The 134976-nt window shown below is 40.2% G+C and overlaps 2 protein-coding genes and 1 long non-coding RNA gene across 3 annotated transcripts; 1 reads left to right on the forward strand and 2 right to left on the reverse strand.

The window, feature by feature from the left end:
- Positions 1-23150: 23150 nt before the first annotated feature.
- Positions 23151-88653, reverse strand: LOC140726866 (uncharacterized). Its single transcript, XR_012098746.1, has 3 exons — positions 88532-88653; positions 77710-77775; positions 23151-23544 (listed from the first exon to the last, which is right to left on the reverse strand). It is a non-coding gene; the product is annotated as an uncharacterized lncRNA (long non-coding RNA).
- Positions 88654-88739: 86 nt separating this feature from the next.
- On the forward strand, positions 88740-111860 carry gtf3ab (general transcription factor IIIA, b). The gene is made up of 9 exons (XM_073043805.1): positions 88740-89122; positions 94386-94486; positions 98934-99030; positions 99723-99811; positions 99887-99960; positions 104077-104160; positions 108703-108932; positions 110228-110281; positions 111108-111860. Exons 1-9 carry the CDS (start codon positions 88862-88864, stop codon positions 111327-111329), a joined length of 1212 nt encoding a protein of 403 aa, XP_072899906.1. The 5' UTR covers positions 88740-88861; the 3' UTR covers positions 111330-111860.
- On the reverse strand, positions 111780-120855 carry mtif3 (mitochondrial translational initiation factor 3). Its single transcript, XM_073043806.1, has 4 exons — positions 120715-120855; positions 114443-114942; positions 113631-113782; positions 111780-112069 (listed from the first exon to the last, which is right to left on the reverse strand). Exons 2-4 carry the CDS (start codon positions 114939-114941, stop codon positions 111920-111922), a joined length of 801 nt encoding a protein of 266 aa, XP_072899907.1. The 5' UTR covers position 114942; positions 120715-120855; the 3' UTR covers positions 111780-111919.
- Between the last annotated feature and the right edge of the window lie 14121 nt (positions 120856-134976).

The raw sequence follows: 134976 nt of genomic DNA on the forward strand, positions 1-134976 counted from the left end.
AAATCTTCATTTGCTGGTTGTGTGTGGCTCAGCTCTACTAGTTCTAAATCACTATAAGCTGTCTGTTGTTACTAGTTGATCAATGTGAACAATTATTTGAGAAGACTGGAGTAAGAATTCAGAGATGCTGCTGTTTTGGACCAGAGCTGGTCTATCATAGCCAAGATGAAAGCAGATTGCTTAATCCTAAACTGGGTAAATGCATTCTCCAATAAACATGCCTCATATTAGTCAATTTAAGTATTTCAATGCTAAATGTAAGAGGCTTGTTAAAGTATCACATTATATATTACTGCAAATATAGATCTGCTTAAGAGACTGAATCTCTCCAGCTACATGTTGTCTAGAGTATCAGGACTGGATCCTATTGTGCTGTACTGAGATATTACTGCTTTCTTTTCACTTCCACTATAATTGAGTCAATCTCTCTGTCTCCCTCTTCCCCTTCCCTTTCCCTCTCTCTCACAGTCTCTCTTTCTCTTGCTCTCTTTTCCTCACCCTCTCTCTCTCTCTCTCTGCATTTAGCTCAGATTTCCAACAAACACAGTTATTTGACTTTCAGAAATTTGGACACCAAACATTTAATTCACATTACTAAGGATGATTGGCATAAAAGAAAATACTAAACTTATTCTTTTAACATGCAAATTGAAACACAGAAACGTACAAAACCTACAGCACAATACAGGCTCTTTGGCCCACAAAGCTGTGCCGAACATGTCCTTACCTTAGAAACTACCTGGGTTTACCCATAGCCCTCTATTTTCCTACTGAGAAGTTTTAGCACAAGATGTCAAAATATAAGTGGTGCAATGTTTGCCCGGTTAAAGAGCATTGTAAGAGTTGTAAAAGCAAAATAGACACAGAAGTACAAATGGAATCTGCCTTCACTGACATTATGGATTCTTCACACCATTTAAAAGGACTCCTCTTGAGAAACTGAATGCACTCTTTTCTGTGTCAATCAAACCACAACTGTTTCAATAGACCAAAATACCTCATCATCTGTGATAGTCTATGTTTCCAGATGAGGTATTCTGGACTTTAATGAACATTTCTGTCTACAAATTCTAATAACCACGGGCTATTTACATCAACGGCTAGTAACGGTGAAAATGTAGCTAGTGAAAAATACCAGGAGACACTGGTATGCATTCCTGCATTATCAACACTCTTACTGTTAGGTATGTTCACTTGTCATTGCAAATAGAGTGCTCTCATGTTCACAGATTCCAAGAGTGGCTACAATTCAAAAGTACTTCATTGTTTGTAAATCTTTCTGGCACATCTTGAGATTCCGAAAGGCATTTTAAATGTAAATAAAGACAGAAAATGCAGGAAATACTCAGCAGGTGAAGCAACATCTGTGAAGAGAGGAAGCTAATGTTTTACACAAACACGAGGAAATCTGCAGATGCTGGAAATTCAAGCAACACACATAAAATGCTGGTGGAACGCAGCAGGCCGGGCAGCATCTATAGGAAGAAGCACAGTTGACGTCTCGACCCAAAACGTCGACTGTGCTTCTTGGTATAGATGCTGCCTGGCCTGCTGTGTTCCACCAGCATTTTCTGTGTGAAGCTAATGTTTTAGGTCATCAGCCTTTTATCAGATGAAAGGTATGATGAAGTGCCATCAGACTGAAATGTTAACTCTGTTTCTCGCACCGTGGAAGCAGACTGACTTTCTGAGAACTTCCAAATATTCAGAATTGCAGTGTGGTGAACTACATATACCTGTCTGGACACGCCCCCTGCTGACTGCTCCTGTGGCTCCTCCCACAGACCCCGGTATAAAGGCGATTGAGGCCTGAGCCCTGCCCTCAGTCTCCAGGATATAGTATGGTGGTCAATTGCTGCTTGTTCTTTCTTCCAGTCAATAAAAGCCGATATCTCGCCTCACGTCTCAGAGAGTTATTGATGGTGCATCATGCAGCAAGTGCAATACTTGAGATCTTGGCTAGCATAATTCTTGTTCACCGCACTGGTCCACTTCTTTCATTCTGGCCTTTCCTAGAGGCTTCTGGGCCAGGCTACTCATGATAACTGGTCTGGGACCAGTTCCATCCTTCCTACTTGACTGATCAGAGGCACCTTCCTTCTACTGTCTCGGAAACAATGTACGAGAAAGCTGATCATGAATATTCATTAGGAAGTTAGCGAACATATAAAGGAATACGAGCAAGAGCAAGACATGCTCAGCGTCAATAGACTGGTTGTCAGGTTATCTGGTGGCATTCTCTGGAACTGGAATATCTGTCAATTGTTAAATCTAAATCCTATTTCTGAAGAAACACAGGTTTACAATCTGCAAGCTAAAGCATTGTTCACAAGTTCACTATGAAATACAAACAGCAAAACTTCTACTTCTGGTGTAAAATTGCTACTGTTTCTCCTATTCACAGTGTGAGTGTAAATATATACTGTTAATGAGTGAGAGATGTGATATGAAAAAGCAGATGGTGGAAAGACACAAAACACAGGACTAGAGAAGGTGTAAATGAGAATAGCTGGATTGTTATCTAAACCTTCCTGATAAATCAAGTGAAATGTAGCAGAATATCTGTAAATAAGGACTAAGCTAAATATGCTGAGTCTACGTGTCAAACAGCTGGGATGTGCTTCTCAAGATGGTATCTGGTGTTCCAGTACAACGAGAAGTCTGTAAAGGAATGCTGAAGCATGAATTCTGATGCAACCAGCACAGCTTAATGGGGATGTTCCTGCTGTTGCCAGATGTTGAGGGGCTTGGTCCTGTGTAAAAGCCTCTGAAATACTTGAAGTCTGTACCTCCAAAGAGGCTGCATGAGTGGGAATGATGACCTTGGGCAGTGGTGGTGCTTTGGGGGTGGTAGTGAAATTTGTTCTCAATTTCTTCTTTTGCTGAGAGGTTGCTCCTGTGATGTGAAAAATGACTCACATTGAACATAGAAACATAGAAATCTACAGCACATTACAGCCCTTCAGCCCACAAAATTGAGCCTACCATGCAACCTACTCTAGAAACTGCCCACCACATACCCCTCAATTTTTATAAGCTCCATGTACTTATCCAAGAGCCTCTTAAAAGACCCTGTAATATCCGCCTCTAACACAGCTGCTGGCAATGCATTCCTCACACCCACCACTCTCTGTGTGAAAAACTTACCTCTGACAAACCCCTTGTACCTACCTCCAAGCATCTTAAAATAATGCCCCCTCATGTTAGCCATTTCAACCCTGGGAAAACTATCCACGCGATCAATACCCTTCATCATCTTATATACCTAAATCCCAGTGTAGTTATTTTGTTTTGGCTCTGGGTCATTAGAGGACTTTGGTCTTTTGGACGTTTGAACTCATCCTCTTGTATGCTTCACTGAAAGAATCAACGTTATGCGTAAAGACAGTGGAAAATTTTAAAAGGTCATTGGCGTGTTGGCAGTCATCAATGAATAGGTCTGGGGAGGGACTGAAGTAGATTAAAGATTCTGGAAATGGGTGCGAAGTTCCATGGTTTCAAATGAAAACTCTTGGGCAAAGTAATAGATATGGATGTAGAGGAAGCAGAAGAAGAGCTTATCTTCACATCAGGCTAGAAATTCATAGACGGATGAAACCTGAAGCCATTTGAGAACTGATTGGGAATAGAGAGGGAAGATCAAATGGAATGGTGAATATGAAGAAGGGGATGGAACTGAGACCTCTGGGTTAATATCTGCGTAATCACTAATTCAGCCCAAAAAATCAGCAAACCCTTTGGAGATCAGCCATAGCAAAAATAATATTACATTTCAACAGTGAATTCAGCCTTACTCTCTGTCCTTCTCTGTGCTGAATGAAGTGTACTCCGATTACTTCTCCCACAGTTTCTTTCTGGAATATCACGAGCCACTACTTATAACATTTATTGTGAATAGCAAAATTGCAGCAAATTTTGGACCAATAGAGTTTGGAGTGACCTGACACAATAGAGTAATTCTAAACAATGGGATAACATTTGCATTGGAACCACTACCACAATATATTTCATTAGAAAAACTAATGAAACCTTCTTCAGACAGGCTTCATCTCTTAGAAGTGCAATTATAGTTGATGCTATTGAGTGACTTGTAAGGCCATGTTAACATAAAATATAAAAAACTGGAACACCTGGTTCCTCAAATAGTTATAAGCAGATAGGTATTTGTCAAAAACACGGATACTGCCATAGAATCCAGGAGCTCTTGTAGGCGGACAACTGGAAGAAGCTGGAAATCACCCATGTTAGAATGCACATTCCAGCCAATTTGGGTTTTTTTTTGGTGATTGTATTTAATGCCCTTCCTTTTGTTTCAGTCTTGTCAAGTCTTGGTTGAAGAACAGAAACAGCAATGCTCCCTGCTTACCTTAGTCCACATTCTGGGAAAGAAGTTGACAATTCAGACTGACGCGGAAAAGAAGTGGTATTAGTTTCGGATTAAATTACTGCTTCCGAGCCACAGTGACAGTATTAAATGTTAGTTTGTGTTTTAGTTAGTGGCCCCGTTAGCATAGCATTTATTTTCCTTCTGTTCTATACAGTTCTTATTAAAACTCAGAGAACCGTTCACTCCACTGCTGTATCTCTTTCTTTGCACTTTGGCCATCACCAAACTGCTGTCAGCAAGAGAGAGGACAGCTGACTTCAGGTCAGTTCGGTGATAATACATGTAAAATGGCTTACACAGTGAATCTCTTAGATGGACCTCTACTCCGCCCATTCAATGCTCTATGAGAACAAGGTTCCTTGCAGCCCAGTCTTTCCAGTAATTTGTAGTCGATTTCAAGAGAGTGTTTGATGTTCCAATATGGGATCAGGAGACTGCCCACTGATGCCTGGACCTGCACCAAGGGAGTGAGACAGTGAGGGACTATGGAGTGAAGTTTCGCACTCTTGCAGTTGAGAGGGGTGGAACAAGAGATCCACTTCTCTACTTTCTAATGTGGGCTAAGTGCAGGGGTCTGGCATGAGATTGCAGTGCGTGAGGAACAGGATAGCTGGATGGCCTGATAAATCTGGTCATCTGAATAGACAACCAGATAGTTGAGAGGCACAGAGAGGGAGTGCCCCAAACCTCCTACTCATTAGATCACATCCTGTCTTCACCCCCTCTCTCACCACCCAGCACACAGTCTGCAGAAGAACCTATGCAGGTGAGGGGCCTGCACTTAAGTCAAGATGAACAAGAGCCTCTACTGTGACTCTCCAGGACACTTTCAAGCATCTTGATCCAAGCACCCAGCAAAAGAGAATACCCATCAGCAGGTAGGGGAATTCTGATGGGCTGATTCTCCTGGCAAGCATCTTCTAATTGAGTAATGCTGTCAGCTTCCCTGTCATGGGGGATCACAGACCCATGAGCTTCAAACATTTTTTGACTCTGGGGCAGCTAGGAACTACATGGATATATCTCAGGCTCAAAGATGGGGAGTTCCCACTCAACAATTGAGAGAGAATATTGATGTCAAGCTCGGCATGGTTAGCCTCTGGGCACCAGTAAGATCCAGCTTTCCATAGCACCCCTCCAACATGTGCTAGGAGGCAATCATAGGCAGCAGCCTATCTCGTTGGCACCTGAACTGCTGCTAGTGCTTGGCCTTCCCTGGCTATCTCAACACAACCCACAGATCAATGGGTCCCTAAGGGAGCTCCAACAGAGGGAACTGGCATGCCCGTCTACCTGACTGAGTCCAGACCAAGCCCCTATCAGCATATCCTCCCCTGTGCCAACTGCTAGTGACGACCTGTCTGATGTTCCAGCCGAATATGCTGACCTTCTTGAAGTCTTCATTATAAAGGAGGACACCTCTCTCTCTCCAAACCGGCCATAGACTGTGCCATTGACCTCCTAGATGGTTCTAGTCCTCCCTGGGTTGGCACTTTACCCTCTCTTGTCCTTAAATGGAAGACATGGAAGAGTGCATCAAGGAGGGGTTGTCCTTAGGGTTTATCTGTCCATGAACCTTGCTTACTTCCTGTGAATAAGGATGGTAAGCTCCATTCCTGCATTGATTACTGGCCACCCAACAACATTACAGAGAAGAACAGCTACCCTATTCCCCTGCTTTCCTCTGCATTTCAACATTTCCTGGGAGCAATCATATTTTCCAAGATAGGTCTGTGCAATGCTTACAACCTGGTTCGCATCCAAGAAGAGGTTAAGTGGAAGACAGCATTCAACACCTCCACTGGCCACTATGAGTACCTCATGAAGTCATTTGAACTGGACAACACCCTTGCTGCTTTTCAGACCAGGGTCAATGATGTCCTCTGGGGCATGTTGAATTGGTTTGCTTCTGTCATTCTCCACTGGCATGACCCCCTTTGAATGCCAAAGGAATTCCAGGCGCTACTCTTCCCTGACCAAAGGTCTGCTACTGAATAGTTAGTCCAATGCCACAAGCACACATGGAAACGTACCAGAGCGTCTCTGCTCTGCACCCAGAAACAATATACCTAGCAGGCCAATATGCTCCATCAACAGCTGAGGCTTCTCCAGCCAGGGGAAAAGATCTGGTTGGCATCTAAAGATCTTACACTGAGAGTTGAGAGCCACAAATTGACTCAGCATTAAGTGGGAGAATTCACAGCGAAGAAGGCTATTAACAGAGCCTCTTCTAGACTGTGCCTACCATCATCAATGAGAATTCATTGAGTGTTCCATGTTTCCCAGCTCAAACTGGTGACTTTCTTTCTCCTTATTCCAGTCACCCACCCCTCCTCCCAGCTTGGTAAATGGGTCCCTGGTCTATTCTGTGTGGTGCCTCCTTCCATCTTACCAGGTGTGGGGTAGTCCAGTACATCATGGATTGGGAGGGATATGGCCCAGAGGAATGTTCTTAGGTTCCCACTTGAGAAAGTCTCTTATCAGGGACTTCCAGCAGCCACAGGCCTCTGGCGCTTCAGAAGCTGCACCTAGGCAGGGAGCCCCGACACAATTGTGGACACTACCCCGGGATCTGTGAGCACTCAGGAGTATCATGAACAAAACGGATGAGCGTAGAGCCATGGATCAGTACTTGGAGCTGTGATGTTGTGGCCATTACAGAGACTTGGATGGCTCAGGGACAGGAATGGTTACTTAGAATGCCGGGTTTTAGATGTTTCAGAAAGGACGGGGAGAGAGGCAAAAGAAGTGGGGGCATGGCACAGCTGATCAGAGATGATGTCATGCTGCAGAAAAGGAGGAAGTCATGGAGGGATTGCCTACTGAGTCTCTGTGGGTGGAAGTTAGAAACAGGAAAGGGTCAATAACTCTACTGGGTGTTTTTTTATAGAGCACCCAATAGTAACAGGGACATCAAGGAGCAGATAGGGAGACAGATTCTGGAATGGTGCAGTAATAACAGGGTTGTTGTGATGGGGGATTTTTATTTCCCCAGTATTGATTGGTATCTCTCTAGAGCAAGGAGTTTGTTAGGTGTGTTCACGAAGGTTTCCTTACACAGTATGTAGATAAGCCTACAAGAGGAGAGGCTGTACTTGATCTGGTATTGGGAAATGAACCTGGTTGGGTTGTCAGGTCTTCCAGTGGGTGAGCATAGTGATCACAATTCTACCTCCTTTACCGTAGCATTGGAGATGGATAGGAACAGACAAGCTAGGAAAGCGTTTAATTGGAATAAGGGGAATTGTGAAGCTATCAGGAGGGAACTTGGAAGCATAAATTGGGAACAGATGTTCTCAGGGAAATGTGTGGCAGAAATGTGGCAAATGTTCAGGGGTTATTTGTGTGGCATTCTGTATAGATACATTCCAATGAGACAGGGAAAGAATGGTAGGGTACAGGAACTGTGGTGTACAAAGGCAGTTGAAAATCTGGTCAAGAAGAAAAACAAAACTTACGAAAGGTTCAAAAAACTAGCTAATGATAGAGATCTAGAAAATGATAAGGCTAGCAGGAAGGAGCTTAAGAATGAAGTTAGGAGAGCAAGAAGGAGCTATGAGAAGGACTTGGCGAGCAGGATTAAGGAAAACCCCAGGACAATCTGCAAGTATGTGAAGAGCAAGAGAATAAGACATGAGAGAATAGGACCAATCAAGTGTGACAGTGGAAAAGTATGTATGGAACTGAAGAAGGTAGTGGATGTACTTAATGAATATTTTGCTTCAGTATTCACTACGGAAAAGGACCTTGGTGATTGTCGGGAAGACTTACGGTGGACTGAAAAGCTTGAGCATAAAGACAATGAGAAAAAGGATGTGCTGGACGTTTTGGAAAGCATCAAGTTGGATAAGTCACCGGGACCGAACAAGATGTACCCCAGGCTACTGTAGGAAGCAAGGGAGGAGATTGTTGAGCCTCTGACAATGATCTTTGCATCATCAATAGGGATGGGAGAGGTTCTGGAGGATTGAAGGGTTGCAGATGTTGTTCCCTTATCCAAGAAGGGGAGTAGAGATAGCCCTGGAAATTATAAACCAGTGAGTTGGTTGGTAAGTTGATGGAGAAGATCCTGAGAGGCAGGATTTATGAACATTTGGAGAAGCATAATATGATTAGGAATAATCTTTGTCAAAGGCAGGTCGTGCCAGACAAGCCTGAATGAATTTTTTGAGGATGAAGATAGACCAGTAGATGTAGTGTATGTGGATTTCAGCAAGGCATTTGATAAGGTACCCTATGCAAGGCTTATTGAGAAAGTAAGGTGGCATAGGATCCAAGGGGACCTTGCTTTGTGGATCCAGAAGGCAAAGGGTGGTTGTAGATGGGTCATATTCTGCATGGAGGTTGGTGACCAGTGGTGTGCCTCAGGGATCTGTTCTAGGATCCCTTCTCTTCGTGATTTTTATAAATGACCTGGATGAGGAAGTGGAGGGATGGGTCAGTAAATTTGCTGATGACACAAAGGTTGGGGTGTTGTGGATAGCGTGGAGGGCTGTCAGAGGTTACAGCAGGACATCAATAGGATGCAAAACTGGGCTGAGAAGTGGCAGATGGAGTTCAACCCAGTTAAGTGTGAAGTGGTTCATTTTGGTAGGTCAAATATGATGGCAGAATATAGTATTAATGGCAAGACTCTTGGCAAGGTGGAGGATCAGAGGGATCTTGGGGTCCGAGTCCATAGGACACTCAATGCTGCTGCATATGTTGACTGTGTGGTTAAGAAGGCATACAGTGTATTGGCCTTCATCAATTGTGGAACTGAGTTCAAGAACCAAGAGGTAATGTTACAGCTATATAGGACCCTGGTCAGACCCCACTTGTTGTACTGTGCTCAGTTCTGGTCACCTCACTACAGGAAAGGTGTGGAAACTATAGAAAGGGTGCAGAGGAGATTTACAAGGATGTTGCCTGGATTGGGGAACATGCCTTATGAGAATAGGTTGAGTGAACTCGGCTTTTTCTCCTCGGAGCAACGGAGGATGAGAAGTGACCTGATAGAGGTGTATAAATGATGAGAGGCATTGATCATGTAGATAGTCAGAGGCTTTTTCCCAGGGCTGAATTGGCTAACATGAGAGGGCACAGTTTTAAGGTGCTTGGAAGTAGGTACTTTTTACACAGAGAGTGGTAAGTGCATGGATTGGGCTGTCAGAACGGTGGAGGAGGTGGATACGAGCTCAGAAAAATAGAGGGCTATGGCTAACCCGAGGTATTTTCTAAAGTAAGTACGTGTTCAGCACAGCATTGTGGCCCGATGGGCCTGTATTTTCTATGTTTCTATGTTTCACTCGCAGGCAGACATCTGGAAGAAATCAGCAATCATGCACGTGAAAGTACATATTCCAGTCAATTTGGGTTTCTTTAATTTCAGTCTTGTCAAATCTTGATAGTGGCAGCAACACTCCCTTCCTACCTTAGTCCATGTCTTTACCACGCTGTTAGAGCTGCAGTGACGGTGTTAGCTTCAGTGTTTTAGTTAGTGGCCCTGTTGGGCTAGCATTTATATTTTCCTTTTTATTCCATACAGTTCATGTTAAAACTCAGTGAACTGTTCATTCTGCTTCTGTGTCTCTCCCTCCGCACTTGGGTCAATATGGGATAGGCATTTCAACATAAAACCAGGGTGCAGTGTCTGAGAATCTGAATGAAATGTGAAGCTTACAACTGCATTTGCCTGCACAATTTGTTGAAATTAACTGCAGAACAAAATTAGTCTGGATGTTCCAGTTTTTTTACTGCTGTCATTTTAAGTAGTTATTTATCCTAATCCAAATGTGGCTCTGCAAGGAATGTGTCTATTCTACAATCATGTCAATCAGAGTTGCTAAAAATAATAAGACTAGTTGAAGATTGAAATGTTTCCGCTTTGGGGAATTGCAGACTTATTATTATTGCAGTAGTATTATCCAAGAATGTTTGTCATTCCTAAGTAATTGAGTAATGAAGTGATGCAAATACTTAACTGGCAGCAATTAAAAAGAAGCAAAGCACTGCAATGTTAATCTTTAAATTCTTCTGGATTCATCAGGGGAAATGGGAAAGATAAGCCAGCTGCCTAAATCTCCATGAATGGTCAAGAGAGTGCTAACTATTGCCTTTTACTTCTAGACTGTTTAACAAGATTTCAGTGAAGTCATTAATGGCTCATTTTCCAGTCCTGATTGGAAAGGGCAAATAATTTACAGTAAAAGCATGTATTTTGCCACCTAGAATGGAAACAATTCTCCAAAATAAATAAGCAGTAAAAAAGTGAACCTGTCTTTTTTTCTTTATAGATGCCAGTTTAATTTTCTAAAAGAGATGGTTTCTGATTGACAGAAACTTGGCTTGAAAGTGGAAGAATAAATCATTCTTCATATGTGTGTTTATAAATGGCTTACTAAATGCATTATTTACTCTACATAACTCTTATTATGATAGCAGGCAGGCTGATGAATCCTGGTGATTAGTGATAGTTTGGACACTAGGGATTGGGATTATTGTACTTTGATGTGAATTTATAATGAGTCTTTCCAATGGAACAACCTGACTGAGATCAGTCTATCTAGATACATGCTTGCCAAGTCCCTGGTCTGTGCAGTGTCTCCCATCACAGCTTTTTGAATCTGACTAACCACTGCCTCATCAGCCTTAGCAAACATGTTTCTTCTGAGATTGTACATTTGTCAAAAAGGTAACTCACCAAACTGCAGAACAGTCTTAGGTGCCTAGAAAATAACCAAAGATAGTAGGAGTGGTGTTACTAGAGAACTAAATTCATGATTGCTCTACAGCGTGAAGGGTTAGCATTTATGTGAATTTAAATGTTATGTCAATAGCTATCTAGTTTTCTGATGAATTATGGTGTCTACTGAATGTCAAAGTGATACATAATAAGTAATTTAAAAATAACAAGTCATAATTTCAATTTTTGCCAGCCCCAACCCCAGTTCATACTGGGGTCAAGCAAAACTTTATTGTTGCACCAACCTTCTCTTCAATCTCCTCCTGTGCTGCAACATTTCACTTCAGCGGACTAAAACTATGAGAAGAGCGGCAAAGTTTTTCCTTCATTGCCTCAATTCTAAAACGAATATCATTCCAATCTCAGTCATCAAATTATATTACAATACATATATGCACATTAGGAGACAGTAGCACGGAAATTTGCTTTTTCCACCAGGGAGGGTTGAAACTCGAATGGCATGAGGTGAGATTCAAGAAAGAAAAGCCAGTGATAAGACAGGGTTATGTGCATCAACCGAAGTGTGTAAGCCTAGCAATCAGGATAGCCATATTTATGGTAATAGGCAGATAGGACTGCTGCTTTAAACTGCATTTATTTCAGTGCATGTAACTTAACAGGTAAGGTGGATGTGTTGATGGTGAATATTGCATCTAGGGACTAGGTACTGTGGCCATAACAGAAATGTGGCTGAGAGAAGGGCAAGACTGGCAGTTCAATGTTCTGGGATACCAGTGTTTTAGGTGTGACACTTGAACAGGTAGGAGTGGAGGGGGTGTTGTCTTTTTGATAATAGCAGTGCTTAAAGCAATATTCTTGAGGGAGCATCTATTGAGGCTCTTTGGGTTGAAAATAGAAATAAGAGTAAGATGATCACCTTGTTTGGGCTGAGAGCAGACTTAAAAGGGAAATCAGAAGGGCAAAAAGAATGTATGAGATGGATTTGGTAACCAAAGTTGAAGATAAGCCCAATAAGTTCTTCAGGTATAAAAGTAAAAGGGTGACTAGGGAGAGACTAAAGACCATCGGGGCTGCCTATGAGTGAAGCCGCAGGAGATGGCAAAGATTTTTAGTGTCTATTTCTTCTTGGTGTTTACTAAAGAGAGTATTAAGGATGTCAAAGAAATGAGGGCAAAAAATAGTGAGGTCTTAGATCATATGCACATTACTAGGAAGGAGGTAATTGCAGCCTTTAAGTACATAAAGGTAGGCAGATCTCTAGGGTCTGATCAGGTGCACCCTGGACATTATGGGAAGCCAATGAAAAAATTGTGGAAGCCCTTATAGATTTATTTGTTTTGTTGTTAGTTACTAGGGAAGACCGGGAAGAATCGTGGCTAATGTTATTCTATTGTTCACAAAGTGTAGCAAAGACAGGCCAGAGAACTGCAGACCCATGAGCCAGACTTCAGTGACAGAGTAATTATGGGAGAAAACTCTGATCTACAACCTCTTGTGTAGTCAACACCTGATCAGGAAGAGGCAGCATGGGTTTGTGTCTGGGAGGTCATGTCTTGTGAATTTTTTGGAGTTTTTCAGAAGTGATTAAGGGGATAGATGAAGTTAAAGCACTGGATATTGTCTATATGGACAAAGTCCCACATGGCAGATTGATCTAGGTTGCATAGGATTCATGGAGAGCTAATGAGGTGGATTCAGAAATGGCTTGACACTAGAAAGGTGGGGATTAAAGGTCAATTCTCCAATAGGAGGCCTGCGACTAGGGGGTATCCTAGGGGTTAGTACTGGGACCTCTGTCATTCATTATTTTTATGCATCATTTGGAGGTGAATGTACCAGGCATAATTAGTAAGATTGCTGATGATACTAAATTAGGGGTTCTTGTCGATAGTGAGGCAGGTTACAATGAACTACAAAGATATCTTGATCATTTTGGGAGATGGGCTTAGATAACAGTGAGGTGACACATTTTGGAATGTCAGTCTAGGGTAGGACCTATACAGTGCATGGCAGGCGTTGAGGAGTGTCATGGAACAGACGGACCTGGGAGTACAGGTACACAGTTTACTGTAAATAGACAGGGTGGCCTTCATCAGTAAGCACATTGAGTTTAGGAGCAGGATATTATGCTGCAGTTCCAGAGGTTATTGGGGGCAACTGGGCTAGCAGGGAGGATACTGTCACAAACAAGAGAAAATCTGCAGATGCCAGAACTCTAAGCAGCACACACAAAATGCTGGAGGAACTCAGCAGGCCAGGCAGCATCTATGGAAAAGAGTACAGGTGACGTTTCAGGCCAAAACCCTTTGACAGGGAGGATACTGTGGTTGGTGTGGATTTGTTGGGCTGAAGAGCCTCTCTCCATACTATGACTCCATAAAGTAGCAGCATTCCACTTCTCTAAGGATCAACCTAAAATTGTCATCAGATCAGCAATAGTGATGATGAAATCCTGATGAAGGGCCTTCACCCGAAACATCGACTGTTTATTGCTTTCTGTAGGTGCTGCCTAACCTACTGAGTTCCTCCAGCACTTTGTATGTGTCGATAGTGATTCTGTTGCGGTTTGGTGCAGTGGCTGAATATCAGCTCTCAGACAGTGCACTCCTCTCTCTAGACCATGGCCCCAGAAGCTATTGATTGCCGGACAATCACTGATTTTACTTGCTCCAGATATATTCCCTCCACAACATCCAGCCTTATAGTTCACAACCCCACATAACCCTCTACTGCTATCAGGATGGACAAAGAAGGAACAGCAGACAATGGAATCTGGAGCAAGAAACAAACAACCTGAAAGTATTTGATGGGTGGACTGAGGAAGGGTGAAGAATGAAGGGTAGATGGAGTCTGGTGGAGCAGGGAAAGAGGTGGAGTTTAAAGGCAGAGGTAGTTGGGTGATTAGTGGAAGCAGGCAAGGGGATTAAAAGGCAGATAGAGTTAGGCGTAGGAAGGGGGTTATTGCAGCTAGAGATGGCTGTTAAAGGGTGATAGACAGGGATACAAAATCTAGTGGTCTAGTGACAGGAGAGATGAAGGATAAAGGGAATCAAGTGAGGGAGGGGATTTGCAGGGTGAAGTGTGTGGATATAAGTGGCTGAGGAAAATGGGTAAGTGGAGAGGGAGGTTTGGAAGATGGGGCTGGAGAAACAAAATGGGAAAAGGAACAAAAACAAGAGGACCAGTGGTGGAATAGAAGGAGAATGAAGGCACAGCTCAGACACATTTACATGTTTGCCTATGACACGACTGTTGTTGGCAGAATCTCAAATGGTGACAAGGATGCATTCAGGAAGGTGATAGGATTGGCAGGTTGAGTGGCGTCACAACAACAATCTTGCACTCAACATCAGCAAGACCAAAGGACTGACTGTGGACTTCAGGAAGGGGAAAATGGGAGAAAACTCACTAGTCTATATTGAGCGGTCGGTAGTAGAAAGGGTGAGCAGTTTCAAATTCTAAGTCATCAACATCTCATAGGATCTAAACTGGACTCAACACATCGATGCAATCATGATAAAGGCAGGCCTGTAGCTATACTTCATTGGGAACTTAAAGAGATTGGCATGTTACCTGTAAGATTCAAAATTAAGATGTGCGTTTCTGAAAGAGGTCTGGGTTAAAGTCAAAGGACAAATGTGATTTAATTATGTCTGGGTTAAAGTCTGTAAACAAATGTGATTTAATTATGAATGCAGAAGCCCTGACAAGATTAACTGTTTGTGGAATCATTGAAGTCCTGAGATATGGACTATTGTTTTACAGAAATGTGTAAAAAAACAACTCCAAATATGGAATGGGAAAACACTGTGTACCTCCCGAGTCGGGGGGGGGGGGGGGTGGTAAGGAAGAAGGATAAAACCTGCTGCCCTGTAAGGTTCAGGGTTCCCTTCTCTGAGGGGGCCCAGCTCTGCAGAACTGTTAATAAACTTTGTTTCCTTGAATTTGTCTTGAAGCCATTATTCGGGAGCGTGGCTCGTTTCTGACAACTTGGGGTGCTCGTCCGGGATCCACACTCCAGCCGTGAGGGGAGCAAGGAAGGACATCGGAGAAGGTGCACCCTGCCGAGTTCGGCAGTCCCTGATTCCTTGCTCGTCGCCCCGTGCGGCTTGAGCGAGTGATATCCGGCGGACTCAAGGAAACAAAGAGGGGTTGTCGAGGCAGTTGAGACAGTGAGCGATCGAGTAATTTCTGTGCACAGGACCCAGGTAAGAAATTGAATTCCTGTAGAGACGTAGTACACAAGAATCGTGGAGCTGCGGGGTTCCTGCAGGTGATTCCTCCTGTAGAGACGTAGTACACGAGAATTGTGGAACTGCGGGGTTCCTGCAGGTGATTCCTCCTGTAGAGACGTAGTACACGAGAATTGTGGAACTGCGGGGTGCCTGCAGGTGAATTCCTGGGCGATCGCGGGAATACAGGTTCCGGAATTGGACAGGAGTGACCGAGCTAGGTGGGTCACATTCAAATTAAATTCCTGCAGAGACGTAGTGCACGAGAATTGTGGAATTACGGGGAGCCTGCGGGTGGATTGGAACCGGGCAAGTCCTCGAGATGGGGAATAAGGGGTCTAAGAGAGACAAGGGTAAAGGAAATCCAGGCGCCAATGATGAAAAATACCCCGGGGTACCCCCTGATAGTCCGTTGGGACGGATGCTAGAAAATTGGGATTATGGGAGGCGAAAAGGGAAGTCAAAGAAAAAGATGATACAGTACTGTGAATTCTGGTCCCGCCAGCCGATCCAAGGGTCGGCTGTGTGGTGGCCTAAGTTCGGGTCTAGCGAGGATTGGGTACAACAAGCCCTTAATCTGTACGTGAATTCAAAACCTAACGTTAAACCCGAAGAAAGTGATTATGCCCTATGCTGGTTACCAACGACAAATAGTTATAAATTGAAAATGATAAATGAAGGGGGACAGTAAAAGAATACATGGGAGGTGCTCGACCACCTGCCGCCCCATATGTGCCCCCTACCGCTCCGTAAATCGTAGACCCTGAGACAGAGGTTGGCCAACAGCTGATTCGTGTTGAATTTGTATCAAAGGCATGGCCAGATATAAGAAAAAAAAACTGGAAAAACTAGAAGATTGGAATACTAAACCCTTAAGTGAACTACTTAGGGAGGCACAGAAAGTGTTTGTAAGAAGGGATGAAGAGAAGCAGAAAACGGCAAGAATAATGGTCCAGACAGTGCGACAAGTAACCGCAGATAGTAGAGAGAGAGACAGGGACCATGGTTGGATCGAGGTAGTAGCCAGGAGCAAGGAGGAGGGCTAAGGAAGGCTTTAAGATGTTTTCACTGCAACGAAGAGGGACACTTCAGGCGCGAGTGCCCCAGATACCGACGGGAAGTGCGCTCGTACGCTTATGATGGAAGATGAAGACTAGGGAGGTCGGGGGTTCCACCCCTTGGGGAAGAAAAATCATCGGCAGGAACCCCTGGTAAACTTGAAATTAGGTCCCCAAGGGTGTGGCACAATCTTCATGGTCGGCTCAGTCCTGTGAGTTATACGTGCTCCAAAGGGCTCTGATAATATTGGAAAAGAGAGTCGGAACTGTATACACTGACTCCAAATACGCCTATGGGATAGTACATACATTTGGGAAGATATGGAAAGAAAGAGGACTGATAATGGCCAGGGGAAAAGGACTGGCACATGAACAAATGATAAGTATGACATTGGAAGCCCTGGCCTTACCGACTGAAATTGCGGTAGTGCATGTACCCGGACACCAAAAAGGATCGACACCTGATGCTGTGGGGAACCGTCTGGCGGACGAGGAGGCCAAACGGGCAGCAGTTGAAGAACCGGTGCAACTTCTGACTTTGATACCAGTGAGAGAAGGACTTACTAAACTGCCTGTGTTTACTCAAATGGAGATTGACAACATGAACCAACTAGGAGCCCGGAAAGACGCTGATGGTAAATGGAGAATCCCCGATGGAAGACAGGTGCTAAATAAGGAAGTGACCCGCAACATACTCCAACAACTGCACCAACAGACCCACTGGGGAGCACAGGCAATGTGTGACACGGTACTTAGGGAATATGCGTGCAAAGGGATTCACACCCTGGCTCAGCAAGAGGTGGTAAGATGTCCTACGTGCCAAAAAAATAAATAAAAAGGTGATGCGGGCTACCCCAAAGGGAGGGCAGCCCCTGGCTATCAGGCCTTTCCACCAGATCCAAATTGACTTTACTGAATTGCCGCCAGTACAAAGGTGGAAGTATTTGTTAGTGATTGTGGACCACTTCACCCGTTGGGTGGAGGCTTATTCGACCACCAAGGCGGACGCTCCAACGGTGGCTCGCATATTGTTAGAGAATATAATCCCGAGATATGGAATTATGGGATCCATTGATTCCGACTGTGGAACACACTTTGCCTCTAAAACCCATCAACTGATCTGCGTCGCTCTCGGAATTGAATGGAAGTTGCACACTCCATGGCATCCCCAGAGTTCCGGGACGAGTAGAAAGAATGAACAGCACCCTAAAGACACAACTGACCAAGTTGATGTTGGAAACCAAGCTACCATGGACCAAGTGTTTGCCGATCGCTCTCCTGAGAATACGTACAGCGCCCTGGAAGGACATAGGAGTATCTCCTTATGAGATGCTCTTTGGACTGCCATATTGGAATAAAATAGAGGGGTATCCCACGTTACAAGGGGGCGATATCTTTGTAAAGAACAATTTACTGGCCTTGTCCCGTTCCTTTGCAGAACTGCGGAAAAAGGGTCTCTTGGCCCAGACTCCGCCGCTCGACTTTGCTTTACATCAGATCGTGCCTGGAGATTGGGTTCTGGTAAGGACCTGGAAGCCGGAGAAGTTACAGCCACAGTGGGAAGGCCCTTTCCAGGTCCTGCTAACAACAGAGGCGGCTGTACGGACAAAAGAAAAAGGGTGGACACACGCATCCAGGGTAAAAGGACCGGTGAAGCCCGAAAGCCGCACTGAGTGGACCTGTGTTCCCGGTGAAGAACCGTTGGTGGTGAAGCTAAAAAGGCAGCAAAAATGAACTCTATGTGGACTGTAACATTATTGACTGTAATATATTTGATTCTATATGTCGGGGAAATTGAAGGGAAATGTGACAAGTGCAGAACCGTGGTACGAGTGGGGCAGAGGGTGTTCCCAGGATCATTTGTGTCCCACTCGCATGTAAATGACCGTTGTTATGATAAAAGCAGAAGGGTGTTGGGAAAATGGTAAGCCGTACTATCAGGTCTATAATAAAGGCGGTTGGTGGCGAACAGTACTCTGGATGGTGGGAGGTGGATTAATGAGTTTGATGCTTTTACCCTGCCTCATTCCCTGTGTACAAGCACTAATAAGACGAAGTGTGTCACAACTTCAGGCAATAGCAATACCTCAGCACGGCACTGGCATTGGAGCTGTTGGCAAAACAGCAGAGTCAGATGCGAACAGCAATATACCAGAACAGGCTGGCTGTGGATTACCTATTGGCCTCTGAAGGCGGGGTATGTGGGAAGTTCAATCTTACAAACTGTTGCCTTAAGATAGACGACAGTGGAAAGGCCGTGTTAAAAATATCCGACAAAACTCGGAAACTGGCCCACGTGCCAGTACAAACCTGGAGATCCCTGGGGAACATGAGTTGGCTCGACGGGCTACTGGGAGGTAGTTGGTGGCGCACCGCTCTCCTAGTAGCAGGCCGGGGTCTAATGATTCTCTTACTTTTGCCGTGTTTGATTCCTTGTATACGAACACTGATCAGGCGCAGTATATTCCATCTCCAGGCAGTAGCGATACCCCAACATGGGACAAACGAGCTAAAACTTATGCTATTAAAGAAGAAAGTTGACCCTCCACGGGGGGCGGAGGAAGGATGGTGGGCCCCCTGGGAGTGAGAGAAATGCTAGCTGAAACGCACATCTTAAAAAGAAAAAGGGTGGAATTGTAAGATTCAAAATTAAGATGTGCGTTTCTGAAAGAGGTCTGGGTTAAAGTCAAAGGACAAATGTGATTTAATTATGTCTGGGTTAAAGTCTGTAAACAAATGTGATTTAATTATGAATGCAGAAGCCCTGACAAGATTAACTGTTTGTGGAATCATTGAAGTCCTGAGATATGGACTATTGTTTTACAGAAACGTGTAAAAAAACAACTCCAAATATGGAATGGGAAAACACTGTGTACCTCCCGAGTCAGGGAGGGGGGGTGGTAAGGAAGAAGGATAAAACCTGCTGCCCTGTAAGGTTCAGGGTTCCCTTCTCTGAGGGGGCCCAGCTCTGCAGAACTGTTAATAAACTTTGTTTCCTTGAATTTGTCTTGAAGCCATTATTCGGGAGCGTGGCTCGTTTCTGACATTACCAATTTCTAAAAATATACTTAGAGAGCATTCTGATTGGTTACATCACAGCTTGGTATGGAAGATCCAATCAGAATCAGAATCAGGTTTAATATTACTGGTGTACGTCATGAAATTTGTTCTTTTGTTCTTCTTGTGTCTCTCCTTTTGCACTACCTATTTAATTTAATTAAGCTTGTCATTGATTGCAATAAAAATTACTGAGGTTGTATACATGAGTTCATTGACCATTCAGAAATCTGATGGCAGAGAGGAAGAAGCTGTTCCTGAAATGATGAGTGTGTGTCTTTGGGCTTCTGTTACCCCCTCCTTGATGGTAGTAATGAAAAGAAGATATGTCCTGGGTGATGGAGGTTTTTAATGATGGATGCTGCCTTTCCGAGGCATCTCCTTTTGAAGATGTCCTCGATGCTGGGGCAGCTAGTGCCCATGATGCAGCTGGCTGAACTTTCCACTTTTTGCAGCTATTTCCAGTCCTGTGCAGTGGCCCCTCCATCCATACTGTAACCATCCATACACAATCTAGCCAGTTAGAATGCTCCCCATGGTACATCTGTAGAAATTTCCTAGAGTACTTGGTGTCATACCAAATCTCCTCAAACTCTAAATGAAATACAGCTGCTGTTGTGCCTTCTTTATAATTGTATCAATGTACCCAGGATAGATAATTAGAGATGTTGACACCCAGGAATTTGAAACTGCTTATTCTTTCCTCTGCTGATCCATCAAAGAAGACGGATGTGTATTCCCTTAACTTACCCTTCCTGAAGTCCACAATCAATTCCTTGGTCTTACTGACATTGAGCGGAAGGTGGTTGTTGTGACACCACTCTGCCAGCTGATTTAACTCACTCCTTATACCTCCTCATCACCATCTGAAATTCTGTCAACATCAGTTGTGTCATTGGCACATTTATAGATGGTGTTTGAGCTGTGCCTAGCCACACAGTCATGGACATAGAGAGAGTAGCGCAGCAGCTAAGCATGCATCCTTGAATTGAGTCAGTGAGGAGGAGATGTTATTTACAATCTGTACTGACTGTTCCAATGAGGAAGTCAAGGATCCTGTTTCAGAGGGAGGTACAGAGGCCCAGGTTTTGGAGTTTGTTGATTAATACTGAGGGTATGATGGTGTTGAATGCTGAGCTGTAATCAATAAACAGCAACCTGATGTAGGTATTGATTTTGTGCAGGTTGTCCAAGGCCGAGCGAAGAGCCAGTGCAATTGCATCCAGTGTAGACCTATTGTGGCAAAAGGCAGATTGCTGTGGGTCTAGGTCTTTGCTCAGGCAGTAGCTTGTTCTGGCCGTGACCAACCTCCTAAAGCATTTCATCAGAATAGATGTGAGAGCAACTGGGCAATAGTCGTTGAGGCAGCTCTCCCTGCTCCCCTTGGGCATTGGTATGATCATCATGGTTTTGAAGTAGGTGGGAACCTCTGATTGCAGCAGTGAGAGATTGAGGATGTCCTTGAACACTCCCATCAGTTGGTTGGCACAGGATTTCAATACTTCTACCAGGTATAAGAAAGATGTTCTGATGTTGGCCTCTGAGACAGAGATCACAGGGTCACCAGATGCTGCAGAGTTATAGTCTTATCCAGCTCTATCATTGGTAGAACCCTGCCATTATTGAAGATATTTTCAAAAGGCGGTCCCTAGTCCAGTTCTTTCCCACTTACATCTCATCTTCACCATGGGCACAGAACTTATCTACACCTCCAACCTACTTAAGTGTGGTCTGAGCGCCCTCTGCTTCTTCCTTAAAGAATGGCATACCTAGTTTCCTTCCACTAACAGACTAATTTGGCTGAATTTGTTCTTACATTAAACAACTTTTCCTTCAACTCTACTCCTTTTCTCTGGGTCAAAAATATCTTTGGGAGGTCTCATGTCCAGAAGCTACATCTATCTCTTTTCAATTCTTCTTCGAATTATTTTTAATGCACTAATAACTGTAGTGGTGCTCTTCCTTGCACGCATACAGCGTTCAGAAATTTCACTATTTTCACTGCTGATTTCCTTTCCACCACCACTTTCCCAAGATCCATGCCTGATTCTTGCATTTCTTTTGGATTTCACTGCCTCCACCTCTGGGCATAGCTTGGTGATCAATATCCATTGTAAGCCCAGAGCCCCACAAATACTTCCTCCCACCCACATATAAGGACTCCACTGCTTTGTAGCTTTGTTTCCTCCCCACCATAAGTGATGGAGCCTTTCACCACACCTCTGCTTCTTCCCCTAGCTCTTCTCTCATTTTCCCTCCTGGCCGTTGCAAGGATAGAGGTTCCCTGATCCTCACCTTCCCCTTCCAACAGCAATTTTCACAATTTCTGTCCACCAATAAGATCTCACCACCAGACACATTTTCCCATCCTCTTCTCTTTCAGCATTACCAAGGCACCTTTCCCTTTGTGATGCTGCTCTGCTCTTCTATCTCCACTAAATGCTTCCTTTTGTGGACAATATAAATGTAGATGGAGGGGAAAACAACGTTGAGAAGCAGGGCATCTGTAGAAGGACGTTGATATATTGGAAGAATGGGCAACAAAGTGGCAGATCGAATACAGTGTAAGGAAGTGTATGGTCATGCACTTTGATAGAAGGAATAAAGGTGTAGACTATTTTCTAAATAGGAAGCAGGTTCAGAAATTGGAGGAGCAAACGGACTTGGGAGTCCTAGTGCAGGATTCCCTAAAAGTTAACTTGCAGGTTCTGTCAGTTCTGTCAAATGCAATGTTAGCATTTATTTTATGAGGACTGGAATATAAAAGCAAGGATGTAGTGCTGAGGCTTTATAAGGCATTGGTCAGACCATATTTGGAAAACTGTGAGCAGTTTTGAGCCTGTTACCTAAGAAAGAATATGCTGACACTGGAGAGGGTCCTGAGGAGGTTCATGAGAATAATTCCATGATTGAAAGGGTTGAAGAGCGTTTGATGGCTCAGGGCCTGTACTTGCTGGAGTTTAAAAGAATGAGGGAGTATCTCATTGAAACCTATCAAATATTGAAAGGCCTAGATTGAGTGGAAGTTGAGAAAATGTTTCCAGTAGTGGTGGAGTTTAGAACCAGAAGGTACAGTCTCAGAATAAAGACAGCCCTTTAGAACAGAGATGAGGAGCAACTTCTTTAGCCAGAGGGTGGTAAATCGGTGAAATTCACTGCCACAGATGGCTGTGGATGACAAGTCATTGGGTATATTTAACGCAAAGGTTGATATGTTCTTGATTAGTAAAGGTATCAAAGGTTACTGGGAGGAAGGCAGGAGAATGGAATTGAGAGGGATAATAAATCAGCTCAGATAGAATGGCGGAGCAAACTCAATGGGCCAAATGGCCTAATGATGTTCCTACATCTTGTGATCTTATGGTCTTATCATGCTTTAAGTTTCCATTTCGGTGAAACAGTGATTGACTTGCAAGTCATTTGGATTCAGTGCACATGATGTGGTTTTCTCCACACTGGAGGAACTAAGTGCTTCTGTTTATGTGACTGCTTTGTGGCCAGTTATCTGTAGCCTTCTTGATGACTCTGAGATCCGAACTGCCGCATTTTAATTGCCCATCCTTTTTTCATTCTGACCTGCCTGCTATGAGCTTCCGCACAACATCTTCAGGACATGTGACAGCCTTTTGGGACTTGGTACTGAAATCAATACTTTCAGAAAATTACTTTGTTTATATCAGAACTGGCTAGTTCTGCCAAAATCTTTAATAGTAATTATATTTCTCCCTCTATCAACCCTGTTTGTTTTGCTGGGCATACACTTCTTGTCTCAGAATGCTGTAATTGTTCCACCCTGCATCTCACAGCTTTTATATGTTCCCTCAGTTGTTTCTTCTCTCTGTAGTTTTTCCTGTTAGTCTCTCCACCAAAGACTGTTGAAACAGCTGGATCTCCTCAGAATCCTGACCTCACTTGAAGAGAGATACAGTATTTCTTTTGTCCCATCGATCATTCCTAACCGCATTTAACTCAAAATTAATGTCTTTTTTTTTCACTTTCTCAGTATCGATGATCTTCGCACTGAAACATTAACCATTTTTCTTTCCACAGAGGAAGTCTTATCATGCAGGAAGGTTTGCTTCTTCAAGACCATTTAAAGCTCCATCACGTGGTGGAAATGTGTAACTGCAGAAAAGAATGAAAATGGTTACTGGAAATGTTTGAAGTACAATCTATTCAAGATTGAAGTTTGTTTAATGTCATTTCCAGTACACAAGTGTAAAAGAGAATTGAATAATTGTTAATCCATATCCGATGCAACACAAAAACACAATAAGGAACACTATCTATCTATCTATAAATACATAAAATAGCTTATAAGATAAACCCATGAAACGATGCTAGGCACACGAGTGTGTGTACATAAGGTGAGTGCAGGAAATGATAAAGTAGTGGTGGTGGTGGGTGGGGGTAATATGTGTATTATACATATTACATAATTAATAACTATTACATTACAATTAGTTTGTTATATGACATTCTGCTATTGCACATCTATTTATATGATATATTAACAGTGCCAACTTGAAAAGTCAGAAACCTTGTATGATCTCAGGAATGTACAATTTGTACTAAAATCTCAGACCTCTGAGCAAAAATTCAAACCAAGCCCACTATTTTGAGAGAGGGTGAAACTCTTTAGCACCTCACTGCATCGCATAAGGAGTCATCCTAAGCTCCAAACTTTTTGTAACTTTAAACAAATCTCCTTTTATTTCTGTCTATTATTTGGTGGCCTGGAACTACCTCTGAAACCTTCAGAAGCATGGTAATTTTACCATGTCCCATAGCCTGTTGGTTCTGGGTTTAGTGCTGCGGTAGCATTTGCCAGACGGAAGCAGCTGAAACAGTTTATGGTTGGAATGACTGGTGTCATCAATTATCTTCAAGCTTCCTTTGAGCACCTGCTGCTGTAAATGGTTTCAATGGGGGGAAGTTCACATCCACAGGTGTGCTGGGCTGTCTGTACCACCCTCTGCAGCGGCCAGCAATCGAGGTTGGTGCAGATCCCATACCAGGCAGTGATACAGCCAGCCAGGATACTCTCAATTGTACCCCTGTAGATGGTCTTGAGGATTTGGGGGCTCATGCTGAACTTCTTCAGTCACCTGAGGTGGAAGAGACGCTGCTGTGTTTTTTTTGCCACACAGAATGGTCCTCTAGTATGATATATAGATTCCTGACCTCATAGTCTACATTATTATGAACTTTGTTCTGCACTCAATATCATCTTACCTAGTAATACCTCAATGCACTGTTGTAATGAATTGATCTATATGAATTGTGTGCAAGATAAGCTTTTCATTGTACATGTGACAATAATAAACCAATTTACCAATTTTGTACTGTGTCATGTAACACCATGGTCCTGAAAAACGCTGTCTCATTTTTATTATGTACTGTTCCAGCAGTTATGGTCGAAATGATAATAAAAAGTGACTTGACTTGACTTGAGTTATATTGTGACTCCTGTATGTGATGAGTAAGTGGTACACAAGGTTAAAAAGATTATTTCAGCTATTAGTAAAAAAATTGGTTACAAATTTGGTTAGCTCTGTTTTAAAGATTTGCATCAGCATTGAGACTGTTTTTAATTAATTATGTCCCTTAAATTATACAGATACATCACAGTGATTCTTGTCACAGTTAGACGCAATGACTCTCTCTGCAATTTTACCCCTCAAAGGATAGGATTTTACAAAATTATTTGCAGCATTTCAATAACAGTTCAAATTTCATGCCTCTTATATAAAAAAATGAAGCCCACATTAAGTACTACTCAGACTGTGTAACATTGGCTGAGAGATTCAGCATCATCATGAAGCCTCCTTGCCAATCATTCACAGCAGTGGATAAAGGTGCTGGCCTCACATTCTACAATATTGAAACATATGCTTTCCATTTGCACAGTTGCACTCCTCAGTAGTTCATCTGTCAAACTGTCAGGTGATATTATCTGCTTCTACTGCAAGATCCAATATACATGAATGTTAGAAGTATCTAATACAGTCAATGCCAGAACTTCCAGTTGGCACATTTTTCATTTTATTGTCTCTGTACCTGGCAATAACAAAAACAAGCCTGTGTCATCCAGCACTGAAGTTATTTCCTGAACTCTCCTAGCATAAGATAAACAGCATTTGACTTCATACACATGATGTAGTTCAATATGAATGCATCTGGGGCATATAAATTCACAGGTCACAATTCAGCTCAACAAAACGGGGCGGTTCTAACTCGACATGGTAACCCTGTTATCTTTTCACAGATACTACCCTGACCCTGCTAAATGTTGCCAGCATTTTGGGTCTTTATTTTAGATTTGCATTTTTTCTTTTGATTTTCAAATTAAGAGCAGTTGCAATTTCACATAATTTGGAGTTATACATTTACAGTTCTGGATGATTGTTTATTTCCTCTGTAAACTTGTGGGAACATCAAAGTAACAGCAGAATCCCATCTCATATCTGAGTAATGGTGAGGCCACAATGCAGTCTTCAAATTTTAACATTAATAACAACCCTTTAATAACACAGTCGAAGGTTTATGTTGAGACCACTGGGTGGTGGTATTTGCCATTGGCAGTACCTCCTGAACAATAACTCCAAGAATAGGATTAATTACTTTTGACCTGTAATTTAGGCTGTGAATTTGATATTATCAGTATGCAAGAAGACAAGAACAGTACTTTATCATCTTCTGTTACCCTTTGTTCAGCAATGGTATCTCCCTATAACCGAACACACACAGCATACAACTAAAGTCTTAAAAGATTTAAAGAAAAAAGTGGTGACTGATCATCACAATACAAGTTACCACATTAGAAATACAGTGGCTAAAAGTAGTTTTCAGAGAGTTAAAGACAGTCACTTTTCAATTCTGACCTAAAACCATAGAATCATATAGAGCAGTTGTGCCATGAGTTTAAATCTCACAACAGTGGCTGCAGCATATAAATTTAGTTATTTAAATCGGCAGCCTTGAGATGGCTGGACTCTCTTTCAAGTGATCTGGTGATGTTCTTAAGGGGAGAGAATTTGCTCTCCTGTCCTTGCCTGCATTGGTTTATGTAAGATAGGAGGTCCAAGTTCAAGTTCGATTTTATTGTCATTTCAACTGTCTACATGTATACTGTCAAATGCAACAATGGTCCTCTGGACCAAGGTGCACAATACAGTACATACAATTCACACACAACTCATAAAGTAACGTGTGTGTGGCCTCCGTCAGTCATGGTCGACCAGGGTACTGCACCTCTGGTAGTCTCCGGTTTGTCGAGCAGCGTCGACTGTGGCTATTGAGGCTGATCCTGGAACGATAGGCTCTGCCACAGTTGCTGCATATGTAGGGCATCGTGGAATTGTTGTCTGCTGTCCGCTGTGCTCTACGTTTAGCTCTCCGCTCCTCAAACTGACTCAGGATCACTCTTCCGCCTTGCTCTAGGTGTTGATGAAAAGTACCTCATTATTTGTTGTGGTCATCTGCTGTGTCCTCCCAGCAGTCTGTGTTGATTCTTAAGGCTTTCATGTCGCGCTTGCAGGGGTCCTTGAAGTGAAGTTGGGGTCTACCAACATTCCTCTTGCCTGTTGCTAGTTCTCCGTAGAGGATGTTCTTTGGCAGTCTACCATCCTTCATATGACGGACGTGGCCCAGCCAGTGCAGTCTGCGTAGTTTTAAAAGCGTGAACATTGTGGGAAGTCCAGTGCAGGACAGGACCTCAGAGTTTGGGACTTTGTCTCTCCAGGTGATGCTGAGGATGCAGCGAAGGCTGCGCAGGTGAAAACTATTGAGTTTCCTCTCTTGTTTGGAGTAGATGGTCCAAGTCTCACTACCATACAGGAGGGTGCTGATAACGCATGCCTTGTACAAGGCAGTCTTGATCTTTGTAGCAAGTTTCGGATTCTCCTAGACCTGCGAGGAGAGTTGAGCAAGGATCAATGTTGCTTTGCCTATTGATTTCAGCATTGAGGGAGAGAGTGTCGCAATGGTTGACCTCAAGTATGTGAACTGGTGGACCACTTCTAGATCGTAATTGTCGATGGTAATGACTGGTGTCTCCACTACATTCTGGGCAAGGACATTTGTCGACATGATTTTCTCACTCCGTCACCTCCAGAAATGCAGGGAACAACAGAAACCCCTCTATGTCGCTTTCAAGGACTTGACCAAGGCATTCGACCTTGTCAGCGGAGATGGACTCTTTCAGATTCTCATCAAGATTGGCTGTCTCCCAAAACCCCAAAGCATCATCAAGTCATTCCATGATGACATGAGGGCTACTGCTCAGTACGATGGCAGCTCATCAGAACCCTTCGCTATTTGTAGTGGAGTCACACAAGGATGTGTGTTGGCCCCAACATTATTCGGCATCTTCTTCTCTATGCTATTGAAGCACGCGTTTGGGATATCGACAGAAGGCATCTACATGCACACCAGGTATGATGGGCGGCTATACAACCCTGCGCGCCTGAGAGCAAGAACAAAGGTGCGAAAGATCTTAATAAGTGACATGCTCTTTGCCGATGATGCTGCTAAAACCTCGCACACCAAACAGCAACTACTGACTCTCATGGATCGCTTCCCTAAGGCACTCAAGGACTTCAGGCTTACCATCAGCCTAAAGAAAACAAATGTCCTAGCCCAGAACATAGTGGAGACACCAGTCATTACCATCGACATAAAGTAATATTACCATAAATAATATTACACTGTAGTGTAGCAGTTAGTGCAACACCATTAGAGCTGGGATGGGGCATTGGAGTTCGAAGTTCAATTCTGATGCCGTCTGTAAGCAGCTTGTACATTCTTCATGTGAGTAATGGATTTTCTCCAGGTGCTGCAGTTTCATCTCACAGTCCAAAGATGTACCAGTTGGTAGGTTAATTGGTCATTGTAAGCTGTCCTGTGATTAGGCTAGGGCTAAATAGGTGGGTTGCTGGGCAGTGTGGCTCATTGTGCCATAAGAGTCTGTTCCACGCTGTATCTCTTAATAAATAAAATAAATTAATTAACAAATAATAAGGTGCATTTACAAGTTAAAAGATAAACACTATACTGCTACTGGCTCTTCATACATGGGAAGGCCAGGGTGGTTGCAAGGAAGACCTGGGAGCTGGCAAGGAATTCAGTCATGGTCTGGGGTGGGGGGGGATGAAGCTATTTCCCGCCCTATCAGTCCTTGACCTAATGCTACGTTACCTCCTACCAGATGGTAGGGGATTCAAAGAGATTGTTGGATAGATGGGAGGGATCACTGACAATGCCAAGGGCCCTGCAATTTTGGTAAATATCTCAGATGGTGGAAGAGATACTCTCAACAGACCTCACAATCCTTTGTAAGGTTTTGCAGTCAAATGCTTTCAAATTCCTGCACAGACAGTGATGCAGCTGGTCAAGATACTCTGTAATAATGGGAGTGGGGGAGTGGAGAGCTTCACTCAAATTAGTCTCCTCAAGAACTGGAGATACTGCTGAGTTTTCTTGACTAAAGAGGTGAGATAATCTGTTATGTGCACTCCCAGACTCCCAGAAACACAGCACAACACAGATCCACAGCAACATGCAAAAAATGCAGACCAGGCAGCATCTATGGAAGAAAATAAACAGTTGATGCTTTGTGCTGAGATGCTTTATCAGGACTGGAAAGGAAGGGGGCAGAAGCCAGAGTAAGAAGGGGGGGGGGAGGGAAAGAAGTACAAGCTGACAGGTAATATTTGAAATCAGGTGAGGGGGAAAGTAGATATGTAGGCAGAAGGGGATGAAGCAAGAAGCTGTAAGTAGTAGGTGGAAAAGGTAAAGGGCTGAAGAAGTAGAAATCTAATAGGAGAGGACAGTAGGACCATGGAAAAAAAGGAAGTAGGAGGGAAACTAGAGGGAGGTGAAAGGTAACGAAGAGAATGAAAGAAGCCACACTGGGGAAAGAAAGAAGAAAGAAATGGGGGGGGGGTGGCAGAGAAAGTACCGGAAGGAATATGAGGTGTTGCTCGTCCTACCTGAATTTGGCCTCATTGTGATAGTGCAGGAATCCATGATTCCAGTATCTGTAGAATTCCAGCAGAGATTCCAGTAACCGCAAAATCTCTTGAGTCTAAGATCCACAGCAAGGTGGCTTACTGCCAACAGCTCTCTAAGATATTCCAGCAAGCCAACCATTTCAAGAAAAAATTAGAATGGAAATCGCATGATGACTTTGCCAAAAGCACCCACATCTCATAAATGAGTGAAGAGAAACAGAAAATTCTGCTCAAATGAGTCAGACCATGCTATTCTTCAGAGTTGGAAAGATAAGGCAAAACAACATCCACATTACTACCTGGAAAAGGTTATCAAATGGAAGGATAACTCTTAACATTCAAAAACATTACTGTTTCACAGTCCCTCACAAGCAACAGCTCTTGAAAGTAACTATTAATTAGTCCTGATGCAGGGTTTTGACCCAAAACATTGACAATTCATTTCCCCCTACAGATGCTGTTTGACCTGCTGAGTCCTCCAGCAGATTGCTTGGTGCTCCAAATTCCTCAATCTGCAGTTCCTCGTGTCACCATTACTCAGACAATGAGGACTGTAGGTACAGGAGGACTTTAGCTTGCCCTATGCTGATGTGAGAGTCTCACTTCCCTACTCCTGCATCACTATCTGCAAGTCACATGAGATGTTGTCTAAAGCTCTATAGAGCTCTAAGAGATTGAAAAATCTTTGCCTCGTACAGCCTGCTGCACTACAAAGTCCATTAATCAGCCTCAGATGCAGCTTCGAGTCACATCTACGTGTTGCCCAAAATTAATGTACAATTTTCACTCCTTATCCTCTTTTTCAGAGCTTAATAAGCAGGCAGACATATCACTACCTTGTGTTACCTCTGTATGGCCATTAAAGTAAAATTTTAAAAAATCAACATTTATTTACAGCATGTTTGAATTTCTTGGTAAAGTTCTTCAATGATTTTGAAATTTCATACTTTAGATGTCAAGTTTAGGCAAGATTGCTGCTCATTCATTTGCATATTTTTATAAACTCATGCTGAAATCAGAGATTATGTTTGTTCTGTTCAAAGGAGTTCTGTAGGGATGAAGTCCAGAAAATTCTTTCTCATCCAAACAGTGACCAACGCATAAAATGGACTTCTGGTTAGAACAATGGAGGCAAAAAGCCATAGATAGAAAAATCAGATGTTTCAATGAGGTCTTTTTGGGTGGATGGGCTTTCCTCATCCATATTTATCTACTAATCTTGCAGCAGGACAATTCACAGCAAGATGGGTTCTTGACCTTTGCAGTTGTGCTCAGGTCAGACACCTCCTTTCATCCCAAGTGCAGTTGGTGTGTGACATTACATTGACCCCTCTCTGCTATCTCCGCCCAAACATCTTTAAACTGTACAAAGCCTTATTAGCTCACTAATAAGTAGCCCAGCATTATTAGAAGAGGCACATTCTGATTGGCTTATTGTTGTGCGTACTTTCTACTGCCTTTCATCTTGCAGAAGTGCTAAGATTCACAATCTTCCAACAACATGAGGAAGAATCACCAGAAAATAGTTACAAAATGCTTAAAACTTTTTAATATAAAGAAATAATTTCAAATTTACTAAGCATGGATGAAGATAAGCAACTTCTATATTAATGAATTTCCTTTAACTCTTTAAATAAAGCACAGAAACTATCTGTAATCATGCTTAGAATGAAAAGAATCAGCCTCTCATCTCACGTATTCACAAAATGTAGTGTAATTTCACATTGTTGTAAAACTAAAATGTCAGATAAAAATAACACTGGACATATAATGAAATGCAAACTGCATATTATAACCCAGCTTGAAACAGCAACAGCTCTCTGTTTAAAGAAATAAATTAGCCCTAGTCACTGGTTTAAGACTAACTCTGTAATATATAATGTAATGAGTTGATTTATTTTAAAAGTGATTTTGCTATGATATTTTTATGTTTATATATAAATACCATTATTATAATAACTAATGCATTTTACTACATATTAAAATAGGAGGGCAATAAGGATAATGCATCTGAAAAGGTTTTCCACAAACCTAGATAATATTTGAAGTTAATGATAGCAAAACCCATGCCTCCTTTCTCTCTTTTCCAATTTATGGCTCAAAATCCCAACAATACAATATCCCCCCCAAAATGAAAGGAAAATGATGTCAAAGAAGATAAAGCCAATACCTTACTAAAGGATGGGACAACTTTGAACAACCATATGATTTTTCTCCATCCTTATTTCTTATGTTTTAAATTTTTAAATCTTTGACCTGTACCATTGGTTTTCTTCAATTTGGCTGTCTCTTACTCTCTTGATTGCTCTGCACAGCTTTTAACATAGGCCTGAAAATGCCAATGCCACTAAATGTTAATATTCTTCTGAGTACTGGTTCTACTTTCTGAACTTAATTTTCCTTCCTGAACTCCATTTTTCTTGAAACATTACCGTCTGTTAATTTTGTTTCCCTCAGTTTTGAATATACAGTTTACAAAGAACCTCTGATTTTCCAGGTAGGGATTTCTAGATATTTGGAATCCTCTGAGTGAACAAAAGTAGGACCATATTGATGCACCATCAATAACTCTCTGAGACGTGAGGCGAGATATTGGCTTTTATTGACTGGAAGAATGAACAAGCAGCAATTGACCACCATGCTACATCCTGGAGACTGAGGGCAGGGCTCAGGCCTCAATCGCCTTTATACCGGGGTCTGTGGGAGGAGCCACGGTCAGTGGGAGGAGCCACAGGAGCAGTCAGCTCAGGGGGGGGGGGGGGGGCGTGTCCAGACAGGTATATGTAGTTCACCGCACATATAAACTGAGATGGTGGCCCATATTTCTTGTTTTCATACACATGACATGGAGAACTTGGTAAAGCCAGCATTTAAAATCTGAGCAGGGCTGTCATATTGTGTCGCCCAACAGGAGTAAAATTCATCAAAGTAAAATCCTTTCATTGTCCACTGATCCTCAACACACCAGCTCCTAAGGAAAGTTGTCCATCCATGCAATTTGTTGTCCATCTCCAGGACATCTTAAAATATTTTACAGCCAACGAAGAAGTTTGGAGGATAGGCACTGCTGTAATAAATACAGCAGCCAATTAACAAACATATATGGAGAAAACAAGCTTGTAATAATGAACTGATCATTTGTTTTGAGGTGTTAATTCCAGAACAAATATTGTCTGAGGAAGAAGGGATAACTCCTCTGCTTCTCTTCCAAGTAGATCTGAAATAGTTAACTGATGTTCATGTGACTGCAAATCAAATCAGAATCTGGAAATAGATATGTAGTGATAGACATAGTTTGTAAACTTGATCAATTGCATGTTTTATATCTATAGTGAAAATTCCTATTATTCAAGTTGTGTAAGGTTATTTATAGCGAACCAAGTTTTGGAAAGTATGCTGCCATAATTATGGCAAGATTGCACAATGCTGTGACCTTGTTTCTAGTTTTATCTTGAATTTTGAGTTGTAAACTGTGAATGATTAAATATGTAGCAATATGCTTACTCAAGAGAGCTTAGAAGTTGCTATGGTAACACATGTAATACCTCATGATACCCAGTGCTGAGGTACAGACTTTGCTGTGAAATGACCTTGCATTTGTTAAATTCCAGTCAAGCACAACTGAACAGGACCAATCTCATACACCTGATGACAGGTTGACCCTGGGTGGAACTCAACATGAAAAAAAATTAGGTTGTGAAAGACTTTACATATCATAGAGCTTCACCTTCAATTAAACTCTCGATTACATTTTGATGCATGAGAATGGTATCAGCAATAAACACTGGGACTGCTGAAGGAAGTAAAAAACAGCCCATTCTCAAGATTTAGGGAATTATATATTAATTATGTTCATCCTGAAAACAAATAAAGAAAACATATAGTTAGTCACTTCCCGTACTTCCCAAATATCCAAATTGAAGAGTTAACAAAACTCTGTCAGCACAGCAACCTCACTGACCCTCTGGATGAAAAATGCCAGTTAATGGAATAGCCAACTTCAATTCTACCCGGTGACATAAAGCTGAACATTTTCCCCACAGCACAGAGTTAAATAACAATTGGCATTAATATATCCAAATAAATTCACATTATAAAAATTAAATTGTCATGAAAATATCTCCCTTGAGCAACTTCCAAACTTCTCCTCCCAGACTTATATCAAAGCAAAGCTAGAATTACTTTGTTTGGAAACTGCTGTGGCAACTATTAAACTGGGAAATTATCTGCACTGTAACTAGAAGTTACAGGAGATAAATTCTAATGCAACCTTTCTAGGAATTTCACAGGATTTATGATTGCTCTTTAGGAATCTACTTAACTTCAAAAGACCCAATATAATACAGTCATAAGAAATTATGGCTTAGAATTTGTCATAAAAACAGATAATGCCAGAAAAACTTGGTAGTTCAGACAGCATCCATTTTAGTTCGTGCAAAAGGATTAGAATTTGCCCTGGAACTAAGACATCGAACAAAAAAGATTCTTCTATTTTCTTAGTAGATGTGCTGTGTGGAATAGAAATGTTTAAAATGGATTAAGTTTGTCCTATATTCAATTTCAATTTTTCTGGTGTATTAAATGGTATTACTTGTTACAAGAATACATTAGTGCCCTGCGCTGTAAAGAAAAATTGAAATCTGAACCTTTAATTATAATCCACTTCAGCCAGATGGGAATTCACTTTAGCATTCCAGTTAACATTCTGATATACTTATTAATATATAAATATGGAACATACATAAGTACCCGTCAATACTTGGTTTATCATGTCTGCATTATTTACATAAGGCAGGCAAACTTCAGACACATTGGGTGGTTGTATTAATGGAAGGTTCAGGTGAAGGGGTGTGAGTGGGTGTTAATAAGAGATTATATGAAAGCAGTAAATGGGAGTGATCTCTTATATCACTTCCTGTACTTACCAAAAATGCTTCCGGGTTTTACAAAGGGAACTCAGCTTCCCTGGGATAATTAAAACACAAAAAAACTGAAGAAGAGAATCTGAGATGTGGATTCCAAATATACTGAGGAGGAACTGAAAATAAAATTGGGAAGGTCCTGAGAGCAGATGGAAAGAGAGTGTGTTTCAGTGATGTAGCAGGGTGGAGGGAGGGAGGTATGGGTGTACAGTGTGCCTTCTGGTGTAAAGGCATTGACCTCATGGATTTAGTATTTCTCAAAGTCCTGAAAACAGATTTGCCACTTGCCCCTCATTCTGCTTACATTAAATGTTAATGTAAGTTTGAGATAGGGTGGTTTCTTGTTTCAGATTAGTTGGAATTTTAATGTCCGATCTATCACTAACCCATTCACTCTGATGAATTAAGATTCAAAGTTTGGCCTAGGGACAGAACAGTGCCTTATTTACAATATGCAGAGAAGTGGAGCTGATGCAGTGTATGATGACAGCAGGAAAGATGGCACTCTATGCTTTGTTATGGCATTCATACCAGCTATTGTTAGACAGATTTAAGTTTCAGTATAACTTAACGGAATTGTGTACATTGCCAAAATTACATTTTAATGGTTTTAGTTTGAAAAATTTGAGATATATGCAGGACTTCATTTGAAAAATGTTCAGTCTATCCATTCTCTATATACTCTTTACCCCACAGTGGCTATAATTAATTGGGTACATACTTCATGTGCATGAAGACAGGGTTAGTTTTTATTGTGATGTTTTTCATAGTTAAATGATCCATTTAGTATTTTTTAGGCTTACAATTCGTTGCTGGTAAATGTGGGGCTAATCCTTCATGAATTGACCTGGATTTTGCAGTTTTCTTACATAATACACATAGCAAGACCAAATAAAAAACTACAATCAAATGAACAACCATTTAGTCTCTTTTGGTGATGCCAGTTGAGTTTTAGAACTCTGGGAAAGCTCCACACTTTTCATTGAAATATTTCTTACATCATTTCACATCTGCTCTGGCAGTGATAAAACACCACTCCGTGAATAACAGTCACAATTATGCACACATGTACTGAGGCAGAATTCTAGTATAGATCCATCGGACTCAGAGTAATACAGGGATATCAAGCTAATACAAACTCTATTTGCAGGTTCTGTAAGTTGGGATGAATAGATGTTATGGACCATAAAAGATAGTATGAGTTGAGGAAGGTACTATTCATTTTGTCAATAGCAATTATGCAATATTGGCTCAACCTAATCTTAAAACCCAGACGCAGGGTTTAGCAAGCTCAAATTATTACTATACGTACACTTGCAAATACAACAGTATATAATACCAAGTGTTTTGCCTTCTGTACTTGAGTATCAGTCAGATAAAATGCTGAAGAATTAAAAAAATTATTTCTTGATATTTTAAAAACTAAGCTTATTGCACTAGTTTGTGTTGGCCAGTGCTTCATGTTATATTCTTAAAGTCCCTGTATTTGTACAGTCTTCTGTCAGTGAATAACACTCCAGATTTTCATCAACTCACTGTTAATTTTCAGGACTGCTCGGTCACTGTCAATGAACATGTCATTTTCTTAATGCACTGAATAACTTCTCAAAATGGTGCAGGTCCATGTTATATCAACATTGATTATTCACATTGCAGGGAATAATTTTGTTTAGTAGAGTGGCACAGTGCTAGAAGATTCACTGAATTCACTCACAATTTCAGATCCAGGTTTTGTGCCTGACTTTAAATACTGACCACATGGAGTCTGCATGTTCTCCCTGTGATCATGTGGATTTTGACCAGGTGCTCAAGTTTCCACCCGCATGCCAAAGATGTTCAAGTTGGTAGGTTAATTGGCCACTGTAAATTATTTCTAGTGGAGGCAGCTGGCAGGAGAATTGGCTACAGAAGATATGCTTGGAGATATGAAAGTAAACATGGCAGTTCATTAGCAGGACAGATATGTTTACCTCTCAAAGTCCAACCCCACTTCCCTGTCGTGAGAGGTGGAAACATGTAAGGCTGGTCTACAGGGCTCTAGTGAAGCTGTATTGGCCAATCCTCTGTACAGTGAATGCAATGGATTACAGAAACATTGATGAACTCCAACCATACCATCGACTTTGGACAATGGAGACGTTAAGTCATCAATGACCTATGCTCCATGGAGCAGGTAAGGGCCCAAGAAGAAGAGGCAGACATGTTGGGCCAAAGAGCCTGTTTCTATGGCCTGTGACTCTAAATCAATCTGATTTGTTTTCACATCAAAAGCATTAGCAAACCTCTGTAGATGCCTGGTGGAAAGTGTGCTGACTGGCTACATTACAGCCTGGTATGGGAATACCAATGCCTTTGAGCAGAAAATCCTTCAAAAGATAGTGGATTCGGTCCAGTACATCACGGGTCAACCCTTCCCAACCATTTAGCACATCTACATGAAACGTTGCTGTAGAAAAGCAGCATCCATCATCAGCACCCAGGCCAGGCTCTTTTCTTGCTGCTACCATCAGGTAAAGGTACAGGTATCTCAGGACCAGGTTCACAAACAATTACTACCCCTCAACCATCAGGCTCTTGAACAAAAGGGGATAACTCCACTCATTTAAGGACTGTTATCTTGTTATTTCATGCTCATTATTTATTGCTTTTCATTTATTATCTGCATTTGCACAGTTTGTTTACAGTTTATAGTTCCTGATGTTTACAGTTTACACTTTCTGTTCTTTAGATTTGCAAAGTATGCCCGCAGGAAAAAGAATCTCAGGGTTGTATGTGGTGACATACATGTACTCTGATAATAAATTTCATTTTAAACTGTGAAACTTGAACTTTAATGGAATAATGTTTGCCAAATCTGATTTTAATGGGAGTGTAACTCCTTGGGATTCTCAAAACAAAATACAATATTATCATGACAAAAGTAAGTTAATAAATCAGTGTCAGTGGAGCCATTCGTGGAGGCTCACTCGATGAACTGCCTTTCCAAAATCCCCAGTCTGGTATTTTTTACTGCCAACCTAGTTGGTGAATCTTCCACGCAATTTACGTTACTATATATTTTTTAAATTTTTGAGTTTCTTTTTCTTAAGGTACTGACTTTATAAGGGCACCTTCTCCAACAGCCAATCATGAAGCACATGTTCCAATTACTACCCTTGCAGAGGAGGTACAGGAGCCTAAAGACATACACTCAAAATTTTCAGATTCTGAACAAATATCTACAAGTTGTTAACACATTATAAACTCCATGCCTGAACTTGCAAATCACATGAAGAGATTGAAGCAGGCCTGGAAGTCATTGACTAACTATCAAATCCCAGAATTCAATTTTAATTAATTTTTAGCTTTCCCGCCCTTGCAACACATGAATAGAAGGACTATTTGATTTTATGAAATTGCAGTGATAAGCTCAATCATGTCAACACTCAGCTGCATCTGGAAACGTAAGTCTCAATTTCCCCTTTCTCTTGTTCACAGAACCAGAGCTTGAATGTGAAGCTCATCACGGGGGTGAAATGAGCAGGTGACTAAACTTATGGCACTGATCATCTGAATGGTCTAAAATTACTGAAGCCAAATACTCTTAAATAGAGCAGTCAGTAAAACACAAAATTATTCTTGGACCGTAATTTTATGCTTAACTTCACTTGCTTAGTATCATTCTTACAACCAAGCCACTTCAGTGGTCTGTAAAAAGGGATTAAGGGAACCTTCATTTCAGTTTCTGGTTTAGTTATTAATGCCGAGGGGCAAAGATAAGTGGAAAAAACCTATTGTAATGTCAGATTGTGAAATACAGCTTCCTCTTATCAGTTGACTTCTGGTGACTGAAAGGATATGAATGTAACTCTTCCCCTCCCTGTCACTTAAATGTGGCTGTTGCTAGTCAGACCTTTGCATTTCAAACACCTGTCATTTCCTGTGTTAGGTCAAGGAAAGGTTACGTATCTACCATTAAAATCAGTATTATTTACATCCTTGTCTAATTTGCAATCAGTTAAAAGGGATTACAATCACTGAAAAATCATTTTTAAAATCTTTATATATTTTAAATATAACATTAGGAAAGGATTTTGTTACCACTGCTTATATTTCTGCTGTGAGTCTGGTAAATTCTGTGTACAAGTCATTGCCGGCAACAGTTATGTGACATGGCAGGCGGCAAATTGCACTATGCCCACAGGAGACATCTCTTACCCGCATATTCAGAATTCCACTTGCAAGCCACTAAATGTTTTGTGTTGTAAGTGCAGATGTAACCATCTGTTATCTCAGAACATTAAAGGAAGCTCTGCAATAAATTTACAAAGTACATAGTAGCTTCACCTGGCAACATTTAAAACCCAACTTTAAGCAAGATTAAGCCAAAATTAACAATGTATGAAATACAAACCATTTAAAATGAGCTTATTGGGACATATTTGTATACAAACATGCTCAGAAGTGAGATTATACTCCATTTCCAGAATTACTTTGCCAACGTTTGTTGAACAACCAATGAGATGAGATAAAACTTGTTTTCTCTGGAAGGGTAAGAATTAGCTTTTCTATATTAAAAGCTTATTTACATTGCTGGCAATGCATTGGTGTTGCAAGTCGCTGCAGGTTACACACTCCTTTAGCAGGTGATGTTTGGTGTTTTCTTACCGAAGAAGGCCTTTATTTGATATTTAGCTGATGCACATGCTTCATGACCCTTGTCAACTCAGATTCAATGTTGACTAATACATAATTGGAGAACAGAACTGAGAAATATAATGACCTTTCTGAGAATAACCTGTCTGCTGTAAGACTGGAAAAAAACATTCTGCCAGAAAACAGGGTTCAAGCTCCATTTAAGGGATTTAATCATAAAGATCTAGGCTAACACTTTACTGCAGTATTGGTTGTATTACCTTTAAGGTGAGTTGGTAAATTAAGGCCCAGTTAACCTCACTGGTGGATATGAAAGATCCACCATTTCCTCAGAGAACAAAAGGGATTATTTCCACTGAACTACCCAATTTTTATCTATATTTAACATCATGAGAAACAGATTTCCTGTTTGTAGAGGCGCCCTGTGCACAAATTGTCAACTGTATTTTCTATATTGTAGCAGAAACTAGCTTATAGGCTTTGGCACGTTACTTCTCTCTCTAGTGAGATATGCCAACAGTATGAATTGCATAAATTTCAACACTGCCAAAACAACGATGGTTAGCATCTGCACACATTTATTAAAATTCCACACAATACTTCAAATGCAGCTAAAGCTTCATGCAACATCAGCTTGATTTCTAGGCTTGGAAATCAAACAGAAATGGCAACATTCTATTTTTATTTACTTTTGGCAGCAATGAAATTCTTATCTTGCTAAGATTATGATTGGTAGCTCTTCCAGCAATCAATATGTAAAAATCACAATATAGACACTGATTTATATTTTTATTCAGACTACTTAACCGCAGTAAATTGAGACTTCTGAGGTTTCAAGCTACTCCTTCTATGTAAACTTCATAATACAAAATTGCATTAAAGAATTGAATGATTTGTAATTAAAAATAGATGGTTTCATCAATGAACTAAAGTATAAAAACAAATGCTAATTTGTTTTTCTTGTTGTCTTGTTACTACATTGATAAAGACCAATTAAAATAATGACCTTGGATAAGCATATGTACCTTTACTATTAAATTTAATAACATGACCTTTCATGATTTGCTTTGTCTGTGCTAGCTCACAGCATCTTAGATCAAATTTCATTTCTGGCAATGCAAACTCGAATTTATGGATGTTCAGTCATGGGTGAATTAACAAAAGAAAAACTTTGAAAATATAAGTCACAGTCACCAGTGTCAAAGACTGCAGAGAAATCACATGAATAAAGGGAGAGAGTATATAATGATTGCAGGTAATGAGGATGTCATTGGTATTAAAAGCAGAAAATGTTAGAAACAGCACATGGAAAGAGAAACGGAGTTAACTTTTCAGGCTAAAGATCCTTAAATATATTCCAGTATTTATAGTTTCATTGAATTTTATGTCATTTGTAATTCTTATTATTTATTTCTAGCACTAGCTGAAACATGAATATATTGAAACATGGAGTGGAGTGGTACTTCAAACAGATTCCTTTAGATGTTTGGCTATATAGGTCAGAGATAATTTATTCTATTTCAATCTCAGTGCAACGAAGAGAATCTGATGAGTGGACTACCAAAACGCCCATAAAATTCAAAACATTTGACAAATAAAAACATTTTTTCTGGCTTTATCCCATCTGCTCTGTTTTAAGAAATGTATAATTCTAAAAGTAATTCATCAGATGAATCCTCCAGCAGCACGTGTTTGGAATTTACCTGATCAGTTTTTGAGAAGAACAATGGAATGCTGATTAATGAGATTGAGGTAAATCTAATATATAGATTGGATTGAGATTTATCATATCTTGGAGATTTACTTGGCTAATTTATGTACAATGACTTGGCAGAAATTCAAACAAGATTTACCTCAGGTTGTGTTTGTTTTTCAATGCACCCAGATATTTTTCAGAGCAATATAATAACTAAAACCAGGCACAGATACACCATCAGCCACTTTCACCTTATTTCACATCACATATCATCTCCTATCTAAAGAATAAATTACTGACACATCAAAATTAGCAAGCACTTTCTAATAGTTATAAAGTGACCATAGTAGCTGCAAAGAGACCAAAGTCAAGAGTTAAATTTTCAGTATATTTGACTTTCATAAGAGATTGGCAAAGTGGAAAATAAAGGATTGATTAAAAGCAGGGAAGGTAAATCAAGAATTAGAATCAGGCTCAGTGGAAGTACAGTACGTATAGTCAACCCTTGCATTATATTAAGAGTTGGGTGTGGATTCAGTTTTCTAGAAAACTGTCCATTCTAGAAAAATGTGAGTTGAAAAAATATCAACATATAAATTCCATGAGAATGAACTCTATTCTGCATCTCAAATATTTTGGTTATGATTTGTGAATTCCTAAGGGCAAGTTTCCACTACTCAATCTGCCATAACATGGCAGACAAGAGGTAGTAAATATTGGTCGGAGTTATTTATAAGTCTTCAGATAGTAGCTGTAATATAGCACATAATATAAATCAAGGAGATTTATGTAGCAAGGGCAATGCAATAATCAATTATGAATAAACTAAGCAAACCACAGGAACTATGATAATGTAGAAGTTGAATTCCAAAAGTGCAAGAGATATTTTTCTAAATCAATATATTAACTAAGCAATCAGGGAGCAGGCTATGTTTAGGTCCAGTATTGAGAAATGAGAAAGGGTTAATTATAATATTATAAAAGATCCTTCTGGGAAGAATGATCATGATATGATAGGATTTTCTATAAAAGTTTAGTGTTTTTAATCTAAACAAAGCCACCCACTTTAAGGCATAAATGTGACACTATGTCTAAAGATGTGACAACACACTCACATTGGCCACCATTTAAAGAAATACTACATGAAAAACTCAGCAGGAAAATCGGTCAACTGTGGCCCACAGGAGAAATTAAAGGTAGCAATAAACCAAAGGAAAAGTTTTGTGGTATTCCCAAAATGAGCAGTAAGTCTGGTTGAAAAAGTTAAGAATTCCTGGTTCTGGAATCTTTCACAAGAGGAAGAAATCCCTCCACAAGACCAATGTCTAATGAATTAGGATCTAATGAATTTCAATCAAACTCTTTTCTCCTTTATAAATTCTAGCAGATACAAGCCTTGTATGTCCACCCTTCTCTCATAAGATACATACTGAAACAAACACTAACTGCAGTTGAAAAGTCATCAGCTAAGTGCAAGGAGACAGCCACAAGTGAATCTGCCAACTGGTACGTTTCAAGGTGAGAGATACACTGAAGTTTGGTGCAGGCTCAAAACTTCCTTGTCCTGTCAATTAACCAGCCAGCTGATCTTCCATCCCCACAAATATATTACCTCCTCCACAATAAGCATTTATTTTCTGTAATAAACTTCATTGAGGCACCTTATGAAATTCTTCTTGAAATCTAAATAAATTGCATCCACTAGTTCCTCTGTATGTATTAAACCATAAGACCGTAAGACATAGGAGCGGAATTAGGCCATTTGGCCCATCAAGTCTGCTCTGTCATTCCATCATAGCTGATCCTTTCTTCCCCTCCTCAGCCCCACACCCCGGCCTTCTCCCCATAACCTTTGATTTTGTGTCCAGTCAAGAACCTATCAAGCTCTGCCTTAAATACACCCAACAATCTGGCCTCCATAGTTGTCTGTGGTAACAATTCCGCAAATTCACCACCCTCTGGCTAATGAAATTTCTCCGGATCTCTGCTTTAAAAGGACACCCCTCTATCCTGAGACTGTGCCCTCTTGTCCTAGACTCCCCACCATGGGAAACATCCTTTCCACATCTACTCTGTCTAGGCCTTCCAACATTCGAAATGTATCTCTTCAAGGAACTCCAATAAATTACTAAAACACGAACTTCTGATCTCTCAACCTACCTCATTATGAACCTTGCACTGTATCGTCCACCTACATTGCACTTTCTCTGTAACTGCAACACTATAATCTGCACTATTTTCCCTTTATACCGTCTCAATGAAATTATATATAACATGATGTGATGGGAGGGCATGCAGGACAAAAACTTTTAATCATATTTCAAAAGTTCCAGCTTAAGATAATGCTGGTAAGCTATGAACTACTCTATTAATAAAACTTTTTCTTGAAAACAATCACTGCAATCAATAGCTTGTAACTTCCCTTTTGGAATCGAGCTTTTGAACTGCCTGTATGACCTGACATTCAATGCATGTATTTATTATCAAATTATGTATACGATGTATATGATTATGTTTACAATGTTGAGATTTACCTCCTTACAGGCAGCCACAAAACAATGAAACGCAATAGAACCATTAAAAAAGACTGTCAAACACCCAATGTGCAGAAAAAAGAACAAATCTTGCAAACAATAAAAAGTAAGTACATAACATTCAGAACTTAAGTTCAGGAAAGTGAGTTCACAGCCAGAAGTCTGTAAGTTGTAGGCTAGAACCTCTGTTCAGTGCAGAGATGAGTAAACCCCATTGAGCAGCGAGCTGAACACCAGTCCGTCTCTCGCCTCTGGCCTCAACACTCTGGCCTTTTCAATCTGGCTCAGTGCTTAAATTGGTCAAATATTGACTTGTTCCTCGCTCTCAGCCCTGCTGCTTGGACTCTGCCTTGCTTTGGCTCACCTCACCGTGCATCTGTCACTTTGAATTGGCTCCAGGCCCGTTCCATCAAAGGCCATATATTGGCTCTTCCCTTGCTCTTAGGCCCAGACTCCACCACCTTGACTCAGCCCAAAGACGCCACACTGCAACTGTCCTGCACCTTTGAGACTTCAGTTCACACTGCAAAAATCCAAGATTGTATAGGTGGTTCAAAAGCTCAACTCCAAAAGGGAAGTTACAGGCTATTGATTGCAATGATCGTTTTCCAGAAAAAAAAAGTGTGATTAATACAGCAGTCAGTAGTCTTACTTGCTGCCAGTAAGTCATCGCTTTGTCTTACCAGCGCCATCTTAAATGGGCTAAAAAAGGAAATAAAAATAGAATTTATGAAGAACTATACATAATCATACAAGACCGACCACTGTGCAAAAAAAGACAAACTATGCAAATAATGAAAACGTACTGAGAAGAATCAGTTCATAGTAGTAATTGAAGTTATTCAGACCAGTTCCTGAACCTGGTTGTGTGGTACTCAAGGCTTCTGTATCTCATGTAGCGAGAAGAAGGCATGCCCTGGATGGTGGGGTTTTTGATGATGGATGCTGTTTTCTTGTGGCAGCATTTCAAGTAAGTGTACTCAGTGGTGTACATGTGAAAATAATAAACCAAATCCAACTGTCAAACAAGGCAGAAAATATTTCTCTCCAGCACGTTAAACATTATCCATGCAGAGAGCAATATCATTGACCCAAATATTTCTGAGGTGCATTTTCAAATATTTTCACTGAAGGCTTTCTGCAATTCTTCTCTGTATTTTTTCTGTAGTAACCAAATCCTGTGATTAAAAGCTCATAATTGATGTATTCTGTAATAACCTTATTTTATTTACCTGTTACATTGTCTTTCATGACTTTTTATGCATTCATTTAGTCAAGTATTTTTGCTCATAGTCATGACTCAATAACCTGACTCGGACATGACCCACCCATAATATTCTTTCACTTTGAAAACAAATACACCAAGATCTGCAGCTGTTGCAGAGTTCCAGGTTTCCTCTATTATTTGTATAAGTAGATGTTCCTTAGAGATTGATGATTCCATGAAAGGACATCAGATGGCTGTTTATTGACCAGAGGACTGAGACTCATCAGCAGACAGATGGTGGGCCACAGCTGGATAGTCTATATAATACTAAAGCTCTGTCTGTTTGTGACCTCCAGTTAGCACAACGGTGCATTACAGCAGCACTATTTTTGGCTAAATTGACTTAAAATGCATTAACTTACAAAATGCAGACAAAATTCAGTGTTATGTATTTGTATAAAATTGTTCATTCGCCAAAATCAACTGCCCTGTTTTGACCCGAGAGCCGATCCACCATCATGGAAATCGGGATGTGACACCAAGAAGCATGCGCACAGCCAGCCTCAGCAGCGCCTCACAATGCTCACAGAGCCGATTCCACCAAGTGATCGGGCAATTTTGCAGTGAATAGAGAAGGCGAGATCACACAGTATTTGACAGGCAGATATATTGGGCCTTCTGAAGCTGTTGGATCGATACTTGGATTTCCAATTCACGAGAGGGAACCAGCCGTTGTTCACCTTCAAGTTCACCTTCCCCAACAGCATCAAGTCTCATTTCGAGATAATGCTGCCGTGCAACTGAATAATGATATGGCAAGAACTACTTTAACAAAATTCATGGATCTGCACTCGCGATCCATTTGCAAGAACCCTGTACTATGCAGATATTCCAGATTCTACACTTGGACTAATAAGAGATGGGAAAGAAGGAGAATGGGGAAAAGAGTGGAGGAGTACTCTGGGATTTTTGAAGCAAATGTTCTGTGTCGAGCGTATACCATTTCTCCACGAAGTGGTGACCTCCACTATTTGAGACGACTTCTTCATCACATAAAGAAACCAGTATCTTTCGAATCATTGATAACACATGATGGCGATATCCTTTCATCATTCAAAGACATCTGCAGAGAGAGAGGATTGTTGCAAGCTGACGATCATTGGCAGCAAACTATGGAAGAAGCAGAGAGAACAAGAATGCCCAAAGCAATGAGAGATTAATTTGTCGTCTTGCTAACAAACAATCAACAATCCACAGCAATCATGGAACTGGTTCAAGAATGCAATGTCTGAAGATTTCTTACAAATGGAGAGATATCATGATCCTAATATCATGATCGATGAGACGCATCATGGACAAGATCTTCTGTATTTCCAAGAGAAACTTGAGAACTTGGGCAAAACACTTGAAGAATACAACTTGTGAACACCAAAAAACGGTACAATTACTCAAAGTGCTGACAAACTGGAATTATTGTGTGAACTGCAATACAACAGAGATGAACAGCAGGAATTTGTTTCACAGAAGGAGCCCCTATTGAATAATGAGTAAAGAGAAGTACATGAATATGTCTGTGACTGCTTGGAAAGGAATCTCTCTTCAATGATTTTCATTGATGCACCAAGAAGAATGGGCAAGACATTTATCATCAGCTTAATCCTCACTAAAGTTAGGGGAGATGGAGGTATTGCTGTTGCTGTAGCATCATCAGGTATTGCAGCAACATTGATGTCTGGTGGTAGGACAGCGTATTCAAGATTCAAAATACCCCTCAAAGTCAATGAAGATGCCCTTTATAACATTGATAAAAACACCAATACTGCAAATTTACTCCAAAATGCAAGGCTTATTGTCTGGGATGAGTGCCCCATGATTAGGAGGAAGAGCTTCAAAGCTGTGGACTGGACCCTTCATGATGTATGTGGCAAGAATGAGGCCTTTGGGGGTATTTTAACCATTTGCTGTGGTGATTTCCGTCAGCTTCTACCAGTTGTGAAACGTGGAAATGATGCTGATGTGGAGAATTCATGCATTAAAAAAATCCTACTTATGGAGAAGCTTCAGCAAGTTTCAATTGAAGAGAAACATGCGATTGAGTGAGGGAGAAGGACAATATTCTGAGTTCTTATTGGATGTTGGAGAAGACCAGATTGAGAAAAATGAAAACGATGAAATCGAATTACCTGAAGATACGATTCTACCAAAAACTTGGAAGAATGCATTGATTTCATCTACCCGACATTCATCAATCCTTCAGAACTGTTCTCGAGGAATTCTATCTTGGTTCCTCTCAATGAAATGATGCGAAAAATAAAATTCACATGCATTAGATGCTTCCCTGGAATCATGAAAGAATACTGTTCCTTCAATGTCGTAAGTGAAGGAGCTAACGCCACTCATTTTCCAACAAAATTCCTTGATTTGGTTGAACTCCCTGGATTGCCGCCACATAAACTGGAATTGAAGAGGGGATCTCCTATCATTTCAATGAGGAACTTGGATCCACCAAAGCTTTGCAAAGGAACGCGAATGATGGTGGAAGAACTGCACGACAATCTCATTGTAGCAAAGATAAACACTGGTGCATTCAATAATGACATTGTCATGATCCCAAGAATTACTATCAATTTATCAGAAGGGGAAGATGTCCCTCTTCAGCAGAGCCAGTTCCCGATACAGTCATGCTTTGCTATGACTATACATAAGGCGCAAGGCCAAACCATGGAGAATGTGTTGATTTATCTGGAGAAACCGGTATTCCAGCATGGTCAGCTGTATGTGGCTTTAAGCCGGGGAAAAAGAAATGAAAATGTTAGAGTATTCTTGAAGGGTGGCAGATCAACCAGAAATGTTGTCATCAAAAGTGTCCTTCGTTAAACGAGGAGGAGCTATATTTGTCTTGCTATGCGTCTTTCTTCTTCAATAAACTGAGTTTTTCTTCTTTAATTTCCAAAGCACATCACATCAGACTGCACTACCTTTCCCTCAAACTGGGCACCCAGTTGTCTAGTAACTGCCTAAATGCACAGCCAAAGAAATCTAAATGGTACCTTGAAACCACCATGTTTTCTCATGTTCTCTGCACCAGGATGAAATTTCAATGTAATAGTAAACATAACTGAAAATGAGGACCAAGTAAACAGTACAAGGTCAGTGGTTTCTTCTCTAGGTCCCCCTAGCATTTGAAGTCCAACTGCACAGATGTCTATGGTCAAGTGGCATGCAATGCACACTTGGATGCCACTTACAAGTTTCCAGGCAGACATAGGTGGCCCCTGTGGACCACAGACCACATATGCAGAAGCCAACTTTAATAATACTTGCTAAGCTGACTTCGTCTTATGTAAAAATTGCATGTCTGAAGAGGTCAGAGGCTGGGTTTGTGAGTCTGATACATTTAAGTTCTTTAAGGCACCCACAAGCCACTCCATGCTAAGAGTGAGCCCGTTTTCCCTAGTCCAAGCTTTTAAGTTTCACCCAATGTGCACTGCTGTTCATCAATTTGTCAACACAACCTGACCAACTTACATCTAAAATCAAACAGAGAAACTGATCACTAGAACCAATTAAATGTTTATTAGGTCAACATGAACTAACTAACAAATCTTTGTTGGGGTTGATCAACTTCTGGGTCATATTCCTTTGTGACATTAGAAAGAGCAAGTGTGCATTGCTAAATTCTGCAAGCCTAACAATGCCAACCTCCAGTTCATGTCACTACCCTCCGTTCCACTTCCCTCCCTTAACCCAGCCCTCTCCCACAGCCCAATCCACTACTTTAAGACATAGCCTGGAGCAAACCATTTGCTCTAGGACAGTCGTTTATTATCTTTAGCCCAATGTCTCACTACCAATGAGGCTCAGAAGAGTCAGTCATCCAGACACAATCAATCTGTGGTGAGCACTTTTTTGTACAGATGGTAGTGGAAAATTGGAAAATGGCTATGGATCGAGCAACAATTAATTTTAATCCTGAGATCAATGTATTTTTGGTGGGTCAGAGTATCATGTAACTAAATTGAACTATGGCAAAGAAACTAATCAAATGGCAAGCAACACACACAAAATGCTGGTGGAACGCAGCAGGTCAGGCAGCATCTATAGGGAGAAGCGCTGTCGACGTTTCGGGCCGAGACCCTTTGTCACTGACCTTTGTCAGGCCGTCCTGATGAAGGGTCTCGGCCCAAAACATCAACAGCGCTTCTCCCTATAGATGCTGCCTGGCCTGCTGCGTTCCACCAGCATTTTGTGTGTGTTGCTTGAATTTCCAGCATCTGCAGATTTCCTCGTGTTTGCTTAATCAAATGGCAAACCCCCTTTTTAGAGTCTAAATGTCCTAATTATATTCCTTTGTTCTTTTACTGTCAGTGACATCAGGCAATTCATCAATCGGAGAAGGAGGTACAAGATAATTGGCCAAATCATGCTAATCAATAAGTAATGGCTTTGTTCAGAAGTCTCAGAATACCTGACATACAGCAGTCTAAGGCTTTTATTTTTTTAAAATTTAGGCCTAAGTGCTGGAAGCATTGGCAATGGAGGGGATGTTGATATTGGTTCAATTATCTCACCAACAACTTTTGCAAAGGCAGTACTATTGGTTTCCCTCCAGCTCATGTCTCTGAAAATTACAGGACAGGGATCACTGGTGCCTAACAGACCAAGAACTTTAGTTCAGGTTTATCATCTTGTTGCTCAAAGCTCTCTATTTTCTATGGTAAAGGTATATATGTTAGGTAGCATCTTTGTCCACCTGGAGAATGTAGGTGGTAAAAAAAATTAATGAAAATATTAATTAATTAAAGATTTGTGTAAATTTTGTTGACTCAGAACAGTGGGATCTGTCTCTCTATGATTCTGAAGGATGTAACACTGAAGGAAATGGTGAATTTCAGCTTAACACCAAGAGGAATTATAAAGAAATAGTGACCCTTTTCATTGGAATATGCATGAACATAGAACATAGAAAAGTACAGTACAAAAACAAGGCCCTTCTCTGAGGATTGTCACCTTGTCTTGGTGGAGAGGTTTGTGAGTTCCTGACAATCTGAAAGAAATGCTGCCTGGAGCTGAGCTCCTGATGGGGTCACCCATGGTGGTAAGGTCAAGGTTCCAGACAAAGAGCAATTTAACCAAGACCTCAATGATAGAGCTAGCAGAAGACGATGACACTTCACAACAGCAGTGAAGGGTTCCCAGTCATATAGGATGCCATGCCACTGGACTCTGACCCTGATCTGTTAAGCAACATGGCTCCATCTCCATGTTAAAGTAACGCACAGGCATTCTCCATTAAGGGAATAACCCTTGGGAGAACGGCATAGCTGACTCAAGTGACCACACTATATTGTGCCAAACTAATTAAGCTAATGATATTGAATTCCTTCTGCTTGCTCATGGTCCATATCCCTCCATTCTCTGCATATTCATGGTCCTAAGTAACAGCCTCCTAAGCACCTTTATACGCCTATATCTGGCTGCACCAGTACCCCTGGAAGTGCCTTCCAGGTACCCATCACTCTCTGTGTAGAAGAGTCTGTCCTGCACATCTCTGTTAAAAACTTTCCCCCTCTCACTTTAAATGTGTTTTTTTATTGTTGTAGTGGGATTTCAATAAACTGACATTAATTTTAAATGTTTTCTTTTTAACATTATTTAAATCTAATTTCATGTGTTTTGGCATGGATCAAATGGGCCAAAGGTCCTGTTTCTATGCTGTAGTGTTCTATGACTTTAAATATTTCTATCAATTACATTTTAAAAACAGTGCTCTGGACTCTTTGACAGCTGTTGAGGTGTTAGGATAGAGGACACAATCCACCTCATTCTTTGGGTATTGAGTATATTAGTGTAAATGGGTTCACAGGCTATATTTCCAGGAGGGTTAATGGATAACCAAAAGAAATTGTAACCTTGAAAGTTTCCCTTGCTGAACTCAAAAAGTGCTGTAATTTGCAATGCTTGGATGGACAGAGTGCAGTATAAAGTCCATGGATGCCTCTTCTAAGTGTGTGAAACAAAATTCCAACGTGCAGTGCAAACAGAGCCCTGGTCTTTAGCCAACTGGATTACAATAGTTTGGTTTCCCATGTGGGTTGCACACTGAGGCCTTTAATGATGACAAACTACAATGTTTACTATTAACGTATGAATAGAAAACATGAATTCTGTTTGATATATAAATTAACCTGCACATGGTTAACAGCCTATACAAATAGCTATATAGACAGACCGATTAATACAAACACTGCTAAAGAGACATACAACCTAATTACCATGTTATTGCCTCTTTGGTGATTCTCTTATCTCATGTGATTTGCTTTGATCTGCTTGCTTGTTTAGACCATGAAAGAATAAGAAAAGACTATAAGGAATGGGCAGGCTAATTTAAAGACACCTGAGGGAGATAGGAAGACATCAAGGTGGCTCAGAGGTTTTATGTAATTGAGCTGAATTTAGGTTTCTTTCACTGACCAGACCACCTTTGTTACCACCATTAGATATGAGCAAAGCAGGAGAGTTTGTTCCATTGTTTAGAGCAAGTGAGAGGCCCTTGTGCTATTAATCAGTGCACCAGCAAGCACCCATTCAGCCTAAATTCAAGATGCTTTTTTTTATCACATTGGTTACAGACTCAAGGTTGCACCTCTGGGAACAAAGCAAAGAGGTAACAAACAAAAGCTGAATCCCTTGCATTTGGATGTAGAATGTCACAGTGGCAAGAATACAATGTGGTGAAAATAGCAGCATTAGGAAGAAATTGCCCCAGAGAGCGAGAGGGACAAAAAATATAGACACAACTACAGTGACAAAGGTCATTGGAAGGTTACAAAGCCTGACCATAAAGATGCTGATGTTTTTATAGAAACCAGAACACTAATTGTAATTTAAAATAGATGTTTTAGGAACAAACTGACCATTAGGTCATACTAACCAATATGTAGAAAATATTGGGAATATCTTGTAAACGATTAAACTGAGATCTGAGATCCAAATTAGAGGCAATAGTAGCAAAACTGGATTGTTGTCTAATTCCTGTGGGAATGTTGTGGAAGGGTTCTAGAACTGCTGCTAGCATTAGGTAGAGAAATGCCAGAACTATAATCAACATTCTGTTCAATTTGTATAACCAGATGATAGGGTCTGCCTCTGTTAGAATGGATAATCTCATAGATGGGCAATACAGTCAAAAACATGCTTTCTTTGTGCCTCGTTGCTTGGGATAATTCTGCACTTAAACATCAATATCTTGCATTAATGGAACAAAGGAAAACAAAGTGATTCACAAAAACCTGCTTAAATAGGGATTGACATTGAGCCAGAGAATGTGACATTATGGTAAAAGCTTGGTCAAAGTGAAGGGTTTAAAGGATAACAGTGGTAAAGGGACAGAAAGATTTAGATTATATTTCAAAATCTGAGATAATGAAAAATGTCTTATTTTTCAAATTTTGTAAAGCCTGCCACACCATCCTCAGTGGAAAAAGCCTGCTTGCATTTACTCTGTCTATACTCCTCATAATTTTGTATACCTCTTTCTAATCTCCCCTCAGTCTTCAACTTTCTAGGGAATAAAGTCCTAACCTATTCATCCTATCCTTAAATCTCTACACACCAATCCTGGTGACAAATGAAAATTTGCTGATCCAGTTTACCACATTATCATCCAGATCATGGACGTAAATGACAAGCAACAATGAACCCAGCACCAATCCCTGCAGCACACCACTAGTCACAGGCTGAGAGTCAGAAGGACAACCATATACCACCCCTCTATGGCTTATTCCACAAAGTCAATATTAAATCTAATTTACTACCCCATCTTGAATGCAAAGTGACTGAACTATCTTGACCAACCTCCCATGTAGCATCTTGTTAAACACCTTGCTAAAGTCCATGTGGTCAACACCCAATGTCTTGCCTTCATCAACTTTTTTGGTAACTTCCTCAAAAAACTCTACAAGATTAGTTAGTCATGACTTATCATGCACAAGGGTGCTAAAGCTCTTCCAATATGAACAATGGCCAACAGGAGAGGGATGGAATACTCTCCACTTGCCTGAATGAGTGTAGTTCCAACATGACTCAAGCACAATTCCATCTTGGGCAAAGCAGCATCCTTGATTCATACTTTCTACATCACACAAAACACTCATCTTCTTCAACAATGTCTCATAGTGACTGCAGTGTGTACGATCTACAGAATTACTGCAGTTACTCCCTTCAACAACCTTGACAATCCCTTCCAAATCTGCAAGTTGATGCACGTGTCTACATGTTTTCCTCCAAGTCACACAGCAATCTGAATTGGAAATGAATAATCATTCCTTCATTCATGCTGGGTTTAAATCTAGAACTCCCTACTCAATAGCACTCTGGGTGTATCTTCACCAGAGGATCACAGCGATTCTGGAAGATGGTTCACCACTGCCTTCTCAAAGACTCTTGGAGATAGACAATAAATGTTGGTGTTGCCAATAAAACTTAAATTCTGAAAAATGAATAAAAATGCTTCCACTGGATCGTGGAGCCCATTCTGTTTTGGAACAAGACCATTTTAGTAAACATTGTTGTTGGCCTTATTAGGCACATTGACTGAACAATGAGTGAGGCCTCATTCAAACACAGTCTAGGCTCTAATCCAAATGTTCTGTCTGGGAGAATAACATAGGATGTTGAACCCATCAGTCAAATATTTCAATGTCCATTACTCATGAGATCTTATTAGAATATTCAAACTAAATTCTAGTGCTCATTTACATTTGTATAGGAAATGACATTAAGCAATCTTGGATCTTGAGTCTTGTCTCTCCAGGAATTGCCATGGCACCATATGAAATGATTATATAACATATGTACTCTCATATTCTGTTGCTTTTATAAGAAATAATTTAAAAGTAAGATGGAAGAAACTAGAGTATATAGGCAAAAGTGAAAACTTGGGAATTCAGTAAATGGTTCAATTGATTTAGATGCTATCAACATATAATAGATACCTACTTACACAGAAAGGTGCTGGATAAAGCCAGCAATATCATGAAGGATCCCACCCACCCTGTTCACCCTGTTTGTCTCACTCCCATCAGGGAAGAGTTTATGAGGCATCCACAACAATTCAATTCAATTCAAGTTTAATTTTCATTTAACCATACTCGAATACTGATGAAAACAGTCAAACGAGACAGTGTTACTATGAGGTCAAGGTGCAAAGAAACATTACTAACAGTCACAAACAAGAGAAAATCTGCAGATGCTGGAAATCCATGCAACACACACACACACACAGTGCTGGAGGAACTCAGCATTTGTCCTGCCAAAGGGTCTTAGCTGATACGTTGACTGTACTCTTTTCCATAGATGCTGCCTGGCCTGCTGAGTTCCTCCAGCATTTTGTGTGTGTTACCAACAGTCACACACAGTAAGCACACACAAGATCACAACCATGTAAAAAGAGTATCCCTGCCCTCCCCCATGACACCTTGGCGTGATGCCCCATCCTCGCATATACAAGTCAACAAACCCACATCGAATATCAGTAAAATACAACAGTGCAGAATATGCATGTACATAGAATGCAGGATATGCCAGGACCACTAGACTCAAAAAATAGTTCCTTCCCCAAGCCATCAGGCTGAGCAACACCTCCACCCACTAACACACCCCATCACACCCCACCACCACTACATACACATCACCTGGTGCCACATTATGTACAATCAGTCTATGTATGTATGTTAATTGTACATTGTGTGTTTATAGGATTAATTTTATATTTATATTTATTATTATTTTTTATTATTTTGTACCTTATGCCTATTGTGTTTCTTTAATGCTCCATCAGATCTGGAAAAACAATCATTTTGTTCCCCTTTACACTCGTGTACTGAAGAATGACAATATACAATCTTGAATCTTGTATATGTGGAGATCCCTATCAGACCGTAATTGAACAGTGTAATTGACTAATTTATATGTGTTGGAAAATATTTCACATCTCTGATCATCTGTGAAGTAATAATGTAATTTAGTAATTGTAATAATGTCCCAAAATGTGAATGTAAAGCTCAAGAATTTTATAGCACACAGCCACATTGCATAATTAGATTGCTGGCTTTGAAACCTTTCCAGTTCATTGATCTGTTTTATAACATCTAATTTAATTGGATTGTTTCAGTCCTATATGTAAAGGCCAATTCTTATCCAGGCACAGTAGGTCAGATAGCATAAGGATGAAAGGTGAACAGAACTTGATGTGAGTTAGGTGATGAACAACAGATGTTTGGTTGTGCAGTTATGAAGCAGTCCTTAGAGATGGTATCAAGATCTGTGATCCTAAGTTGATTCTGAGATCAGATAAGACATCAAAGTTGTAAACAGGCAAGCAGAATAGGATCTATTCAGATAAACTACAAATTCTTTTGCTCAATTTTATACATTCTTATTATTTATTCTTTCTCAAATGACCTGATTTAATAACAATGCTAGATTACAATGTTTAGTTAAATTAGCATTTTCAAATCATTAGCTTCTACAAATCTTGTTGTGTCCACCAGTTAGACATGAACTTTAAAACTGCTTTGTTGTTTATATTCTGGAAATTTTTGAACTCTGCAAAAATGTGAATCATATTAAATTAACTAAACTTACAGCCCTTTAATTTATTGGGTAAAACTTTGTATAACATTAATAACTTGTATTGCTGTAATGTATCCAACAATATGTTCCAAAGCATTTCACACATTTAATAATGTGGAATATGATAAAGTGCTAGCTTCAATTTCTGTCCTGTAGTCAGTGAGATAATCTCATCGAGAGTGGTGATAGGCACACTATAATTAATCTAATTGTCCTTGAGAAGAAATATCTTTCGAGTTCTTGCACCTAATAACCAGCTGACAAAAGTTCTGATGTTGGAGGATGTGAGCCATGATTGCCAAAATTAAATAGCCCATTTCTAAATCAAAGATTATATCTAAAACACATTTATTTTGAGAAAATCTCTGGAGCATTGCCGGTTTCTAGAGATCATTCATAGAATTGCAAAGGGTTGGAAAAAGCCAGTGTATATTAAAAGAACCTGAAAAAGAAATAATGCTTATATTTCATATGTCCATATAGATTAATAGCCAATTAAATTATTGGCATTAGAAAACTGTTGTTGCTACCAGCATTCAACCAAGAAGGTTTTCCTCTTCTTTTGATACAATTAACAGCTCACTTCAGATTCAGATTTATTTGTCACAGGTACATTGAAGCATACAAAGAAATGTATTGTTTGCAGTAACAACCAACATGCAGAAATATGTGCTAGAGGCGCCGTCAAGTGTCACCAAACATTCTGGCACAAGCATTGCATGGCCACAAAGTTCAGCAGAATAATATATGCAGCAAAATAAGACAAGACAGCAGCAGCAAAACAAGCCCCTTTCCTACCCTCCCACCCATTCACTCACTCATACACACAGACAGGCCTCCAACCCTAAGATAGGCTCCCTCCAGGCCCCCAGTCCTTGGCCCAGATTCTCAGACTTGCAGACATTGGGCTTCTGTACTCCAGACAAGCCAACCCAGATGCTTCAACCTTTGGTCTTCTAACCTCAGACTAACCAAACTTTGGACTTCAATCTTCGGCTTTGCCCTCCGGACTTTGTTCAGCTCTGGTTATTGACCTCCAGGATTCGCTGACCTGCGGATCACTGGTCTCCTCAGCGACTTCCAGGATTGCTGATCTTTAACCGCAGAATGCTCCGACTGGGATTCCAAACATGGCTCCTGACCCTGACTCTTCATTTACTGCCCCGACCTCTAACTTACCTTCATGCCTGTCCCTAAACCCTAACCCGACCCTTAGCTGTCTGCTCTGTCCACAATACCATCATTGTGAAGGTAAAAAAAGCAAGTCTGAGCAACACACTAAGAGACCTTGCAATTTGAAGCCATCTTAATTGGAAACCAGATTTGATATAACTTTTGAATATAAATATACAAAAAAAACTTATTTAAACTTTTGATTTCTGAAATCTAAAGCTCTGTCTTTTGTACAGAAAAGTCAGCAATGTTTACAAAGATCCATCCGTAGGCCCTAACTCCCTCTTTCATCACTCAAAAGTGATTAAGCCATGAATTTAAAGGAGTTAAATCAAGTAGTTTATATGATGTTCTTATGAATGAACAGGTTGACATTTACATTAAACTCTCATTCAGGCAAATATTTTTTGAACAATAAATTGACAGAAATGAATTCAGTGATATTGTTTTATAATGTGTCCTTTACTGCTATAGAACTGTGAACCTGAACAAGAATTTTGAACAGAATGCTTTTATTAATTACTGTAAGGCTGTCATATGAAATGGATTTAAACAATAATCTATTTCACATAGACTATTGATAGAAAGGAACAATAAATTACAATGTAGCAACATTTGGAATTAAATATAGCTTTGCCTGAAATACAGTATGAAGAAGTGTGACTGTTAAGTGGTTCAAAGTTCAAAATAAATTTACAATGAAAGAACATAGATGTCACCATATATTAACCTGAGATTCATTTTCTTGTCAGGATTCATAGTAAATACAAAGATATACAATAGAATCAATGAAAAATGCACATGAAACAGATGGACAAACAACATACAGTCAGCCCTCCTTATCCGCAAGTTCCGCATGCACGAATTCAACCAACCGCGAATCGAGAAAACCCGGAAGTGTCTTCTAGCACTTGTTGTTTGAGCATGTACAGACTTTATTTTCTTGTCATTATTCCCTAAACAATGTAGTATAACAACAATTTTACACAACATTTATTAGATATTGTATTAGGTATTATAAGTAATCTGGAGATGATTTAAAGTTTACGGGAGGATAGGTTACTGTGGATCAGGATAAAAAAAAATTGTAAGTTCTCTTACTAAGTAAGTCGGAACAGGTACATCCAGTATTATTTAACGTCAATTAGTCAAACGTTTGTCTTAGTATATAGTATATAGTATATAGTTTACCTTTCTATGCATATAAAACACTTAAGAACCTATGTTTCAGCACCGAGTTCCCAAGTTCGATCCAATGACAGACCACTTCTGAGCACGCTCTCCATCCGTGCCTGATTGATGTGGAGGATCAAAAACCCAATAATTAAACCACTGTGTTGCTTAGTAATAATTGTAGCTTTCATCGGGGCAGGGCCTTTCTCACTTTATCCTTTAAAATTATTCCGATCATTGACCGACTGTAGCCTAACGCTTTTCCAATGACTGATGGCGTTTCACCTCTTTCCGATCGCTTTATTATTTCCACTTTATTTTCAGTCGTGATCGTGATTATTTTTGTGAACAGCTCTGCGGAATCAGAACTCCGCCGCCAGGTCCTAATGTCCACCGGACTGAGACAGGTTAAATAAGGTCTGGGGTTCCGCTGGGTCCTAAGGTACTCTGCTTTAAGACAGGTTGAATAATAGACTTGAGCATCCGCGTTTTTTGGTATCCACGAGGGGTCCCGGAACAAATCCCTCGCGGATAAGGAGGGCTGACTGTATTTGCAAAAGACAACAAATTGTGCAAACAGAAAAAAGAAAAAAAAACAACAGGACAAACAAACAAACAAATAAATAAATATTGAAAACATGAATTGTGGAGTCTTTGAAAGTGAGCCCATAGGTTGTGGAATCAGTTCAGTATTGGGGTGAGTGAATTTATCTACACTAGTTCAAGACCCTAATTAATGGTTGAGGGAAAATAACTGTTCCTTAACCTGTAGTGTGAAATGGAAGGATCATGTAACTTCTTCCTGATGGTAGCATCGAGTAGAGAGCATTGAGAAGAGACTAATGGCCTGGGTTTCTTTGTATGGGGATTGTTCTTCTTCTCTTCTTCTTAAGCCCATCACCCCTACTGGAGTTGCCGACAGCAGCTCACTGGAGTCCTCAGATGTGGGTTGATAGAAGGTTGATCAGTTCTGTGGCTTCTGCTTTCACCACATGACTTCATTTGTCTCCCAGGTGAAGATCCTTCCTCTCCCCAGCTTCTGTTGGTGTTTCTGTAGCTTTGGGTTTTTATGGGATGGCGTTACTAGCCCCTCGCCCGACCCTTTTGCAGCCGGACTTGGGACCGTCCATGGTGGAATTGGACATTGCTCTGTTGGGATGATATTCTTGAAGCTCATAAACTTTATTTGGGCGCACAGTGGCCCATTAGTCTATCACTGTGAAGCACTCAATAAGACCTGAGAAATCAGGCATGACTGAATGGACCTTTAAATATTTTGCTTGTGATGATCTGCCATTGCAAGGCTCATAAAGAAAAATAGCAAGTAAATCAAGGAGCGGACCAGGCTTTGAAGACAGCAAAGACAGATAGCAGTTGAGGTTTGAATCAGAACCTGGGATAGTTGAGGCTCTGAATGGCAGCCATGGATCAGAGCCTGAATGGGAAAGCACTAATGGATGATTGTGCACTGGATTCAGAGTTGAGGCCTGTGTTTGGATCTTTGTAGCTATTTCTGTGTTTTCTTTATTTTATGTTCATAATGAACGTGATCCAACGGTAGTCATTATATCTTGGTATACATAGGGCATATATCCATGCGTTATAAATGACCTGACTAACAAAAACTCAAGTTTACCCAAATTCTCCCATACACTTTTATATCTATTTCAAGCTAGTAACAATAATAATGATAATAATAATAAAGTTTTATGTGTTCATTAATGACTGATATATATTCCATTTGCTTAATGGAAGTGTTATTCCATGGAGATGTAAGGATTATAGCAAATGTACGAAGAGTATATGATGTTGATTGCTGTAAAAAACAGATTTTTTTGACATGGAGAAAAAAGCTAAAGGACAGTTCTCGGTATGTCCTTATGTAATCTGGACATTGCCTGTATAATGAACACATTGATACTGAGGTAATCCTATGCACTATGGTGTTCAGTATCTCAATAATTAATTTGTCATTGACATTGTCAGTAAATGTGATTTCAGACAGATGGTTTCTGTACATGAGGTCATTCTATGTGGGTATTCTTTGAATCAAAAAGTTATTCAGCAATTCTCAGTAGGAAACTGCTGGACAACAGCTCACTCTGAACACAATCAACAAATCCATCCACATTCTGCTTTGACAATTTTTAAAAGGATGCATTTTACAGTCTAACATTAAATATTGCAACACATGACAAATGCTAGCACTACCTCTTTACATAATGTTTATCCTGCCACAAAAATTATTTTTAACCTTGATAATTAAACCCAAATCCAGTGAGAAACTGACATCCACCTTATCAGTATTTTTGTTGAGAAATTTAATTAAAAATGAATAAATATAGATAGCATTTTCCAAGGTCAGAAACATCAATGTTGAGTTATACACGAGAAAAGAAGTTAATGGTTTGCTCTGTTCAAACTCAATTTCAGTGTACATCTATTTGGATACATCTCTGAACACTAGGCTGCAAATGGCCTTTGAGTATGTTACTGAGTAAGTCTCCAAATTAAATAACAAATTAGACATAGATAGATTTGATCCTGTATGAAGAATCATGAGGAAAGTTAAGTAATAGCTACAATATTAATTTTGAGGATCCTCAATCTGATTTATTTAAGTGCGTATTTTTTCTAGAATAGTTGCTAAAATTTTAAATAGAAATTTGATTTCAGAAAGAATAAAAATCCATTGATGTAGTCCCTTTCAAACTTTAGGATATTGCGAGGTACACTACAGCTAATTGAAGTACAGTGCAGCTAACAAGTATTTTTGAGATTTAGTCTAGAAGATGTGCTACAAACAGCAGCCTATTTAGTTGGAATGATCACTGACTGGCTTGCTGGACAGAACACTTCTCTTTTTTCAGGTACTGCCATGAGGACCTCAATTCAACATATTCCACAGACATTTTCAGATTCTCCTACTCATCTTAACTACTCCTCAATGCCCCTCTTTAAATTTTCTTTCTTCTACTTCTCAATCAACTCATTTTAGTACATTTCAATGGGCAATGACAGTCAAGGATGACCCAGTGCCAGCTGACAGAATATACATAGGCACTTAAAACAGCTTGAACAGTTTGCAGAATATTAACCAGAGTACCCAAACCTAACCAAATACTCCTTGCTTATATAGGCTCACCTGCTGTCACATCCAGCGCTGAAGAGATCAGAACATTGTTATGAATGGTAATATAGGCACAGAGCTTTACCCAACCATCTGTATCTCAGCAGGTGGCATAGCATCCTTGTGTCTTTGGATCATTACACTCTCTTCATGCTTTTCTTTCCCTGTTCTGATGAGAATGCTTTGCCTGCTGTGAGTTATCATACATCCCTAAGATCTCAAAGCATACAAATTGTCCTTCTAAATTGAACAGTGTGTTTATGGCTGGAGGGGGTATTGTTAACCAAGGACTCAAATAGAAAAAGGATGTTTACAAGCATCTATAAAAGTAGCTACAGCCTGACATTCTGGAAAGCCCAGATAGAAACCATTAAATAGCACACAGTTGATGCTGGAAACAGAGTGGAAAAAAAGGAAAATACAAGAAAGCTGTAACAGTTCAAAGCGCAGCAATGAAAAGGATATGTGGCACTTCAGTCTTGCAGACTTGTCAGAACTGGACAAAAGATAGATTTTCTTTTATGCTCCCTACATAGGTAAGTTTTTTTACTCAACTCTGCAGTTTTGAAAGCCACTGCAATTTTCAGTCGGTAGTAGTTCCTGCATTAGGGTTATGGGATATACAGAAGAGCATGGAGAGAAAAGGTAACCACTGATCAGAACTGATCAAAGAACTCCACTTAGTTAACCATCCCATGCTTCACTATCACATACTCCCGAAAACTGGCAAAGTTCTTCTAATCAAGGTTCTGTCTACAGAAACAAGCACTTTGAATGACATGAATAGGTATAAAAAGTAAATACCTGGTGGTAATGACAAGTTAATTGGAAAAAGCATTTTGTTATCAAAATTGCCATTTACTATGAACAAATATTTTCATTGAAGCTAGTAGAATTAATTAAAAGCAAGAAGATATCTGCAAAACATTGTAAATTTTAACCCGGTTTTGGGTATGAGGCTCTTTCTGTTCCATAGTGCTCATACTTTTGTCTCAGACTGAGATAATTATGACAGCTATTCTACTTTAATTCACATTGAAGTTTTAATGAGACTAAACATTCCTAGGCACTTTACAGATTATGTACATGAGTGTTTCTGCATCAGAAATTGTCAATGCAACTTAACTTACAAATAGGAATGCAAAAAATAACTAACTTATTTGTTTTGTGATGTAGGGTAAGTGGCCCTAAATATTAACTTTTCAACAGAAAATTCCTGAATTGCTGTGCACTTCTATCAATTTCTGTTATGTTTCTTAACTCCAAAACATAAAAACTAATTGAAAGGAAAACAAGAGAGCCAGGAATGCAAGCCTAACTTCATTTCTAATTCCTGTGTGGTGTGCACATATGATGCAGTGGCGTGATGACTCATGCCATTTACTTACTTTTACATATAACTGTAATGAATTATTTAAACAAACAAAGAATGCTTAATCAGCAACATATGTACTATATTACTTGAATATTACTGAAATATTAAATACACAACACTCCTTCCTGCTTACATAGTTGTACTGTGGAGAGCATTCTGACAGACTGCATCACTGTCTGATATGGAGGAGCTGCTGCACCGGACCGAAAGAAGCTGCAGAGGGTTGTAAATCTAGTCAGCTCCATCTTGGGTACTAGCCTACAAAGTACCCAGGACATCTTCAGGGAGCAGTGTCTCAGAAAGGCAGCGTCCATTATTAAGGACGTCCAGCACCCAGGACATGCCCTTTTCTCACTGTTACCATCAGGTAGGAGGTACAGAAGCCTGAAGGAACACACTCAGTGATTCAGGAACAGCTTCTTCCCCTCTGCCATTCGATTCCTAAATGGACACTGAAGCTTTGGACACTACCTCACTTTTTTTTAATATACAGTATTTCTGTTTTTTGCACATTTTAAAAAATCTATTCAATACATGTAATTGATTTACTTGTTTATCTATTATTATGTTTTATTTTATTTATTATTATTTTTTTCTCTCTCTGCTAGATTATGCATTGCATTCAACTGCTGCTGCTAAGTTAATAAATTTCACATCACATGCAGGTGATAATAAACCTGATTCTGATTCTGAACTATAAACTCCAATTCAATAGAGAATGAATCTCTACTTATGTACACAGTATACTATATATTCCAACGACTATGCAGACATCCACAGCATAGTAAATTTTAAATTGTGCCATTCAAGCCTAAAGATTTAATTGCTGTGGAGGCTTTCTTACTTTTGTGGGATAATTCTTTCCTAAGAAGGTTGATCCTTTGACTTGGTAGGTGAAACGCAGCTGTGACATAATCTCAGGTTCTGGGGACTCATCCATGGTGGTGGTAGGAGTTGACTCTGGGACTGCAGGAAGTGGTTCTGACAGCTCTGGGCACCTTTCTTCTTAACAGTTGACTCTGCTCTTCTCAACTGATCGATGTGTCATCTCTGGATGATATCTGATGCAATCTTCTCTGTGTAGGAGAGTGGTTCAGTTCTGTACTTAATCTTTCCAAGTACCCATTCTGTAGTCTCTCACAAGGACCACTTGTCCAGGAGTGGAACATTAAAGATCCTTGTCTGAGGAGCCTTCAGTTTGTCTCAGCTGTTTGTCCAGCCTACTCCTTCTGAGATTAGGCTTGAGAAGATCCAAATGTGAATGCAAGGGACAACTGAGGAACAGCATTGTTGGTTGTGGAGTGTGCTCTATTATCATATGCAAGGAGGAAATTGGCAAGCTTCTGGTTCAATGTTAATGTAGTGTGTTCTGCTCACAATGCCTGCAGTGCATTCTTTAGACTCTGGACAAACTTGCCCGCCAAGCCATTTGTAGCTGGGTGGTATAGTGTAAATGTACTATGTCTTATTCCATTCATATTCAGGAATGACTGAAAATGTTCCACAACATACTGTGCTCCGTTGCCACTAAGTGTTCTGGAATACCAGTCCTTGAGAAAAGGCTTCTCAACACATCATCAGTGTTCCACTTCTGGGCTCTTCTGCAGCTGCATCCACTACTACCAATAAATTTGAGCCCATGAATTGTCCAGCAAAATCGACATCAATCCTCTGCCAGGGCAATGTAGGCCATTTCCAGGGATGAAGAGGTGCTGCTTTTGACATCTTCTGGACATGTTGGCACCCTGAATAGTGCATGACAAGGTGCTCAATCTGCTGATCTACCCCAGGCCTTCAGATAAAACTTTGAGCTAATGCTTTCATTTTGACCTTAGCTCTTAGCTTGGATGGTAGAACAACTCTCAATCCCCACGTAAGGCAAACATAGAAACATAGAAAACCTAGAGCACAATACAGGCCCTTCAGCCCACAAAGTTGTGCTGAACATGTTCCTACCTTAGAAATTACTAGGCTTACCTATAGCCCTCTATTTTATTAAGCACCATGTACCTATCTAAAAGTTTCTTAAAAGACCCTATCGTATCCGCCTCCACCACCGTTGCTGGGAGCCCATTCCATGCACTCACTACTCTCTGAGTAAAAAACTTACCCCTGACATCTCCTCTGTATCTACTCCCCAGCACCTTAAACCTGTGCCCTCTTGTGGCAACCATTTCAGCCCTGGGAAAAAGCCTCTGACTATCCACACAATCAATGCCTCTCATCATCTTATACACCTCTATTAGGTCACCTCCCACCCTCCATCACTCCAAGAAGAAAAGGCCAAGTTCACTCAACCTATTCTCATAAGGCATGCTCCCCAATCCAGGCAACATCCTTGTAAATCTCCTCTGCACTCTTTCTATGGTTTCCACATCCTTCCTGTAGTGAAGCGACCAGAACTGAACACAGTACTCCGAGTGGGGTCTGACCAGGGTCCTATATAGCTGCAACATTACCTCTCGGCTCCTAAATTCAATTCCATGATTGATGAAGGCCAATACACCATACGCCTTCTTAACCACAGAGTCAACCTGCGCAGCTGCTTTGTGTGTCCTATGGACTCAGACCCCAAGTTCCCTCTGATCCTCCACACTGCCAAGAGTCTTACCATAAATACTATATTCTGCCATCATAATTGACCTACCAAAATGAACCACTTCACACTTATCTGGGTTGAACTCCATCTGCCACTTCTCAGCCCAGTTTTGCATCCTATCAATGTCCCGCTGTAACCTCTGACAGCCCTCTACACTATCCACAACACCTCCAACCTTTGTGTCATAAGCAAATTTACTAACCCATCCCTCCACTTCCTCATCCAGGTCATTTATAAAAATCACGAAGAGGAAGGGTCCCAGAACAGATCCCTGAGGCACCCCACTAGTGACCGACCTCCATGCAGAATATGACCTGTCTACAACCACTCTTTGCCTTCTGTGGGCAAGCCAGTTCTGGATCCACAAAGCAATGTCCCCTTGGATCCCATGCCTCCTTACTTTCTCAATAAGCCTTGCATGGGGTATCTTATCAAATGCCTTGCTGAAATCCATATACACTATATCTACTGCTCTTCCTTCATCAATGTGTTTAGTCACATCCTCAAAAAACTGTATCAGGCTCGTAAGGCACGACCTGCCCTTGACAAAGCCATGCTGACTACTCCTAATCATATTATACCACTCCAAATCTTCACAAATTCTGCCTCTCAGGATCTTCCCTATAAACTTACCAACCACTGAGGTAAGACTCACTGGTCTATAATTTCCTGGGCTATCTCTACTCCCTTTCTTGAATAAAGGAACAACATTCGCAACCCTCCAATCCGCTGGAACCTCTCCCCTCTCCATTGATGATGCAAAGATCATCGCCGGAGGCTCAGCAATCTCCTCCCTCACCTCCCACTGTAGCCTGGGGTACATCTCATCCAGTCCCGGCGACTTATCCAACTTGATGCTTTTCAAAAGCTCCAGCACACCCTCTTTCTTAATATTTACATGTGGCAACCGTTGCCAAGGGCAAGTTCATCTCAGCACTGGTAAAAATGGGGGAACATTCCAGCTGTTTTGAGTTGCCATACAGACCTGAGACAATGTGGGGTCTTTTCTGATTTCCCTTTGGATCATTTCTGCCATAATAGGGGGATTTTCAATTTGTATTAGGGAGAATATGTCAAGGGGAATGTCCTCTTCTGTAAATTTTTCAGGTATTTCATTTTCCACTAGTAAATGGGACAATCCATCAGCATTTCCATGATTAGTTATCCTTTTGAATTCGGTTATAATTGTGTCTTCCAAGAAACAGAGCCCATCTCTGCATTCGTGCTGCTGCTATAAGTGAAACACCCTTCTGTGGATTGAAAGTGGACCCTAGTGATTGATGGTCAGTAATGAGGGTAAACTTGCTCCCATACAAATACTGGTTAAAACATTTTACACCACAATCCAGACTCAAAGCCTCTCCGTCAATCTGTGCATTATTTTTCTCTGCAGTGGTAAGGGAATGTAATGCAAAGACTATGGGGTGTTCACTACCATCACTTATAATATGTGACATGACTGCATCTACACCATAAGGTGAGGCATCACAGGCAAACTTCACTGGACAATGTGGGTCATAATGTGTGAGTACAATGTCTGAGATCACCATTTCCTTTGCCTTTTTGAAAGCCACCTCACACTGCCTTGTCCATTGTAAATTCTTCCCAATCTGTAGTATTGAGTTAATGGGTGGAGCACATGGAGCACTATGGAGTTCCTATCATAGGGTTTGATAGGAACCTGCTATACTAGTTGACAAATCCTGAAAAGGACCGCAACCGTGATACATCCTTTGGCCTTGGGGCATCCACCAGCTCGAGTTTTCTCAGCGCACTTGTGTATTCCTTGTGCATCAGTAATGTGACCAGAGTAAGTGAGGCTTGGTTTAAAGCATTCACCCTTGTTGCATCGTGCTCTGAGCCCATAATCTTTTAAAGTCCTGAGATTTTGGTGATGTTCCTTCTCATCCTTACCAGTAGCAATGATGTCATCTGAGTGGCTGGGCAGCCTTGCGGCACTCCATTGCCTTCTGCCAGAGTGCAGATGCAGATTCCGCTCTATAAAATAATCCTATTGTAGCAATAAAGCCCTTTATGACTGTTTATGGTGAGAATACTTTGGAATTTTCTTCCATCTCCATCTGTAGGTAGGCCTCAGCTAAGTCCACTTTGCTGAAGTGTTTATCTCCAGAGAGGTTTACAAAGATATCCTCTATCCTGGCCAGAGGGTGTTGATCTACTTTCAGTACTCAATTGATGGTGACCTTAAAATCGCCACAGATCCGGACAGACCTAATCTTCTTGGCTACTGGGTCCATCAGCTCCACCCAATCTTGGAAAGAATTCCTTCAGCCTCCATGTGATCTAGCTCACTGACTACTTTATCACGGATGGTATAAGGACCCAAACAGGCTTTACAAAACTTTGGTGTGGCATTTTCATTTAACACTATTTTACCCCTAAAATGTCTGTGTTTTCCATTGCCATCCTTGAACACTGTTGTGGCACAGTCCAGTACCTTTCTTAATTTGCTTTCAGTTTAATCTATTCCAGGGATATGACATGCAAATAGTGGATGGATTTCAAATCAAGTTGTAGTTATCTCAGCCAAACATGGCCCAACAAGACTGGCCCTCCTGTTTTTACCACCTTCAAGCCCAATGTGGCTTGGTGTTTGTTGTATTTCATTGTTACAAATGTCATTCCCAGAGGAGTTATCTTTTCTCCAGTATAAGTTTGTATTTGGATATCTGCAGGTTTCAGTTCAGTATCTTGAAATGCCATTCAAACTCATTTTGTGGAATGACTATAACAGCCGACCCAGTGTCCAATTCCATTTTAATTAATCTGCCGTTCACTTGTGGTGTAAGTGATGTTGCTTGTCATCTGTTAGTTTTTACATTATATATCTCAAGGCTACCCAAGCCTATATCCTTCTCAATGTCATCAGATTTTTCAACAGCATGCAGATTAGTGCTCTTTTTGAAACTTTAACTTGATTTTTTTATCATTATCTCTCTGCTGTGCAGATTTATTTTTGTCTGTTGGAGATGCTCTTTGTATGTGTTCTACTTTGTTGCATTTTCTGCAAGTTTCGCCTTTAAACCTATATGTTCAGACAGACAAGTTTTTGTTTAGACGCTGCAATTTTGCTCATACTCACTTTTAATTCCTGACTATAACTCAATTGCATCTGTCTGTTGTAAACATTGACACAGCTATTTCAGTTGCTCTTTTAAATCTAAGTTGTGCATTAGTTAGGAGCTGTTTTTGAATGCTTTCTTGTAAGATCCCACAAACTAAACAATCTCTTAGTGCTTCATTAAGCCCATCATTGAACTGACAATGCTCAGACAATCTCTACAATTCAGCCATGTACGCTGAAATGTACTCCCCTTCCTTTTGATTCTGCTCATGGAACCTAAGAGTGTTCTGCAATCAACAATGGTTTCAGTTCTAAACGTTCCAACGTTCTAAACTAAACGTTTCACAATATCAGCAAAGCTATTTTTGGCTGGTTTGGTTGGAGCAGTTAGACTTCTAAGGAAACTGAATGCCTTTAAATCCTATGCACTCAGCAAAATTGACACTTGCTTCTCATCGACTATTCAATTTGCTTTAAAATACTATTCGATTCACTCAGTGTATAATATCCAGTTATCTTTTGCACAAGCAAATGCATCAATCTTTCCAATATAGTCAGCCATTTCTACTCTTTTTATGATTATTATTATTATCCAGTACTCACTGTTTATGAACCCATGAATTCTTCCATTTTCTGCTTTTTTAAAAACCTTGATCATCTTTCCTTTGGTGAAGAAAAAAGCTACACTTTTTTAAACTCGATTGTTTCTTGCTGCACTTTTTAAAAACTCAAATGTCTCACTGCGCTTCAACAGGTAGGTAGTCATCTTCAGTTTGTTTTAAAAATACCTTGTCACCACTGTTATGTTTTGTAACCCCAAAACATAAAAACTAATTGAAAGGAGAACAAGAGAGCCGGGACTGCGAGTCTAACTTTGTTTTTACTTTAAGTGAGGTGCGCACATATGACGTAGAGGCACGATGATGTATGTCATTTACATACTTCTACATATAACCTGTATTGAAGTATTTAAACAAAGAATGCTTAATCAATAACACTTTTACAATATTGCTCAAATATTACTGAAATATTAAATACACAATTTCTGTTTTATTTCCTGTTTCCAGCACCTGCAGTACTTTGCTTTGTGGTATAGATAGAATCATTTTTTCTAACTTATTCACTTGCCATTGTTTGCAATAGTGCCTTGCAATAATTTACATGCACCAACAGTCAGAAATATTCTCAGTTTAACATTTCACTGTACTGATATGTTCACCTAGATTAGTATGCTAAGATCTCAGGAGTGAAACTTAAACCGAAGTCAAGCAAGTTTGCACTGCTGGACTACAGTTGACACAATTCTATTATCATGCTTACTATTCTATTATCATGTTTACTCACTATTACCTTACATCTATGAAAGAATTTGACAGAGAATGCTTGAGAATTATAATACAGATGTATTTTATCTCTTAAGGCACCAAAAGCAAATTATTGTGAAGAAGGTGATGCTATATCTGTAATGATAAAGTGCACTGACAAACATTACCTAATCCTTGAGTAAAAGGAATCTCAGGATATTAAGTTAGGATAATAACCCCATTTCAGTAGGTAACCTTGATTCAGATCTGCGTATACAGATTGGATTACTACAATATTCCAGAAGCAAAGGATCGAAAATATTTCATAGCCAAATATTTAAAAAAACAAAGAGAATGTTAAAGGAACAATAATGGCTTGTATTAATGATAGAAACAAGAAGTCATTGACCCAAAATTTTAATTCTGTTTTCTCTGTTTGACCTGCTGAGTATTTCCAACATTTTAAGCAACACACACAAAATGCTGGTGGAACGCAGCAGGCAAAGCAGCATCTAGAAGTACAGACGACGTTTCAGGTCGAGACCCTTTGTCAGGACTAACGGAAAAAAGGGATTTGAAAGTGGGAGGGGGAGGAGGAGACCCGAAATGATAGAAGACAGGAGGGGGAGGGATGAAGCTAAGAGCTGGGAAATTGAATGGCAAAAGGGATACAAGGCTGGGGGGGGGGGTTTCATAGGACAGAAGGCCTTGGAAGAAAGAAAGGGGGAGGGGAGCACCAGAGGAAGATGGAAACAGGCAAGGAGTTATTGTGAGAGGAAAAGAGAGAAAAAAAATTTAAATAAAAAAAAATTAAGGATGGGGTAAGAAGGGGAGGAGGGGCATTAACGGAAGTTTGAGAAATCAATGTGCATGCCAGCAGGTTGGAGGCTACCCAGACGGAATATAAGGTGTTGTTCCTCCAACTTGAGTGTGGCTTCATCACGACAGTAGAGGAGGCCATGGATTGACATATCAGAATGGGAATGGGATATTTTATATTTGTGTTTAGATCTCCACCTGAGGTAGTATTCTCATTTTAATGGATTTACAATTTGCATTGTCATCTTACTGAATGCCGGAACAGTAGTGAAATGCATGTTGTCACATCAGCCTTCGTTTCTTCTTCTCATTACTCTTGTTGGAAGTTCATTATATGTGCTGACATCAAGATAACTATCTTCCTACCCACTCAAGAAACATATTAACTGTAATAAACTGAAACATGAAAGTGATCAGTTATATGGAAGGTTGTCATCCTGTGTAAGGAAGTGCATTCAGAAAAAGTCAGCATGCTTAAGAAAGAAAAGAAACCAAATAGAAAATGGAAGAAAAAGTTAATGTGAAAATAAAAGAACAGGACTAGGCCATTCGGTCTCTCGTGCCAGCTCTCCCATTCAATGAATTTGGGGATGATCTTATAGTTCCAATCCACATACTTGTATACTTTAATTGTCTTAATAAGACTGTAAGACATTGGAGCAGAATTAAGCCATTCGATCCATCAAATCTGCTCTGCCACTCAATTATAGCTGATTTATTTTCTCTTACACCATTCTCCTGCCTTTTCACCATAACCTTTGATGTTTTTTCTAATCAAGAACCTATCAAACTCCACTTTAAATATATCCAATGACTTGGCCTCCACAGTCGTCTGTAGCAATGAATTTCACAGATTCACCACCCTCTAGCTAAAGAAATTTCTCCTCATTCCTGTCTTTCTATTCTGTGGCTATGGCTTCTGGTTCTAGAGTCTCCCACTATTGGAAACATCCTCTCCGTGCCCACTTTATCTAGGTCTTTCAGTATTCACTAGATTTCAATAAGATCACCCCTCATTCTTCTAAACTCCAGTGAATACAGGCCCAGAGCCAACAAACGCTCTTCACATGTCAACTTATATTTCTGGAATCATCCTCTGGACCCTCTGCAATGTTAGCACATCTCTCTTAGGTATGATACCCCAAACACAATACTCCAAATGTGATCAGACTAATGCCTTATAAAACCTCAGCATTACATCCTTTTATATTCTAGTCCTCTTGAAACAAATGTTAACATTGCATTTGCCTTCCTTATCACTGGCTCAACCTGTAAGTTAACCTGCACTTGGACTCCCAAGTCCATTTGCACCACCAATTTCTGAATTTGCTTCCTGTTCTGCAAATAATCTTTATTCCTTCTAACAAAGTGCATGATCATATACACTCCCTACTCTTATTCCATCCACCATTTCTTTACACGTTCTCATACATATGCATTGCAACAGAACATTGGTTGTTTGACCAAGCAATACTGTGAGATGCAAACAATTTCAAAACTAAGACCCGATGATGAGTACTAAAAAGCATCTGCTTAAATAGCATTGGTGACCCGGAAGCTCCAAGCCGATCGGAATAAACTTAACAAGGTTGAATACTGCAATTAACCAATGTAATTAAACCACAATTAACCAATTAAGGTGCTCCAGATTCAAGTGGAGACCAACACAGAGGCTGTGTACAAGAAGGGCTAGAGTTGCCTCTACTTCCTGAGGACCTTTGGAGTATGCAGGCCTTTTCTTCACATGTTCTGCCAGTTAGTTGTCGCCAGTACAATCTTCTGCATGGTGCGGTGCTGGGGCAAAGGTATTACCACGGGTGATGCCAACAGGCTCAATAAATAGATGAGAAAGGCTGGCTCTGTTATAGGAGTCAAACTGGACACACTGGAGGCTGTGGTAGAACAAAGGACCCTACAGAAAACCCTGGCAATTCTGGACAATGTTTCTCACCCTCTGCATGCCACCTTGCTCTGTTCAGCAATGTACTAAGACAAATGTGCTGCTCCAAAGAGCGCTATATGAGATCATCCTTGCCCTCAGCCATTAGGCTCAATTATAGCCAGGGAAATGATGACCAGTCCTGTTAGACTGTTTGAGGTAACTTATTTTTTATTCCTTCTTACTTCTCTTTAATATTTGCAAATTTGTAAATATTACAATTTGTAATGCTACCGTGACACTATAATTTCCTTTGGGATCAATAAAGTATCTATCTAGAAACCTCAGAGCCCAACACTCTCTGGCTCCCTGCACTGGCCTGAAGAGCTCATTACAGAAAATGTCAATTTCATATCTATCCTTCCAAATGCTATAGGAATTTTGTATGTTTCAATAAAAAAACAAGTCTAATTCTCTTAAATACTAGAGAGAAAAGACCAAGTTTGTCTGCTAATATGACCAATATGTATATCAAGAACTAATCAGATGATATTTTATTGTATTCCCAACATTCCTATCTTTTTCCTTAGGAGGGGAGATAAGATCTGTGTGGTACTATAGGTGTGGTCTCATTTTGGGTTCTGTATAATTGAAACAAGATATTTCCACCATGGTACTCAAGTCCTTATGTAATAAAGGATAAATCACCATTGCTTTCCTAAATGTTAGTTGTACTTTTGGATAAACTTTATTTGATCGGTATACAAGGATCTCCAAGTCCCTCTGAAAAGCAGCTCCTTTTGCTTTCTTACCATTTAAAAATATCTTGCTCTTCTACCACTTCTCTACATTATGATGTATTTACCATGTTCTTGCCTTTTCATTTAACCCATCTACCTGTCTGAAGTCTCTCTGCATGGTCCTCACAGCTCAGACTGCCATTCAACTTTGTATTATCAGCAAACATGGGATAAATTACCCTCTTCCAGGTTATTAATTAGCTTGTGAACAGCTGGAGCTCCAGCACTAATTCCTGCATCAACTCACTTGTTTACTGTTATATCTTTTAATGCTGTTAAAAAAATATTCCCAGAAGGAAGGGTTTTAAAGTGAAATTTTTGAAAAAAATGTATTGCACAAGAAATATGTGCACACAGATTCTGCATTATTTGGTGTAATGTGACATAGAATAATGAATTTTCAAATACTGTGATGGTGAGTCATTGCAACCCAAGTTTGATAAAGGCTTGTTATTAGATAAAAAATCATACAATCCTTGAAGAGCTATTGATACGTACACACTTTGTAGAGATTTATACAAGGAGAAATTTACTGACAGTCAACGTCCGTCTTTTACCAAATTATTCCAATCTAACTTTTACTCTGCTTGATTCAACAACTAAATGATGCAGGCAACCATGTGGCCAATGTGCGTGTCTATTCGTACTGTGAATTAGCATCTGCAGCTTGCAAGTCACCTCCTATGGCAAACACAGAACCGCACCCAAAATAGAAAATAAAATACCTGTAATATACTGATTCCGATACCTTGCTGAGTTACACTCCACACAGTTATTTTTAAAAGTTCAGTGCTCCAAACTTTCACTTTTATGTTACAGATAAGAACACAAATTACACTGGAATGCCTCTTTTGTGTGTGCTTTAGAGGAATGTAACAACCTGATCAAAAGTTAAGAGTAGTAATTAAAAATTGACTTTGATAAATCCTTTCAAGTTTACAATACTTTCTGAGATGGATTCCTTTAAAACCTGTAAAAAGGACTCAATAATTCTAAGCTTCTTGTCAGAATAAAGTATCTTTACATCTATTTGACCGGGAAATCTAATTCCTTTAGGATTTCAAAGTCAATACAGAAAGCTCACATTCATCACGTGCCCTCGGTTGGTAATTGTTTCATTCATTGGCTGGTTCCTGATGCGGCTTTCCTGATAAACTAAAAGTGAATAGCCACAGGGATAACTCCAGCACTCTTGGTGAATCAATTCCTCATTAACCCATGTAAACCTTCATTTTTATAATAAATTGTCAGAATGGTGTTTTTATGTGTTACTCAGGTACTCTTGGCCTATGTGCTATGCAGTGGTGGTGATGGAGAGCAGGGATGTATAGAGGAGATGATGCTATCCTCAGGTTAAAAAAAGGGTTATTTTGATTTATTGGACTCTTGGACTGCATCATTGTGAGAATTGCATGCAAGCTTTTTTTGCGCTTTTTACTCATTACAAGTAAAAATTACTGACGCCTCCACTTTCTATCCTTCCTATGAATGAACTTTGTATTTTTCAGATTTTTATTTTAGAGATACAGTACAAAACAGGCCCTTCCAGCCCTTTAGCCATGCCACCCAACAACCCACTGATTTAGTCCTAGCCTAATCATGGGACAATTTACAATGACCCATTAACCTACTAACTGGTATGTCTTTGGACTGTGGGAGGAAACAGGAGCACCTGGTGGAAACCCACAGAAGCAACAAACAAACTTTCTTACAGAGGACGCGGAACTGAACACCGAACTCTGATGCCCAGAGCTGTAATAGCAGCAAGCTAACCACAATGCTAACGTGGGGCCCTATAATAGCTTATTCACAGCTAAATCACTGATCCTGACAACATAATGCAAGAAGTGAACAGCTTCCAATACCAAAAAATATGTATCAAGCACAGAATCAGAGGATAGTAATAATACAATCTTGATGAAGTCAAGAAAGATTTTTTTCTTTTGGATACCAAATAACTTGCATTTTTGTCATTTTATTTCAGATTTGAAATATTTGTGTTGCTTTCATGTAAATCATTGCCATCTCACGTGATATGCTTCACCTAGCTCTGCAAGAGACTTAGGATCATGGGAATGCGAGGAGGCTATTGTATACTCAGATTGGCTCATCTCTTCAACATCAGAGTTTATTTCAAATTCACCAGTTAATCCAGTTTCATACTTTAATACGCTCACCAAATAAAAGTTGATAAGCTCAGTCTAGTGAACTTCCATTGAGCCAATATTAACACAGCTTTTTTTGAATGAGCTCTAAAATCAAAACTCCCTTGATGTGATAATTTAATGCCAGTAAGATAAACTGAGCAATGGCCATTTCAGTATTTGAGACAGAGTGCACTCATCATTCCTCATTGTCATTAGATTGAAATGGCAATGCTGCCTAACCTAGTTATTTGATGCTATTTAAAGTTGTCATTGTTTCTGGGATGTTTAATGATTTGCCAGTATTTTATTTACCGATATTGTAGCTACATACAACATAGGGGATATGTTACTTCCTGCTTATTCTACTTATCATTGTATACTGCTGTTAAACATAAACCAGGTCTTACTGCAATAAAGTCAAGGTGCACTGGGGGTATTGTTTTTATTTCAGATTCCTGTATACATGGTACACCGTTTTTGTGTGTTTTTTCAATAAGGTTATGAATCTCTTGTAGCTAAACTGCACTTTCCATTGCAGAAGAATAAACCACAGCTTTGATCAAAATCTATTTATCAGGTTGATATGTCTAATAAGCTAGCTAATAAACTGAACATTATTCATTGATGGATGACCTCTTTCAAGATGACTTGTACTATGGGTTTTAAATAACTACAAGAGTAGAGAATGCTTGTGTGTGATTTAAACTGTTAATTGATATGATCAACTCAGCAATAATAAAGAGCGTATTAATAGTGCTATAAATCACCCTACACCACAGAACTAACAACTGAATAATACTAACACTGGCCAGTAGATAGCTCTGTCAGTTCAAAATTTAACAACACAATTTGCAGAGCAGAGAAACTGTAAGCAATTGTCTAAGTCTGGTAGAATCTGTTCTGGGTATATTCTCGTTCAGTAATATTTGAAAAACATTGATCATAAAGTACTTCTGTAGAAATGTTGATGTAGCTGCTTATTACTAATATATTTCCCCAATTCAGATTATAATGAAGAAATAAACACAATTAATAGATGGGATTCAAAAACACTATATGAGATTATTTTTCTTCGGTTTCTGGGTCATGGGAATTGCTGGGATGAGCAGGATTTATTGCTCATCCGTACATGCCTTCGAGAAAGTGGTGACGAGCCACTTTTTGAACTGTTGTATTTCCGGAGAAGGTACTTCCATGAGGTTCTTGAAGTGAAATTTCCAGGATTTAGACCAAGCAATAATGAAGGATTAGCAATATATTTTAAATTTCTGACACCTCTCTTTCCTTTCTTGATCTCCCTGTCTCTATTTCTGGAGATAGTTTATCTACTGATATCTTTAAAAAAAACTCTGATTCTCAGACTTATTTGGACTATATCTCTTCCTACCCTGTCACTTGTAAAAATGCCATCCCCTTCTCTCAATTCCTCTGTCTCCACCGCATCTGCTCTCAGGATGAGACTTTTCCTTTTTCCACCATCAACACTGTCCTCACCCTTACCCTTTCCTCATTTTTGCGCGTTTCTATCCTCACTCTATCCTCCCGCCACCCCACCAGGGATAGGGTTCCTTGTCCTCATCTATCAGCCCAGTAGTCTCTGCATCCAGCACATAATTCTCTGTAACTTCCGCCGTCTTCAAAAGGATCCCACCATCAAGCACATCCTTCCCTCCCCCACTTTCCGCTTTCCACAGGGATTGCTCCCTACGCAACTCCCCTGTCCATTCATCTCTCCCCACTAATCTTCCTCCTGGTATTTATCCTTGCAAGTGGAACAAGTGCTCAAACTGCTCTGACACCTCCTCCCTCACTTCTATTCAGGGTCCCACACAGTCCTTCCAGGCAAGCTGACACTTCACCTGTGAGTCAGTTGGGGTCATCCACTGTATCTAGTGCCTCCTGTATATTGGTGAAACCTGAAGTAGATTAGGATCTCCCAGTGGCCACCTATTTCAATTCTACTTCCCATTTTCAAGCCGACATGTCAGTCCATGGCCTCCTCTACTGCAGCAATGAGGCCACATTCAGGCTGGAGGAGCAACATCTTATATTCCATCTGGGTAGCCTCCAAGGGTAGCCTTGGTGGCATGAACATTAATTTCTCAAACTTTTGGCAATTGTCCCCCTACCTTCACCTTATCTCCTTACCTGCCATCAGTTCCCTCTGGTGCTCCTCCTTCTTCCCTTTCTTCCATGGTCTTCTACCCTCTCCTATTAGATTCCCCCTTCTCCTGCTCTTTATCCCTTTCACCAATCGACTTATAGATGAAGTAGATTTATTCTGCATGTTTATTCACTCCTCACTTGCCACAAACACATTCTGACAACTATGTCCCACAGGACTTGGCCAGCTCCATCCAAATAGCTGCCACTAGGCACTCCACATTGTGGTCACAGGTATATTGCAGCCAGAGTCATTCTGTTCTCTTTCTATCTTTAGAGTTCCTTCCCAAGTTTGTTCATCAGTTGAAAAAGGAAGCCAGGTAGTAATCAGGGGGAGTTTTTCTTGCCCATGTTAATATGTTAAAAGCTCCCAGGACAACTGCCTCATTAATATTTTGTAAATTCCATATTATTAACTGCATTTAACTTTCACAGATGCCAGGGTGGCATCTGAACTCAGTTTCCTGGACAATCAGTCCAGGCCTTTGGATTACTAGTTGAATAACTTAACTGCTGTGATCTTACACAATGATATTTATTAAGCAGTATATCTCGAATTTAAAAATAACTTTTGCTATTGAGTGGAACTATACTCGGTTAATGCAAAAAAAAATCCCAGAACATATTTGCATAATGTGTTGAAGGAACCAAAGCAAAATCAAACTACTGGGTGAACTCAGTGGGTCAAGCAGCATCTGTGGAGGCAACACTTCATGTCGACACCCTGTATCAGGCCTCCAGAATCCAACACCTGCTGTCTCGTTTTTATCTCCCTTGGCCAATCTGGGTATACATGGAACGTCTGAGCCACGCTAGTATGAGTTAAAACTGAAATAATATTTACACAATTCTCATTGTCTCAAGATAGTCCAAAACATTTTAAAATCAATTACTTTTTGTTGTTAGTTACTGTTGTAATGCTCCACACTGATCAGTGCACTAAACAAATCCATACTTTTCTTAGTACAACATTTTCATCCTATCAGCAAACACTTTAGTACCTGATACAGTGTCACCCTGCTTAACTCTTCCTTCCTGATATTTGCAAGGAGGCTTCATTTTTAACTCTATGAACAAGAAAAGCAGATGACAGTAATAAAAATGTGAACTCAAACAAAAGGAAGTCACAGCACAACAAAATTATCTCAAAAAGATATGCATAAGAGCGTGCTTTCAATTGTACATAATTAAATTATTTAGCAAAAGCAAATAATAAATACTATTTTATCATTTTGGCAAAAGGCTTTTTCTGCTCTTTGTGGTGAAATAAAAAAATTTGTAAAGGACAAAATTGGTCATCCAGGATAAGACCTGTTACAAGAAATGTAATTTTATTATTTGTATCAATAAAAATAAATAAAATTTTAGCTTGATGTAAAAGTTACATTGGCTTCATGATTAAATTTAGTGTCTCAACTTCTATTGTTAATTACCAAGTTTAACAAAATGCTGAAGTCAAACACTAGATGGCGGCAGTGAACCACAACTGGAGTATCAATCCCTGCGGACAAGTTGAAAAAAAATCCTTTGTAACTATTGCAAAATTCAAAGTAAATTTCAAAGTTCAAAGCGAATTTATTATCAAAATATATACTTATTGCCATGTACTATCTTGAGATTCATTTTCATGCAGGCATTTATAGGGAAAAAGAAATATGACAGAATTTTATGAAAAGCTGTGCATAGACAAAGACTGACAATCAAATGCAAAAGAAGACAAATTGTGTAAATAAAAATGATATTGGCAACATGAGTTGTAAAGAGTCCTTGGGAGTGAGTACATAGGTGTAGAATTAATTCAAGAGAAGTGGTGAATTAAGTTATCCGCACCACTTCAGGGGCCTGAATGTAGTAGGGTAATAATTGCTCCTAAACCAGGGTGTGTGGGACTTAAAGCTTCTGTACCTCCTGTCCGGTGGTTAGTAGTGAGAAGAGTGCATGGCCTGGAATTTGGGCTTTTTTGATGATGGAAACTGATTTTTGTGGCAGTGATTGTAACTGTATTCAATGGTGGTTCAAGGTAATCCTGACAATATGATAAGTGCCTGTCAGGATTCTCACAAAATCACAAAGTGAGTATCATATATCTTGAATAAATGTGCCTGTGTATGGGAAATCTGCAAATGCCCCTTGGCAATTGAATTAAAAGGTAAAGGTTTTAAATACTGCCACTAGAGCTGGATATTATCAGAGTGAGTATAGAGCAAGCAGGAATGTCACCAAGTTTGGGATGCAGGTTGAGATAGTTCCTAGGTGTGAAACAAAATCTTGCATTTATATTGTTGGATTCAAGCAATTTGCTGACAATTGATGACAGTTCAAATAATTTATTGATCCTTTTTTTTCACCTTTCACAGCAATTACATTTTCTGCCTTCCAAATTGCTGGTACTTCTCTATAATGTCAGGAATCTTGAATAATCAATACGTGCACTCACAGTCTCTGTAGCCTTCTATAATAGATACCCTGAACTTCTCCAGTATGTTCTTGTTTGTGTTATTATTTACTTATTTTGAGATACTGCATGGAACAGGCCCTTCCGGCCCAATGAGCCACATCACCCAGTAACCCACCTATTTAACACTAGCCTAATCACAGAGCGGTTTACAATGACCAATTCACCAACTAACCTGCACGTCTTTGGACCTGTAGGAGGAAACTGGAATACCCAGAGAAAACCCATTCAGTTCATAGGGAGATCGTAGAAACTCCTTACAGGTTGTGCCAGAATTGAACTCTGAACTCCGAACACTCCCAACAAGTAATAGAGTTGTCCACCAGAACTGATAAATGGAAAACTGCATTCAATCACCATGTAAATTCTAAATTATGAGGAATTAAACCTGAAATTGTGTATCCTTTCTCATTATTTAACTCCTGGAATATAGATATCTTTCTGGTAATACCCTGTGAGCATTTTTTTCTGACAAATTGGTTTGCACTGATCCCGGCACTTGCTGCCCGTGATAGTCCTATACCCACATTAATATGTGCATCAATGTACCTCCCAAGGTCTTGCAAAAACAACAGGGTTGTTGTTGTGGGTAACTCCAACTTCCTCAATATAGAGTGGGAACTCCTCAGTGCAAGAGGTTTAGATGGGGCAGATTATGTTAGGTACATCCAAGCTGGTTCTTTAAATCATTGCATACAGTAGATAGATTACCTAGAAGGGCCATACTGGAGCTCATGTTGAGAAATGAGCCAGTCCAAGTGATTGACCCTTCAATGGGAGAACATTGAAGAAGTAGTGATCAAAATTCTTTCAGCTTTAAGGAATATATAAGTGTGACCTTGAAAGAGAGTTTTAAATTGCATTAAGACAAATTACAAGACTATTAGGCAGGAACTAGATTAGAGAGAGTGCAGAGACGATTTACTAGGATGTTACCTGGGTTTCAGCACTTAAGTTACAGAGAAAGGTTGAACAAGTTAGGTCTCTAATCATTGGAGCGTAGAAGGTTGAGGGGGGATTTGATCGAGGTATTTAAAATGTTGAGAGGGATAGATAGAGTTGACGTGAATAGGCTGTTTCCATTGAGAGTAGGGGAGATTCAAACGAGAGGACGTGATTTGAGAGTTAGGGGGCAAAAGTTTAAGGGTAACACGAGGGGGTATTTCTTTACTCAGAGAGTGATAGCTGTGTGGAATGAGCTTCCTGTAGAAGTAGTAGAGGCCAGTTCAGTTGTGTCATTTAAGGTAAAATTGGATAGGTATATGGACAGGAAAGGAGTGGAGGGTTATGGGCTGAGTGCGGGTAGGTGGGACTAGGAGAGATTAAGAGTTCGGCACGGACTAGGAGAGCCGGAATGGCCTGTTTCCGTGCTGTGATTGTTATATGGTTATAACTAGGGAGCGTTAATTGGAAACAGCCGTTTTTGGGCAAGACCACATCTAACATTTTGAGGGTGTTTAAAGACCAACTGCACAGAGTATAGGACAGGTATGTTTCAATAAGAACGAAGGACAGGAAATATAAAATAGGGGAACCTTAGGTGACAAGAGATACGGTGAATTTAGTTAGGAAGAAAAATGAAGTGTATGTAAAACTTGAGCCCTTGAGGTTTATAATAATGCAAGAAAATAATTCAAGAAGAAAGATCCCCAAAAGGCCATGAAAAGATCTTGGCAATTATGTTTAGGTAGCCTTTCTATACATACATCAAGAGCAATAGAATAACTTGGTATAAGGTAGAAACACTCAAGGCGAAAAGAGGGAGCATATGCTTGGAGGCAGAGGATGTGAGTGAGGTCCTAATGAGTATTTTGCGACGGTACTTACCAAGGAAAAGGACATGGAGGATAGTGAAATCAGTGTGGAGTATGCACATCTACTGGGGCATTTTGAGAAAAAGAAAATGGTCATCTTGCACCTCTTGGAAAAAGTTAAGGTGGATAAGTACCCAAGGCCTAATGTTAATTGAGAGACAAGAAATGGGATTGCTGGGTCCTCCCTATCCACAGGCATGAGTACTGGCAAGTAGCTAATGTTGTTCCATTATTCAAAAGGGAAATAGGGATAATCCTGAAATCTATTGTCTGGCAAGTCTAGTGTCAGTGGTAGAGAAGCTGTTGGAGAGGATTCTTAGGGATATAAGCATTTGGGGACAGCCAGCATGGAATTTTATGGGGGAAGGCATGCCTTATTAATGGTTCAAAGTTCACAAAGTAAAATTTATTATCAGAGTGCATATGTGTCACCACACACGATCCTGAGATTCTTTTTCTGCGGGCATACTTAGCAAATCTATAGAACAGTAACTGTAAACAGGATTAATGAACATCAAACTGTGCAAATGCAAATATAAATAAACAGCAATAAAAAACGAGCATGAACTAACAAGATAAAGAGTCCTGCATGTGAGACCATTGGTTGTGGGAACACTAGAAATAGAATGAGTGTAGTTATCCCCTTTTGTTCAATAGCCTGATGGTTGAGGGGTAGGAACTGTTCTTGAACTTGGTGATGTGAGCCCTGAGGTGTTTGTACCTTCTACTCGATGGCAGCAGTAAGAAAAGAGTATGGCCTGGGTGGAGAGGACCTTTGATGATGGATGCAGCTTTTCTACAGCAACATTTCATGTAGATGTGCTCAATGGTTGGGAGGGTTTTACCTGTGATGTACTGGGCAGAATCTACCACATTTGGTAGGGTTTATCACTCAAAGGCATTGGTGTTCCCATACCAGACCGTAATGCAGCCAGTCAGTACACTTTCCACTACTTACCTAGGGAAGTTTGCCAAGGTTTTTGATGACACGCTGAATCTCCGTAGACGCCTGAGGAAATTGAGGTGCAGTTGTGCTTTCTTTGCAGTTTTATTTATGTGATGGCAAAGCAATAGATGTTGTTTACATGGATTCTAGTAAAGCATTTGACAAGGTTTCACACTGTGAGCTCGTCCTGAAGAATAAGATGCAAGATCCACAATGACTTGACTGGATTCAAAATTGTCTTGCCCATAGAAAACAGAGGATATTGGTTAATGTGATTTATTCAGGGTGGAAGTCTGTGACTAGTGGTGTTCTAATGTAATCCAAACTGGGACCATTGCTGTTTGAGATATATTCAAATAATTTGGATAAAAGTGTGAATGGTTAGGTGTGGAAGTTCATGGATGACAGATCGTCTTTCAAGAGGGTGAACCCTTGCAAGACGACAAGCCCTGATGGGGTACCTGATAGGGCTCTGAAAACCTGTGCCAGCCAACTGGTGGGTGTATTCAAAAACACTTTCAATTTCTCATTGTTACAGTCAGAAGTTCCCAGCTACTTCAAAAGGGCAACAATTATACCAGTGTCCAAGAAGAGCAGGGTGAGCTCCCTTAATGACTATCATCCAGTAGCATTCACATATATGGTGATGAAGTGCTTGAAAGGTTGGTTATGGCTAGAATTAACTCCAGTCGCAGCAGGGACCTGGGCCCACTGCGATTTGCCTTTCACCACAATAGGTCTACAGCAGATCTTATTTCCTTGACTCTTCATGCAGCCCTGGATCACCTGGATAATACTAATCCTTATGTCAGGCTGCTGTTTGTTGACTACAGTTCTGATCAAAAAGCTCCAAAACCTGTGGTTCTGTACCTCCGTCCACAACTGGATCCTTGACTTCCTCATTGGAGGACCACAGTCTGTGTGGATCAGATATTACATCTCCACCTTCATCTTCAGAAGGGGTAAGACAAGGGAATACACCCCAGTCCACCAGGGATCCAGGGATCAGACGTGGAAAGAGTGAGCAATTTTAAGTTTCTGGGTGTCAACATCTCTGAGGATCTACCCTGGGTCTAACATATTGATGCAGTTACAGAGAAGGCATGACAGCAGCTATATTTCTTTGGGAGTTTGAGGACATTTGGTTGTCACCAAAGACACTCGCAAATTTCTACAGATGTACTGTAGAGAGCATTCTAACTGGCTGCATAACCATCTGGTATGGGGGCGGGGGGCAGGCACAGGATCAAAATAAACTGCAGAAAGTTGTGAACTCAGTCAACTCCATCATGGGCATTAGCCTCACCGGCATCAAGAACATCTTCAAGGAGTGATGCCTCTAAAAGGTGGCATCCATCTTTAAGGAGCACCATCACCCAGAACATGCCCTCTTCTCATTGCTACCATTAAGAAGGAGGTACAGGAGCCTGAAGGCACACACTCAACAATTCAGGAACAGCTTTTGCCTCTCTACCATCAGATTTCTGAATGGATATTGAAGCCGTGAACACTATCTCACTACCATTTTTTGAACTGCTGCCACATAACAACAAATTTCATGACATATGCCGGTGATATTAAACCTGATTCTGAAGATTGATGGTGTTGTGGATGGTGTAGAAGATTGCAAAAGGATACAGCAGGATATTTGATCTGTTATGGATATTAGCGGAGAAATTGCAGATGGAGTTTAATCTGGGTAAGAGTGCGTCATTGCACTTCGTAACAATATTTACTTACTGAGGGGTCTTGGAGTCAAAGTCTATCTCTCACTGAAAGTCGTTATACATGTTCATAGTGTGGTAAAGAATGCATATGGGATGTTTGCTTTTATTAGTCATGGCATTGAGGTCAAGAGTCAAGAAGTTATATTGTAGCTTTTTACAACTCTGGTTAGATGCACCTGGAGTATTACATTCAGTTCTAGTCACCCCACTGTAGGAAGAGAGGGCGCAGAAATTATTTACCAATACGCTGACTGAATTAGGTGCTAGATGCTATAGGAGAGGTTGGACAAATTAGGGTTGTTTTCTGTTAAATAGCAGAGACTGAGGAGAAACCTAATAGACATTTATAAAATTGTGAGATGCATAGATAGCAGATATCTTGTTCTCAGGGTCAAAATATCTAACTCAAGAGGGCATTTAAGTTGAGAGGTGGGAAGTTCAGAGAATTTTTTTTACCCAGAGAGTATTGGGTATCTGGAATGCAAAACCAGGGGTGGTGGAAGCAGATATAATATAAAAACAGCTGTAGATGATTGTGCCCCCACAAAATCATTCAGAGTTTTTCCCAGTAAGAAGCCCTGGATGAACCATGAGATCTGCAATATGCTGAGGGTCAGATCAGTGGCATTCAGGTCCGGCGACCAAGGAAAATACAAAAGATCCATGTAAAATCTTCGGAAAATTATTTCAAATGTGAAGTGGCAATTCAAGATCAAAATTGAATCACTGAAGGATGTTTAACAGCAGTGGCAGGGCTAGAATGTTCTCAGCTCCTACAAAGTGAATTGAATTGTCTTTTATTACTTACATCCTTCATATACATGAGGAGTAAAAATCTTTTACATTTCCATCTAAATGTGCCATGTGCACATTACATTGTAATTTATAATAAATAGAATGTACAACAGGACAATCAATATAACATCGAAATACAATTGTATCAGCATGAATTAATCAGTCTGACAGCCTGGTGGAAGAAGCTGTCCCGGAGTCTGTTGGTCCTGGCTTTTATGCTGCGGTACCATTTCCCAGATGGTAGCAGCTGGAACAGTTTGTGGTTGGGGTGACTCGGGTCCCCAATGATCCTTCGGGCCCTTTTTACACACCTGTATTTGTAAATGTCCTGAATATGAAAAGTTCACATCTACAGATGTGCTGGGCTGTCCACACCACTCTCTGCAGAGTCCTGCGATTGAGGGAGGTACAGTTCCCATACCAGGCAGTGATGCAGCCAGTCAGGATGCTCTCAACTTTGCCCCTGTAGAAAGTTCTTAGGATTTGGGGACCCATAACAAACTTCTTCAATCGTCTGAAGTGAAAGAGGCTGTTATGTCTTTTTCACCACACAGCCGATATGTACAGACCATGTGAAATCCTTGGTGATGTTTATGCCGAGGAACTTAAAGCTGCTCACTCGCTCAAACCCAGATCCATTGATGTCAATAGGGTCTCCATTCCTCCCATAGTCCACAACCAGCTCCTTTGTTTTGTAAACCAAGGGACATGGATGACATCGAGGCTTCACCAAACAAAGAGCTCAATGCCTTTTATGCCTGCTTTGACCATCAAAACATGGAACCTTCACAAGCTTCCACTGCCCCCAATGACCCTGTGATTTCAGTCTCTGAGGTGGACGTGAGTGTCCTTCAGGAGGGTGAACCCAAGAAAACATCTGTCCCAGACAGGGTACCCAGCCAAGTACTAAAGACCTGTGCTGATCTACTGGCTGGAGTGTTCACCAGTATCTTTAAACTCTTGCTTTGGCAGTGTAAGATAGCTACCTGCTTTAATTATACAAGTGCCAAAGAAAAATGTGGTAACTTGCCTCAATGACTATCGTCCAGTAGCACTTACATCCACTTTTGAGAGTTTGGTGATGAAATATATCTACTCCTACCCAAGAAGCAACTTGGATCCACTTCGATTTGCCTATCGTCACAACAGGTCCACAGCAGATGCCATTTCATTGGCTCTTCACTTAACCTTGGAACATCTGGACAGCAAAAATACATACATCAGGATGCTCTTCATTGACTACAGCTCAGCATTTAATACTATCATCCCTGCAAAACTAATCAATAAGCTCCACGATTTTGGCCTCAATATCTCCTTGAGCAGCTGGATCCTTGATTTCCTCACTTGCGGACCCTAATCAGTTCACATTGGCAACAACATCTCCTCTATAATCTCCATCAGCACAGGCACATCACAAGGCTGTGTGCTTAGCCCTTGCTCTACTAACTTTATACTTATGACTGTGTGGTTAAGCACAGCTCCAATGCCATACTTAAGATGCTGAAACACCACTGTTGTTGGCTGAATCAAGTGTGGTGACAAATCAGCATATTGAAAGAGAAGGAAACACGAGGTCCATGAGCCAATCCCCATCAGGGGATCAGAGGTGGAATGCGTCAGTAACTTTAAATTCTTCAGTGTTATCTTCTCAGAGGATCTGTCTTCAGTCCAGCACGTACATGCCATTACAAAGAAAGCAATTCTTAGAAGTTTGCGAAGATTCAACACGTCATTTAAAACTTTAACAAACTTCTATAGATGTGTGGTGGAGAGTATGTTGACTGGTTACACCATGGCCTGGTATGGAAAAGCTTACAAAAAGTAGTAGATATCACCCAATCTACCATGGGTAAAGCCCTTCCCACCACTGAGCTCATCTACAAGGAGTGTTGTTGCTTGAAAGCAGCAACCACCATGCAGGCCATGATCTTTTCTCACTGCTGCCATCAGGAGCCACACCACCAGGTTCGGGAACAGTTTTTACCCCTCAACCATCAGGCTCTTGAACCAAAGGGAATAACTTCACTCACCCAATCATTGAATGATTCCCACAACATATAAGCTCACTTTTAAGGACTCTTCACCTCAGGTTCTTGATGTTTATTGTTTATTTATTTATTATTATTGTTTCTTCTTTTCTTTTTGTATTTGCAGTTTGGTATCTTTTGCACGTAGACTATTGAGCGTGGTCTTTCATTGATTCTGTTGTGTTTCTTGTGCTTACTGTGAATGCCCACAAGAAAATGAATCTCACGGTTGTACATGGCGACCTTTAATAAATTTACTTTGAACTTCAACCTTCAACTTTGATAGAGGCATTTAAGAGCCTCTAAGATATGCACATGAATATGCAGAGAATGGAGGGACATACAATGTGTGTGCATAAGAGATTAGTTTAATTAGCATCTTAATTAGTTTGGCACAACACTGTGGGCTGAAAGGCCTGTTCCTGTGCTGTTCTGTGCTATATTCTACACTGCTACTACGGCCATTCTGCAAGGGCCAGTAGACCCAGATAAGAAGAAAATTATAAATTTATTTAAAAGCATATGAACCTAAAAGTAATTGACTGAAAACACAAATATTTATTGAAACAAAGAAAATGAATATTGGTGACCCTACTCAAATGAATGTAACTGTACCAGATGTGCTAGCTATGACTCCTATAGAACTGAGGTGCCAGTTATGAACCATATCCAACCCTACTGGTTCAGCCACTTACAGTATATCATGGACTTATGCTGCACAGTTTTTTAAGTTAGTTATTCAAATAAATTCAATGCTTTAATTGTTATTAAATGAGTTAGTTTTCCAATTAAATGTAGAAATGTTAAAACCTTTTAAAAGATTCTAGATGCTACAGAACGTTTGACAGCACATTAACCTGGGGAGGGTCCTTACTGGTCAGAAACATAGAAAACCTACAGCACAATATAGGCCCTTTGGCCCACAATGCTGTGCTGAGCATGTACTTACTTTAGAAATTACCTAGGGTTACCAATAGCCCTCTAATTTTTCCTAAACTCCATGTACCTATCCAAGAGTCTCTTAAAAGACCCTATTGTATCCGCCTCCACCACCATCGCCGGCAGCCCATTCCACACACTGATCACTCTCTGCGTAAAAAACTTACTGACATCTCCCCTGTACCTACTTCCAAGCACCTTAAAACTGTGCCCTTTCATACTAGCCATTTCAGCCCTGGGAAAAAGCCTCTATCCACACGATCAATGCCTTTCATCATCTTATACACCTTTTTCAGGTCACCTCTCATCCTCTTTCGCTCCAAGGAGAAAAGGCCGAGTTCACCCACCCTATTCTCATAAGGCATGCTCCCCATCCTGGCAACATCCTTGTAAATCTCCTCTGCACCCTTTCTATGGTTTCCACATCCTTCCACTACGAGGTAACCAGAACTGAGCACAGTACTCCAAGTGGCGTCTGACCAGGGTCCTATATAGATACATTACCTCTCGGCTCCTAAACTCAATCCCATGGTTGATGAAGGCCAATGCCTTCTTAACCACAGAGTCAACCTGCGCAGCAGCTTTGAGTGTCCTATGGACTTGGACTCCAAGATCCCTCTGATCCTCCACACTGCCAAGAGTCTTACCATTAATACTGTATTCTGCCATCATATTTGACCAACCAAAATGAACCACCTCACACTTATCTGGGTTGAACTCCATCTGCTACTTCTCTCAACACAGTTCTGCATCCTAGTGATGTCCCGCTTTAATCTCTGACAGCCCTCCACACTATCCACAACACTTCCAACCTTTGTGTCATCAGTAAACTTACTAACCCATCCCTCCACTTCCTCATCCAGGTCACTTATAAAAATCACAAAGTTTTAAAAAATTATTTTGCTTGCACGTAGATGACCACAAGTTGCTGGGTGACATGTAAATCCCATGGACAGTAATTAACTGGGAATTGACTTCCACTGATTTAACATACACAGAAGGGAGAACAGACCCTGGGGATGGCCGTTAGCCCACGGCGATGGGGCGTTGAGAGAAGGGTGAGGATTTTAAAGCTGAACCTTTGAGTAGGAGCCAACGTCAATAGAAAGAAGTCATCCACCTGAAACTCTGTACGGTCTCCACAGATGGTGCCTGATCTACTGAGTGTTTCCAGCATTTTTGATTGCTGCTAGAGGACAAGCGTGTTCTTAGACATCGACACAAACGAGCCGAACCGCCCATACCAGAACGTACGACGGAGGCGCGGACTGACCGCGCATGCGCTCAGACCCGGCCCCACGTGGCGGCTCGGGTTCGGTGACGTAATGAGGAAACGTCAGTCGGTAACCATGCTGTGAAGCCGACGGCGGGAAGCGTGCCGAGTTTGGAGTACGGACCTCGCGAGAAGAGTCGAGTGGCGGCCGTGGAGGCGGAGGCGGAGGCGGGCGTGATGGTGGAGGAGGCGGCAGCAACAGCGGCGGCGGCGAAGGCGAACGCCGGCGTGAATGAGGGTGATGCTGAAAAGGAGGAGGCCGCTGCAGAACCAGAGTCAGCTGTGGCTTCTGCTGACAGAGCGGCGAGGTTGACGGAAAGACCTGGACAGACACGGCGTAAATTCTCGGGGAGCCTCTTCATTTGCTCTTTTGGCTGCGGAGCCACGTTTTCCAAGAACTGGCGGCTAGAAGCTCATCTATGCAGACACACGGGGGAGGTAGGAGCGGCGTTTGCTCGGTCTGGTTTAGATGTCTGCAGGGCAGTAGCAAGTCAGTTGGAAAGAGTAGAAAAGCGTGCAGAACATTAATCAGCCGGCTTCCTGTCAACGGCAGCATGGGAAGGGAAGAGAAGTCATGAACTGAGCTAGCGATTGGGCAGTTAAGCTCTGGGGAGGCATGTTTTTTTGTACAGTGGAAATGAAAATAGCAGGTAGGTGAAGCAAATAGTTAAGACAAATGACATAGTGATCTTTATAGAAAAGGGGTTGGTGTTTGGAAAAAGGAAACATTGTTATATCTGTAGTGGATGTTCCTGAGGTTGCACCTTAACTACTATTTACCGTCCCCTTATATAAGAAGGGATAGAGTAGGACTGGAGAAAGTAACCTGACGAATTCCTGGCAAGAAGCATATTCTACCGAGAAAGACTAAAGACGTTGGTTGTGCATTTTTGGCGTTCAGTCGAATGAGGTTGATCTAATTAAAACCTGTAGAATCCCAAGGGGTTACAGTAGCATTGACATAAATTCTGGCAGAGGAGAAGTTGAGGTCTGGTGTAGTTCAGTCCTTATATGGAAAGCTTGAGCTAGTTTGAGGGCCTGGTGGAAGATGGAATAGAAGCTCCTAAACAGACAAATGAATGGAGAATGACCTCATAAGCTTTGGCCATATTACAGAGTGGATCTGGGAATTGACTGGAGTGTTGTGCTTAGAGGATTTGAGGCTCTGAAGCCCGACCCTGGGATAGCCCAGGGTTAGAATAAATGGGTAAGAAATGTCTGCTGGAAAAATTGTGTCCCTCTGGTAACGTGGTGAGTCCGTGCAAAAGCTAGTCATGGGATAAAGTGGTAGTCAGCAAGAGCAAGTTCAATAATCAGGATAGCCAAGGGTGCAGTAAAGGAAAAGGAAGGAATACTCATTAAACTGAACTAATTTTAATGCACAAGGAATAACAGTTAAGGCGGGCAAATTCAGAGCATGGATTGGCTCTAAGGACTAGGATGTTATCACCACAAACAAAACCATGGTTGAGAAAAGAGCAGGACTGGCAGCTCACTGCTCCAGGATGTGCATGTGACAAATAAACTTCATCTTTAATGGATGCCACAGGCATGACAGAGGTACAAGAAAGGAGAAGGTGTTGCCTTTTCCATAAGGGAGAATGTAACAGCACTGTTTCGAGATGACATTCTTGAATTCCAGTGAGTTCATATGGTTAGAACTTGCCTGCTGAGTTCCTTCAGCTTTTTCTGTGTGTTGCTTGGATATCCAGCATCTGCAGATTTTCTTGTTTTTGATTTTGGTTTAATCAGAGGCATTTCTAGCTCATTCATAACTGGATGAGAGTGACAAAACAGGCTTAGAAAAGGCCATGAGGAGTGATGGTAAAATAGTGGTAGGTTGTGTTGGTGAACCTGTTGTCGGTGACTGAGGGAGATATGAATACTCAGTAAAGAATGGGTAATTGAATGAAGAAATATCTCACTTCATCCTGGATGCCATCTGACACACTGCCTTTAGGGTTTAGATATCTCAGCTGGAACAAGCTTCCTTGCATTGGCCCTTTTGAAATTTATAAGTTTCAGTGATGTTACTCCTGTTCTTGAGAGAAGAGGCCAGCCTACGCAGTCTTGCCTCAACAGAAAAATCTGCCATCATAGGAAACAGTCCAAATCTTTCTTATACTCTTAATGGTAAATATATCATTTTGAACTTAAGAAGTTCAATCAGTATTCTAAGTGATCTTGTCAAGGCCCAATATAATTGCTGCAACGTCTTTGCTTTTGTACTCAAATCTTCTAGCAATAAAGGCCATCACACCATTTATGTTCAGAATCAGAATCAGGTTTATTATCAACAGCATATGACGTGAAATTTGTTAACTTAGCAGTAGCAGTTCAATGCAATACATAATATAGAAAAAAAATAATAATTAAATCAATTACAATATACGTATATTGAATAGATTAAAAAGTTCAAAATACTGTATATTTCAATTATATTTATATTACAGTATAAATACTGTATATTAAAAAAAAGTGAGGTAACTTTCAAAGGTTCAATGTCCATTTAGGAATTGGATGGCAGAGGGGAAGGAGCTGTTCCTGAATCGCTGAATGTATGCCTTCCGGCTTCTGTACCTCCTACCTGATGGTAACTGTGAGAAAAGTGCATGTCCTGGGTGCTGGAGGTCTTTAATAATGGACGCTGCCTTCCTGAGACACCGCTCCCTGATGATGTACTGGGTACTTTGTAGGCTAGTACCCAAGATGGAGCTGACTAGATTTACAACACTCTGCAGCTTGTTTTCGTCCTGTGTCCCCCACACCACCCCCCCCCTCCCCCGTACCAGACAGTGATGCAGTCTGTCAGAATGCTCTCCATGGTACATCTATGGAAGTTTTTCAGTGTATTTGTTGACATGCCAAATCTCTTCAAATTCCTAATGAAGTACAGCCACTGTCTTGCCTTTATAACAATGTCGATATGTTGGGACCTGTTAGATCCTCAGAGATCTTGACACCCAGGAACTTGAAACTGCTCACTCCCTCCACTTCTGATCCCTCTGAGGATTGGAATGTGTTCCTTTGTCTTACCCTTCCTGAAGTCCACAATCAGCTCTTTCGTCTGACGTTGAGTGCCAGGTTGTTGCTGCAGCACCACACTAGTTGACATATCTCACTCCTGTATGCCCTCATGTCACTACCTGAGATTCTACCAGCAATGGTTGTATCTCCATCAAATTTATAGATGGTATTTGAGCTATACCTAACCACACAGTCATGTGTATATAGAGAGTAGAGCAGTGGGCTAAGCACACACCCCCTGAGGTGCGCCAGTGTTGATCATCAGGGAGGAGGAGATGTTATCTCCAATCCACGCAGACTATGGTCTTCCGGTTTTGAAGTCGAGGATCCAATTGCAGAGGGACGTACAGAGGCCCAGGTTCTGCAACTTCTAATTCCTTTCTGCATGTACACATTAACTTACAGTGTGTGCAATCCCTTCTAAAGTAATTTCCCAACCTGTCACTAATATATGGTTTGCTTTTCTATTGTGCATCAAAGTGCACAGTCACATCATACTTCCTCTGCCATATCTTTGTTTGCTCAATTAGCTTTTCTATATCTCCATGAAACCCCTCTATAATCTCATAACTTGAGATATACCTAGTTATGTAGAATCAGAAAAATTGAAAATATGATATTTGGTCTCAGTAAATTTGTGATGAGCTGCGCTGAGGCACTGTCACCCCACTGGTCACAGCTTTCCAACGTGGGAAAGATGAATTTGTTCTCATTCAAGAGAAAATCTGCAAATGCTGGAAAACCAAGTAATGCACGCAAAATGCTGGAGGAATTCACTGGGCCACGTAGCATCTATGGAAGAGTAAACAGTTGATGTTTTTGGCTGAGACCCTTCATCAGAACTGGGGAAAGACAAGAAGTTAGTAAGATGGTACTAAGATATCTACTAAGATGGTAGTTGGAGGGAGGGGAGGAAGAAATACAAGGTATTAGGTGATAAGTGACGCATGGGGGACTGGTGAAGTAAAGAGCTGGGAAGTCGACTGGTGAGAGATACAGGGTTGGAGAAGGGGAATCTGATAAGAAAGGACAGAAAACCATGGAGGAAAAGGAAGGGGGAGGTGCACCAGAGGGAGGTGATGGGCAGGTAAGGAGTTGAAGTGAGAGAGGGAAATGGGAATGGTGAGGGTTGTGGGGATTACTGGAAATTTGAGAAATTGATGTTCGTGCCATCAGGTTGGAGGTCACCCAGATGGAGTACAAGGTGTTGCTCCTCCAACCTGAGTGTGGCCTCATCATGGCAGTAGAGGAGGCTGTGGACTTGCATATGGGAAGTGGAATTAAAATGGTGGCCACTGGGAGATCCTGCTTTTTCTGGCAGACAAAGTGTTGGTGCTTGGCGAAGCGGTCTCCCAATTTATGCTGGGTCCCACTGATACACAAGAGCGCCAGATACAGTAGAAGACCCCCAACAGACTTGCAGGTGAAGTGTTGCCTCTCCTGGAAGGACTGCTTGGGGCTCTGAATGGTAGTGAGGGAGGAGGTGTCAGAGGAGTTCTAGCACTTGTTCCGCTTGCAAGGATAAGTGCCAGGAGGGAGATCAGTGGGGAGGGACAAATGGACAAGGGAGTTACATAGGGAGCAATCCCTGTGGAAAGTGGGGGAGAGGGAAAGATGTGCTTGGTGTGGGATCCCATTAGAGATGGCAGAAGTTACAGAGAACTATGTGCCGGACGTGGAGGCTGATGGGGTGGTAGGTGAAGACAAGATTTTTTTAAAAGTCTGACTTTTTCCTATTCTGACTCAATCCTGTTATTCATTTTTTTGTTGGTATACAATTAATAAATCCCTTGGATTACAGCATATCCCTTCTTCTTAATGTTAGAATAATTTATCTTTCTTAAATAGTAAGTCACATTTTCTTTCCTCAGTTCTTCAGAAACCATTACAGAATTGATAAAATTTTCCAAGTTCTTTCAAAATTCTGTAATATAGATAATGTCCTTGGATTTAATTAGATTTCATTCTCACTAATGACTCAAATAAACATTTTAATTAATCCTAATTTCCTTAAATTCTTCAACACTGCATCTCTTTGCACAGAAGTGCAGTAGATTAAACATTCAATTATTCTGGGCCTAAAAAATGCATATTTTGGTCAATTGTGGAGTAAACGTTAAGGAAAATGTGTAGGAAAGTGTAATGGGGATTAAGATATGACCAACTGCATTAAATAGTAAAGCAGGCTCATAAAACAATGGCATATCCCTGCTATTTCTTATGTCAATACTTTTGAATAGCAGGGTGGAAATTGTTAAAAGATAGTGTCTTAGAAGTCACTAATTTCCTCCTTGAGATGATCCTTAGATGAAAGAGTGATGAACTGTTTTGGCAGGAGAAACAAAGCCTTGAGCAGGATTGGGTAAAGAATGATTAATCCAATTGAATGTCATTATCTTCAATTATAAACTTGAGGGATTTTTGGCAGTTATATAACTGAGGGGTGTAGAAATAACAAGAATGGAAGAATAGGTGTTTTGCTGAAGATGAAGTTAGGGGGTGAAAGTAACTGAACAAAAAAAAAACAGATAAAACAATTGAGAATTTGAAAGAGGGCTGTTGTATGTGGAGAATTCTCCAGGTAAAGCTTTTTTTGACTTTATTGCATGGAGATTGAAAACAGAGCTAGTAATCCCATAAAACAATGATCCTGATGCTTTTTTCTCCCCCCCAGAAACCATTTACTTGTGAATATGAAGGTTGTAATAAAAACTATTCTAGAAAAGATCATCTTGCAAGGCACATTCTGATTCATAGAGGAGAAAAACCATTCAGGTCAGTGTATGTATTAAGGTAATTTCTATTGTGGTATTCTTTAAAGTTGTTACAGAAATGTATTAAAGATTGATATTATAACTTCTGTTAAATGTATACAAACCCTTGTCCAGATGCTTATTACAGGACTTGGGGTAGTAGATGTCCTCTGTGTTCTTGACTGTGCCTTGTTGGTTTCCTGCACTATTGCCCTAAGCTTGTCAAAATGCATGGTTTTGTAGCATCTTGATATTGCAAACACCACTACAACTTTATAAAAACTGACAACAGATATTTTTCAATAAATGTTAAATTCTTAGTCTGAATATGGGCAAGTTATCAAGTCTGATCTGAGCAATCAATATAGATCTGACTGATTCAGGTTTCCTAAAACTTCTACTTTATTCCTACAGACAATGGATTCCGGTTAATTAGGGCACTTTTAGGTACAGTACATTTTAGTCCAATTAATTAGCCAAAATTTCATTGAAATGGGTAAAAGGATAAAAAAAGACAACTGTTACTGTTTAACTGAGTAACAATTTGTGTACTTAAATGAAATACAGAACAAAATAGGACACTACCAATGCTTCTACAGTGCTATCAAACTGTCTATTAGTTCCTAATAGTTATTGATGGAGGTATTCATCAGCTATGTTCTTTTAATTGAGAGCAAATGAATAAAATCAGCAGAGACACCTAATGCAGATAATGGACTGCCTTCATACAATGTTTTAGACAATTGCATCTTCTAAACAACACACACAAAATGCTGGTGGAACATAGCAGGCCAGGCAGCATGTATAGGGAGAAGTGCTGTCGACGTTTCAGGACGAAGGGTCTCAGCCCGAAACGTCGACAGCGCTTCTCCCTATAGATGCTGCCTGGCCTGCTGTGTTCCACCAGCATTTTGTGTGTGTTGCTTGAATTTCCAGCATGTGCAGTTTTCCTTGTGTTTGCATCTTCTAAACATTCATTTTCATTGTAACAGCCAAAATGATTGTCGATACTTTAATAATTCATAACTTGTTGAAGTAATGAAATCATTTCATTTTCACTCCCATCCGCTTCTGGTATCTCTAAGCCTGAATCCTTGAAACTATGGTCAGTAAAACAGATCTGAAGTATCTTGCTGCTTATTTCTTGCCAATGATGAATACAAACATATGCAACTGATACTATTTTAAAAACTTCACCAAGCATGTAGTGTTACCAAACAGCCACACAAGTGCATGAGACTGACACTAGTTAGAAACTAGTTTGGCAACAGTCTCCTACCCCAGTTAGGTGCCATAGTGTCCCAAATAAAAGGGTTGCCCCAATTAAGTGATGACCCAATTAATTGGAATTCATTGTAGTCCAAAATCTATTTTTTATCATTTTAATACAATTTTGGGTTGATTTTTTGGGACATTCCAAGGAACAGTTAAGAGTATTGTGAGCCTGCAGTTGGGCCAACATAAACTATCACAAATGCACTAAGTATTTTTTAACAATCAGTTTTAGAATATTAAACACTTGCACACACTTGTAAACAATTAAAACACACCACCCAACAAATTCAAATAAAAAAGTTTACAAGCCATTATTCCAGCATCTGTTTCTTCCCATAACCTCAAAGGACTGCTGCACTTTCATCAAATAAATTTGTCCTGCCCTTGGACAGTAGGAGAAGGAAAATACTTTTTTTCTCGGATGTCTCGGGGTAGATCCTTAGACTCTTATCTGCTTTTGCTCGGGAATGTAACATTTCCTGATGATATTTGTAAAAGCAGGAGCAATGGACGGATAGAGAAATGTAAATATGTAAGACTCCTGCCGTAGATAATCATGCCCAACCAGTGCTGATCTAGATGCACTAGAATCTGTTATATCACAATCATAAGATGTCCTTGAGTGATTAATTTTGATTTAAAACTAATCACTCAGGGTAGTGCAGAAGTTTTACAACTGACACTAATCTTGGATATAGACTAGTGCAGGATCAAGCAGATGTCAAACTAAACTAATCCCTTCTCCCTGTACATGATCCATATTCCTGCTTTTTGGATGCCACTGTTGGTGCTTCTACTACCACCCCAAGCAGCATTGGTCCGCTTCATCCCTTAAAATTTCCTCCTCTCGCATTAAAGTTATCCTCTTGTATTCAATGTTTCTGCTCGGGGTGGGGTGGGAAAGGAAAGGGTTCTGGCAGTCTATCCTAGCTATGCTCCTCATAATTTTATAAACTTCCATCGAGTATGGGAGATGACAAATTTTTTTCCAACAATATTTTTATTGTTTTTTTAAAAAGGAGAACATAGTATAAAGGAGAATAGTGCAGTGCATAACAAATGTATCAAATGTACAATTCACATTTATGAAAAAGATGCACCCATAGTACAAACATGCTTTGATTATCGCCCCACCCCTCCCCGTCCCCAATTTAAACAGAACTTTTGTCCCCACAGAGCTGCATTGGTATAGAGAAGGTGTATTTTTCTAATGCATTGGCTGGTGTATGATAACAAATTTGAGTCCAAAGAGTTTTACCGGAAAATGCTGGAGGTCAGGGATTTATGTACTGAGGAAAGGGAGAGAGTAAGGACCTTTAGCCTGGCTGGGAATTTTGAAAATATTCAAGAAAGGGTCCCCACACCTTTTGGAACTTCATGTCCGAATTGAGGATTGAATAGTGGATCTTCTCAAGGTGTAGACTGGACATGATGTCCCTGGGCCACTGAGCGTGGGTGGGTGGGGCAGCATCCCTCTACTTGAGCAAAACTGCACGCCTGGCCAGCAGAGAAGCAAAAGACAGTGTGTGACATTTAGTCAGACTTAGGTGCATGTCCCCCTCTCCGGAGGTGCTGAGAAGAGAAATCAAAAGGTTGGTTTCCAAATTGTATTTAAGTATTTGGGATAGAGTTTGGAAGACATCTTTCCTGTATTTTTTCCAAACTAGGGCATGTTCAGTACATATGGGTAAGGGAAGCCTCGCCCCTTTTGCATTTGTCGCAGCAGGGATTAACATCTGGGTAAATGTGAGATAATTTACCGGTAGTTGCAGACATATGGGCCCTGTGTACGACCTTGAACTGTAACAGGCAGTGGCAGGCACATAAAGAGGTTGAGTTAACTAATTAGAGGACTTTGTCCCATATCTCATCTGATATTGAAAAATTTAAATCTTGTTCCCAGGTAGTTTTAATTTTGTCAAGAGAGGCTCACCTCAGAACCTCCAGCTTGTCGCAGATAAAAGATAATAGACCGTTACGCAATAGTTTCGTACAGAGAAATATATCAATGACGTTTGTGCTGGGCGTCTCAGGGAAGTTTGGTATCAGAGGGCAGATAAAATGTCTAATTTGCAAATATCTAAAGAAATGAGTGTTGGGTAGATTAAACTTTGCAGACACTTGATCAAATGATGCAAACAGTTGTCTTAAAAAAACGATATTTAAAGCACCTGATGCCCTTTCTGCACCAGTCTTGGAAATGTTGAATCATGTATAGAAGGCTGGAAGAGATGATTATGTAGAATACTTGAAAGAGAGAAGGCAAGGAGACCGCTATGCTTTCTGAACTGAGCCCACACTCTCAGGGTGTGCCTGATGACAGGATTAGCAATTGGTTTAGACGTATGAAAAGGGAGTGCGAATCCAAGAAGTGCAGAGATGGAAACATTCTTAATAAAGTTCAACTCCATTGTCACCCATAATGGACAGTCAGATTGATCATAAAAATGAGACCAAAAGATGAGACAATGAATGTTAGCTGCCCAGTAGTATAGGTGGAAATTGGGCACAGCCATGCCCCCAACACTTCTAGATTTTTGAAGATGAACTTTATTCAGTCAGGAACACTTGCCCTTCCATAGGTAGGATGATATAACTGAGTCTAGTGAGTCAAAAAAGGCTTTAGGAATGAAAATTTGAGTGGATTGAAAAAGGTATAAAAATTTAGGAAGGATGTTCATTTTGACAACATTAATTCGGCCCATCAGGGACATGGACAGGGGTGACCACTGTGCTAGGCTCTGTTTTGGACAAATTTTTAAGAGTAAGTGAGTATTGCATAGTGATCAAAAATAGAGCAAGAGTGTAAAATGGTGGCTTTAGGAAGAGAACCAGAGACCTCAGGACCACAACAGTTGAAGATTTTTCCACCATGGGTGGAGTACGGAGAAATCATACAAACACTGGGTTGGTGTCAAAGTGTGTGTGAATAAGTCAAAACTCAAGGCTCTGCCACTTCTACAAAGTAAGATATCAAAATTGGTAGATTTTGACTCTGAGAAGACCAATGTTGCAAAAATGAAATTGTTGAGAAACAGTTTAGAGTTTTCAGGCCAGAGGGCTGAATTGGGCACTTCTGGCAAAATTCATTCTCAAGTGAAGGATCATTGTATGACAGTTAAAATTATTTTTAGCTTTGAACTTTGCAGAATCTTTTAACAATCCTTCATCCTTTAACAATTAATGCCTTTCAGGTGTACCGATGAAAGATGTAATCAAACATTCACAACAAAAGATAACTTAAAGAAACATCTCTCAAGAAAGCATGACAGCAAAGTGAAGCTTTATTTGGTAATTAATCCTGTATCCTTAACTGTTTCTTAAACTTTAAAATTACCAGTGTGTGTTTAAATAGAAGTCCTGAATAGAACATTCCAAACTGACAACAAATACTAGTTGTGTCTGTGTTTGTTCTGAATGAGTTTGTTGAGCCACTTCTCTCCAAAATAAAAACAGGCAGAAAATTGAAGTGTTTCGACAGTTGTCCCCATCTTTTTCTGAAACTGAGTAAGTACACTTTTATGGGTGTTAAGCTGACTTTATGTAGAAGTTCTATTTAGTTGATGTGTGGATGAAAGAATGGAAACATTAATAGCTGTTCTGATGCGGCACTATTAAAGGCTATTGCATAGTAATCAAGAATGAATATCCTGCAAAATATTTTCTGGTCCATGGAGTTGATCTCTTGATCAGACAAAAGGCCATTGTTGATTTATATCAACTTAAAGAGGGCAGTTTTAAAAGAGAACTTTTGGCAATATAGTATCTGGATGCCAAGGAGCTGAAAACTTGGCACAAATTTTGCAATAAATGCTGGAGTAGAGCTTGAACCCTGATGTACTAAATCATAAACTGTTGGAGTTGAGCTGACTAAATTTCCTGAAATGTTGATTATATACAGTAAAAGATTACTTGTATACTGAGTGGTGGTATTTGAGCTGTTGCACAAGAACAAATGTATAGCTCTGTATTTCATCATGCAGTGTGACTTTGAAGGATGTGGTAGATCGTTCAAGAAGCATCAGCATCTCAAAGTCCATCAATATGAGCACACACGTGTACCGTCATTCAAGTAGGTGCTAAGCTATGGTTAAATTTCATTTTTATTATACATTGAAGAAATACTAAACATTATTTTCTTTGCTAGGTGCAATTATGAAGGGTGTGACAAATGCTTTTGCCTTCCAAGCAAGTTGAAGCGTCATGAGAAGATACATGCAGGTGTGTCCTATATTCGAATGTTTCTTCACATATCTAATTTAAGGAAAAGGGGAATTTCTTCAACTAATTGTAATGTTTAGTGACATAACACTTCAGAAATAGGTTTATTATCACTGGCATGTCAGGAGATTTGGTGTCCTGCTGCAGCATTACAGTGCAGTACATATAAAATATAAGTTAAAATAAGAAACATTTTAAAAAAAAAAAAAAGTAGAGCAGAGAGTGTAGTGTTCATGGTCTGATTGGTGGAGACTGTGTGTTACATTGGTACCTCCATACCAGAAGGTGATGTAACCAATCAGAATGCTCTCCTTGGTCTGTCCATAGGAATTTGCTTGAGTGTTTGCTGACATAAATCTCAAACACATAATAAAATAGAGCTGCTGGTATGCCTTCATGAATGCATTAATGTTGTGCCCAGGATAGCTCTTCAGCAATGTTGATACCTAGAACTTGAAGCTGCTCACCCTTTGCACTGTTGACCTTTGATGTGAACAGTTATGTGTTCTCTTCCCCTTCCTGAAGTCTACAATCAGTTCCTTGGTCTTGCTGATATTGAGTGCAAAGTTGTTAACATACAAGGTGGCTGACTTCAGAATCAGATTTATTATTACCGGCATGTGATGTGAAATTTGTTAACTTAGCAGCAGCAGTTCAATGCAGTACATAATCTACCACAGAGAGAGAAAAAATAATAATAAAAATAAAACATAATAAATAAGCAGGTAAGTCAATTATGTATATTGAATAGATTATTAAAAATGTACGAAAACAGATAACTGTTTATTAAATAAAGTGAGGTAGTGTCTAAAGCTTCAAAGTCCATTTAGGAATCAGATGGCAGAGGGGAAGAAGCTGTTCCTGAATTGCTGAGTGGGTGCCTTCAGGCTTCTGTATCTCCTACCTGATGGTAACAGTGAGAAAAGGGCATGCCCTGGGTGCTGGGGGTCTTTAATAATGGGTGCTGCCTTTCTGAGACACCACTCCCCAAAGATGTCCTGGGTACTTTGTAGGCTAGTGCCCAAGTTGGAGCTGACTAGATTTATAACCTTCTGCAGCTTCTTTCAGTCCTGTGCAGTAGCCCCTCCATACTGGACAGTGATGCAGCCTGTCAGAATGCTCTCCACAGTACAACTATAGAAGTTTTTGAGTATTTGTTGACATGCAAAATTCATAGTCATAATTTTTTTTTACCTAAATGTGTAGGGTTATTTTGCTAGTTATAATTGGAATTATTCATTGTAGCTATGGTACAATTATACAAAGGACTAAAAGATTTCTACACCATCATGCTCTTTGATCAAATCCTCAAAATACTCGTACGATTATTGCTCTTTAAAATACAAGATGATCAACAGCAATTGGAAGTGCAGATAGATGTGAGGGAGATACTTAATGGTTTACAGTCCATACGTTTAAATACATTTGTAAATGTATCCATCACCATGTTGCAATTATAATTTAAAGGCTAGAGGAATTGTGTTCACTTTGTAGTGATTTATTGTTCAAAATTCAGAATATATCAGGAATAAAATGGTCTGTTCAATAAGAATATGAGCGTCTACAAGAGACAATTTCTAACAAAATAAGGAATTGTTAAATATTGCTGCATTGATTGATTCTTTGGTTTCTGATGCTTTCAATTGGTTCTAAATTTATGTACAAGAAAATAGAAATTTTAGTTATTAACAAAGTGTAAATTAATTGCTTTAGTGTAGGAATTTGTAGGGAAATAACGAGATGAGAATTTTTCATAGTAAAATAAAGTGTACTGTGAATTTTCATTAAGTAAATTTCAGTTGATAATTTTGGGTCTTTTGTAATATTTTCAGAGACTAGATTGAAATGGCAAGTAAACAAAGTATTGGCTACAAACACTAAGTCAGGCAATAGTTTGTGGAGTATCTGACCCAGCTGTTTCTAGCACTTAGATCTTTTCTTTACTGCTGGAAATATAAAATCTTTGATTTTATTTACCTGTGACTGTACATTAGCTAGCAAGATGGTCAGTATTGATAGACAAGAGCAACGCTTTCTTAGATAAACTCTTAAAACAGAGTGGCATCCTCTCTTCCGCTGTCTTAAAGGGGAACTCTGCCAGTGACAGAAGTCCATTTGAGTTCTGTGGACTTTTAAGTTGCAATAGATTATTTAATCACCTCAAAACGATGTTGCTAACTGTACAGACCTTGGATGTAGTTGTGGTTCTAAGCTGTAGCAGATTGAAACGGGAAATTTTTAATGGTTTCCATCAGAGTTGCTTGCACGAGTAGCCTTCTTGATGGTGCCCTTGAAGTGGAAAAAGTTGAGCAAAAAACTTAAATAGCTTGTAATACAGTGATAAGTATATAGTCCTAAGTAAAATTTATTATCAGAGTACATACATGTCACCACATACAACCCTGAGATATGTTCTCTGGGGGCATAATTAGCACATCTATAGAACAGTAAACATCACAAGCTCAACTGTAAACCAACTGTGCAAATGCAGATATAAATAAATAGCAATAAATAATGAATCTGAAATAACAATATGACATCATCAATATAACAGGGTCATTAAATGAGTGTAGTTATCCCCTTTTGTACAACAGCCTAATGATTGAGGATTGAACCTGGTGATGTGAGTCCTCAGGCACTTGCACTTCCTACCCGATGGCAGCAGTGAGAAAAGAGCATGGCCTGGTTGGGGTGGGGGGGAAGTGGTGAGGATCTTTGATGGATGCTGCTCTTCTAAGGCATTGTTTCATGTAGATGTGCTCAGTGGTTGGGAGGGTTTTATCCAGGAGGTACTGGGCAGAATCCACTACCTTTTGTAGGATTTTCTGCTCAAAGGTATTGGTGTACCTGTACCAGGCTATAAAGCAGCCAGTCAGTACACTTTCCACCACACATCTATAGAAGCTTGCCGAGGTTTTCGATGACATGCTGAACCTCTGCAGACTCCTGAGGAAGTAGAGGTGCTGTCATGCTTTCTTCGCAATAATATTTATATGCTGTGTCCAGGACAGTTCCTATGAGATATTGACACCTAGGAACTTGAAGTTGCTGGCCCTCTCCACCTCTGATCTCTGATAATTACTGGCTCATGGACCTCTGGTTTCCCTCTCCTGAAATCTACAATCAGTTCCTTGATCTTACTGATATTTAGTGAGAGGTTGTTGTTAATACACCACTCAGCCTAGGCTTCAATCTTCCTCTTGTGTGCTGATTCATCAACCTCGGTAGGAGTAGTATAATCTCGTCATGTAGAGTATAAGCAGCTTTTTTTATTCCTAAACTCTACAAATATGTCCTTGCCGATAAGTCAGCTCCATTTTGGGTACTAACCTACAAAATACCCAGGACGTCTTCAGGGAGCAGTGTCTCAGAAAGGCAGAGTCCATTATTAAGGACCTCCAGCACCCAGGGCATGCCCTTTTCTCACTGTTACCATCAGGTAGGAGGTACAGAAGCCTGAAGGCACACACTCAGCGATTCAGGAACAACTTCTTCACCTCTGCCATCCAACTCCCAAATGGACATTGAATCTTTGAACACTACCTCACTTTTTTTAAATATACAGTTTTTGTACATTTAATCTATTCAATATATGTAATTGATTTACTTGTTTATTTTTTTCTTTGTGGTAGATTATGTATTACATTGAACTGCTGCTGCTAAGTTAACAAATTTCACATCACATACTGGTGATATTAAACATGATTCTGATAAGCTGTCCAAGATGCCTTCTCCATTAAATCCAATATTCTTGCAAAGAGATTTACTGGTTTTATTATAATATCATCAGCAACTAAGTTTGAATAAAATTAGATATTCTTTAAATGGGAACAGTTCATTTTGCTACTCAAGATTTGTGTTAGACCAGCATTGTCAAAAGAATGATTTTAAAATTGAAAATTACAGTACAATTATTTTAATGAAGAAATAGTTCATTGTATATACTGAAGTTTTACCTTGTCTGTAGGCACACTTTTCATACAGAATTTTTTTCTCTGAGCCAGTGATTGTTAAACTGAAAACTTTTATCACACTGGCAGCAGCAAAGAAAAATGTCTATCTTTGTAATTATTTGTAGTTGCAAGTTTTATCAGTTGAGATTATTTTCATCTTCAGGTTATGCATGCAAAGTGGAATGTTGTTCATTTATTGGAAAAACGTGGACAGAGTTACTTAGTCACAAGCAGAAGCAACACAAAGGTAATTACATGAGTATCAACTAATTAGCCTTCATTATATAGACATGTCTATATTATTTGTATAATCTGCATTGCCTTCTATTTAATACAAGTAGGGCATGAAGTTGGTTCTCTGCTGAGAGTTGCAATAGTCTGAATTTTTTTCTCTTGAATCTAGCCATGTGGAATAATTAACTGAAATAAGTAAGAAATAATTGAAGTCTGCAGTAGAGATGTTGAAAGTGCTAATGGTTAACGTGACAGGGTGTGTTCCTGTAAAGTGCTGTGGGCCTCTATAACAATGCAGTCGGCCATAAACAGATGTGGTGCATTAGTGTCTGGTAACAAAGTCATCCTTTGGACTCAACATGGGAGTTATGCAAAGAAGTCATCCAATCTGTGTTTAGTTTGTTTAGTAGAGGTGACTACATTGCCAATATCAAATGTAATATTTTTCTGGTCTAGTGTTATTGTCCTATTATTTGCCTGATCAAGAAACATTGTACAGTGGATTCTGGTTAATTGGGATGCATCGGGACCAGTAATGTTTTGGCCCAATTAAGCAGCTGTCGAATTAGCTGAAGTTTCATGGAAATGGCTAAAAAGGAATTAAAAAAAGACAAAACTGAATAACATGTTATATATTTACAGTACAAATTAGAATACTAATAATAAAGCTGTATTGGTTCCTAAATGAATATTGACGAGGAATTGATCCAGTGTATGCTGTAGTATTTTGACTAAATGAAAAAAATCAGTGCAGGCGTCTAGTGCAGATAATGGACTGACTTTATACACTGCTTTTGAAAATTGCATTGTAACGTCCAAGATGATTGTCAATACCTTCAAATACTTCAAGGTTTCTAACTTGTTGAAGTAGTGAAATTGTTTCCTTTTCACTTCCAGCTGTCTCTGGCATCTTTAAGCCTGAATGCTTGAAATGGCTGTGAGCAGAACAGTTTGAATTATATTACTGCTTATTTCTCACCAGCACTCAGCGACAAAAATCCCCTCATTATGAATCCACGCAACTGACACTATTGGAAAAACTACTTGCTTTAAGCATGGTGTAGTGCCTAATGGCCACACAAGTGCACATGACTAACGCTTGTTAGAAACTGTTCAACAGCAGTCTCCTGTCCCAATTAAGTGGCATGGTGTCCCAAATAAATGAAGGGAACCTGGCAATTTTCTGGATTAGCTTTTGTTCTGTGAGAGCTGTCACAAGGAAGCAGCTGTCCTGATTAACCGAAGGCCCAATTAACTGGAATCCACTGTATTTCAATTTATTAACTATGAAGCTAAAGCTTAGACAACTTAAGATCACAGGAATCACAAATTAGGTGAGTTAAACAAACTCATTTTGTTTATCCAGTTTCTAATTTCAGCCTTTAAACCATGCTCTCACCATGATGTGTTTGGAAAGAACGTTGCAAGGTGAGAACATGGGATAAAGGGTTGTATTTATAAATCATCACTTTAAAATAACTTCAGAAAGGATCATGGAGAACTATGTGCAGGGGTGTCAAACTCATTTTAGGTCACGGGCTGGATTGAGCAAAATGCAGCTTCATGCGGGCCGGATCAGTCGGACGCATGCGATCGCAGCTTTCATTGCCTCCGTTTTTTCAGCCTGCTCTCATGTGTCTCAGTCTCTGCTATAACTACAAAGTGTTTCACTTTACAAATTCTGTTTCTTATGAAGATTGCCGAGCAAGACTGCCGAATAAACACTAAAAACCCTGAAAACCTGGTACCTGAATAAACTCAGCATTAGCCATATCATATGCTATAGGCGCTTCGATTACTGGGGCCAGCTTTAATAGTAATTGGATATTATCTCGCGGGCCAACGATAATTCCACCGCGGGCCGGATTTGGCCCACGGGCCTTGAGTTTGACATATATGATGTACAGCATGTTTCTTAAGGTAATATGAAACAACAATACAACTAATATCTTGAACAGACAAAAGGCCATTATTTGTTTAAGAGGGCATTTTGAAAAGAGAACCTTGGGTGAGAGGCAGGAGCATATTCATTCAAGGGCTTTATCAGCTGTGGTAGGGTGAAAGCCATCTTTTCAGGAAAGAAACTATTTCAGAGGAATTTGTATTGGAATAAATATACAGTTGAAGTCAGAAGTTTACATACAGAAGTTTTTCACAATTCCTGACATTTAATCCTAGAAAACATTCCCTGTCTTAGGTCAGTTAGGATCACTACTTTATTTTAAGAATGTGAAATGTCAGAATAATAGTAGAGAATGATTTATTTCAGCTTTTATTTCTTTCATCACATTCCCAATGGGTTAGAAGTTTACATACACTTTGTTAGTATTTGGTAGCATTGCCTTTAAATTGTTTAACTTGGGTTAAATGTTTTGGGTAGCCTTCCATAAGCTTCTCACAATAAGTTGCTGGAATTTTGTTCCATTCCTCCAGACAGAACTGGTGTAACTGAGCCAGGTTTGTAGGCCTGCTTGCTCACACACGCTTTTTCAGTTCTGCTCACAAATTTTCTATCGGATTGAGGTCAGGGCTTTGTCATGGCCACTCCAATACCTTGACTTTGTTGTCCTTAAGCAATTTTGCCACAACTTTGGAGGTGTGCTTGGGGTCGTTGTCCATTTGGAAGATCCATTTGCGACTGAGCTTTAACTTCCTGGCTGATGTCTGAGATGTTGCTTCAATATATCCACATAATTTTCCTTCCTCTTGATGCCATCTGTTTTGTGAAGTGCACCAGTCCCTCCTGCAACAAAGCACCACAATGGTCATTATGGCCAAACAGTTCAATTTTTGTTTCATCAGCTCAGGACATTTCTTCAGAAAGTAAGATCTTTGTCCCCATGTGCACTTGCAAACTGTAGACTGGCTTTTTTATGGTGGTTTTGGAGCAGTGGCTTCTTCCTTGCTGAGCAGCCTTTCAGGTTATTTTGATAATAGGACTCGTTTTACTCTGGATATAGATATTTATCTACCTGTTTCCTCCAGCATCTTCACAAGGTCCTTTGCTGTTGTTCTGGGATTGATTTGCACTTTTCGCTCCAAAGTACGTTCATCTCTAGGAGACAGAATGCATCTCCTTCCTGAGCGGTATGACGGCTGCATGGTCCCATGGTGTTTATACTTGCGTACGATTGTTTGTACAGATGAACGTGGTACCTTCAGGCATTTGGAAATTGCTCCCAAGGATGAACCAGACTTGTGGAGGTCCACAATTTTGCTTTTCTGAGGTCTTGGCTGATTTCTTTTGATTTTGTTTGTAAACTTCTGACCCACTGGAATTGTGATATAGTCAATTAAAAGTGCAATTTGTCTGTAAAAAAATTGTTGGAAAAATTACTCGTGTCATGCACAAAGTAGATGTCCTCAACGTCTTGCCAAAACTATAGTTTGCTAATATGAAATCAGTGGAGTGGTTAAACAATGAGTTTTAATGACTTCAACCTAAGTGTATGTAAACTTCTGACTTCAACTGTAGATGTGAGAAACTGGTAAAATAAATAAACGGCTTAAAGGAATCTGGTTGGGAATGTGTATAGTTGAGATAATTGTGGGCTTGTAATGGATTTTTGTCACAATTCTTTGCTGCTTGATCAATGGACAGAGCTCCATAGTAAAAGTAATGAATTTTCCGTTTGCTAATTAATAGTAATGGAAGCACCAATGTACTAGAGCAGGGGTTCCCAATGTGAAGTCCTTGGACCCCTTGGTTAATGAAGAGGTTCCGTGGCATAAAAAGGGTTGGGGAAACCCTGTACTATAGAGTTGAGGGAGGAAGCCTGAGTAAGAATTGAATCTAGCCAGCTGTGTTCACTCTTGTGCTCCTGACGCCTGGCCTCGCTGTATTAGATCCCTTTCTCCCATACACCCTCCTGCAAACTCTGCAGATTAAAACTACAGGCTGTCCTTGGATAATGAATGTGTTCTGTTTCAAGAGACCTCCATAAGTCAAATTTTATCCACCGCAGGAAAGTGCACAGAAATCACTTTAAATGGAAATCATACCTCCATGGTATTGTAACGAATGCCATCAAAAGCACATAAGACTGATAAAGAACAATTACTAAATTCTTAGATGAATTCGTTGTTCCAATTGTAGAAAAAGAATATATGGTATGTTGGAGTTTTCTAATATTACGGAGCTTGTTTGTATGTAGGGCCATTTATAGGTCCAGCATTCTTAACCTGAGGACAGCCTGTAACTTGTCCTTTTCCTAGTTTTGATAAAGGATTTGACCTGAAATCGTTCATGTCCGCAGATGCAGTCTTACCTGTTGAAAGCTCCAGCATTATCTGTTATTTCATTTTACCAGTATTTTTTGTTTTGAATTTCAGTTATTACAAAATCTTAATAATGTTGTTGGAAAGGTATTCTTTAAAATATTTTGAAGGGAAACAATACCTAGTTTGAGAATTTGTTGATTATAGATCACTTTCATTAAGATAAAGCATTATGCTGCTAGCTAATGCATGTTTGCATATCATATAGCTCACTAGAATAACTCATCCACGTGAAATGTAGTGCAAGAATGACAATTTTGTATGTATTTATTTTTAGAACCCTTTATTTGTAGTGTGTGTGGTAAAAAATTTAAACGTAAAGACACTCTTCAAGCACACCTTAAAATTCATGCTGAAGAAAGGGAAGTCTTTCGATGTCCCAGACAGGGTTGTGAGAGAACTTATACTACATCATTCAACCTGCAAAGCCATATTCTCTCATTTCATGAGCAACAGCGGAATTTTGTTTGTGAACATCCTGACTGTAAGAAAGCTTTTTCCATGAAAGTAAGTTTTTTACATTTCAAATTTTAAAAAAAATATCAATTCATACTCTCCTTTTTGCTGGTCTACACTCTAATTTGCTTGCATTATGTCTTTATACCAATATGCCTTGCCTTGGCCACGTTGCCTGTCTAAATACGTATCTCTTATAAGTAGAGATTGTATCTGATTCCACCAGGGACAGAATGATTCTGATTGCCTGTGTCTCTTGCATTCCTCTATCAGATCATCCCTGGCTCTTTCACACTAGGTGAAATCAGCTTGTCTGATTTCTCCCCGTACTAAAGTGCTCCTGTCCAGGCAGCATCCTAGTGAATGTCCTCTGCATTCTCCAGTGCAATCTCATTTTTTATAGTGTGGTGACCAGTCGTGCACGTAAAATGTGTATGATACTCCCTCTGGTTTGGAATGTAATATCCATATTTTATATACTGTGGTCCAACCTAATGAAGACCATCATTTGATTTGTCTGTATTGCCACGAAACAACTGGGTCTCTCTATTCATCAACCTTACTAGCCATTTAATGAAAGTGATACCCCCATTTGACTTCTCAAACTGCATGATCTTGCACTTGTCTGCACTGAATTCCATTTGCCAGTAATCTGCCCAACTTTGCACCTTCCCATATCCTATTATAGGATTGGAAAACTTTCCTCATACCTACAGCACCACCACATTTGTTTCCCTAATCATACCATGTTTGCCTTTCATTCTTATTGGAACGTGCTGGCCTTGAACCCTTGATCTCTTTTTAAAATATTTGCAATTGGCAGAGTTTTACCTTCAAAATATCGGTATCCAGTTTACTTCTGCCAGAACCCCTCTTGTGCTATCAAAATTGCCTTTGCCCCAAATTAGGACTTTTAACTCGATAGCTAGCCTTTCCCCTTTCTGTGCATTCCTTGTAAGTTAATTATATTACTGTGCCCAAAGTGTTTCTTTACTGCCACTTTCACCAACTGACCTGTTGCATTTCTTAAGATAAGGTGGTGCTACCTTGTCACTAGTTGGACAATCTATATTTGCATGTAGTGGAAACCTTTAATTGTTAATGCTGTAAATGATTCTACATAGTAGCTTAACTGTTGATGTGAACATTAATATTGCTTAGTGTTAGTTCAGATTTAAAAGTAGTTGTAGGTTCTAGAGTCTCAGTGCACAATCTGCAAAATGTAGAAAATTTTGATGTTTGGCCATTTTATAAATGTGGCAAATTCCCTTTAATTGCCATACATGCTTTGAATAGATCAATGGTTTAAGATACTTAAAATAATACTACTACTTTTTCTCTTGCAGCAAAGTTTGGACCGCCATTCTGTTGTCCATGACCCTAAAAAACGGAAATTAAAGGTACATATTGCATTTTTATTCAGTAGTGTGTTTTGTAAATATATTGGGAACTAAGAAGTAACTGCAAGCAAATAATTTAGTGTTTAATTGAAATTTTGTACAAATGGTGATCCATTCATTCTTGGAACTTGTGAACACCAACTTTCACCACTGCAGGTGCGAGTAAAGGAAGAGAGATCTAATGCCTCATTGTATTCGTGAAAGAGCTATCAATGAGATGTGTATGTCCTGAGCAAGTAACGCGTGAATTTTCAGTGTTTTAGTTAGCACGGAAAACCTACAGCAAAATACAGGCCCTTCAGCCCACAAAACTGTGTTGAACATGTACTTACCTTAGAAATTACCTAGGGTTATCCATAGTCCTCTATTTCTCTAAGTTCTTGCAGAGCACTCAATTTTTGTCTCATAACAACTGCAATTTCAACATAGTTGGTCACTGGCTTTATTTAAAATGACTTCAAAATTTTCAGCCTAATCAAATCGCAAATTCCTTCACCAGAATTGTAAAAGTACTTTTGCATTTTCACTGAGGTCCTAAAACTTCATTATCTAATTGACAGACCCTTGGTGTCTGCTATTTCTATTTATACTAACATTAATTTTACTGATAATAACTTGGTGTGCCAGAGTTGTAAAAAATCTTCAACTGGTAAAGCTTAGGGCAAAATGACCTTTCACTTCTTATTTGTTGATACTAGATGTCATTTTTTCAAAATAAGAATGTTTTAAAACTTCCATTTGTATTTGATGCATGCAGCACAATGGCTAGAACAATCTCTGAGAAGAAAACTGTTTAATAGAATGAAGTTTGCATAATTTCCCACAGGCAAAACAGCGACGTCCCAAGCGTAGTCTTGCATCTCGTCTTGCTGGATATATTCCTCCCAGAAAACAACCTGCTGTGGCCATGATGATCTTATCTGAAATGCTTGAAAAGGCCAAGATGTCAGAAATAAAGAACAAAACTGAGCTGATGGAGCCTTTGGTAGCTAATGTTCACAATATTACAATGAAAGAAACATTAGACTTAAAATGTATGTCACATTGATATGTGTACTTCATAGTATTTCAAAGTGTTTTAACTTCTGCAACGGGGTGTTGGAACTGTGAAGACTAAAGATTGGCTTCGAGGCACTCCATCCATGGAAAAATCTTGTTGAATAATTTCAGTGTAATGCTGGTGATACTTGGATTTGCCTTTAAAAATAATCTGAAGTTCGATTCAGTATTTTTCCGCCCTCTCATGTACGTGCTTCCTAGCATCATCTATTTCCTGTTACTTTGTCGTGGCTATTTTGGAAAATCTGGTTTTACCATAATACCAAATGGTCCCTCTTTCTGTTTCAACAAACAGCAACATTTACTTTTTAATTTTGACTGTTTTCTTTCAGTTGCATTGCTGCTATTTAGTTGTAGCACTTGACCCAAATGACCTTAATTCATGTTTGAACCAGTCTGATCCATTTTCTGTCAACATGTACATATCTGAGAAGGAATGTGTTCTTATGTATTTTTATTAATCTAATGTTGGGTATTTGCAGAGCTTTGAACCAAAGCATAATAAATACAGTGAACAAGCTATTCAACTGAAATAATTTCTATCAAAGTTTCAAAGCTTACACCTTTTAAGTAGTCAATTCAGCTTTCCTTTTGTTTCAGTTTGATTTCTTTTTCAGATAGATGCCGCAGAACACACACAACAGCTTTCCCTTCTTTAATGATCTTTGGTCTGGACACGTAGGTAGCCTTGTCTGGCATGGACTGAACAATCTGATCCAGCAGCGATTCCTTTTGAGATTAATGTATAGAGTTAGGGAAAACTGCAGTACATACTATTCAAATTAGATGAATTACAACTTAATAAAAAAAAACCTCGACTTAAGTAAAGTTCTTGAAATGTAATGGAGTTTTTAAACTTTGCATTGCAGTCAATTCCCCTTGGGTAGCTAAGAGCTTATGCATATACTGAAAATTGTTTCTTTCAGAATTAGTACAGTGAATCTCTTATATGAAAACTCATAAGGCCGAGCAGAACAGCCTCAGTCAGAGGTGGGGGGGGGGGGGGGGGGTGGGTACCATTGAACAAGTTGGGATGTTATGTTGAATTTGTATAAGATGTTTGTGAGGCCAAATTTAGATTATTTGCAGTTCTGGTCATCTGTTTACCCAAAAGAAAACAGAGCTTGAAAGGATGCAGACAAAATTTACAGATGTCAGGATTTGAGGAACTGAGTGATACAAAAAGGTTGAATAAGTTAAGACTTTATTCCATGGAGCAAAGGAAAATGAGGAAGGATCTTGAGGTATAAATAATTGAGGGATTTAGATGGGTAAATGCATGCAGGTCCCCCCCCCCCCCCCCCCGCCCCCCAGGTTGGTGAGACTAGAACTAGAGGTCACAGGTTTAGGTGAAAAGTGAAATAATCAAGGGGCAACTTCACTCAGGGTGGTCTGATTATGGAATGAGCTGCCAGCTGAAGTGGTAGATGTGAGTTCAAGTGTAAGATTTAAGAAGTTTGGATATGTCCATGGATGAAAGAAGGAAACCAGGATGGTACAAACTTGATGGGCCAGAGAGCCTGTCTCTACTGTAGTGCTCTATGGCTAAGCAAATTCTATGCAGTTTGTTGTATCATTGTGCTTATTATAGGCTTAAGGATCCTTGCAAATCCTTCATTTCATTTTTCAATTTTCTATTGGTTTTTTTCCAGTAAAGAATATACAAATCAGAGGAGAAGTTTAGCAAACAAATAATACAAAAAACATAAACAGCAGTAAAAAAAAAAGTATAGTCAAAATCAGTTAGGTAAAATGTTACGCTGTGTATATACAACAATCAAAAAACCACAACTCCTAACAATTGTAAAAAAAAAATTGGAAATTTTATTTAATAAAGGAAAAAACATGAGTGTTGTAATAAATAGTTGGTGGTTATTTATCTTTGGGTCTGATCATTCTCTGAAATCAAGCACATTCAAGTCCTTCAAATAAAAAATGGTCTTGGGACTAATATGTATTGTACACCTGAATCTAGTAATGCATAGCTTTGCATTTGAATATATATCAAACAAGTATACATGCTCTATCCATTAATTATTGCATCACATTTGCCATCTTAATTCTACGCAGCTTTGTAGATTGTCAATTAAGGTATATTGCATTTAATACCATTCTCTGCATTCCATGCAGAATAGTGGATTGCAAATGATTCTAAAATTTTTACAAAATTAATTGAAACCTTAGCAGCAATACAAAGGAGTCAATACTTAAATCTTAGGCATCTTTGATCTGTGGTCGACGGTGGCATAATAGAGTTAATCAGTTTTGTCACTCAGGTGCATAGTCTTACCATTTCATCTGGTTTATCTGTAGCAGCTCCTTTTCGAACAGTAATTTGAACATGGTGGTGCTTCTCAAGCCACTGCTGGATATGTTTAATTTTCGTTTGAAGGTCATGCTTTGCAATATCAGCTGAGAAATTTTGTTCCTTAATTTGGCAAACTACGACATTAAGAAGAAAACAGAAAATGAAGTTAATTATTTCCTGCTTAATGTGCTTTTCCCACCTAGACAACACATTCAAAACCCATATTCTTCCTGCATTTGTTTAGTGGGTGGATGTCTTATGACATTTCTTTTGACAAACCTGCATACCTGAATTATTTCAGATTCCTAACAGCTGCAGTATTTTGCTTTTCATGTCTTTGTTCAGAAGATCAATGCCAACAGGCAGTACATGTGTTTTTTCCTAATTATATTGAGTCTACAATTGACAGCTTAAAGAATTTTCCCCAGTAATGTGACACTTCTGCATTCTGCCCACTGGATGGCAATACAGATTCTGGGCACTAATTTATCAACAAGGCAAATTGCTTGGCATTTGTTTTCCTTTAGAACCTGGTTACCTGAGCTCATCGAAACATTTTGTACTGCAAGGGAATTCTCCACGTTTGAACAATGCCAATTAAATTTTCCAGTGATTCCAATGGACAGCGAGTCCAGTGACTGAATCATAGAACGAATAGAATCAGATGTTCAGTCCTAAACAATTTTTATACCACAGGAGCCTTGCCATTAAGCAAGGGGTCCATGGACCCCAATTGTACTCTTAAGGCTTTGGTGAAAGAAGTCTCATGAGAAACAGTATGACCTCTTACATACCAGTTCTGAGTTTGTTCTTTTGTTTGTCTCTGAGTTTCAGTTGTTCCTCATGGATCTGTTTTCCTGTCATTAGTTTATAGACTGGAGGATCTGCATTTTCATTGAGAGGCACAATCTTAATATCACGCTCATCCATCATACGAATAACATTGGCTCTGTGCAGATGTCCTAGATTTTCTCCATTTTCATCTATTACATGGATGATGCGGTGACTAATTTTTCTACCAACGCTTCCTATTGTTGTTCTGGCTCTTGGATCCCTTTTTGTCTTGTGTTGCACTGCCTCTGGTTCGTTTTCACCAGCTGTTGTGAAGGTTCTGCGAGGTGGTATCCAACAAGCTTGTTTCCAGTTGGGTATGATACAGCTGAATGGGGGAATCATTGTTGCTGTTTGTACAGATAAACTATGAAAATGTCTTGCATTCTTATTACAAACGTACTGACCAGTTTTATTTTGTAGAATTTGGAAAGCAAATTTCCTTATGTAACTTGCAGCCATCCTGAAAGACAATACAGAGAAAATAAATGAGTACTTATAATGCCAATATAAGTGCGGTATTTTTTAAATTGTTATGAGGGGTGATTGATATGTTCGTGGCCTAAGGTAGAAGGAGTCAATTTTAGAAAACCTAGCACATTTTTCAACGTAGTCCCCTCCTACATTTACACACTTAGTCCAGCGGTGGTGGAGCATACAGATCTCGGACCTCCAGAAAGTGTCCACAGATGGGTGATTGATAAGTTTGTGGCCTAAGGTAGGTGATGAGTTATACAGCTCTTGTTACATGCACATCCAGGTCAACTCTTAGAGTGATTATGCAGAAAGTTTGAAGTTAATAACATCTCCTACCTTAGGCCATGAACTTATCAATCACCCTGATGAGTTAACTTCAAACTTTCTGCATAATCACTCAAAGTGTTGAACTGCATGTGCATGTAACGAGAGCTGTATAACTCATCTTCTACCTTAGGACACAAATTTATCAATCACAGCTGCTGTGGACACTTCCTGGAGGTCTAAGTTCCATATGCTCCACAACCGCTGGACCAAGTGTGTAAATGTAGGAGGAGACTATGTTGAAAAATAAATGTGCTAGGTTTTCTAAAATGGACTCCTACCTTGGGCCATGAACATATCAATCACCCCATGTATTTGGGTTTGATAGGAAACTGCACTTTGCTTTGTGGTTGATCTTGGGGCATTTTGGGCGTTAGTAGGTAGCAAAGAACTTCAGTCACTAATTTTCAAATCTGAATGTAGACTAGATTAAATTTAAAATACAGCTCTTAACAATGGGTTCCTAAAAGTTGTGAGTCACAGTTAATGGGAAGACCAGACAATGCTGATTAAAATGGAGTTTGGTGACTATGGTGTGGGTGTGAAGCGGGAGCCGTGACTTTTATGTGTAGTTCAAAGGAAGCATAATGGATGCATTGTCAATATGGAATTGTCCTGTCTTTAGCACAAACAATGTTGTTGAGCAGACCTCTTCCTCTGAAAAGGTCTCCATATGATGCCTGCCTCATTTTGTCAAATACAGACATTACTTCACATTCACCAGCAGTCTCTCCAGTGACTGTTTCAGCGACAACAGATTGCAGTTTCATGTCCTGAATAGGGAACTTGAGCACTAGCTTATGGAGTTGTATTATGTGAAATCAATAATCTGTTAAGTTCTTGGCTGTGTCAGATTCTTTGCTACAATAATTCAGAATTAATACTCTGAAAGAATAAACATGAGATTCTGCACATGCTGGATTTCCAAAACAAGGAACTCAACTCGGGTAATTACTATGGAGGGGAATAAGCAGTCAACATTTTGGGCTGAGACCCTTCATCAGCACTAGAAAGGGAGATGGAAGAAGGCAGAATAAGTTGGGAGTGGGGAAGCAGTACAAGCTAGCAGGTGATGGGTGAAACCAGGTGGGGGGAGGAATGGAGTCAGATGGGAGGTGGTAGGTGAAAGAGGTAAAGGACCAAAGGAACCTGATAGAGTGGACCATGGGACAAAGGGTGGGGGGAGGAGAACACCACAGGAAGGTGATGGGCAGGTGAGAAGGAGTAATAGGGAAGCCAGAAATAGGAATGGAAAAGAGGCTTTTTTGAGCACCTTAACCATCTGGCACAAAGGGCAGCATTTCCTGGTGGCCACCCATTTTATTTATTCTTTCTGCTTCTGACATGTTGGTCCATAGCTGCCTCGAACTGCCGTAATGAGACCACTCAGACTGGGGGAGTAACACCCCGATTTCTGTCTGGGTAGCCTCCAAACTGATAGCATGAACATTGCTTTCTCCAAATTCTGGTAACTTCTCATCCCTCACCCTTCTCAAAGTGTCGGCCCTTTACCTCTTCCACCTAACACTTCCCAGCTTCTCTCTTCACCCACCCACTTTCCCTCTTGCCTAGTTTTACTTTCACTTGCCAGCTTTTACTCCTCCCTCCCCTCACCACCTTATTCTGGCTTCCTCCCTTTTCCTTCCCAGTCCTAATGAAGGGTCTCTGCTCAAAACTGCTTATTGCCCTTCACAGATGCTGCCATATCTTATGAGTTCCTCCAGTACTTAGTGTGTTGCATCTTTCTGGAAGTATTGCGTTTAGATCAGTGTTGATTTTCTCCACTGGTTCCTCGCAGGTGGCTCAATTCCTAAATTTTGTGCTCCATCAATGCAAGACGACAACTCTCCCCACTGTCTAATTTCACTAATTACAATATTAAAATTTGTTTTCCCCAGAAAGCATTATTTGCAAAATTAAATTTCTTTAACACCCTTCAACATCCGGATATATTCTTGAGGCGCAAATCTCAAAATCGTTACTTTCATTAGAGGCTCATTGCAGTTTGCCATCTACAAGCACTAGTTGAACCCTGTAGTTAACATGATACACCCAAAGGCAATAATTAGAGTTCATAACCAATTTACCTATTCTGTTTACTTTTTTGGAAGAATACATTTAGAATTAGAGGAACATTTAAACTTAAGCTGATTCTCTTATTTTCTGTAACCTGCACAATGTTTCTGACCTTTCCTGCCTCTAGATTCATTGCATTTTGGAGTATACCCAATTCAGGGTTCAGTGAAGTTGGGTTGATGCTTCTCACCAGCACTATTAAAAGTTAATTCTTCAAGCAATTCACAAGATTTTAGTTATATATTCTCTTTAATAGTTGAAGCATGTGCTTTATGGAAAAATTAAGTATAATTATGGAATTGTACTAGACCACAACCAAACTAAGCCTAGTTTAACTCTTTGGATTTCCTGGTTTTGATCATGGCCTTAATTTTTCTTCTAGTTTTTGATTTGTTCAGTCCTAAATAGATTGCTAAAAGTCTAAAAGTAGCTTTACACTTGATGGTAATATTCTTTTGAGCACTGAATATCTAGAGATTCTCAGCAGTGGGTGCTAGTTAGAAGATCCACCTAAGCACACACTGGATCTCCTTTAGCACTTTAATTAGTTCCTGAGAATACTTCTGCTGCTGGTTTTACCTAATCTCATATTTACCTAATCAAAACCCCTTGTATTTTAATTTTCCCAGACTTGAGCTTTTTGTTGATAATTAAGTTGAGAATTAGCACAACAAAAGATCAATTTTTCAGAGAAACAACTTCTACTACTACTTTCAAAACTTTTGATACAAGGGGATTACTTGCTACCTGCTTTCAATGTTCACTTTGATGTAATGGACATTAAAAAAGGCCGATAGCAGTAGCCAAATTTACCTGCTTCTACTTTAACCATTCACTCAGTAAATGGCTGGGTATGCACCAGTGTGTTATAGAGTCAAAAGACTGAATCTAGCCCCAATCTACAATAATCTGGTTTTAATTTCCCCAGAACTCTGGCTTGGACCACTCCCCAACCCATCAGAGGATATTTAAAGTAGCCAATTAATATACCAGTCTGTATGTTAAACCCATCCAGTCACAAGGAGAACATAAACTCCACACAGTCGCAGAGGTGAGGACTGAAACCAAGCTGCTGGAGTTGGGAGACAGCAACTGCTAGCGTGCTATTGTGCTGGCATCAGTCTGGGGAGCACAAAAGGCCTTTTTCCATGTCACTAAAGCCTATGACACAGAAAGCACTGTAATACATTTGGTTGTCTGCAAAAGTTTATCACCATAACGTTTGCTACACGGTGGCATGTAAGCAATGACAAACCACAATTGATCCAATCTCATTGCAGACACCTGCTGTTTTACAATTTTTTCCCAACAAGTTTCCCCAAACAACTCAGGTTCAATTCCCATAGCTGCCTGTAAGGAGTTTGTATGTTCTCCCTGTGACTGCCTGGGGTTTCTATGGGTGTTCCGGTTTCCTCCCACAGTCCAAAGACATACTGGCTGGTAGGTTAATTGGTCATTGTAAACTCTCCTGTGATTAGGCTAAGGTTAAGTTAGGGTTGCTCGAAGTGCCTATTCCATGTCAATAATCACAATAAAATAATTACTGTTCAACCAAGGTCACCCCAATAACAGCAAACAGTGCAAGGAAGACACTTCTGTATTTATAGACCAATTAACATTAATTCCTTCACTGAAACATAGATCTTCCTTGTAATGTCCTCAAAACAAGGTCTTCTATCAACCTTTCTGCTGTATACTGTTGTCCACCGACAAAATATTAATGCAAAAGATGGAATGGCATTAAGTTAGAGAAATCTATGTTATGGTAATTTCTCCTCCCTCTTTTCTATTCTGCATTTTGGCTCCCCCTCTTACCTCTTCCCTGTTCATCACCTCCCTCTGGTGCCCCTCCCCCTTCCATTTCTCCTATCGTTTACTCTCCTCTCAAGGCCCTTTACCTTTTCTACCCATCATCTCTCCCCAGCTCAGGAGTAAACTCACCATCACCCTTACAGCACAAATATAAGTTGGGATGTTATAGGAAATTGGTTTTTGGAGATGAAGACCTTAAATTCAGCACAGAGCACAGCAGCAGCAATCTATGTTCTGTTTTTTCCCCCTAAGAATTGGACTACTTACAGCAAGTACCTCAAAGCATTGGAGGGACACATTCAAAAATCATCCAAATTCACTGACAGGCCCAGTGAATCAGTCAATGCTCTCTCTTGGGTCAACAAGCCCCAGCATTTTCCTTAACCACACTCTTATCAGATCTATCTATCTAGCAAGCTACCTCATTCACGGACTGGATAGCAGATTCCCAAAACATATACTTAATAGTGAGGCCTGTCACAATAAGATGTGGATAAAAGAAGACTCTCTGAAGTTCAATGGCACTACAAACTAGTTGGAATCCCTGTTCCATAACTTAAAGTGGAGAAACAGCATTCACTACAGCTCTTGGAACCTTGAATCCACATTACAGGAAGACCCAGTGTAAATGACAGAATGAGCATACCGACTCCTAAACAGCCCACCATGCAAGTAGCTTTTGTGCCACCTATGGGTTTCGCATTGACTGCCTAGGCAAAATCTTGGCCTATCAATTACCTACGAAAATGCAAAACTGGTGTCATTCTTGTTTATCAAGGGCGACCCAACACTGGTCACATAGCAAGATCTGTGCAGCCAGATGGAACCGTCCCCCCTCGGGGAGCACATTACTCAATCACAATGCCACTTGCATTCCTATTTCATACTACTCCAGCTTGCTTACGATAACCCCCCCCCCCCCCTTACAATGGAGAGTTTATTCCCTAAGGTTTGCTGCAAAATAAAAGGGCAAAACCCAACTGGTGAATAAAATCAGTGAGTCGAGTAGTGCCTATGGGGGGGCGGGGGGGGGGCAAGGAATTGTCTCGTACCTGGTTTTATAAGTTTGAACTTTACCCCATCCTGAAAATATGCATATAAATCCTTAAACACTATTCGGATTTGGTAGAGGTTAAATGTGCTTGCTTAAAAAAAACTTAACGCCAATTCCTTCAGTCTACCTAGTGGGGCCAGTCTGTTGACACACCAACACCTCGACAATCAGTAACCATTGCGCACACGTTCCATTAAACAAATGCATAACTAATCATCGGCAAAATAGCAACGAATTCTTGTTAGTAAGCTCAAGGGACGCGTCACGTAATGATTTTAAACGAGAAACATTTAAAAAGTGAGGAGAGAAGCCGTTCGCATTTTAGAGCTTTAAAATGTTGAATGAAGTAGATTCGAGTCCGTATGCAGGCGAATGCCACTTGGTCGCGGATTCGGCTCCATATTGAGCTAGCGCGGGCCGCTCTCAACTCTGGGCCCGAGGCTCGGTCCCCCGTTCTAGGCCCAGGTCTCAGCCGCCGCTCGTTATATTCACCTCCTGGCTTCTCGGGCTGAGTCCGCTTCACGGCTGCAGATCCGTGAGCCGGTGTCCGCTAACAAGCACCGAGCATCTGAACCGAATCGCCCCGAGTCAGTCAGAGGAGAACCGCCCGCGCAGAGCAAACTAAGGACTGATAATTACCCAGTGACTGCGAAAGGCGGAAAGGAGAGACTGAGAATCATTGAGAAAACCAATCATTGCCCAATGACGGCACACACAACAGGAACGACGAGTAAGATGCATTGGAAGATTCTGACAGTTACTCATTTGCCCTACTGTACTTGGAACCAGGGCACTGTAGATAAAGGTATTCCGGATGCTACCCTTGTACAAGTGAACAGAGAGTTCAACATTAACAAGAGAAAATCTACAAATTCAAGCAACACACACAAATTGCTGGAGACCAGTCTTGCCCATAACGTCGACTGCACTTTTTTCCACAGATGCTGCCCGGCCTGCTGAGTTGCTCCAGCATTTTGTGTGTTTTGCAGAGAGCCCAATGTTTTAGTGGGTTACTGCATTGCAAATTACAGCTCCAGTGGTGGAAGATGTATGTTTGTGCTAGTAGATGATATAATCATTTGTAAGATTAAATCCTGCAACCATTAAAACTTTGATTTTAATATAACGATTTCAATATGTACTTTTAATGGTTGGTAAAAATTTATTAACATCTTGATAGCTAAGAACTATAGAAAAATCTGGTGCCTTCAAGTGACCATAAACTCTCCTTGGTACCCAAAATGAGCTATTTTGTCCCTGATAGGTTTGTTGGAGCTGCATACATTAGAATGTATTGGTAGAACGTATTATATCACTCCTTTGCATTGATGATCTTTACTGAGCTTTGGATAGGAGTCATAAAGAAGCACAGCACAGAAACAGGCCCATCGGCCCATCTAGTCCATGCCATAATCACTTAAACTGCCTACTTCCATCAACCTGCGATGGGAACAGAACCCTCTATATCTCTACCATCCATGGATCCAACTTCTCTTAAACATTGAACTAAAGCTCACATGGACCACCTGTGCTGGCAGCTCATTCCACACTCTCATGATCCTCTGAATGAAGAAGTTTCCCCTCATGTTCCCCTTAAACTTCTCACCTTTCACCCTTAAGCCTGACTTGTGTTGTAGTCCCACCCAAACTCAATGGAAAAAGCCTGCTTGCATTTACGCTATCTATAATTTTGTATACCTCTATCAAATCTCCTGTCATCCTTCTATGTTCTAAATAATGCAGTCCTAACCTATTCAATCTTTCCTTATAATTCAGCTTCTCCAGACCCGGCAATATCCTTGTAAATTTTCTCTGCTCTCAACCTTGTTTATATCTTTTCTGTAGGTGGGTGACCAAAACTGCACACAATACTCTAAATTAGGCCTCACCAATTTCTTATACAAATTCAACAACCCATCTTCTGTAATCAATATACTGATTTACGAAGGCCAAGGTGCCAAAAACTTTCTTTACAATCCTATCTAGATGTGACACCACGTTCAACAAATTATGGACCTATATTCCCAGATCCCTATGTTCTACCACACTCCTCAGTGCCCTACCGTTCACTGTGTAAGACCTACTCTGGCTGGTCCTACTGAAGAGCAAAACCTTGCACTTGTCTGCATTAAATTCCATCTGACATGTTTTAGCCCATATTTCCAAATGACGCAGATCTCTCTGCAAGCCATGATAGTCTTCCTCATTGTTCACTCCACCCCTAATCTTGTTGTCATTCGCAAATTTGCTGATGCAGTTGATCCCATTAAGGAGGTGAATCACTTTGCAGAATACAGAATTCTCAGTGCTAGCCAGATTGATATGGCTTCTCCATTTAAATTTCAGGCCAGTGGTTACCAGCCCCCTGAGATCTTGATATTGGCTTTGCTGATTCTAATGCCATTGAGTTTTGAGGGAGGGTGGTTAGACTTCCTCTTGTTGGAGAATATCTTTGTGGGTGAAGCACCCAGTTTCCGTGGCTGCAAAAGTCTCGGGAAGACAACCTCCGGCCCAGCCAAACTTTAGAGGCTGAGGCGCACTGGATCCCACCCCAAACCCCGGTTTGTGTGGATGCTGTGTCATTTGCTACCCTGTTACAAATTAATGCCACAAAATGACAGTACACTGCATGTGATTAAAGGAATTATATTTATGAATCTTAACTAGTGAAGAATAATGAAAAGAAAAGGGTCCATTCTAATTAAACAGTTAAATACACACAAGTTGGAGCTCATCTTGAACTTCTCTGTCACTCACGTGCTGGACCTTCAGTCGGCGTGAAAGCCCTCACCATCTTCCGAATGTCGCTCGCAATCCACCTCGAACAAACGGGTCTCTCACCAGATCGTATACAATGACTGGTTCTCCCAGTGTCAGCTCTCTTCATCTCCTCTGGAAAGAAAGCCGAAAACCAACCGTATTTTCCCTCAACAAGAAAAACCTCCCACTAATTGGATGGCACACATTCCACATCATCCCTTATCTTCAAAAATAACCCACTCAGGCTGAAAGCAGAACAAACAGCTCTTCCAGAGCTGCACAAAATGAAATACACACAGCATAAGAGTACAAAAATATGAACCAGGGCACAAATATTAAGTCACTCTTACTTCTTAGGTCTGATCTTTGTTCAGATCTTATTGCAAGCAGATATAAACTGCTTCAGCTATCTGGTCAAAAATGGAAAAGAGCTCTTTGTTGTCATTAGTAGAACTCTACACCTCTAGCCTTGGGATGATGCCACAGCTTGCACCAGTCTGCCCTCCTTATTCTATTTGTATGTTGAAATAAAGTTATCAACTGAGCGCCTGGAGACCACATATATTACCTTATTTGGTCATGGGATGTGAATTTTTTTGGCAATGATGACATTTATTGTTCATTCTTAAAAGCCTGATGAGAGCAAATGGTACTGGTGAATCTGGAGTTACATATAGATCAGACTGGATGAGGGTGGCAGATATTAGTGAATCAGTTGAACTTCAGTAAAAGTTCAATATAAGCCATGCCAGATAATGAATAGGTTATGATTTTACGGATGTCTTTAAGTCAATTTTGTCCTCAAGTCCAAAAATACACAAAAACAGTCAGTATGGAATCATATTTCCATAGTATTGTAATTAATGAATAAAAAGCATACAAGACTGATTAGGCAAGATCAATTACTGAAAGTGGAGAGAAGGAAACTAATTCTGCCATTCATAGAAATAAGCATATTTTAGTATGTTGGACATATTCGTCTCAGCAGCCAGTGTAGGTGTACTGTTGTGGATTTATCAGCAAATGTGTGGATTACTGCCTACCAAGAGGACAGTATGGCTGTTCCCAGACTGATCCAGGAGATCTACTCCCTTCTGAACTCTATGATTACGACATTCAAAACAGGTGATCCTGACTTTGTAAAAGAAATCGAGGTACAACCTGTAAAGCTATCAGAGATGGCAAAACAATTGACTCCCAGACCAGCCGTCAGTTGTGACAGGGCTTACATATGAAATTGTCGGATAGCATTGCTGACAACAGTGCATCCCTTTCCAATGACCTAGGTGCATTTTACGCATGTTTTAAACAGAAGGGGATTGGTATGTCACCACTCATCCTGCCATCTTCCAGTGAAACTGAACCCACAGTCACCATTGCAGATCAGTCTTCCGGAGGGTGTACCCATGGAAGTGTCTGGCATGGATGGTGTCATTGGCCATGTCCTCAGAACCTATGCAGATCAATTGACAGGTGTACTTGTAGACATTTATAACCTCTCCTTGCTTCACTCTGACATTCCTACTGGTTTTAAGGAGACCACTATCATCCTGGTAGCTAAGAAAAACAAGGCAACATGCCTTGATGACTACAGCCCAGTGGTTCTGACATCTATCAACATGAAATGCTTTGAGAGGCTGAGCTTGGCACACATTAACTCCAGCCTCCCAGCCAAACTTGACCCACTGCAATTTGCCTTTTGTTGAAATAGGTCCATAGTAGATGCCATCCCTGGCCCTACACTCATTTTTGGAGAGTCTGGACAGTAAAGGCACCTACATTAGACTATTGTTTATTAACTACAGTTCAGCCTTCAATAATATAATTCCAAGCAAACTCATCACCAAACTCCAACACCTTCCTCTGCAACCTGGATCTTGACTTCCTGACCAACAGACCCCAATTCAGTAGGGATAGACAGCATAAGTCCACCTCAGTTATTCTCAATATTAGTGCTCCACGGGGTTGTGTCTTCAGCTGCCTCACTACTCACTACCTGTACTCTCGTGACTGTGTGGCCAGAGACTGCTCTAACTCCATCTGCAAGTTTGATGATACCACTCTAGTGGGCTGTATGGAAAATACAGTGAATTGGAGCATAGGAAAGAGTTAGAGAGCTTAGTGACATGGTGTCATGACAACAACCTTTCTCTCAGTGTCAGCAAACTAAAAAAGCTGCTCACTGACTTCAGGAAGAATGCTGGTGTACAGTATCTGCTGAGGTCGAGAGAGTTAAAAGTTTCAAGTGGCTAGGAGTGAACATTACCAATGGTCTGTCTTGGTGCAGCCAAGAGATGCCATAGCTAAGAAAGCTCACCAAAGCCTCTTTCTTCGGAAGACTAAAGAAATTTGGTATGATCCCGTCAACCCTTACCAATATATATTGATGCACCTTAGAAAGCCTTCTATTTAGATGTGTACCTGCTTAATATGACAACTGTTGTGCCTGTGACCAGAAGAAACTGCAGAGAAATGTGGACGTAGCTCAACACATCACTGAAACCCACCTCCGCTCCGTGGACTCTGCTTCTACTTCCTGGTTCCTTCACGAAGCAGCCAGCATAAACCCTGGACCACACCAACCACATACATTCTCTCCTCAGAAGATACAAAAGCCTGAAAACGTGTACCATCAGGCACAAGGACAGCTTCTATCCTGCTATTTAAACCTGTTGAATAGTTCCCTAGTATGATAAGATGGACTCCAAACCCTGCAGTCTTCCTCATTATGATCTTGCACCTGACTGTCTTCCTGCACTACACTTTCTTGGTAGCTGTTGCATGATATTCTGCATTATTTTATTGTTTTACCTTGTACTACCTCAAGGCACTGTTTAGCGATTGGATCTGTAAGAATGTTATGCAAGCCAAGCTGTGTACCTCAGTACCTGTGATAATAATAAACCAATTCTAATTCCAATGTTTGAAGTTAATATGGGAGCTTGCTTCTATGTATGGGTGTCCATAACTGAGTGTCTGTAACCCAGGGATGGCCTGTAATTTCACAGCATATACCTCTGAACAGGTGTTTTTTAAAAAAAATTCCAGTTTTTTCTTTTAATTACTTTAATTTAAATTCTCCAGCAGCCAACATGAGATTCCAAATTGTGTCTCTGAATTAGCAGCCCAGGACTCTGGCTGTTAGTCCTGTAACTTAACAGCTACTATATTCTATGTACTTCATAACTCATTTGAAAATGGATTGATGACAGCTCTTGGAAACCTGCAGAAATAGACCTGAAGGTACTAATATAAATGCATTGTCAATCTGTAATGTGTTACCAGACAAGACATTGGTGTATTTGAAGGTTGTAGAAGTGGATACCGAGGAGTGCAGTAGAACAGAGGGATCTGGGAATACAGATACAAAATTCCCTAAAAGTGGCACCACAAGTAGATAGGGTTGTAAAGAGAGTTTTTGGCACATTGGCCTTTATAAATCAAAGTATTGAGTATAAGAGTTGGAATGTTTTGGTGAGGTTGTATAAGACATTGGTGAGGCTGAATTTGGAGTATTGTGTGCAGTTTTGGTCACCAAATTACAGGAAGGATATTAATAAGGTTGAAAGAGTGCAGAGAAGGTTTACAAGGATGTTGCCGGGACTTGAGAAACTGAGTTACAGAGAAAGGTTGAATAGGTTAGGACTTTATCCCCTGGAGTGTAGAAGATGAGGGGAGATTTGATAGAGGTATATACAATTTTGATGGGTATAGATAGAGTGAATGCAAACAGGCTTTTTCCACTGAGGCCAGGGGAGAAAAAAACCAGAGGACATGGGTTAAGGGTAAAGGGGGAAAAGCTTAAAGGGAACATCAAGGGGGGGGGGGGCTTCTTCACACAGAGAGTCATGGGAGTGTGGAATGAGCTGCCAGATGAAGTGGTAAATGCGAGCTCACTTTTAACATTTAAGAAAAGCTTGGACAGGTACATGGATGAGAGGTGTATGGAGGGATATGGTCCAGGTGCAGGTCGGTGGGACTAGGCAGAAAAATGGTTTGGCACAGCCAAGAAGAGCCAAATTCTGTGCTGTAATATTCTATGGTTCTATGGTCAGATCCAGAGATAATTCTCAGTGCAGTCCCTGGTTTACAATGTGTATTCTTCCTCTGGATAACATTATGTAATTGCACAGGTGAATGCACAGGAAGATCATAACTTTTGGGGCAACCCACAGAAGGAGAAGATTGAGGAGGTTACTGAATGTTGGAAGGGTGAAATTTAGAAAGTTTAAGGTTGAAATTTAGAAAGATTAAGGATGATCCAACTGTAAATTTTCAGGACATGTTGAGGAATGGAGAGTAGATATATAGAAATCCTTATATTTGATTAAGACTTGCAGTCCTTCCAGGAATGAAATTTGGCAATCGTTCTTCATGCAGAAGATGCTAAGAATTTAGAAATCTCTAAATTAAACAGCAGTTAATGCTGGGTCAATAGTTAATTTATAAATTGATGTTGATAAACTTTTGACAATGACAGATATTACGACTTGCGCAATGTCTCTGGTCAGCTATGTCAACATTGTCATTGAAGTCATGGTAGGAGATCTAATATCTAATTAGATTTATTCTAATGTGACTAAATATAATAAAATTACATAAAGAAATTTTATGGTCCAACTTGTTTGGCAGATTTGTTTATCACTCTCAAGAGATTATCTGCTGCAATTTTTCCTTTTTATCTTCAAAAGTGTTTATTACTTTACTGAAGTACTGGACAGTTATGGTTACTTAATTATTACAACAGCCCTAAAATGATATCTGATTTCCTTTCCTAATAGTGTATTAAAGGAGTGTATGCAAATCCTTTTCCAATATTTCAATTAGTTTTCAGAGCATATTCTTCAAGAGAGCCATAAAGATTGTATCATTCCCTTTTCCCCTATCATTACCACCATAGCTTCTAAACCTTCATACATTTTGATTAAAAATGCTTTGCACTGTGGCAAACACCTTATGATTAGTATATTGTGGCTGTTCTTAGAAGCTACAGATAATATGACATATTGGCCTTCATCTCACAGGAAGCGCCATTTAGGCCACGTTTTCATGCTGATTGAGAATTATTATACGAACAGTGATATCTTTGAACAAGTAATTTTCCTATTACCAGAGTACAGCTGTAGCCCTCCTGGCATAATGCCACGGTTGATTTTGATTGCTACTAAAATTCTGATATGTTTGGCTACCAGATTAGTTTGCAAGTGCATTAATATTAATGCTGACAATAAAATCATTTTGTCTCTCTGTATATTCACAACAGTCATTTATACAATGGGCATGCAATACGAGGAAAGTCTTAACAGGATGCTTATTATTATTCCACAATTTGTGAAGGTAATCTGAATAGTAAAAAGAAAAGTGAAGTCATCTGTTACTTGGAGATCTTGCTCGCTCTTTGGCAGTTGCTGTACTATAAATGATTAGTCCTAAAATGTCCCTTTGTCCCTTGCATATGAACTAAAACCATTTTTGATGTCCCCCTTATGTTGGGTAGCAAACCTGGTCGGGTGACTGACTTTTCAGTGGGAGAACAGTTAGATCTACGTCTCCTTAAGTTTAAAGATACCTACAGTTAAGGATAAATATGAACCTTGCAGGAGAGTATTAAATTGGAGCAGGACGAATCACAAGAGTCACAAACAAGAGAAAGTCTGTAGATGCTGGAAGTCCAAGCAACACACACAAAACACTGGAGGAACTCAGCAGGCCAGGCAGCATCTATGGAAAAAAGTACAGTCAATGTTTGGGGCCAAAACATTTTGGCAGGACTGCATTGGTGAGTTAATGGGACATAGATGATTTGGGGTAAGTCCCCACCTGACGTGGAGAGAATTTAAAGACCAGCTGCACTGAGTACAGGACATAAACATTCCTGGAAGGAAGGACAAAGGTGGCAAGGGAAGGGAACCTTAGATGTTGAGAGAGGAGATTAATCTAGTCAATGAGAAAAAGGAAACACAAATAAGGTTTAGGAAGCTAAAATCAAACAGAGGCCTTGGAGGATATCAATAAGAAAATAAATCAGAATGGGAATTGGAACCAGGAAGAGCCATGAAATGTCCTTGGCAAGTAAGATTAAAAATTATCCTCAGGCATTCTATACTTACATCAAGAGCAAGGATATTGATCAAGTACAAGGGCAAAGAAGATAGTGAGATCATTGTGGAATATGCTAATATGTTAGCACATTCTGAGATAAAGAAAGTGGTCATGCTGGGTCTTTTGAAGAAAGTTAAGGCCGATAAAACCCCAGGGCCTGGTGGAATATACCCCAGGTTTTTGACAGAGGCAAGATAAGAAATCACTGGGTCCTTGACTAAGATCTTTGTTTACTTGCTAGCCACAGGTGAGATCCCAGAGAAATGGTGAGGAGTGAATGTTGTTCCTTTGCTCAAGGAGGGAAATAGGGGTAATCCTGGAAATTATGGAGGAATGAGTGTCACATGAGTGATAGGGAACCAATTAGAGATGATTCCTATGGGTAGCATTTATGAATATTTGGAAAACCATGTTCTAATTAGGGACAATCAGCATGGCAGGTCATGTCTTACTAACTTGATTGAGTTTTTCAAGGAGGTTATCAAGGTGGTCAACTAAGTTAGAGTACTGGATATTGTCTATGTGGGTTTTAGAAAGGTATTCCATGAGGTCCCTCATGATAGGTTCAACCAGAAGATCAAGATGTACGGATTTATGGTGACATGGCCACTTGGATACAGAATTGGCTTGCCAATAGAAGAGGGTTGTGGTCAATGAGGCCTATTCTAGCTGTGACTAGTGGTGTTGCACAGGGCACCTTACAGAGATCTCTTTTTTTTTTGTGATTATATATAAATCACCTGGATGAAAACATAGATGGACGGAGTAGTAAGTCTGCTGATGGCCTTGTGGATAATGCAGAGGATTGCCAAAAGATTCAGCTATATATATAGCAGATCAGATGGAGAAGTAGAGTTTAATTTAGAAAAGTGTGAGGTGTTACACTTTGAGAGATCATATGTAAAAGGAAAGTATCCTGGCAAGACCCTTAAGTAACAGGGTTGATGTACAGAGGAATATTGGGCTTGAAGTCCCTTTATCTCTGAAAGTGGCTATACAGGTTGATAGGGTGGTAAATACAACACATTTGCCTTTATTAGCCAAGGCTCTGAGTGTCATGAAGTTATGTTGCAAGTTCACGTATGCCTTGGTAGTTTAGCGGCTGGTGTGATGCTATTACAGCTCAGGGTGTTGGAGTTCAAAGTTCAATTCTGATGCCGACTGCAAGGAGTTCATATGTTCTCCCCGTGACTATGTGGGTTTCCTTCAGGTGCTCCGGTTTCCTCCCACAGTGCAAAGAAATACCAGTTAGTAGGTTAATTGGTCATTGTAAATTGTCCTGCGATTAGGCAATAGGTGGGTTGCTGAGCCGCATGACTTGCTGGGCCAGAAGGGCCTGTTCCATGCTGTATCTCTAAATAAAAATAAAACATAAAGCTCTGGTTATGCTGTTCCTGGAGTACTGGATTCAGTTCTGGTCACCCCATTGTACGAAATATGTGGAGGCCATGAAGGGGTTTGCCAGGGTGTTTCCCCAATTAAAGAGCAGTTGCTATAAAGTGAATTTGGATACAATAAGTGCTTTTTTCTCTGGATTAGAGGAGGGTAAGGGTAGACATGATAGAAGCTTATAAAATCATCTGAGGCCTAGATAGAATAGACTGCTGCTATCTTTTTTCCTGGATCAAAGAGGCATACATTTAAGGTGAGAAGGGGAAAGTTCAGAAAAAATACGTGGGGTAATTTTTTCACACTGAGAGAGGTGGGTGTCTGAAATGCATTACCAGGGTGGAGGTCTTTAAGAGGTTATTAGGCATATAGATGTGCATAGAGAATGGAGGAATATAGACCATAGGTAGATGGAGGTGATGAGGTGTTATTAGCTTAGTTAGTTTGGTACAACATTGTGGGCTTGTGCTGCAGGGTTCCAATATCTATGTGATTTTCTAAGTTTAGAGGATAGGTGGGAGATTGGTGGGTGGAAGTTGGTGTGAGGTTCAGCACAGTACAGGTTCTTCGGTCCACAATATTATGCTGACCTATATAAATCAAATTCCATAAGACCATAATACATAGGAGCAGAATTAGGCCATCTGGCCCATCGAGTCTGCTCTGCCATTCAATTATGGCTGATCCTTTTTTTCTATCTCCTCCTCAACCCCAGTTCCCAGCCTTCTCCCCGTAACCTTTGATACCATGTCTAATCAAGAATCTATCAATCTCTGCCTTAAATACACCCAACGACCTGGTCTCCACAGCTGCCTGTGGCAACAAATTCCTCAAATTCACCACCCTTTGGCTAAAAAAATTACTCCACATCTCTGTTTTGAAAGGGTGCCCCTCTATCCTGAAGCTATGCCCTCTTGTCCTAGACTCTCCCACCATGGGAAACATCCTTTCCACATCTACTCTGTCTAGGCCTTTCAACATTCGAAAGGATACAATGAGATCTCCCCCCTCATCCTTCTGAATTCCAGTGAGTACAGACCCAGAGCCATCAAATGTTCCTCATATGATAACCCTTTCATATCTGGAATCTACTTGTGAACCTCCTCTGGACCCTATCCAATGCCAGCACCCCCTTTCTAAGATGAGGTGCCAACACTGTTTACAAGGTGAGGCCTCACCAGTGCCTTATAAAGCCTCAGCATCACATCTTTGCTCTTGTATTCTAGACCTCTTGAAATGAATGCTAACATGGCATTTGCCTTCCTCACCACCTACTCAACCTGCAAGTTAACCTTCAGGGTGTTCTGCACAAGGACTTCCAAGTCCCTCTGCATCTCAGATTCCTGGATTTTCTCCCTGTTGAGAAAATAGTCTGCACATTTATTTCTACAATCAAAGTGCATGACCATGCATTTCCCAACATTGTATTTCATCTGCCATTTTCTTGTCCATTCTCCTAATCTGTCCAAGTCCTTCTGCATCTTACCTGTTTCCTCAACACTATCTGCCCCATCACCAATATTCGTATCATCTGCAAACTTGGCAACAAAGCCATTTATTCCATCATCTAAATCATTTATATACTGTATAAAAAGAAGTGGCCCGAACACTGACCCCTGCAGAACACCACTAGTCACTGGCAGCCAATCAGAAAAGGATCCTTTTATTCCCAGTCGCTGCCTCCTACCAATCAGCTAATGCGCTAACCATTTTAGTAACTTTCCTGTAATACCATGGGCTCTTAACTTGGTAAGCAGCCTCATGTGTAGCACCTTGTCAAAGGCCTTCTGGAAGTCCAAATATACAACATCCACTGCATCCCCTTTATCTATCCTGTTTGCAATCTCCTCAAAGAATTCCAACAGGTTCATCAGGCAGGACTTTCTCTGAGGGAAACCATGCTGACTTTGTCCTATCTTGTCCTGTGTCACCAAGTGCTCCATCACCTCATCCTTAACAATTGACTCTAACATCTCCCAACCACTGAGGTCAGGCTAACTGGTCTATAATTTCCTTTCTGCTGCCTCCTTCCTTTCTTAAAGAGTGGCGTAACATTTGTAGTTTTCCAGTCCTCTGGCACCATGCCAGAGTCCAATGATTTTCGAAAGATCATTTCTAATGCCACCACAATCTCTAACACTACCTCTTTCAGAATCCCAGGGTGCAGTTCCTCTGGTCCAGGTGACTTATGTACCTTTAGGTCTTTCAGTGAAGATCAATCTAACCGTACCCTCCTATATAGCCCATAACCATCCATCATTCTTACATCTATGTATCTACCCAAGAGTGTTTTTAAAATGTCCCTATTGTATCATCGTCTACCACCACCCCAGTAAATGTGCTTCAGGCATCCACCACTCTATCAAGTTGTCTCTCATCCTCCATCTCACTCCAAAGAGAGATATCCTAGCTCACTCGGCCTTTCCTCACACAGCATGTTCTCAAATTCAGGCAGCATTCTGGGTAAATCTCCTCTGTACCTTCTCTAAAGCTTCAACCAGACCTGAACACAATACTCTGTGTGGTTTAACCAGAGTTTTTTAGAGCTGCGGCATTACCGTGGGGCTCTTGAGCTCAGTCCGCAACTAATGAAGGCCAGCACACTATACGCCTTCATAACCACCCTATCAAATTGTGTGTCCATTTTGAGGAATCTATATACTTGATCTTGGTACAATTTGGAAGATTGAGCTTGAAGGCAGAGTACAGGTTAATGGGTGGATTCTTAGCATTTTGGAGGAACAGAGGAATCTTGATGCTAAAAATCCAGCCTTTAACCCTGTACCCTGCCTTCAAGTTCAGTCTTCCAAAGTGTATCACTTCATACTTTTCGGAATGAACTCCACCTATCACTTCTGCACCAAATACTCATCTTGTCTATATTCTGCTATAACCTATGACAATTTCTATACTATCCAACAACACCTCCAGTCTTTTTGTCATCTGCAAACTTACAAGCCCACCCCACTACTTCCTCATCAAAATCATTTATAAAAATCAGAAAGAGCAAGGATTCCTCTGGAACACTACCAATCACCCACCTCCAGGCAGAATACGTTCCATCTTCTATTACCCTTTGTCTTTGTTGGTGAGAGTACCGCAAAGGATCCAAGTTAAATATGGTGATTACCTTTGGTGGCTCCAAGCTAAATGCGCCGCAGAAAGATCTAATTGTCCCAGCAGTAACTCTGGGTCTAATTTCTGTCCAGGGAGCGACATCATCCCATGTGTAACAGGAATTGCATTAGGGAGGCAGAGGTGAATCTTGACTGAATATGAGTGTTTGAGTTTTCAGTTGATACAATTTAATGTCCTTTTCTCTTGAAAAGAAATTAATTTTCCATTGTGAAGTGCTGAAAAACAGACGGCACTCTAACTTGAATTCTTAGGGTATTCTTCCTTAGCAAACCCTCTGCCCGTTACATAAAAGAAGTTCAACTTCCTTTAACAATTCTTTTGATTACTTTCTGAGCCTGTATATGACATTTTAATCAACATAGACACATAACTGGTTCTTGCACCCCACAGTCTGCTTCACATTTCATAATAGATGCCCTCCAATTTGCTTGTTCTACTAATCTGGAAAATTTATCTTTATTATTTATTGCTTCTTTCTCCTTTGCTCACTCTGCCATCAATCTTTGACAAAGTTCGACACGTTGCACGTGAACATTGTTCACACATAATCTAAATTGGGTGAATATCTGCTATTTGGTGAAGTGAAAAAGATTATTTAAAGGTGGAATAATTCAAACAGCCAAAGAAAGCTCTTCAGTTTATTATCCTGAGTACATTAAAGCCATAAACCTGGGTACATTGAGCATGTGAAGAAATGTGATCATGAGGGAAAGGAATGGAGGGATTTATTAACAATTAAGCCATTCTTTAGTATCATGAAGTGACTGAACGGTAATAGCACAGAAGGAACTATTCAGCCCTTCAAGTAAATTCTGTGTCTTTGTAGAGCAATCCAAACATTTCTATACCCAATCATTCTCCTTAGCCCTGCAAACTATAGGGAAATCTACCCACCCTGTTGTGTATTTACATTTCAATAATATCTGAATAATATTGTAAATAATTTGTTTAATTAAGCATTCTTTGTTGCTTGCATAATCCATTATGGGTTAGATGTAAAAGTACGTGAATGCCATACATCATTATGCCACCATGTCATAATTGCGTGCCTACTAAAAGTCAAAACTAAATTTGAGTACACATGTTTGTCCCAGATTCTCCTGTGTTTTCTTTTGATTAATTTATGAAGTTACAAAACATGACAGTGGTGACGAGAAAGTTTTAAATGAGCCCGAGATGACTACTTTCCTGTTGAAGCGCAGCAAGATGTTTGAGTTTAAACAAAAACACAGCATGTGCTTCTTTGGGAAGGGACAGAAACAATTGAGTTAAGAAAAATAAAACAGAAAAAAGACAAAATTCAAGGGTTCATAAACAGTGAGTACCATATGATGGTAATCTTAACACAAAGAATGGCTGGCTACA

This window comes from Hemitrygon akajei, chromosome 4 (assembly GCF_048418815.1).
Source record: "Hemitrygon akajei chromosome 4, sHemAka1.3, whole genome shotgun sequence".
Taxonomy (NCBI): Eukaryota; Metazoa; Chordata; class Chondrichthyes; order Myliobatiformes; family Dasyatidae; genus Hemitrygon; species Hemitrygon akajei.

Coding starts and splice junctions, on each gene's coding strand:
- gtf3ab (XM_073043805.1), top strand. CDS start 88,862: ATGGTGGAGGAGGCGGCAGCAACAGCGGCGGCGGCGAAGGCGAACGCC. Junction 89,123..94,385: donor TATGCAGACACACGGGGGAG/GTAGGAGCGGCG, acceptor TCTCCCCCCCAG/AAACCATTTACTTGTGAATA. Junction 104,161..108,702: donor CAAGCAGAAGCAACACAAAG/GTAATTACATGA, acceptor ATTTATTTTTAG/AACCCTTTATTTGTAGTGTG.
- mtif3 (XM_073043806.1), bottom strand. CDS start 114,941: ATGGCTGCAAGTTACATAAGGAAATTTGCTTTCCAAATTCTACAAAAT. Junction 113,783..114,442: donor AAAGAACAAACTCAGAACTG/GTATGTAAGAGG, acceptor TTAATGTCGTAG/TTTGCCAAATTAAGGAACAA. Junction 112,070..113,630: donor CAGATAAACCAGATGAAATG/GTAAGACTATGC, acceptor TAATCTCAAAAG/GAATCGCTGCTGGATCAGAT.